We start from the raw sequence: 124,835 nt of genomic DNA on the forward strand, positions 1-124,835 counted from the left end.
AAATAGAGTTCACTTGGAATCTTAAATAATGACATGACCTTCAAAAAAAATCCCAAATCCTATAAAACATTCCAGTCCGGTTACTTATAAATGGAGCAAATTTATCTGATTTACCTCAAAGAACTCCACAAAGCAGTATTTACAAGGGCTCCTTTTCTTAGGCATTTGACAACCAACAGATGTAGCAGGATGTTTAGACAAAAGCTGTAAGAGGCCAAACAGCTGGAACAGCCCTTTGTCGAACACTACAGTGTTCACTACCAAAGTCAAAGGGATGCTCATTTAACCTAGGAAGTATTATGGACCAGACAGGCACCAATAATCATATTTCACAACTTTAATAGAATATTCTATCTATTCTGTACAAATTGAAAACACTGTATTAAGTTACAAATGTGTAAAGTAAGGCTGGAGCACTCTACATGCCTGGTCACAGTGTTGATACAGCTGCTATTCAACTGCTGCCAGAGGTTGGCAACGGATGCTGAAACTAGAAACGTGTACCTGAAGTGCCACACAACAACAAAAGGTAGTTCTGAAGACTTCAGAGCTTTAAAGAAAAACTGTGGAATGGAATAATTTCAGTGTTGCAAGTAAGACACCAAGACTTCAGATTTATTGAACTGAGATTTGATAAATTTCTGTGTTCATAGTGAAAGGTCCTTCCATGCTGGACACTAAGCAACAAGACTACTGGAAATTTTCTTTGGCTGCAACCCACTTCCACCAACAGCAACAGTTTGGCCTTTGCGTTCTGATCTTCATCCAGAAGAGTTGTCATTTTGATGCAAGTTCATTTCTTCTGTCTAGACTACTACAATGAGACCAATTAAAATTGTTTTACAAGTACCCATATTGTATGCAAAAGATGAAGATTTCAAGTATATTAAAAACTATTAAAAAGCACTAATTCTGTTGAAGTACTTACAAACATGAATAAATAAATAGTAAGATGAACAACTAAGTCTCAAATATGACACCCCTTTCAATGAAGTAAAGTTACTTCAATTCAATTGGTTTTACTGATAATAAATATGACATTTAAAGCTGCTCAAGCACTAGTTCAATTTGTAGGTTGCAAGTAACATTAAAAAAGTGGGGAGGGAACTAGCAAAAAAAAAAAGTCATATTGCTCTATCTGTTTCATCTACCAGACATGTAATCCATTTACTTTAGCTTCTCAGTATGTTGCTATTCTGCAATTTTCAATGTTTGACAAGAAAACTGATAATCCGCACTTGGTAGTCTGGACTATTCCCCTATGCATAGGGCAAAAGGCTCTAACGGCCTATTGACATACGTTTAGCTACAGTGTACCAACGGCTGTAGAGTGTGCTTTATTTAAACCTCTTATTTCCCAAATGCATTGAAGTTGCCACTGTACATGTTAAGCAATAAAGGAAAGTTAGTGAAAATCATGCATTTTAAAACAAATTAATTTTAAGCTTTGTTAATAAGATTGTGCTGCAGCGATGGAATATCCTGAACTGCAGGCCAGGTATCCAAATATTTGTTACGAGTTGTTCAAATATCACTTCCAAGTGGTATTTCCTTATTACTGTTGTTTGCATTCAGCAGGTTGGCTGGAATCTTTCTGTATAAAGGGAAAAGACAAGAAGACAGTTAAAAATCAAGATGGCATACAAGAAAACACTTCAACAAATAAAAGAAATTATCTACACAGTTTTGAATTAGCTAGAGCTTTCATTAGCATGTATAAGAAAAAGCTATATGTAAGCTCGAGCTACACCATAGAGGACTGAAGAGCAGACACCATGTATACTGGATTTCCCCTTGCCCCCAACTGCTTGGTACCCCATAATATTTTTAATCTACATTTGCATTCTCTATGCTCCACCCAGCAGGCCAAGGTTCAGACAAACAAGAAAGCAAACCACCTTCTACTCCCCCCAGCCAGAGGCCCAGTTTGACTTTCAGTTCCTATTGAACAGTTTAACAATAAAATGCCATCTCCTCACTAACTCCAAGGAGGGAGTAAGGCAAGGAGTGTGACTGGTTATTCTGCAGCACATTTGTGGGCTGGGTTTTTTTTTTTTTTCCAGTAGAAGCCTTACCCTTTAAACTAAGATGATAAAAATTTAATTAATGGGTTGATTTCTTCACGGTTCTGCATCACCAGCAGGTAGCTATTCAACAATGTAACACTAGGCAAGAAGTCCACACATTAATCTGAATATGTAAAAGCAGAAATCCCTTCATTAGGTAGTAAAACAACTTCCCCTGTGGCAAAAGGAAGTGTATTTGGGAAAGTACTCCAACAGCTAAGAACTTAAGGTTTTACACTGCACTTCTTGCTTTTTTTGGTTGTAAAATAGGATTCTTAGAAAGCAGGATAATTTATTCAGTGTATTTCTGGTTCGCTTCTTTTACCATTCTTAATATAGTTTATTATGAACAAGCAGCAGTCACAGAAACCTGCTGAGTTCTAGTAAAGAAAAATACACATATAAAACATGACAGCTTGAATGTCACCACAAAATAAAGTGCTTCTTAGTAACTATCCTAAAAAGCTTCATGTGTTGTAAAAGAAGTAAACATGCAAGAGTTCATTACATGTAAAGTAGCCAAGAGCTAAAACAACTTAAGCTTTTTGCCTGCAGCAAGGAAGAACAGGTGCAACTGCAATTCCTTATGATAAGTTCTGCTGTTGATACTCTGCACTAAACCCAGCCTATTTTTCTTTTCTTCACCTTAAATGCTTTAAGCTTATAGTGGTCACTATTATCCCCACTGGAAGTCTGGATTAAAGCTGAACACTGTTTCTTCTGCACAGATATGCCAAAGGCCTTTCGGACTTTTCTTCCTTTGTGGTTCTTCTCCCCTAGCACATCTGGCTAACTTCAAATTCGTACTCTCTCATCTGCCTGGGGTTCCAAATACCACTGATGTAAATTAATTTTCTCTGATCTGAGACTAAGCACAGCACAAATTCCCTCTTAATAAGAGGAATATGTTTACATAGAATACAATTACCATTCTCTCTCAGAAAAGAATGACTGCCACTGGTAATATATTGCATGCTATTCCTTTTCACTTAGAGGCAGACAAAGAACAGTATTTTTATCAAAAAGCTTTCCAAAAGTATCAGTTTTTCTTGTAACTGCTTGCTGAACATGGCTGCAGAGTAGTGCACAGCATCACTTCCTCTCCCCCCCATGCTTTCTGGGTAAGAGCCATAATCAAGTAACAAACCCATTTCTTAGAAAGTACTTAAAACCTTTCCATCTCCTTTCTTCGCTCCTATTCACCTGCTATGTTTATATCACACACTTAGGTTGACCACTGCAACCATTCCAGACAAATTTTAACTATCAACTAAAACCACTGTTGTATTTTCTGATAAACTTCATTATCTTTTCTTTATACTTGCCTTTACTTCTATAAAGATTTACATCACATTACTGCATATAAATCTTTGTCCTGTAAAAACTGAGTCACTCAGATTACAAAGTTCCTTTTTAAGGACATTTCAGTTTTTGCTCTCAGACAAAAAATAAGACTGTTTAAGGGCTTCTTAGATATAAGTAAGTTCTTGGAGAACTCTGAGAACCCAGGACAATACTGCTAGTTTATTTTTAGCTTAGAGTTGAGGGCATATCTATCTTGAGCACATGCATGAAAGCAGGCCATAAAGTAACAAGGCAGTATCTCAGATACAGATTCCAACATAATCAAATCAAATTTCTTCAAATTTCATAGCACAGCATGGCTGTTCTTGCTGACAAGCCAGCACATGAACTCCATATTGCCTTCAGCTATCCACCAGCCTCATATAAGCACAGATAGACAAGTCCAATTTTTCCAGTTACTACTGCCCATCAGGTACATGTATGCTGAAACTTATCTTTGGTCTCTACTGGCTCCTCTAAGATCAGGGACCAGACCGCAAGCTGTAAGTGTGACTGAGATACTACATCCATACTCCCTCAGGCAAAGCTATTAAGCTTGAGCCTGCTTTTCCCAAGGTGCCCAGACTCTTGGTGACATTTGGTCAGCCAACCACCACCAGTCCATTCACTGACCTTAAATACACCCTGCACTATTCATCTTCCCTTTCTAGCAAGACTTCCGTTCACATTGTATTTCCCTAAACTAACTTCCCAAGATATCTTGGAAAGGTGGTAAAGTGCATTGGCCAGGCAATAGAGGCCAAACAGAAAGACTTTTAACTGGTAAACGTAAGGAAGAATTGTATCTTATTTTAAAGTAAATTTAGACACAAACACATGCACTGAAGCTCACTACAAGCAACATAGGCAAGTAAGAAATCTTGCCGTAAAAGGGATTCTCTGTAGTATTCATGCCCAATGACTTAAATTCATAGGAAAAGAAGTAGGATTTATTTATTTATTACATCTTTAAAGTTATTTCATACTATTTACTTATTCTGTGCAAGGAGCTTAAACACTCTTAAGCCTTTGATTCCACTGTCCCAGTAGAGATATACAAGCTAAATAAGTGAGATTCCCACCTACTTTTCCTCTTTTGCTAACAAGCATCAATATACAGCTTTTTTTTGCTACCTACTTTTACTTACTGCATTACTTGCTCAGAATTAAAACAAACCCAACCCACTCTTCCTACAACAGATATGAACATTTTTCTTCTGGCATTTGATTACCCAGGAGAACAACACAAGAAGCTAAAGTTAATTAGTTTACACACAGACCGCTTGCTCAGACATCAGCTACACTGTTATCACCTGCTCATGGACAGAGGACATGCATCCAATTTGAAGAGGGAATTTCACCACCTAAAATTTCTGTGGATCATAGGGCTAGAATAGAAAATTATAGCAAGTCTGTAGCAATACTGCTTTCATGACTTTCATGCACACTGCCCACACTATCTACTCATCCAACTGATCCGGTTTCCTAGAGGATTGGGGTATAAGACCAAAAGTATCCATGCCATTCACCTTAGGAATTTAATCCTTTCAAACCAGATTTTTTTTTTTTTTTTCACATAAAGTTACTGCTGAACGAGACACTGACCTTCTATTAACCTCCAAGGTTTAAACAGATGAGGCAGGATACATTTCTAGGTGATTCAAAGAACAACTGAGCCTTTACCTCCTTATTTGGGAAGCTTCCCATCTACTAAAGTAGCCATGCAGGCACAGGTAGCCCATCAAGATCTCATCTAACTCCCATATAGAGTTGGCTGCCAACAATGGGATCAATGCAGGCAGAAGGCACTAAAGCTGACATCCTTTTCAGCAAATACAGAAAGCCTTTCCATAATTCAAATGTCCTGCCATGAGCTGGTCAAGTTAGGGGTCCTAAAGCTAAACCTTACTTTTGTTCATTTTCTAATCCATGTTATTGAATGAGGAAAAGCAAGGATATCAAATATATACTCTGGTAGTAAACTCAGTCTGAACTGCCTCCTCCACAACCAGAAAGAATGTTTCAAAGGTTCTGGCTAGGAATTTGCTGTTAACAGGCCCTTTTACCACTGTCACTTAGAAGATAGGCCAAGCATCTCAAAGCACACAGTTTCTCCCTACAACAGCTTTTTAGTTCATAATTCTAAACAGCATTCTGTATTATGTCAGCTGCTTCTCAATTCAAGCAGACCATCAGCAATGTGAAACAGAAGCAGCTAAAGGAACAGGGTATGCAAACACACAGAAAAATACACTAAATGAAGTACATTTACCTAGTTTTGTAGCATCTTCTGAAGCTACTTAATCTTACTGCTTAGTCTTCCAAAGCCACAACTTATATAAAGCATAAGATCTGGTACTAACTGAAGTAAGTCAAATGTATTGAAAACTCACGTAAGTGAAAGGAAGGAAGGAAGAAAAGTTAAAGCAAACAGTGTCAACATGTACGTAGGAAATGTAGTGCAACAATAAAAGAGGTGGTAACATGGAAGTGACCCAAGAGGAGAAATTGGGTTTGAAAGGAAAACAGACCAAACAACAATTACTTTTTGTGTACATGAAATCTATTCTAGATATTAAAAGGATGAAGGGGGGAGGGGGGAAGGAGAGAGGGGAAAGAGTGAAAGGCAAAGAGAGGCAAGAGACAAGGAGAAACAGGACCAGAAAATGGGATGAACAGAAGAAATGGAAATCAGGATTAGCGGTATAAGCCTTAGAAGACAAAAACCAGCATTCCAAGTTGACTTGAAAAAAAACCAAACAACTAAAAAACCCCCAAAAAACCCCAACTGTCAGCCACTGGCTTCAGTTTAATTGTAAGAGAAGACAGTTGTGTAACAGTTTGGAGCTGAATGACATCTACACTGTTGCAACAAACACATGTTCTGCTACTGTGGTGAATAAGGAGTACAAGTATGTTGAGGCAGGGTGTCTGGCTTCTCAAAGTGTATCAGATCAGAAAAAAAAACCAACAAAAAAACCCCACTGCAAAACACAAAACCACCACTGAAGTTTAACAAAGAGAAGGACACTATCTATGCATAGAGGGAATGAGCTGGAAAGATTACAGCTTGTCCTAGGTAACCAAAGGTGGGGGGATAGAAACAAGCATAAAATGGGGGGGGGGGGGGGGGGCGGGGGGGTGTGGAACATGGAGCCTGTTGCAGGCATTGTTCTCTATGAGACATGGAATTAAAGGTGAAAGATGACAGTATACAACAGAAAGAACTTTCATTTTCTTCTTTTAAATAAAAAGACAGATGAGCAATAAGAAGAGCAATACCTGTTCAGAAACTTAAGTGTTCAGGAAAAGGCCTGTAAGACTGACTGGCTTTGTCAGGCCACATATGTAAGAATTACGTTAGAAAAGACACACTAAGCAAACTGGTAACTTACAAGAGTTCAAGAAGAGCAAAGGACACATTTAAAAGATAACTTGCAACTATACCAGAAACAGTAAAAAAGATGCAACATCAAATCAGAAACAAGGAAAAAATGAAGTCTGACAAGTTCCAGTATCTTTTATTGTGTGTATATAAAAACACAGTTTGACTCCTACAAACGCAAAGCAGAAGTTGTGCCAGGAAGGCACAGAAGTCATCCTGAAAAATGTAATTTAATTATATGACTTACAGGCATTCATCTCTATACACATTTATTTCTAGTTTGTACTAATAAAACCTAAAGTCTGAAGTCACCATACCCCCATTTCTTTTTCCCCATACAAGGAAAACACAAACGAAACCAAACCCAAACCAGAAGACCCTAGAAAACAAACCACATTGCATGGCTAAAAATGGGACTCTTGGAAGTTAGGTATGAATGGAATTCCACCTTACCTATAAATGTATGAATGATAAACAGACTTAAATTACACCTAAATGGGAAAAAATTGAAAGGAACTGTCAGCATAAATGAAAAGTGAAATGTACAAAATAATACAGGAGGCAACAACCATAACCTTCCACGACACCTTAAGCTTTTTTTCCTACAGAAAACCAAATCCCTTAAAAGCATATTTGATACTTAGCACAAGCATACTCTGACTTAGAACTAATATTCTGTTTCTCAGCTGTCCCAACACTGCATTTTGGTCCTGCAGAGCAGAGTGAGAATACTCATTTCTGCTACTCTAATCCCATTTAGCCAATCTTTCCACAAGAAAGGCTTTCTTTAGTATACAGAAAACCAAGCTGAACTCTTGAGATGGTGACAAAAGCACTGACTAGTGACATGATGAGGTATATAAAATTATGTCAGAAGAGTGACATGGTAAGCTGCTGTTAAGACTTTCATCCAAAGATCAAGCAGTTTTGCATGCCCTTCACTTCCTCATCTGTGCCTTTTATAAAAAAATTAAAAGCTGGTGTTTTAAGAACTAAACGAATGCAAGTGTCATCACTGTCCCAGCTTCACTGAATGTAGAGCATGAGCTTTACCATGACTGAAGGACTGAAAAACACTTATCAGAAGGAACAGTAACCCTTAGGTCTGAATTCTAAGCCAAGTTTCAGAATTTAAAATTCAAAGTTGGGGACTAACTTGTTTTGGTTTCTAGTGATTACAGACACGTGGAGTCTAAATTGCAGCTATCATGACAACCAAAAAGAACAATTTAAGAAAAATAAACAAGCTAGTTGAGATTCATCAGGTATAATTCTAAGTTGAGGTCCAGCTACGAAATACTTGAATATGACCTTTCTAAATAAAATATATGTACTATACAGAGATACTATTAGGAGGTAAAGGCACATAGTTTGGAAATTATCTTTTTCTTGGTGCATGTTGGAAGATGAAACCCTCATTTTGTCAGTTTAGGGAAACACTTAACTTTTCATTTAAGAGCAATTCTGAGTGCTGAAGAAGATTAAAACATTGCAGTCAGAAGATAGGGTGGGTTTTGGTTTAATTTATTAATCTTTTCACAAACTATTATAACCTTAGTTACATTGCTTACAATTAAAGTCTGCATTATGACTTAAGCACACAGAAAAATTTTACCTTAGGATCACTCTCTGCATCTTCCTCCTCTTCTCCCTCCTCTTCCCCCTCCAACTCCTATGACAAAATAGAGATAAACTAACAGAAATTAAAACAGGTTAAAAATGCAACTTTTTGTAATGGAGAAGAAAAAATAGTAAATGAAATTACCACTATATTCCAGAGTGTTCTGGATGCCAACATTAAAACTACTTGGGTTGACTTAAAAGAATTTTGCATCTTTAAAATCTTAAAGCAAAAAATTTAAAAAAAGTTTTAAAACACAGATTTAAAAGATTCAGCATGGCTTAGGCAACCTTCCTACATAAGCTGCTGCAGTTTCCACAATTTTTTAACCTTTACCTGACATTATTTGGAATTTTACAGTTCTGGCAGTAAGTATATATGTCTAATTTTGTTCTTTAAGTTTTTACCTCCTTCTAAAGAGCCTGTTTATTTGGCTTACTACAGCCAAGCTATATACTCCTGCACAGGATTTTTGCACTCTGTTGTACGCACACCTAAATACAGGAGACAGATTAAGAATACACTTCTATCAAGGCCCAGTAAGTGTTTAGTCATTCAAGAGCCCAAGCCCAGCAGTCTGCGTCACAGCTTGCAAGGAGATAAAAGAGACTGCATGCTGAAGGCTGCCAGCTTACATTAGACCCCCAGCTCAGTAACTTCTGATGTACTCTACTATGGTGAACTTCCCAGTCAGTTGTGTCTTTAGCCAATGAGCAAGAACACTACAGTAGAAGCAGTAAAACAGAAATATAATTACCTGTAAAGGGTATTAGTTCATTTAAGCATGGTATCATTTAGTGGGTTTGTGCAAAGCCTTTTAATGGTATAGTGTTTGTATTCAGACAACACTACTGTAAATAGACCAAAGCTTCAGGTATATGTGAAACTGCAGCCTAAATTAAGCCTTTACCCTGAGCAGTTGCATGCTTTTTCTTTTTTACTTTACATTTAGCAAGGCCCAGTCTTTCCAAGTTTATGACAACTAAAAGCTGACAGCCAAATTCCACTACTGCCTAAGTAACAGGTATTTAAAAATACTAGAAAAATCTGGACAAATGTTCTTGTGGAACGCACAAAACAGTCATAGATTTTGTAAGTCATGAACTCTCTTAGAAAGAGGTATCATACACAAGAGCATTTATGAACAACTATTTTCTGCTCCATGTAAGACTATTTATGGAACAAAAACACAGTAGGTAATTAGTTATCTATAAAAGATACAGTATGCATCTCACCTCCTCTTCACCTTCTTCATCTTCTTCAAACTGAAAGACAAATCCAAGGTTTTATTAGCCCTGCTAATATTTGCATAAAATCTTCTGCAGTAATAGCATATTCAAACACAGTAACTGAAACTAAGCCACTTCCAGAAGCAAATATTAGTAATTCATAGCAAGTTGAATGACTCTTTCCTGTTCCTTAGTAACAGGAATCTCTTCAGGTTCTTCACTATTCTCATGTAATTAATGCCACACACTTATCAGAAAAGAAGGATAGTGTTTCTATCTATACGGTGACTAATAAGCAAAATGCTGATTGCATACATACATTATCATCATCCTCTATAGCTTCCCCAGTGAAATAAAGCACAGCACGAGGGACTATCCTTTCACGGAAGAAGTGTCCAATTTCAAAATCTGCTGCTAAAGTAAACTCTGAATCTTCATCCTGTAAAGCAAGACAGTTTTTCTACTAAAAAATTGTTTGCTCCTCTGTAGCCTATCACAAGCATTTCAAAGTTACAGATTTGAGAAACATCATACTGTCATTAACATCAACCTTCAGGGCATGTGTACTTCCAGTATACTGGGCTTCAAAACAATAAAAGAAATATGGCAAGTCTAAATCCACTTTCCTACCTTCCATATGCAAGCTACTGACCTGCCAAAACACCTTCTATTGAAGAGGCTCCTATAAACTCTGCTGTTTCTGACACATGACATTACAGAATCATTTAGAATGCTTCAGACTGATTTTTTTTTTTTAAAGCCAGATTCTGGCCACACAGTAGTACTGAGTGGCTAGAGAAAACAACTACTTCCCAGCAGTGATTATTACACATGTATTGGATTAGCAAGATGTGTAACAGCAAATAACACATTAGAGAAGGCAACAATATATTTCATTTTAACAAGGCAAAGCTCAGCTTTTGCAAAAGCAAAAATGACAATAAAAACACAGAGTTTAATAGAAGAACCCAAACAGTGTCACCATAGAGATACTCAACAAAAAAGGTACGGGAAAGAGCGACTGTGCAATTTCATAAATGTAAGCTTACCAGTGCCTCTCCATCAGCAGATACTGTAAAAAGAAAAGACAGTAAATTTTAGAATAGTTTTTATAATCTACCCCACCTCAATATTAAAGACAACAAAACACAGTACGAAGACTCTCATACTAGAAAATAATGGAGTTATAAAGTCCTTCAGAAGCTAGCTATTTAACCTTTAAGACAATTCCAATTTCTTTTAAACCTTCAGTAAATGCACTTGTTTGAGAAGATGGCTGGTACTGTAGCCAGTATGGAAGAGGGTAGAGTTTTTTGTTCATTTAAAAAAATAAACAACAACAACAAAAAAAAACCAACAAAAAACCAACCAGTAACTCACAACCAAAACCATATTTTCCTCCTCTACTCAGGTGCCATCTCAGAATCTACTCTGATCCTACTGTGAAAGTTATAATCTGGCTCAGTCTGTTCTCAAGTTGAAAATGCAAGCATGAACTGCTGACAGAAATTCATAGTCTTTATATAGCTTAGAGCTTTCTTATATAGCTACTGCCAAAGTATGTGAAGTATTTAAAAAAAAAAACCAACAACCACCCAATACAAAACCATCATGGGGCAAGCAAATCTCCAACCCTTTCTGAAAGCAGCAACTACTTGTAACAAAAATAATAAAGTCGGTTAAGTTAAAAGGTATTTCTGTACCAAGTAAACTCCAACATCAGAAATACTTATCACTTGTTTCTTACCCCCATGTACAAAGCCATTTGCATCAGTATTTACTAAGGACAGGTAGCTCATAACAGCCCATGACTGAATCAAGAACTAATGTCCATTTTGTTCAGTACGTCTCTGAAGTCCACAAAGTAAACTGCTTCTTCCATTCACATTTGGAAAAGTACAATGGGATATGCATCATGAAGAAGTGTTTTTGGAATCCACATGAATTATTTTAAGTATGTGAGTACACATCTAACATTAGGTAACTCAGAAAATTAGGAGGGTACATATGGAGCACTAGGAATCAATTAATCACAGAAGAAATCACAGGAATTTGTCACTTAACATGGAGGTTTAAATAAAATTGGTATGTTATAACTTGACCAACACTCTAAGATTTCTTTTACATGTTAAAAATTTCAAATTGATGCATGGAGCCATCCTGTGGTAAAAACAAGTCAACTTCTTGAGGAGATTCTGCATGAGACTCTTTTTATACTATGAATCCTGTTCACACAGCACACCTAATGGCCAAATTCTAGAGAATAACATCAGAACAAAATCACCTGTTTGGATGGGCTGCAGCTTGCTACCTTCCCATGGTTAGAAGAAAACATACAATGCAGCAACATAAATCATTTATAGGCTTAAGTTGTATAAATACAAATACATCAAAATAAAACACAAGATATTTTAAGGATCCTAAATTCTCAGTTTCCAAGCTTACCCTTTATAGGGCTGAAGAAGTTAAAAAAAGAATCATTGGGTACTTGTTTAGTAATTGTTCGAACTGTGCCTCGACCCTTGTGTTTCTGTTTTTTCTTGATTGTTTTAACTGTAACATTTTTTCCTTTCTTCCAGTCAATAGTACACCTAGAGGCAACATGTGGAAAACAGCATTTCAGCAAAGGACATCAGTGAAAATAAAGAACTGAGCATTACAGCAACAAGTATCAAGACTTGTAAGAATGCTTATCCTTTAGATAAAGCCAGTTTTACACACTCGTAACTGAATCTACTTGACAAGATGTAGCGCTAGAGACTATGTGGATGTTGGACATAGGAAACATTTCCCCTAAATGAAAAAGCTAAATAGTTCGCCTTCACATAGTAATCACTGCCCCCACCCTACACTTTAATACATCTTTGCCCCAGCTACTGGAGTTTTGTAACCAAGGACATAATTTAGGCTATTCCTGAAAAATCTCATCAGTTGAGATTTCTTCCAACAGTTGGACCAGCAGAAAACAATACATTACGTCCTCTCACTCCAGACCAAGGCAGCATCCAGTTACCCTAAAAATAAAACACACAGAGTGGACAGGGAGAGGCACATTTCAGCTCTTCAAAGCGCAGCGCTCAGACTGACTTGGCAGTCATGTATAGCAAGCTAGAAAGAGCTTACTTTCCAGTTCCTTTCTGCTACTGTGCAAACTGACACCTTTATCTCAATTAAAAGTCTCTCTCCATCCACCTATAGTTTAACCCAAAACTGCACCTGGCAAAGAATGAGTTGTGAACACAGACAGCTCTCTTCTCATGGAAATAATGGTGTCACAGTAACCCTCATGTTACTCAAAAATATCTTGTCCTACAAACAGTCAAAGTCAACAGTTTTTAAAGTTAACCTGTATAAAACATCAACAGAAATGTTTTCCTGCTCTACTTATTCCAGTATCTACAACCCTCATCAAGGGTTGCTGCATCTTCCCTTACTGTGGGTGAATATTCAATTCAAAAGCCAACATGTAGCACTAAAAGCCAAAAGTTTTTTGAGGTTGTCAGGATGCCTTCAAGAAAACAAGTATTTGGTACTAAAAACCAAACAGCAAAAAAAAAAAAAAAACAACAACACCCAAAAACCAAACAAAAAACCAAAACAACACCCCACCACCACCACCAAACCCCCCCAAACCAATGAACCCCCCCCCAAAAAAACAGAAAAAAAAAACACCCCCCCAAAAAAAGGGAAAAGAAAAAAACCCACCAAAACTCCACATACCCAAAAAAACCTCCTCTCCCAACCTCAGCCCAAACCCCTCAAAATCCTAAGCACAACAAAAATAAACCTCCCACCAAAACCCAGAAACACATCCTTGAAGGGGTTAAAATACCAAAGAAAAAACACACCCAAAACCATCAGAGAAAACATCAAGGAAGCTAAGAAAATGAAGCTAAGAAAATTAAGGTTCAAAACCATTTTTCAGGGGGGCCAGCTCTGCTGCAGCACTGAACACTGATTACAGACCAGAGAAAGGGGAAGAGAACGGGTTAGGTTGGACAGAACAATATTTTACCCAAATAAAACCCATGTGGTGTCCAACTCACTAGACTTCCAGAAGAGACATGAGAATTCACCATCCCACAGTGTTTCTGAACACATTTTGAAAAAAAAAAAAAAATAAAAAATAAAATAAATTTTTTTGCTACATTAGCCACAACTGCCAGAACCAAACTGCATGGCCAGTATGTTTCAGCCTCAAAACAGGCTGAAAGAGCTGATCACATACCACCCAAACCTGCCAAATTCAAAAGTACTGCTGGAATAAATACTGCTGAGATGAGCAAGAGTCCAAAACAGTCTAAGGCTACTTCTCTGACTGAGGCTGGGGGTCTATGAGATGTAATTACTAAAATCAATCTACCTAGTTATCTGGAAATAAAAGGCTTGTTACCCCATCAGCAATTACTGAACTTGAAATGTGTAAGATTTAAAATGCTTACCATGTTAAAACATTATTTCCATGTATATATTACTTCTGCACACTATAGCTAAGATAATCATCAAAAAGCTTTACCTTCATTAATCATTATCACAGTAAGATAAAACAGCATCTCAAAAAATGGATGATTATTTCAGAAGTTTTTAAATGTAAAGTTTTCCTTACCCCTCACAGTCAACTATTTCAGGTCCTTCAAATGAAAAGGGATCCGTCTTGTCCGGCTCAGACTTCATCTTGTATGTTTTTGTCAGGACTGAATTAGAAAAGTAGTCATTGGGCCCAAAGTGGAACTCTAATGAGAAAGACTAGAAGAAAGTTGCATTGTAATGTTACCACTAATATTTATCTTTGAAAGTGCATCAGCAGAATTACCATTAAACTCTGAATACAGGAGAATGTAAGAATTTGATGGCAAATACATCTTCTGAACTACAGTAGAAGCAGGAAATGAAACATATTGACCAATTCTGAACATGCAGGAAGCTAGAACAACCTTGGCTAGTATTAACATTCAAATTACAATCAGGTAATTGCTACATTTAATTCATCTTTACATACAGAACTGCTGTCTTAAAAGCAATCTTAGAAATAAATACTTTGAGAAAAGTCTTGGTATCATCTTCTGTGGAAGCCTAGCCATCTTCCTTTGACTATGGTGATGAAGTTCTTATTTTGAAGTCATTCTGACATCAGACTTAACACCATCAGATTCCGCTACTCCCCACTCTGATCATTCAATGTCACAATCTTAAGAAATTGAAAGAGACTTTATTTCTAACTAAAAAAATTTTTGCAGGAGTCTGTAAATGGTGCACTCCACCAGGAGCCAGACTTTTTTTTTTCCACCTGGTAATAGAAAATCCCATGGACAAACACTGACTTTCTAAACTGAACCCCAAGATTACACATCTTGACAGGTTACAGCCTGAAGCAGGTGTTTCTGCTTATGTTTGAGCCTCCTGTGGTACCTGAAAATTGTCTGCAGGAATTCAGTTTCTTACATGAGAACAAAAGGTTCCAACTATGGAAATCTGCAGCATACACAATGCATAAATGTTCAAATCCGTAAAGCTTTCAAAACCCCTTACACAATGCTATATATGCCCACTTTGCATTCAGGATCAACTATGAACTATTTAAAAGTAAAACAAAACTAAAACTGCCTTGGAACAGGGGAAACTAAGCTTTTCAGCAGCATTGTGAGTGGTTAAGGAGTGATGGAGACTGGAACTAGATGTGTACTGGAGTATCTGTTGGCTTCACATAGCCTATTTCAGCTTCACTTCCATTTTAAAGCAATTCAAGACAGCTAGTATGGTTTGGCAAGTATATTCAGCTAAGGCAAATCTCTCTGGCAAACATGCTCAGCAGAAGACTTGTAAACTCAGCTCAACTGCCACCATGGCTACCACTTGTACACAAATAACCCCACAAATCATCAGTGGGGTTATAAACAGGTAACCAGTGGCACTACCTAGCATGCAGGATCCCAAGGACTAGCAGAACAAAAATGTCTACAGAGACTGCAATTCAGTATTTAATTCTATCCCTGCTAATTAGGAGACATTTCCAGTAGTCTTTATTTGGACAACTTTCCTTTTGATACCAGCTTACCTTTACAGTATGTATTTCTCTATTTTCCCTGTAGTATGAGATATTCTCATTAAGTTAAACAAAACAAAAAAATGAAACCCACAAAAAAACAACCCAAACAAAACAAAACCAACAACCAACCAACCACCCCAAAACCCAGAGAACTTTCTTATTTCAAGCTAGTAAGTTATACCCAGATGCGTCATCCAGGTCAGAACATGCTAGCTAACAATCCCAATGTCCAAATCATACAAGGAGAAATTACATTTATACAAACATATGTACATTTATTCACAAAATTACAAATTAAAAAAAAAAATAGCACGGGAATTACTTACGTTTTATGCAGATAAAAGTTTATATATAGGCTACAGCAAACAGAACTTTGAAGCATCATAACTGTAGCCACAGAAATCTGCTTTTGAAGGACCGTACCTACAGTTCATCACTTCGGGTCAACAGTAAATCAAAGAATTCCTAACTATCACATGTATCTTCTAGTGGCAAAGCCCAGTTACAAGCAAAATTAGCGTATTTGTTGCACACTGGTATGTGAAGTTCTTACAGTACAAAGCTACCACTGCTGTACCAATTTTCAACAGCCAGAGCATTTCAGACAAGACAGTCACACACAAACTGGACAACAGGTTTCATTCAAGCAGTTAGGAATGCATCCTTTTGTCTCCAAATACAGAAGGGACATGGAGTTTGTCAGCCTTCCATTACTGGATTTCATATAGCACTGGAATGGAACCTACTCACAGAAACATGCTGTCAGAGGTTACGAACAGTGCAAGACAAGATAAATCCACTGATGTTTTAAGAGCAGCTCTTCAATTTAAGGTACTGTAAAACAAAGCTGAATATGAACACAAAAATGCCGTAGGCAGAAACAGCTATTCCCAAATCACCCAAACACCCATAGATACACTTCAAGAAAGAAATGACCAACTTCTCAGAGTACAGTATTCTCAGAATACTTTGTGCTCTTCTCTGTCCATACTACTTCCTTTACCTATTATCAAAGTGTATTACTTGGTAATATGAGGTAATGAGGACAAAAAAAACCCACCAAAAAACCCCAAACCAAACAGTTTCGGCTGTTATCAACCTTCGTAATACTTAAAGGTATTTAGAAAAAAAATCTTATCTTAGACTATCAGAAAACTGTAACTCCACAAGACAAAGCAAAAAAATACCAAACATAAGGAGAAAGCCAGAACGATAAAGTCTAAAGAAAAGATGTGTAAGCTCAAATCCCACCTTCCTCCCTGCCTCCCCCTCCAAAGGAGTTCAAGTAGAGTCTGCATGAACTAAATAAGCAAAAGAACAGCTTCTTTTCAAACACAGTATCTGATTCTGTACACTGAAATTAAACAGAAAAACAGTTCTGAAGGAAAAAAAAAAAATCACAACAAAAAAGCAAAGTTGTACTTTTAAAACTACTCATTAAGCATACTTTCAAAAGACTAATATTTTCCTACCCTTTCCAATAGGCACAGCATCCATCTTAGCTTTTGATTAAGTCGTGTAACTACACTATATTCAGTATAGCAAGTAGCACCTAGAATTTTTTCTGCAATTCATTTTCAAACCAAAAGCAGCCATGTAACTTTATTAGTAACTCATTGGAAATATAAGAGATAAAAAGATAAGAACTAGATGGAATTCAGGTAGAATTTTTATCTACAAACGACAATGATACCACAGATGTCCAAGCTAAGAATGAAAGAGTAAAGGTTCAGGAAAGTGTGAAGGTATTAGCCTACAAAGAAGCTCCACACACACACACCAGCCAAAAATAGTGGAATAAGAATTTTGAAATGCTGTTCACTTCATAACTACAATCTTCATGAGAAACAACTAGAGAAAACTCACCATAGGCTGTCCAGGTTCAGAAAACTTAACTTTAATATCCTGCAGATGTTTCAAGATAGGTTCATCATATTCCTAAGGAAAAAAAGATAATTAAAAATCCTATTCAGCAGGCAATATTCAGAAGCACAAAATTTTAACCTAGCCACCTATCTTTCTTGTGCAACCTGTTCTTAAGAAAAAAAGAACAAGCCAACCTTGTAATTATTCAACAAAGTTCAGATTTTGATCCAAATTTCTTAATTGCAGTTGCAAATACCCTGTGCCAAATTCTGAGTTGTTAGGTCTCACCTTCAATAAATAAAGCTGCTACCATGCTAGGCTGCATGAACATAACTGAAAATAAAATTCCTTCAGGATATTTATGGCTGGTGGGATTCATAGAACGATTCACTTTAGGGAATTCTTATTTAACAGTACCAAAAGCATTAATGTAACTGAGGGCAAAACCACATAGGCTATTTAACATTAATTCAACCAATCCATGTGTACGCTCGCAATATCTGTGCAAAACAATCCTTTATGGACTAAATTAAGAAAACTACAGGGGAATGGCTGTTGTAAGTAGCACATAAACTTGCATTTTACTATCTAACAAATGTTGTTAAAAGATCTTTTCTTAAACAGCCACACAGTGTTTAGCACTTTGGGTCAGCTGTTCTGCTTGTCCCTCATTAACCTTTCAAGCATCTTTAGGAATAACATTAAGGATTCTGAAGACTCTAAGATCTGGTGTCTCACACACATTCCACAAGCACTCAGTATTAATTATCAATTTGTTTAAAGACAGAACAAAAAATTATTCATTTCAGAGGAAAAACTTACTTGTACTAATTCACTTAGCATATCTACATTCCTAAAGATGGTAAACCAGAAGTCTGGAATTCCTTTGACATTTGCCTCCTCTGCTTTTTCTTCTATTACCACTACATTTTTCAGGTCTCCCTGGAAACAAATACAGAAAAATATAAAAAATTAAAATTATTAAATATATTGAGAATTTTTAAACAGAGGTATATGTACAAAACATTTGCCATATTAGAAGCTGTGTTTAAGCAACACGTAAAATTTACAACATTTTTTCAATAAATTGAGAGACACGAGGTTTATTTACACAACTAAACACAATTTAATTCAGATTTACTTTCAACCTATTTGAAATTCTTCTGTACCAAGACTAGCCCTAGTAACAGTTTCAATGACTTGACAAACAGAAAGAATTAAAAAATATTTCTATCTTTATACAAAGAGAAAAACATAAATACATTCCTACTTTTCTATTAATCTAATTCCTATAGCTTCACATGCCACTGTTTCATCTAAAACCTTAGATTTTACCTTTGCCCCTCTGAAGTACCATTTTGGCTTCCCAATTTTGCAGAACAGTTGGTAAGATTGGGTTTCATGGTTATTTTTCATCATTACAGTGTCTTTAATTAGTAATATTTGCGACACAGGATGCCCTACGCATAACTGATATCAAGTATTATAGAAAAGAAGAATGACTAAGTCACTTCTCCAGCCCTCCAAACCCTGGAAAGTGGCAGTCTGAACTAGCTGTATTGCACCTTTCCTTTCATGCCACTAGATAGCAGCAAATGTACATCATCTTAACAGCAGCTACTTGGGTTAGGACTAGCCAAGGATATGAAGCAGCATTTTACCTGCTACCTAGACATGGCTCTGATACTATAATCCCATGGAAGATGGCTTGTCAATGCTGTATTTACACAAAGCCTAACAAACTTTTTTTGCTTATGCATATGGAGTACCATGTCATGCTAAATCTCTTGAGATCAGTAAAAAACAAAAGAACAATTTGCTTTGTATACAGAACAGTATCCAAAGGAAACTGAAGAAAAACATGCCAAGGAAAAAAATGCAAAGAAAGCCTGACAGAATGGCAAACTCAGCACTGTAAGCAGATTGCTTCTCCGAGACAGAGAAGCCATGAACATACACCTCAAAAAATTATGATAGGAGAGTAGAAGGCAGCCTACAAATATTGTCCCTCCTAAATCTAGCTCCTACTCAACAGGCAAGAATGAATCCACCAGCCAGAATGCATTTTATTAGGTCAATTTAATTTTATGACTAGGTGATGTGCTTAATTTGTATTTATGGAAAAGCAAGCTAATTATGTCTCCCAAAATAAAGCAGCCAGGCAGACAAACAGCCAGCCTTTTATTAGCTTGGGGTATCATGTAGCACTGGAATGGAACCCATTATCAGAAAGATACTGTTAACAGGTTACGAACAGTGCAAACAAAGGCAACTTTTAAATTCACCCAAGTTACAAATAGGAAAAAAAAAAACAAATCCAGGCTAAACTTCTAAAAGCTTTCACTGGACATAGCAGTGATTCATCACAAGAGCACATTAATTATAAAACCTTTATTTCCAAAAGATGAGTCTTTCAATAGAAAACACTGTACAAGAATTAATTCTCACAATCTGATATATCTGTAGTTCATTACTCAACTTGTACTCACAGCTAGTTTATCTTCTTCCTCATTTTCACTGTGCCATTCTGACTCTGCATCTGTGGGTTCAGCTTCCCCATTAATAAACTCTCTTCTCTGTATTGGAAAAATCAGGAACGTAGTTGACAATGTGGAATTACATATATGCAAACAAAAATGACTCAGCTAGGAGACAGATTATATACATGGTCTTCCCACCTTATCAAAAAGGGGTTGATAGAGTGCTGCATATTTTCTCTCTAAATCATGTACTTCTTCATAGAATTTAGCTTCTATATGGGCACATTTCACCTGTAGCTGTTTCAAGGCATCAATTCTTCTTTTCACTGCTTTTGGTAAACTAAAAAGCAAACAATTTCTTAAGATTAAAAGATAGTTGCCTCAGCATTGTTTAACAAATTACTGTGAAATAAGCTTGTAACTGAGTGCAATCTTTAAATAAAAGGCTTGTATCAAACCTAAGTATTTCTTCAAACCCTATCTAAAAAAGTTTAAAGTATCCTCTCCTATCCAAATTGTTCTTAAAAGTGTTTTCTGTTCCATTCCCTAAGGCCACTACCCTTCCTGTGTAGTTCACAGATCCGAGATTAATACCTTGGTTTACACCTAAGCTTTGAGACCAAGTTGTGCTGATCTATCCATGACAAATAAGAACTGGATTCCACAAGAGAAAGTTTTGATTCATGGATCATACTCAGAAAAGTACACATTCCCCATCCGTATTTTAAATTATTAAATAGTAAAATATACTCAGGTAAAAATATATTTTATACCAGTTTTTTGGGTTGGTTGTTTTGGGTTTTTTTTGGTGTGTGGGTTTTGTTTGTTTGGGGATTTTTTATTTTATTTTTTTTAACACCCCCCCCCCCCCCCAAGAAAAAGAGAGGTCTATCAGCTATTCCCAGTCAAGAAATAAAAGCACAAATATCTGCTAAAGGCACGATTTTATACATCTACAGTTAACAGGAAACTAAGCCTCGAGCTAGGGATTTACGGGTCCTGAACTTTCCACTACATGTTGAAGAAGAATCTTATGGAAGTTAACAGAATACAGGTCACAGAAGGCAAATGGGGAAGGGGAGAGAGTGGAACAGACTACACATATTTCTAAGGAAAAAAAGAAACAAACCACAAAAAACCAACAGTGATAGCCAAGAAAATACTGATCCAGAAAAATTGTTTGCAATTTTGTGTAAGTAAACTGAAACTTAACTCTTCCTTGCAGAAGTAGGCCACCATGAATCATGGTTTAAAAATCAACCATTCTTCTTAAGTAAATCATTTGGTCTAATTTCCTAACTTAATTACACAGTAATAATATTCTACTATGCTTTCAGCCATTCAAGACTTTTATTATGCCCTGTACTTACGTTTCAATGTAACTTGAAGGAGTAAGCGCTGTGTTGTCAAGACGGTCCTGCAGAGCTGCCAGGACCTGTGGATTTTGCATCACTTGGTCTGACAGCTTTTCTATGAAGACAGAAAACCACTTCTGAATATATTTGTAGTACTTTTGTCATAATGTGTGTCTTACTGTAGTCACAGTAAAAAATACTGTTTTCCAGATCTCAAACAGCACCACTATCGTTAACTAATAACTCAAGCAAAATTACCTCAGGATGAGATTTTAGAACGATAAAATTGGATAGTGACATAAAATGTGCCTTTCTTTTTGCAAGTATGTCAAATCTTTGGTTTCAGAAGCAAGCTGCACATTGATGACATGAGCAAATGTCATGTAAGAAAGTGCAAAATAGGAGTTTCTCTATTCTCTCTGTATTAGCTGTAGCTTATCAACCACACACAAATTTGCAAGAGAATTACTGAATTACACTTCCTAAGTGTTTTCCAGTTAGACCGACTCCTGAAAAAATGATGAAAACTGTGCACTGTAGAACACAGCAGGACAGCACTACGACTTTCCTTGGTAACTACTTATTTTTTTACATCAGGATACTTCTTCAATCTGCAAGACCCCTCAATTATCACAATAGTTCACAGACGGCCATTTTTATGGGAGGTCAGATCTAAAATGCCTCTGGTTAAGTGTTAAAAATCCTTACTAATAACCACACAGATGGGCACAGTAGGAAGACATTTGCTTTTTAAATCTTTCTAGTCTTGCTCACTGTTCTCCCCAGACATTAAAAACAACAAAATGCACAGCACACCCACTAACTTGATGAAGCTTTTATATAGGTGGGTTTGTGTCTTATTTTATTGTTTGCTGGGGCTGTTGTTTTTTCTGAATGCAACTTGACTATAAGAATTATTCAATGGTGTCTACCAGTTTACATGTTATTTCCAACTGCCAGTCACAAAAGCTATTTACTTTTTTTTAAGTAGTGAGACCTAAACATTTGATGACCACATATGTGAAATGTATTTCATTATAACTTGTAAATTTGAGCATCTGAGTTAATAGCAATGGGACTGTAGCTTTTCCACAGACAGGTTTCTCTGAAAAACATTATTCAACAGCTATCTGCAGACCTTCCAAACAAAGAATAAAAAACCTCAGAAGGCATATTATGAAAATGTGTTTTCCTACATACAAGATAGTAAAGAGCTAGCACAAATATGGGACTGCTTATTTTAATAATTATACTGATAAAGATTACATGTTGTTAAAAGCTGGTCTATACAGCCTTATTTGCACGAAAACTTATCAGACACTTGCATAGAGAAGCATCTAGCCACAACATACACAAAAATACTTTCACTGTCACTAAAATATAGCCTCTGTTTTGCTCTTGGCTGCAATAAACATGGAAAACATCATAAAGTGAACAGTTAAACTAGAAGCCATTGCTTTGCTTTCAACAGGGAACATATGTGTAGTTTTGACTGTAAAGATTTTGGAACTGTGGATAAAGAAGCTTCAATATACAAAGTAACAGTACAAAACATGTTTGTAATGTCACCTACTACTATGCAGTTTTTACCTTTCTTGTTGCTTGCATTTTTAGCAGCTTCCACAGAATCTGAAGCAGTATCCTCTGTTTTACTAAAAGAATTAAAACCATAACATTAAAAAGGCATCCCTTTATAAAAATTTTAGCATTTAAGAACAAAAATATTCTCAGTTTTTTCAGTGTTTAGTACAGGACAAGTTTTAGCACCATATTAGTTTATAGAAGACATGTATTTATGTCTTTCAAGCTTCTGAGAACTGGGATATTTGGATATGAAACTAGTTCTCCCCAGATGAGCAGGATGCAAAAGAAGAAAAAGAATGAAGAAACAAAACACAACACACACTAAAAAAGGTCCAAAACCAAACCACACTTGACAGATAAATTAATCTAATTAAGTGAATGCCTGGCTGACTATTCTTCTGTACTGGGTCACTCTGAACAGGAAGATGTCATTACTCACAAATGAAAAATACAAGACACCCTTTTAGTGTAAGTGATGAAGGAAAACATGAGAAAGGATTCAGGTAAGAAAAGAAGATAAATAAGAAATCAAAGCTCTGTTTCAAATTTCTATAGCAAGTGTTTTGATTACCATTAAAAACATTTGCTTCTACTCTAAGAAAACACCTTGTCCTCCCCACCTCTCTGCCTTAATGTCTTCAATGAAACTTCCTGTGCTGAAGAAAGACAGGGCCCAGAATAGGTCAATTCCCACCAAGCTTTCCATGTTTTCCATGTTAATTTGTAGGTTGCAAAATACAGAATGGGTATTGCTGAAATTAACCTTAATTCAAACACAAAAGGAGCAAAGATACAATATAGGCAAAATGCATATCTGGGTATTATTAGTTACCAGATAGACTAGCTTATCCAGCTTACACCTGAAAGGCCAGCATCACATATGCATTTATACCAGTTTAAAACCACTGTTATTTATTCCAAAAATGCAATTAAAACTAGAAAACAGAACACTGCCTTCTGCATGCTTAAATCATATAGATCAGAGAAACACTGAGGACTAAATTCTCTGAGGGCTTGAAGAGACACTGAACATGAATGCCGAAAACTGAACTAAGACAACACAAATTATGTTAATCCAAGAACAGAGGAATTCTGTATTTGATACACTACAATCTCAGCTTCTCCTGTATAAATGAAGTAAGCATTTTGTCCCTGCTGTAAGGAAACAAAGTCTAGTTAGAAAAAAAATACTGCCATTTAATTCCTATAAATAAGACTGTTATTCTGGGCTGCATCAAAAGCATGACCAGCAGGTGGAAGCAAGTGATCATGCCCCTCTATTCTGCTCTTGTGAGACCCCACTTGGGGTAACATGTACAGTTCTGGTGTCCTCAACATAAGGACATGGAGCTGTCAGAGCAAGTCCAGAGGAGGGCCACGAGGATGATAAGGGGGCTGGAGCACCTCTCGTATGAAGACGGGCTGAGAAAGCTGGTGCTGTTCAGCCTGCAGAAGAGAAGGCTGCATGGAGACCTCATAGCAGCCTTCCAGTATCTGAAGGGGGCCTACAAGGATGCTGAAGAGGGACTGTTCACCAGAGATTGTAGTGATAGGCCAAGGGGTGATGGGTTCAAACTTTAACAGGGGAAGTTCAGGTTTGATACAAGGAAGTTCTTTAACGTGAGGCTGGGGAGGCACTGGAATAGGTTGCCAAAGAAGTGGTAAATGCTCCATCCCCGGCAGTGTCCAAGGCCAGGCTGGACAGAGTCTTGGGCAACATGGTCTACTGTGAGGCATCGCTGCCCATGGCAGGAAGTTGGAACTAGATGATCTTAAGGTCCTTACCAGCCTGAATCATTCCATGATTCTATGATTATCCAAGTTTGCTAATCCATTCTTCATAGGTAGAACAAATACTCTCCCACAGAAGACCAGATATACAGTTGGCTCCAACTACCTTGATTTAACTTCAAGAAAACAGCCCAACATACCTGTTATCTGCCATCTGTTTCCCTGTATCCACCTGCAAGTTGAAATACATTGTTTAAAAAAATTTTTATGGTAATTTGTTTACCTCAACAGCAGATGAAAATAGAACACATCATCATTTAAAACCTCAATATTAACAGCTGCTGGCTTTTTCTAAGAAATTCATCATGCATGATCTCTTACAGGAAAGTGGACAGCTACCATAACACCCAATCCCAACTGGAACTTGCTCATAGTTTTAAGAAGTCTGTTAGGTGCTTTCACTTCACAGAAGAAAACAAAAACAACCACATTTAAAAGGGTTAAGTATTCCAGATGCTAATCCACTTCTACCAGGTCATAAGTCTTCAGTCTGAAGACAAGTACCACAGTCTGAACACAATTATCACTACTGCTGCATTCTGTTAGCTAAAAAAAAAAAAAATAAATAAAAATCATAAAAGACAAGCCAAGGAGGAAGATATAATTCCTTAACAGTACCACAGTAAATAATGAATTTTTAATCTCTGCATATGCTCTATTACTATGCCTAATCTGAAAACAGTGGAAGTTCAAATTAATTGTAACTTCAGAATGACTTTTTACTTATGTGACCTGAGCAGAAAAATAGCCTCACCTGCCTGTCTAATCGGGGCTATTTTTGTGAATAGCTGCTTCTGCTGCACTACACTGAATAACAAGCTAAAACTGGTTCTAGATAAAGATAAGCAAAACACTGGATAAAAGAAAACTATTTATCAAAAAAAGGGCTTTTCACAGCAGCTACAAAGGTAGATACCCCTATATAAAGATTTGCCTGAATTTATTTATTAGGTGTGAAAAAAAAAAGAAAAAAAAAAAAAAGAGGAACCACAGAAGCTGAAGTCTTGGTACGAGCAATGACTGGAACCAAGATTAGCAGAGCTACCCCAACCCCCAGGAACTAAATTAGCTCCCCTAAGAAACCAGAGGGAGACAGATTGCCTAATTTATATCACTGTTACTTCTTTACTGGGGTGAAAATCCAAGCTTGTACATCTATTTTAGTAATACAGGTTGGTTATTTTTCCACACCCCCCACCCCCCCATTCTAAACAGTTCATCACAAATCCAAGTAATCACTACGTACCATACCCAGGAAGCACAGGTGATACTTTCCACTATCAAGCTTGCAAGAAAGTAGATGCTAGTCTGCAAGTCAAATTTAGAATAAAAAGAACCTGCCATCATTCATGAGAGCTGACAGGTTTGATTTCTGAGATTTTACAAAGGCCAAGCAGGCTGATCTTTAGGCCAGCTTCCAATACAGGGCTACCAAAGAAGCCAAAGAAGAAGTTAAGTGCTAATGACACCCTGAGTGGCAGCCAGAGCAGGGGGGCCCAGAGATCACATGCAATCTCTCATCTGGAAATACCCATTCCTGCTCCAAACTGGAAAAGCAACACTTTCACAACTACTTTAGGTAGAGTTGAAAAGCTTTGTTAATTTACAAAAGTACTAAAATTATACCTTGGATTATTCCACAGTAAGTAAATTTCCTTAACATCTACCAAAAAAAGCATGAGCCCACACCACAAATCAACTCCAGGAACAAACAAATGAGTCTTCTTGTGGACTAGGTATGTTTCACTCCTCATAAAAATGATTCTGTTCAGTTGTTTGTGCTGTATTTCCTACAGGGAATTACTTCTCAGCCCTATGAGGGAAAACAAGATCCTCATGACATCCTCCTCATCCATCTTTGGAAAACATGGAATAAAGCTCCTGTAACTTGAATAGTTTTTAATTCTCCACAGGAATACACATGAATTGGGCATGTTCTGACAAAAGCCACTTACCTGAATACCAAGAGGGGAGAAAAAATAAAAATCCAAACCCCCAAAATCCCCAAACAAATATTCCCTGGCGCAAATACATACTTTAATTCTTGTTTCGCTCCTCAAAGCTGCTCCTTCAGCAACTAAAAAGTAAAAAGAAGCATATAAATATATCAGCAGCTTTCTTACAAGACAGCTTGTGATTCCAAGTTGCATTACAGATGTCTTCCAATGACTTCACCACAGTCACTAAGAAGACTGCTTGGTAAAGGCTAGTGAGGGTAGGGAAAGAGACAGAAGGGTGATTTTAAAGAGACAAAGTTCAATGCACGCCTTGTTGAAAACGTACAGCAGCAAAGCCTTGAGCCTTCACATTTACTGCCTTAGTTACTTTCCAAACAAGTGAGCTCAATTTGCAGACATAAAAGAAAAAAAACTCCAACAAAACTACCAGAACTCCAAGAAAATAATAGTGTAAGGTATTAATATTATTGCTACCACCACCAATAAAAGGGTAGATTTCTATCTTTATTTCTTCTGCACAGTTAACTGTTTTCATATGCCTAATGTAGACATGAAGCTTTGGGAAACAGGGGACTGTATTAACCACTTGTCCCACAAAGCAGGCCACTGCAATTTGCCTAGCACAAATGTTGCACATAATTAGTCACTTAAAACAGCAAGAAAATGTAAACTCAATGCTCACCAAGATACATGATGCAAACTAGATGATATCAGTTCCAAGTTCATTGTAAGCACAAGCAATGCTTATTAGTTCATTATAAGCACAAGCAATAGTTCATTATAAGCACAAGCAATATCCTGAAGGATGCCACTTTAAAGGAGAAGTCAGTACATTTAGTGGCAAGGCATATTCATAAACAGAAGTGCGTACAGAGTGAAGTTTTCCCTACTAAAAAAGCCCATATCTTGTTTTACAAACCTCCTAAATACAACCAGAACACGAAGCATGAAACTAAGGGCCTCCTGAGCTCACGGGAAGGCTTATACCTACAACTGTTACTGTTTATTTGTAACTACAACAAACAAAAAGGGAAAGTTATTACTTCCGTTTTAGAGCTACCGGGATGCAGCAACCCTGTGGGAAGCCACAAACATAATAGTCTGATACTTTCTTTTTTTAAAAAGAAAAATTAGAAGCAATTATGAAAAACAAAAACTCTAGAGAAAGAAACTCACTAACCAGTTCCACGAACCCTGAACGTCAGCAACACTTTAGCTCATCTTAGCAGTTTTCTTCAGGAAATACTATTTTGGTTAGAGACAGCTTTATAAAAAATTGCCTCATGGTTCTCCTTCCACCTATAACTCACATACTTGCCTCTCCACCTTTTTATTTTGAAGCTTCGTAAGCATATGTTACAGGAACGGAGTCAGAGAAATCCTACAAAAGCTGGTGTTACATACGGTAAACAACCGTCGGGGACCTCGAAATGAAAAACTGAATCCTCAGTACCCCTCACTGCGCTGAGGTAACACATGATTGTGGATGAAGTGAAACGACAGAACTACACCTGACCTCAGCCACTACGGGTTTCACTCAACCCGAGCACCACGGAGAGAAAAGCCGCTCACCACAAACAACAGACAGCCCTCCCACCCTCTTCCTCCCCGCTTCCCCGGGAGGGCGGAGAAATGAGGGCTCGCAGCCAGGCTCCACAGGGCGGGCCAGAGCGGCCATACGTGTGGCCGAGATCGACGCGTCCCTGTTCCGTCTGACCCAGAGTAACACAGACTCCCCTTTCTCTCAGTCCAAACTTCTCAAGCCAACCTTAAAATGGTGCCTTGCCAGGCCGGGCCGAGCCGTGCCTGCCCCTCCCGCCAGGCGGCCCCGGCCGACACCATGCTCCACCCCAGAGCAGGCCCTAAAGGCCGCCGCCCGCCCGGTCCGTGCGCTGCGGTCACAGCGGCCGGGCCGGGCCGCCCGACGCCCCCACCGCGCTCCCGCGCCCGGAGGCCGGGAGCGCAGCGCAGCGGCCCCGCCGCGCCCTCACCTGCCGGCGTCCCCCCGCGCCCGCCGAGGCAGCAGCGCCAGCCGCCAGGCTCTTCTCGGGCTTAGAGGGCTGCGCCTCCGACAACAAAGCCGCCTCCCATTGGCCGAAGCGCGGGCGCCTCCCCAAGCAAAGGCGGCGCTGATTGGTAGCAGCAGAGCCACAGCCGCCACGCCGCACGCGGGCCGTGTTGACTATCCAACGGCGCGGCCCTCAGCCAATCAGGGAGCGGACGCGGGTGCGCGCGGAGCTGGCGGCGAGCGGGCCGAGCGCGTGATGCGGGCGGGGCGGGGGAGGCCGCGCGCCCGACGCGCGCCGGGAAGGCCCCACTGTGGGGGAGGGGGAGAGCTGCCGGAGGGGTGACCTCCCGCCGTGTCCTTTAACCGGCCCGGGCGGCTGCGGGCCGAGCTCGGCGGGGAGCAGCGGCAGGGCTGAGGGCCGGGGAGCGGTGCCCGGGCGCTGGCGGTTCGGGGCGCCTTGAGGCTTGGGAGGAGGAGGAGGAGGAGGAGGCGGCGGCGAGGTGAACGCGCGTTGGGGTGCCGTGGAGCGATGTCCCCGGCGTCTCCCGCCGCCTCTGCCGGGCCCTCCGTTCGTGGTGACGGCCGGCCGTGCCGACGGCTGGGAAACGCAGCTTCCGCGGCGCTTAAAACGCCGTGCCGCTTTGCAGAGCAGTGCCAGCGTTGTGCTCGGTCGCCCGCCTGCACCGCGAGGTTTACAGTCTTAGCACATACACGTGCGTGTGTTTGAACGGGTGCGGTTTGGTTACATGAATAATGTGACTGTGGTTTTAAGAAAGTTTCTCTGCATGTCTTCCGTGTGGGAAAAACGCAGGAGGTTTTGTTATGAGCGAGCTATGGGCAGAACGAAAAGCCTGTAGGGCATGGACTTCCAGGCTGTGCGCCCCAGCCGCGGGAGCTTGCGGTCGGTGATAGGAGTATCTGTCCACCATACAGATAAGGAGTTTATGTAACTGCAAGGCTTGAACGCATGCGCCAGAAGCAAAGTTCAGAAGTTCATTTGTGAGGAAGACTCGGAGCCTTCCTCCCTGCGACCACCAGAGACCCTCCGAGAGCCACCAGAGGGGGGGGGTTTGGGTTTGCGGTAAACGCGAATCATCTCTCAAAAGAGGGCAGGCATAATCAGGAGACGAAACCTAGAAAGGTATATAAACTGTAAATACCCGCTGGGCGGGAGTGCCCATCTGTCCGTGGATGATGCACCCAGCATGCTGCTATTGAAAAGCTCTTTGCTTCACGATTCCCGGCTGTGAAAGTTTGATTGCTGAGCAGGTTTCTCACAATCTGCATGACTAAGACTTAAATTTCCAGTGCGAAAAGGTGAATCAGAGCTGAGTGTTTACTGTTAAAAACAAAACCAAGCACAGAAACAACAACAACAAAAACCCACCCTTTTTGCTGTGTCACATGGAGCTCCTTGGTGAAAATGCAGCTGTTAGGCTTTCCAGGGTTATTTCCTTGTCTAGAGATGGCTAGAATTCCCTCTTCAAGGAAAAGGAAAACCAACAAAACTTCCCTGACAGCTTGGCTGCTGTTCATATGGCAACTTGCAAGCAGCAGATGCTGTGTAGCCTGGTTATCTCAATGCTGTGTAGCCCACTACCCCTTAAAATCGGAAGGGAATTAAAAAAAAAAATCATAAATTTTAAAATCTAGATTATTAATTGAATGTAAATTGGAATATAATACTCCTATCTTGCCAGTAAAGAAAGAAAGTTGCAGATTGGTTCAAGATCTCAGAGCAATCAACAAATTTGCAGAGGATATTCATCCAGTAGTAGCTAATTTGTATGACTTACTGTCTAAATTGAATAATAATCAGAGATGGTTTGCCGTCTTGGATTTAAAGGACGCTTTCTTTTGCTTACCATTGGCCAAAGGAAACCAGAACTTATTTGCTTTTGAATGGGAAAATCCTGTATTTCCAGCAAGAAAAAACTAATTAATTTGGACGGCATTACCTGTAGGGTTTAAAAACAGTCTAACGAGTTTTCGAAATCAGTTAGCACTGGCACTAGACTCATGGAAACCACCCACTCACACAGGGACTCTGTTACAATATGTGGATGACCCATAATTGCCACAGAAACAAAGGAAGAATGTGTCCAGTGAATGGTGGGATTATTGAATTTTCTGGGACTGGTTATTGGGTATCCAGACAAAAGGCCCAACTAATCCCAGCCCGGGTTTCCTACCTAGGATATGAAATAACAGGAGGACAGAGAGAACTCGGAACTGCTAGAAAAGAAGCCATTTGTCAAACGCCACAACTGTCAACCTTCAAGGACCTCCGGACGTTCCTGGGAATGAGTGGATGATGCAGACTTCGGATGCATGATTATGGTGTTCTGGCAAGACCACTATATGAACTGTTAAAAGAAACCCCTCTCTCTTTGGAATGGACTGATTCAGCAGAGGAGTGCTTTAGAAATTTAAAAACAGAGCTAATGAGAACTGCAGCTCTGTGACTTCTGGATGTGACTAAATCCTTTTGGCTATATTCCTATGAAGAACAGGGAATAGCTTTGGGGTAAGGAAACCTAGGACCCTATAAGAGGGCAGTGGTGTATTTTTCAAAACAGCTGGATGAAGCAAGCAAAGGATGGCCCGGATGCCTAAGGGCTGTGGCAGCAGTTGTCATGAATATTGAAGAGGTCTGAAAATTTACCTTGGGACAAAAGATTACTGTACTAAGTGTCCCATGTTTTATCAGCAGTCCTGGAACAGAAAGAAGCCCACTGGTTATCTCCTTCACGTTTCTGAAAATACCAGGCCACCCTTGTGGAACACGATGATATAGAAATTGTGGTCACTAATGCTGACAATCCAGCATCCTTTTGCAGGAACAACCAACAGAACTATTAACACACGACTGCTTGGCCACTGTAGACACTGTGTATTCAAGCTGGCCAGATTTGAAAGAAACCTCTGGAACATGCTGAACGAGAGCCCTGGAATTGGCTAAAGACAAAAGGATAAATATTTGGACTGATTCTAAATATGCATTTGGCGTGGTCCATGCACGTGGTACCATCTGGAAAGAACGAGGACTTTTTAACACACAGGGGAGACAGATTAAACATACTACAGAAATTCTACAATTACTGGAAGCTGTTCAGCTACCTGAAAAAGTAGTTATTATGTACTGTAAAGGACATCAACAAGGTGACTCTGATCAGGAAATTGGAAATAATTTGGCTGATTTTGAAGCCAAACAAGAAGCTGAACAACCTAAAATCATGTCCTTAATCCCTGATGGCAAACTAACAATTGAGAAATCTAAACCTAGATATTCAAAGGAGGATAGAATATTGATTGGAGATTTCAAAGGAGAGGAAAACAAAGAAGGTTGGGTTCAGATTACCTGATGGGCAAATTGTAATACCCTATAACCAACTCTGGAACTAGTTCAGGAGGAACATAATAAAACTCATTGGGGTAGCAACCCGTTGTATAAAAACTTAGACAAACAAATTGTAGGAAGGGATCTATATACCATACTTCAATTAGTGACAATGTCAGCTGTGTCTCAAGAATAATCCTAAAATTGAAAATAGAAATCAAATTGGTACAACTGGGGAGGAAGTTATCCGGGACAGCATTGGCAAATAAATTTTTCTGAATTACCGAGAACAGGAGGTTACCAATATTTGTTGGTGTTAACGAATACTTTTTCAGGGTGGCCAGAAGCATTCCCTTGCATAATAAATAATGCACGACAAGTCATTGGAACATTGTTAAATGATATAATATCTTGTTTTGGAGTAGCAGAGGCAATTTCTTCTGACCGAGGCTCGTCCTTTAGCGCAAAATTGTTACAAGAAATTAGCAAAAATTAGAAATTGATTGGCAACTCCATGTTCCATACAGGCCTCAGGCCAGTGGGCAAGTAGAAAAGATGAACCATTTGATCAAACAACAGGGTGGTAAAATACATGTCAGGAAATTAATTAATATTGGTACCAAGCCTTACCACTGGCTTTATTAAGAATTCGAACTAAACCTCAATCGAAAGAAGAGGCTAGGCCACGTAAAATTTTGTGTGTAAGACCGTATCAGTCCCAGTTTAAAGGAGAAAGTCTTCTGGAAGTGGGAGAGAGCCATCTCCGAGAGTTTCTGGTCAATCTGGGAAAACAATTAGAAATAAGAGAATACTGGGGACAAGAGCGAGAGGCGTGGGTTATCTGACTCCAGAGACTGGGTTTATGTTAAGAATTTTTCAGGGGATCCTCTACAGGACAAGTGGAGCGGACCGTACCAGATATTATTGACCACCTTTACAGCAGTGAAGATAAAGGAACAACCTGCTTGAATACATTATTCAAGAACAAAGAAAGCACCAAAACCAGAGAAGACATGGCGGATAGTACCTTCAGGACCCTCACACATGAAATTGCATCAGTCATTATTTGGATTTATGTGATAACTGGCGTACCAGTTTGGGACCAAAACTTATACCTGAAATTAATGCAGAATGTTACTAAAGTTGTTAATCGCAGTGACTGTTGAGTGTGTGCACAGTTGCCTGAATCAGGAGAAGAACATGGCCTTCCATTAATTGGCGTTCCAATTTCCAACACTATCTCACGGACAAATTTCAGATTTGGAATAGTTAATCCCAATCCAAGTAAAGAATATTATACCTGTGTACAAAAATGTATTTCACCAGGAACCAGAGTATGAAATTGTTTAAATGCCACAGGTGTAAGTCACTAATTGCAATCACACTATCAATATAGATGGTATGGTGGTTCAGTGGTGGCCCGTTTCTAAAGGGAAAGGATGGTATTGGTTATGCGGAGAAAATACTTATAAGACCCTACCCCCAACTGGAAGGGGGCATGCACCTTAGGTGCTGTGATACCCCGTCTCAGAACCTGGGTTAGAAGTTTTGCTAAACAGATTAAGCGAGGGTTTAACCCTATTGCTGAAAGGAACACTGCATTTCACAGTTTTGTGAGATGGCTAATTCCATCTTTTGGAGTAAGTGAATTAGAGAAGGCAATCGTAAATATCTCAGCAACCATAGAGGAAATAGAAAGTAAAACCATTGATATAATCCAAGCGGAACAAGAATCAACGAAAGTTGCTGTTCCTGAAACAGGTCTGGGGGAAATTTGGAAACAAACTAAAATATTTAATGAAATGGCCAAGGATGATACCTCCTGAGTGTGGGAATCGCCGGGAGACGAGCTCATCAGATGATGACCAACAAGTCTCGTTTATTGCTAAGCAGATGGATACTTATATACCTTGCTTGCATGTTTCTAGTTTGGTTACAGAGAGATCATTGGCTTATAGCTTTTACATGTTACAAGATCATTGGTTTATAGCTTCTACATTTTTGCAGCTACACCGTGCACCCCCCCACCATCCTCCTTCTCATGCACTTATCACTTAGTGGCCTTGGCTGTGATTGGTCATAGTTTGTTGCTGTTTGCCCGTGTCCTTCATTTCCTCATTATCTGGCGTGAGAGGTTTGCACCATGTTCTACACAGATGTCTTGTTTCAGCTCGTTGATGGGAACGTGACCTTTTGACCTTTTTTGACAAGCCAATCCTCCACACCTGAGGGTTTGAAGAAATATGGAAAAAGTTAACTTCATGGGTACCTGATCTCTCCTGGTTAAGGCAACTGGTTGCACGAATATTGTTTTAATATTGATTACTTGTAGTATAACAAAATTTTCTTTCTGGTATTGTAAACGATCTATGATAAGTTATGAAGATTGGAAAAGAAATGAAATTAAGCATCAAGTAGAAACAGGAAACTATTTCAAAAAGACTGTACATGGTAATGGTAGTATGGAAAATGTTGCGAAAGAATTTGCGAAATAGAATCATAGAATCATAGAATAGTTAGGGTTGGAAAGGACCTCAAGATCATCTAGTTCCAACCCCCCTGCCATGGGCAGGGACACCTCGCACTAAGCCATCCCACACAAGGCTTCATCCAACCTGGCCTTGAACACCGCCAGGGATGGAGCACTCACAACCTCCCTGGGCAACCGATTCCAGTGCCTCACCACCCTAACAGGAAAGAACTTCCTCCTTATATCCAATCTAAACTTCCCCTGTTTAAGTTTTAACCCGTTACTCCTTGTCCTGTCACTACAGTCCCTGACGAAGAGTCCCTCCCCAGCATCCCTATAGGCCCCCCTTCAGATACTGGAAGTCTGCTATGAGGTCTCCACGCAGCCTTCTCTTCTCCAGGTTGAACAGCCCCAACTTCCTCAGCCTGTCTTCATACGGGAGGTGCTCCAGTCCCCTGATCATCCTCATGGCCCTCCTCTGGACTTGTTCCAGCAGTTCCATGTCCTTTTTATGTTGAGGACACCAGAACCGCACACAATACTCCAGGTGAGGTCTCACAAGAGCAGAGTAGAGGGGCAGGATCACCTCCTTCGACCTGCTGGTCACGCTCCTTTTGATGCAGACCAGGATACGGTTGGCTTTCTGGGCTGCGAGCGCACACTGAAGCCGGCTCATGTTCATTTTCTCATCGACCAGCACCCCCAAGTCCTTCTCTGCAGGGCCGCTCTAAATCTCTTCTTTGCCCAGTCTGTAGCTGTGCCTGGGATTGCTCCGACCCAGGTGTAGGACCTTGCACTTGTCGTGGTTGAACTTCATAAGGTTGGCATCAGCCCACCTCACAAGCGTGTCAAGGTCCCTCTGGATGGCATCCCTTCCCTCCAGCGTATCAACCGGACCACACAGCTTGGTGTCATCGGCAAACTTGCTGAGGGCGCACTCAATCCCACTGTCCATGTCAGCGACGAAGATGTTAAACAAGACCAGTCCCAACACCGATCCCTGAGGGACACCACTCGTTACTGGTCTCCAGCTGGACATCGAGCCATTGACCACAACTCTTTGTGTGCGGCCGTCCAGCCAGTTCTTTATCCACCAAGTGGTCCATCCATCAAATTGATATCTCTCCAATTTAGAGAGAAGGATGTTGTGTGGGACAGTGTCAAACGCTTTGCACAAGTCCAGGTAAAGGACAGAAAAAGGGGGAATTTGAGACAAGGAGGCACAAAAGCACAATGTAGTCAGTTCTAAGTAACTTAGGTTTGATGGTTTTGTAATGGAAAATAACTGTGGTGCTTGAAGGTAGTTGACATCGTTTCAGGTCCTTAGGACCTTGAAAAGTGTATGAAAAGGAGAACAGAAAAACCGGACTTGGGGATGGGGAGTATCTGGTACTAGCAGATGTCCAGGATGGGCACAGTTAAACTAACTGATAAGGACTGGATGTTTGTTACGTTTGTGGTGTTAATGATCCCATTAAGCTGGTGTAAACATCTACTGCAGAGTATCCCAGGACCAGCAGATGTCCAGGATGGGAGCAGTTTAACTGATAAATAGAAGGAGAGGATGATTGCTATGCCTGTAATGTTAATTAAGCTGGTGCTTCAAAGACTGCCAGAGGTTATGAAGATTGTTGGGAGAAGAAAACAACACTTAAAAAACAACCATCACATTTTTGTATGCATGTGGGAAACTTTCTGGAAAATTATGTCATTTATGTGTACCCTCATATATAAGGATGGCCTGTATAGCAATATGAGGACACACATTAGGAGGAGCGATCCCCCGTGTCTCCCAGCGTCTCAATAAAGAATACCTGCTTGTCAGCTTGAAACTCTGTTGGCGAGTTTGTTCCTGAGTCAGTGTCAGCTCCCTGGCCAGGCCCTGCAGGGATGACACCTGGGCCTGGAGGTCACCCAGCGTGTTGGCAACGCTCTCCTGGCCTAGAAGGGCATGGGACAAGGGGACACGCTGTCAGTGAAGGGCTCTCACCCTACGCGCCAGGCTCCCAGCACAACCAGCTCCACACCCAGCATTTCAAACACCCCCCACAAGCCTCCCACAGCTCCCACCTCCCTCCTGCAGGAGCAGGCGCAGCTTCTCCAGTTCAGTCCGCTCCAGCCTGCTGGCTTCTAGCTGGGCCACCTGCTCCTTCAATGGGACTGCTCTTCCCCCACCCCAGTGCTTCTGAGGTATGAAATGTCGTGAGAAGGGTCTGGTATTGTCTTTATAATCTTACTCTTGTTTGCAGCCCCCAAGGGAGCGGTAGCACATTGCAACTGCTTTTCCCTATTCTTCTGTCATCTGTCCATGTTTCCATGGCACACTCACCCTGGGGCTGTCAGACCCAGCTGCCAGCCCCGAGGGCATCTCCACCTGGCTAAAGATAATGAGCAATTCGGGAGAGGTTATTTTCAGAGGAGGAGACATTTGGATTTCACAGAGAAAGGTCATGCTCAGAGAACTGTAGGATCAGCTCTGTTCAAAGGTTGAGAATGCTTGCAGAGAGCAGCAGGAAGGCAGGGAAGAGGTGAGGGAGGACAGGCTGAGCTTTGGCTGTGCAGAGGTTGGCTGGCAGGTCTCTATGCAGTTATGCAGCTACAAGGCAGCCTGGTTCCACATAGCTGGCATGTGCTGATGCAGAGGGTTAACCAATATACAAGGGGGTTAGAGGAATTCGCTTGCTTAAACAAAAGTATTGTCTGTTGTAAACACCTATCACGCCTACTAAGCAGAACAAAGGCACAAACTACTGGTAAGGGGAGAAGCAGAGATCTGGTTCTACTGATAAGCAACTATTGACAAAGAAACGCAAATGCCTGGGTCTATTGATAAGGGGGAGAAGCAGATGGTTTATGGCTGGGATACCGACCAAACCGTAAAGCCATGCACAAAGATTAAAAGGTGAAAAGTTTAAGAAGAGGAAGACTCATTTACTTCATCTTGAGACCCCTGCCCATGACCAGAGGGGGGCACTGCGCACGCACAAAGGACCTTCTAGCTCGTTATAATACGAAGCGGGGATAGATACTAAATATGTATAGGCATATCAGTAATCTAATGCATATGTTGATACAGGGTTAATACTGACTAAGCCCTAAAGCCATGCGCGAAGATTAAAAGGTGAAAAGTTTAAGAAGAGGAAGACTCATTTACTTCATCTTGAGGACCCCTGCCCACAGGAGGAAGACTCATTTACTTCATCTTGAGACCCCTGCCCATGACCAGAGGGGGCACTGCGCAGGCGCAAAGGACTTTCTAGCTCATTATAATACGAAGCAGGGACAGATACTAAATATGTATAGGCGTATCAGTAATCTGATGCATGTGTATGCCTTAAGGGAATAAATGTAAAGGAAAAACGACCCTGGATGTGCATACTTTGGAGGAACGATCCCCATGCACCTCAGATCCCCATGCACCTCAGCGCTGAATGAAGCATACCTACTTCACAACTTTAACGAGTTGTGGAGTCAATCCGCATATCAGTGCAAACAAAGCATACTGGAGTCTACTAATGTCAGCTCTGTGTGCTATGCCATTTCCAAGTCTTGATCCCTTCCATCAGCAAGCACCACAGACAACCCCATGTTTCAGGAGCGACCGCCACTGTGACATCTGGTCCAAAGGCAGTTCTTGTGAGTTCTTGAATTTCCTTCATGAAGGGAATTCTTGTAATTTCCTTCCTGAAGTGGCTGTCACTTTTCCTTTATCTGCATTTGGGAAGATTCTTCTCTCATGGAGTGTATTCAGCAACCAAGAGACACAGAGCCTTCATAACAGCCTCAAGGAAAACTGCTTTCCAGACCCAGTGCTGCTCCTTATTCATGTCTATGGCTCTTCTGAAATCAGGAAGATATGGATCCAAACGCTCACCTTTGCAAAACAGACTGAGAAGTAAACCCAAGACTGTCAATATGCCAGGAGAGTGCTGCGTCAACTGGAGTATCATGATAAGAGTGGGTACCACCCTGAACCACTGCAGGTGGAGAAACCCAGACATGCAAGTGTGGATGAAGTATGCTCCAACGACCTAACAAAACATCTCTGGAGATCCAGAGGCTCAGGTGTCCTGGTGGACTTAATTTCTCCCACAGGACTGATGTGGGCACATGCCAGAGAGATTTGATCTGCACCTGCAATAGAAATAAAGTACCTCCAGAGTGTATTTGTGTTCAGCATTAGGCGGCAGCCCAAGCAGAGCTGGGGTGCTTGGCAGCACTGTGCTGGACTAATTCCTGCACGCATCATGCTTCAAACTCAAAAATGTCATTTGAATCTCGTCCCCAACTACGAATCTCTTACAGGTCCTGCCCTGCTGCTTCCTGTGCCAGATGATGACATATTGGTGCATTCCTTATCCTGCACACTTTACGTGTTCTACAGGAATTCACTACCAGTATCAGAAGCAAAAATAAAGATAACAAAAAACAGACCTGCTACAAGAAGTATTTTAGCTTTGCAGGTGAGAATACGTGGCAGAAATGAATAAATAAGGGGAATCTTCTGGCTGTGCTCTTCTCCTGGTGCACTGAGCACAAACCTCTGTCTCATCTCTTGATCCTCCGCCGTAGCTCGCTTCATCACAGGTGTCTTACAGTCCCATAGACACCTGTGCTGGCATTCCTGTCACCTAACTATAGGTAACTGCTGTGTATGTTTCTACAGCTAAGCTTGACAGCAGGGCTTCCAGGACAGTTCAAGGGTCTACAGCGTGATCTGAAGTCACTTGAATCTTTATAACATGCGGCATACCAGTGAACCCTACACACCATGTAACCGATCGGAATAATGGGGGATTTAACAAATGCGCCCAGTAGACTTGTCCATTACCCGTGGTCACACATAATAGAGCAGATATTACAAAGATTGCTGTCGTTGCCGTTTCTCATATGTTGTTGAGTTCCTGGGCTTTATACGTTCCGCTGGCAGCCAGTATGGTCCTGTACACGGCTGTACACGGCCGCATCCTTGACCCCATGTCAGCAATGGCACTGTTCCTTTCCACTCGTTATCATGTAGGCCTTTATATAGAACCAGTGGTGTGGGCAAGGAATCGATTGTCGGGTGGAGAAAATCCTTGCATTCCCTTTGTTTTTGTTTTTGTTTTGTTTTATATATCTTTCAGGTGACCCTGCTCGAGCAGGGGATTTGGACTAGACCATACCTCCAACATATGCCAGCCACAGGCTGCTGGGCCTGCCCTTTTTCTCCTGGATGGCTCTCTGATAACAGGCGAGGCCATCCCTCACATCAAGGTCTGGCATGGCATGTGTCCCCACCGCTCCACACCTGCTGGGTTGCAGCCGACAGCGGAGCTAAAGGTTCTTCTTGGTGGCAAACACAGAGGCCAAGCCAGTCTTGCCCTTGACTGTGGTAGCGGGCATTTGGCCAACCTCAGTCCTTGCACCTTGCTGTCAATACAGAGCTTCACCGGCTTCATCCAGTAACAAGTCACTACTATGGCAAAGCACATACAGATTTACATTAGCAGAGTAACTATTACAGGGTGCAGCAGCATGTTGAAGATGCTGATGGCAGCGAGGGACTAGCCAAAGACATTTCTTACCAGTGGAGTTCTCCCACCCTCTTAATTTGTTCCATTACCTGCTTTATAACACTACCGTCATATTAGAATCTTTCTAGCTTTTGCCTTGGCATTTTCTAGCAGCTGCTGCAAATTTGCATGCTCTAACGTCTCTTTTGCAAGTGACAAACCCATACAGTCCAAGGTGTAGTTCCGTATTAGCAACTGGCTAGTAAATACAGGTGCTTTTATACACAAAATCACAGCCTCTGATAATAGCTACTTTACAAGCACACTTATTCAAGCTGTTACTTTTCAGTTGCCTCCAAGTGATGTTTTGCAATCATTCATTTTTCTCTGATTCTGCTTGGGGTATTCACGGTCGGCTCCTGTAGCTGAGGCACTGGGTTTTTCCACTCGTCTGTCCGACTCACGGCAAGGCTTGACAAACTTTGCAGGCAGCTGCCATGGACCTGTGGGTAGGAGCACGCAAATATACCCCCTCTGCCGGGTTATCAGTTCTTGAAAAGTAGACAGGTTAAAGTGTTTCCTTAAAGCAGAGGCATTCTGATGCAAAAGGAACGTAAAGCAGCTGCAGAAGTAAACTGCACATTTTTAACAGCCAAGGAGTTTGCTGCATCGTTACTCTTTTTTATTTCTCTGCCACCCTGACGCTGCTTAGGTGACGGCTGATAAAGCTTTGTGCACTGCCCCTCTCGCTTCTTCGGTTAGCAGTTCTTGTTTCAAGCGATCTGTTCCTCCAAGTGTTGGGTTCACCCCCAGGTTACTTTAAACACGCTAAGCAAGGCTCCTACCATGCGCCCACTGTGTTGCAGGCGCTCTTTAGGCTTTGTCTGTGGTGTCTCTACAAACTGCCTCAATACTTGAATGGACGGAGAGGTTTGGGGTTTGTTTCTTGGGTTTTTGGTGTGGGTTTTTTTGTGGTTTTTTTCCCAAAGTTGTTCACCCTGCTTTGCACGGCTACAAACAGCGGCCTGCTTGGCAGCACCTGTAAATGCCTGCCTACTCCGCAGCAGCTACAGCTGCCTGCCTGCTTCAGCAGCAACCATCAATACCTGCCAGCCATCACACTTTTGCATTAACCCTTTCTTGCCCGAAATGTTAAACTGCTACCTGCTAAGAACTCTTACATGAACCCGACAACAAAAAAAATACGTAGAACACCATCTGCCCTCATCACACACACGTACACGTATGGGATCCCACAAGCACACTCCACACAACTACAATGTTTGAGACACAAAATCCAGACAATTATTACTCCCACTCCACAGTCCCACGTACAGAACGTGGCACAAGGACCCTGTGAGGACTATCGGGAAACCAGCTCCGAGAAGCATCATCGCAGTGCGAGGCGGCAGGCTCAACCTTAGCGAGCGCCCCCGCAGAGGCTCTGCCTCCCCCGCATTGCATGAGGCTTGGGCTTTTATACTGACCAAAATGCACACTCATTCCGACACAGGTGGCCAGCCTACGTCAGAAGAAGTGGCCAGCAATATCTGTAAAGGTCTGCAAGCGTCAATAGAAACATGGACTTACTTATATTTGCCAACTTCTAGTACATGAGTATCACAGAGAGACTGTATCAAATGAGTGCTATATGGGGCCCCAAGTCCACAGTCTGCCACAGTCCTCCCGAAACCCCTGATAAGAGCACACGAGAGACCTTCCCCCCGCGGGTCTTGATCCAGCACCTACATCACAGGGAAAGCACACAATACATCTGCATCCCCCACCCATCTCGCTTCTCCCTCCACAGCCGCCCATTTATCATGAGGATCTGGGGGATATAAACCAGACCCCTTTTCCAGATCGATAGGCCCCGGGTCAAAAGGATCATCTTCATCTCTATCCTCAGTCTTCGCAGCCGCAGCAGCAACTGGCAGAGGTTCGGGGGGATGAGGGGCGTGGGGGCAATGGGCTCCATGATGGTTTTTTCGTTTGGGGGTTTTTTCCCACTTCAGGAGCTGCTGATTGTGATGGTTGAAGGGGGTTTACGATCAAGGCTTGTACCGGCGCCGGTCCGGGCACCGATATCGGGGAAAATAGTTCATTTGAAGCGGATTCTGTCCCAGAGGAATTCGGCGAAAGCGCAGCAAACGCAGGCGCAGTGGCTGCCCTTTCACTTTTCTTCTGAAGTCTCTTTACTCAGTCGCCACAAGGTAGCTAATTTATGAACCTCCTTGGATCCCTTGCTAATTTCTTCCGGTAAAGCGGATCCAATCAGGTCCCAGGTGTGTAGCTCAAAAGCTGCACCCACTCCCAAAACTGGCTCCCGGTCCTTTGCCCATTTTAAAAGGACTTTCAAGGTACCGTCATCATACGTTAGCCCTCTCTTAGAAGGGTCTACAGTCGTGGATTGAAGCCTGTTGGTTGCACGGTCCACACAGACAGTGAAGTCAACAGCAGAGTCTCTTAACAGCCACCTATGGGCGGAGGACTACAGTCCTTTGGCTTCAACGGGACACAGTGTTAAGCTTTTATTCTGCAGACTTGTGAAGCCAGGGGAGTTGAACCCTAGCCTCAGAAGTCCACACACCCTATCTCTGGTGGGAGTTATCTCTCCCACGCCACTTGAGGCACCGAATCTCCACCGTCTTGGCCGGCCCCAGCTAGCTGATGTCATGGCTTATTGATGAATCAAGGGCTAGGTACGATCCAAGTTGGATGCCAGAAGCAGTACAGCCACACGCTGCCTTCCTTGACATAAACACCAAGGAAGCCAACTCTAGCACGAAGCCCTGAAGCCCCTTCCTGCGCTGTGCTCTTTACCAAGACCACTGCAATACTCACAGTCAGAAAACAAGGGCAACAATACGGGCAAGTTCCCTGCTTTTAGCAGGGAGTTGAGAGCTGCCCCTCACCGTGTGCTGCCACCACCACCCTTTCCACCCAGGTGCCCTCTTGCTGCCACCTTCAGCAGCAACCGAGCATCCTCCTCCTCCTGCTGCACTGCCCAAGCTCCCCCAGCCCCACTCTGGGGCCACAGGCTCCCCTAGCAGGGGCCAGCGGGGCCACACAGGGCTCAGGGAGGTGGCGCGGGGAGCGCAGCAGCTCAAGTTGCTCAGACCCCGGGGATGAGGAGCAGAGGGGTGGCCAGGGGCTGTTTTCAGCTCCTTCAGTGACACGTGGCCACAGGCCAAGGGCAGATGCCAAGCCAGGGTTCCCCCCCTCAGGCCACACAGGCGCTTTGCTGAGTATCACCCTTTATTGCTGCTGCTGGGAGCTACTTCCTCGCGCCTGCTGGGGTGCCGGGGCAATGGGATTCAGCTGGTGACCCCCAGTCCAGCCCGGCTGCCGCGTTGCTGCATCCGTCCTGCGGGGCTGGAGGGGCGGGTGGGGCCGGTGTCCCTGGACAAGGAGGCTGTGGGATGAGCCTGACCTTTGTTCCAGTGGGCCAGTGGTGCCTGGGGCCGAGGGGCAGGGGCCAGCCCTGCGGCTGTCCTGCCCCAACAGCTCTATCTTGTCCTGCTGGGGAGGAGAGAATGGGTCGGCGAAGGCATGGCGCTGAATTCAGCGGCCCCAAGCAACCCTCTGTACCCGTCTCTCCCGCAGAAAGGGAGGCATGGATCCCCCCCAGAGGCTCAGCATCACCCTCCCTCCCAACCTCAGTCACACCCACCAGATCCCTTCTTTCTTCATCCCTACCTTGCTGGGGAGCAGGGTGGATGGCTGGAGTGCCTCTGGGGCGCTGGGCTGGATGAGCGGGAGGCGCAGGCTGCGCTGCAGCGGGCGTGTGAGGGTATGCTGGCCCCCACACTGCCGTGGCACGGTGGGGTACCTGCATGCAGCCATCGGCTCCCTGCAGGATAGGGTATGGGAACACTCAGCACCCAGCACCCAACTCAGCACGTGTGGCTTCCGCGCCACTGAGAGAGAGAGAGACGGGGCAGCACGGGGCGAGGCTGTAAAACCGCCAGGCCTGGGGCAAGCCCAGCTGAGCCTCTGTGGCACATCTCTGCTCCCCTGCCCTGCCCAGGGAGCAGGGTCCTTTGCCCCGATGCAGGGAAGGACTCTCCCTTGCTGGGGCAGGGCCACCATGCACCCCAGGGATGGGGATGGGTCCCGTGTCCCTACCTGTGGGTTTGCTCCGTCTTTAGAACGGGCTGGGATCGTCCAGTGACGTGAGGGACCAGCGGTGGAAAGGGCGGGATGGGCGGGATAGGCCTGGGGAGGGCAAGAGCCGTCAGTGGGTGACAGGGGACAAACGACCCACCCTGGCTCGTGGCAGCCCCCCAAACCCCACAGGCTTGTACCTCACGGCACCCCCTGCCCGCTGCCCTCCGCAAGGGCTCCTAATCCTCCCGCCGAGCTGACGGGCAGGCCTGTGCAGGGGGCTGGGCACGATCAGACCCTCGCAGGCAGACACCCCCAACCCCATGCCTGGTCTGGAGCACCACCAGCACCCATCCTCCCCCATCCCACCCATGCAGACTCCTGATGCGCCTGTGCTGGGCGGTACTCACGAGCCAGGCACCCGCAGGCCGAGTTGCCTGTCACAAGACAGGCACTGGAAATCCACCAGCAGCTGCCTGGGGAGGGGACAAAGGGCTGGGTGAGTTGGGAAACCTGGGTTTCAGCCTGCTTCATCCCCCCCCCAACACCAACAAGGTCCCAGCCTGCTGGCTGCTTACAGAAGAAAGGGGATAGGATGAGGGAGAGTGGTTGGTTGTGGGCTCCCTCCTGGGAAAAAGCTCCACTTCATCTTAGGCACAGGAGAATTCCCAGAGCGGAGCGCCCAAGAACCTCCAATGCCCTGGGAACCGCTGCCACAGGCACCGTGGCAACAGGGGATGCAGGCAAGGACAAAGCGGGAACAAGGCGAGTGCTGTCCCTCTTGCACTCACTTCCTAATCCCGGCTGCATCGTCAGCTTCCATTGGGGGTGCCGTTTCCTTGAGCTGCTCAAGGCTGCTCTTCCAGTGTTCATCCAGCTCTTGCTGGAATGGCCCCAGCTCCAGGCGATCCAGCTGCAGACAGACACACTCCCTCAGCCAGCGGCTCCGCGATGGGACACCGCGTCCCCAGGGAAAAGCCAGGAGCAGGAATCCTCAGGAGGATGCTGCCTTGGGCCACCGAGCCCCGAAGGTGCCGGTTTTGCGCAGCGGCGATGAGCCGCCCCTCACCTTGGGGGCCATCTCCTCCCGCAGCTGCTGCTGGACCTCGTGCAGCCCCTGCTCCTGGCCTGTCACCCGGCTCAGCACCTCCTGGTTTCTCTCCTTCAGCAGCTCCAGGCTCGCCTCAAATTGGGCGCGGCTGACTTTGCTTTCCAAGGCGCCTTTGTCTGCTTTCTAGCAACAGGGAAAGGCAGGAGAACGGTGGGGAAAGGATGGAGGTGCAACAGCCAGGGTCAGCCCATTGCAGGGGCAGAGGCAAAAGCACTCCGGCAGGACCACTGTGCTCCTCCCGCGGCTGTGTGGTCCCACTCGCCCCACCAGCCCCAGGGACATGGAGGGGGGAGACAGAGGGACCTGCAGCTGGGCTAGGAATCCTCCCTCCCCCAGGGCCAGCTCTGCCACCAAGCTCCCAGGGGGACAAGGGGCATTTGTCACCCTGCCCAGGACCCCTTGGCTGCTGCTTAGGCCCCTTGAGGTTGTACCTCATCCATTCCCATCTCCAGGTCCTCCTTGTCTGCCTTCTCCTTCTCCAGCCTCTCCACGGACTGCAGCAGACCCTTCCAACACAGAAAGCATCCTATGACCTTGTGGCAGGAGCACCCCTGCTTCTCCCCACACACAGAATCCTCCGCGAAAGGTACTCTTAATCTCCACAGGGCAAATCGCCTGTGGTCCCCAGCCTGGGCTCTGCCTGCAGGATGCTCTAAGCCCACGGGGGTTTCAGCCACCTACCTCGATGTCTTTCTGCTGCTGGCGACTGTCATCCAGGAGGCTCCCCGTGACAGAGTTGAGCTTCTCACACTCCCCTTGCATCTGCAGGATGGCAGCCTGGATGCGCTTCAGCACCTCCTCGTCCTGCTCCAGGGAGGAAAATAACAAGGTAGTGCCACGCAAGGTGGGGAGGCTGCCCCATGGGGACAGACCTGCCTTACTGGGCCAGTGGCCACAGGCTCTCAGTGCCAGCAGGACATCTGCAGCACGCCTTCAATCTCCCTCTATGCTGCGGACCTTACGAGACAGGATGGGGGGGAGCACGCAACTCCCCCACATAGCACCGAAGCACAAAGAGCCGGGCACGGTTCTGGCAGCCCCCTCCCAAGTCCCCCACGCTGCCATCTCCCTACCTGGCTCTTCCCTGGCAGCTGCCTCACCGCCTTGCCCGTCTTCTTCCTCGACATGAGGGACTCCACCAGCCCCTGCAGCTTCTCATAGCGTCGCAGGACCATCCCCAAGCGCGTGCTCGTGTCGCTGCTGCACATGGGGCATGCTGCCGCCTCCTGCCCCGTGCTCTCCATCACTCTCACCTCTTCCAGCTGCAGAAGGGGAACAGGAATCACCTCTGAGACGGGACAGATGCAGCCAAGAATCCCAGGTGCCGTGGAGGCTCCGTGGCCCCAGCCAGCCACGGCACGTGCCTGGGAATCCCACCAGGACCACCTCAAAGAGCCAGCGGGTGGTGGCAGCTCCCCCCACGCCTCACCTGCTCCTGCTCCCCCTCGGCCCTCTGGCTCACCACCTGATCCAGTGCAGCCTTGCTTATTTGCTGCTGCTCTGCCAGATGCTTCACGTCCCGCTTTCCCTCCTGCGGTGGGGACCTGGCCAGCGAGACAGGGGCACAGGCAGGCTTAAGTCTTCACAAGCTTACTTGCTCAGGGGGCGGCCCTCACCGCCCAGCATGGGATGCTCCCAGCCCTCCCGGGCTCCCCTGCAGCCCCACAGGGAACGAAACCCTCTCCTGTCCTTTTACCCCAAGAGCAGGCTCGGCTGGTCGCTCGCATCCGTTTGCCAGCTGGCGCTGGCCGCCTCCAGTTTGCCAACGGCGCTCTCCAGCTTCCTGATCTGGGAACGGCAGCGGGGGCAGAGTCAGGGCACGGCCCCTGTGTCACCCCAGCACAGGGGCTCTTCAGCTGCCTCCTCCGGGCCCAACTCTCGCAGCATCCCTGCGTCTCCCTCGGGGACTCCTTACCTTCCCCTTCTCTCCCTGCACCTCCCTGGCCACGCCCTGCAGCTCCCTGGCCAGGCCCTGCAGGGATGACACCTGGGCCTGGAGGTCACCCAGCGTGTTGGCAACGCTCTCCTGGCCTAGAAGGGCATGGGACAAGGGGACACGCTGTCAGTGAAGGGCTCTCACCCTACGCGCCAGGCTCCCAGCACAACCAGCTCCACACCCAGCATTTCAAACACCCCCCACAAGCCTCCCACAGCTCCCACCTCCCTCCTGCAGGAGCAGGCGCAGCTTCTCCAGTTCAGTCCGCTCCAGCCTGCTGGCTTCTAGCTGGGCCACCTGCTCCTTCAGGGCAGCATAGAGGTGTCTGAGCTGCCCAATCTGCTTGACAGCCTCCACCGTCTCCGCGTAGCACTTGTAGGCGTTGTGGTAGGCACTGCCGGAGCCCGAGGGCAAGGCCAGCTCTTGCACGTGGGCCGTGGCCCTGGCATCAGCGTCCACTGGGATCTCGAATCCCTGGGCTGTCGGCAAGAGGGTCCCTGCTGCCAGGGGGCCAGCCCCGGCAAGCTGTGTGCTGAGCCGCTCCCCCGAGATGGGGGTCTGAGTGACGGTGGACTCCGCCTGCGTCCCCAGCCTGCTGGTGGTCTGGGTGCCCGTGGACTCTGGCCGTGTTGGCTGGGTCCCCAAGCTGGTGGTCTGCACGTCCCGAGACGCTGTCTGCATCATCGCTCTGGTGCCAGCATCCCTCCTGCAATCTGAGGGAACGCCTGCCTGCTGCTCGGGGGCCGTCAGAGCTGCCCCTGGATCCTTCAGCCCCGCTGGGCTCTCTCTAGGTCCCAGCACTGAGCTTGCCCCCTGTGGGGTGTCCGCATCTGAAGCGGGAGACTTGGTGGTAGCAGACGGCTCTTCTTCTTCTCGTCTGGGTCTTCCTCCATCTCTGCCCCGTTCTCCTTTGCTGCCCACCAGGCAATCCTCCAGCACGTCCCAGTGCACCATGTTGCTGACCTCCTCCGGGTCCGGGTACAGGCCCAGCCTTTCCTTCAGCATTTGCTGGGGAAGGAAGAGATCAGCCATGTAGCCAGGGGCACGGTGGGGCCCACAGGAGCACTCCCCCTCCCACCCAGCGCTGCTGGGGACCGTGCCCTAGTGCAGAGGGAGCGCCTGAACTGGGCCCCCAGGGATGCCGCCATCTCCTGTCCTGCAGCAGGATCCGGCGCGCTCGTAACCGTACCACGTCACTGCCCAGAGTCCTCAGGTCGCAGAGGCCTGGCAGCCGGCCAGCAGCATCCTGGCGGTTCCCCTAAAGTGGGGCGAGGAGAGGGACGGCAGTCAGGACACAGGAGCAGGACTGAACGGAAGCATCTGCAAATCATCTTGGGCACTAGACAGACGGACGCTGGGCAGGCGCGTGCCGGGGAGGGGGGCTGCTGCTGTATTGTACCAGTAGCTCTTGACCCTCCTTCCCAGCACCCACGGTACTTTCACGGGTGCTCAGCTAAGAAGCGCCTCAGCGCCACTTGGGTGGACACACACAGTTACCACCTCTGCCAGCAGCTTGAGCCGCAGGCAGCGCTGCCCATTTCTGCCCTCCCCGGGGCTCCAGGCAGGGTGGGGCTGAGCTCCCGTGCTTCCCTCTTGGGGCACCCTTCCCACTCCTCCCTCCCAGTGCCCTTCACACCGGGTGACACCCGAGGCCGGAGGACAGGGCCCGCAGGGAGATGCGGGGTGATGCGGGGAGGGGAGCAAGAGGCCAGCTCCCTCCTGGGGACAGCAGCAGCAGCAGCAGCTCACCAAGCCAAGCGCCTCCTGGATCATGCGGATTTCTCCCTGCATGCGGGACTGCGCCTCCTTCATCTGGCTGATCTCCTCCAGGAGAGCCCGGTAGCCAGCCGTGTCCTAGGAGAGGAGGGGGGCAGGCGTGAGCCCCGCGGGAGGAGCCCTGCAGAGCAGGAACTCGGTCCCCACCCTGCCCCAAGGGAAGCCATCACACAAAGCCGTGCGGGCAGGGCTGCATCCAGCCCTGCCTGCCCGCGCCGAGCTCTGTGCAGGAGCGCTGAAGCTGATGCCCAGGGCAAAGAGCCGCCCCTGGAGGAGGAGGCGCCTCAGCGGGGCCGCACCCGGGGGACTGGGGAGAGCCTCTACCTCAGAGCCGCTGCTCTCGTCGCCTTCCACCCTCTGCACCGGCTGCCCCACGCCGGCAGCCACATCAGCTTCGGAGCCGCCGGCGGTGTCCTGCAGCGGGTCCTTCGCAGGCAGCTGCTCACCCGCCTGCTGCGGCTGCTGCCCCGCGGCCGGGGTCCTTGCCCTGTCCCGCTCCGCAGGCTGCTCCAAGCCCCGGGGGGAGCGGTCCTGCAGGCCCAGGTGCCCCAGCACGGCCTGCAGCAGGCTGTGCAGCGCTCGGAAGTTCACGCTCTGGAAATCGGGCGCCGCGATGGCGGCGTCCAGCAACTGGCTCAAGCTGAGCGGAGCCATGGCTGCCGCTGTGGCCGACAACACGAGTCTGACCTGCTGGCGGGAGGAGAGACAGCGGGCAGCGGGCAGCCTGCCTCCTGCTCGTGCTCCTGCCCCCGCAGGGATGTGGCGGCCCCTTCCCCGCCGCCTCTGCCCCCTCCAGCCCCACCGCCGGCCCCCCTGACCCCCGCTCCCCGCGCCCCCCGCGCCCCCCGGCCCCGCACCTGCAGCAGCTGACGCTGCCCCCCGCCCTGCCGCGCCTCTTTACCGACCACCGCCGCCCGCTCCTCGACGCCCATTGGCCGAGCCCGTTCTCGACCGCACAGAGGCCGGCGCTGACGAACACACCCGTTGCCGGGCGACGCCCCGCGGCCCTCTCCCGTCCCGCAGCTGGAGCGCACGGGTGACGGTCCCGGGGCCGACCCCGCTTCCGCCAGCCCCTGCCCAGGGAAGCGGAGCGCCCCGGCAAGGCGAGCTGTGCTGCCGAGGGGGGCAGCGCTAGGCGGCGAGAGCAGGGCAGGTTTCGCTCTCTGCCTCAGGCGTGGCAATGCTGGGGGGAAGGCTGCTGCTGGCAGCATCACCGCGCACCTTCTGAGCACCTCGGCCCAGAGCAAAGAGCTGCACAAGCAGCAAAAGCAGCGCAGACAGACACGAGCTTCCACACAGCCCGAGGAAGGAGAGGACTCCGACGCATCTTGGAAGCAGAGTCCCCCATCAGACAAGGGCTGACAGAAAGAATCCTCAGGAACATCTTTCCCCGCAGAAACCTCCAGGTCCGAGCGTGCCAGAGAACCGACACCTCCCTCCTGCGGTGGGGCACTCGGAGAAGGAGGGGGGGCAAGCCGGAGGCGGAACTTGACAAGCCTTGCTCTTGTCAAAGAGATGAGAGATTCCTTTTCAGGCCTTAAAGAGAGATTTGCTCTGTGCAGTCTTCTCCCCACAACCTTTGGGACCCAGTGAATGCAGGCCGCCAGTTTTCCCAGAGCAGGTAGGGATTTTGAGTCATCTCCTGGCTTCAGGTTAGCCAACTGCTTCTGGCTTCTAGTCAGGGTAAGGTGTGAAGCGAAGCCTGAGGAGAACTCAGGCTGTGGTGCTGACTACGACCCAGGGGACACCGGCTCAACCCTCTGCTCACTGGGGCTGACTTTGCAGCGCAGACAAAGTGTTCGAGTGAGGACCAAGCCCCTCACGGGCCTTGCCCCTGCAGAACAAGGATGATGCAAAGCTCACAAAACAAAAAGGCCAGCACATAAACTAGCGTCCCTGGCCTGGCTGGGAGACACGTGTGAGCTTGTTTCCAGTGCCCTGACACGAGACGCTGAGTAGCCCTGCGAACAGGTTGCCCTAAGCTGCCCCGTCTGGATGCTCCCCCGACTCGGGTTGCATGAAAGCCGTTGCTCTGCTGCGCAAGAGAGGAGAGGGCACTCAGCCAGCAAGGGGCTGCTTCGCTCTGCCTGCAGCAAACCATCTGGCCGGCCGTGCAGCCCCTGACGGAAGCGTTCCCTTCTGCGCTCTCAGGCAAGTCAGTCAGAAAGGGAAACATGAAGTTTGTCTCCTCTTGCTGCCCACCCGCGGGACGGCAAGGAGCGCTCTCGATTCCCTTCTCAAACAACGCGCCAGCCCCTGGTTTAGCGCTTCGATAGCCCGACTCCGTTAACATGGAGTAGAAACACAGCCCCCAGGCTGCTCACGACACAAGCCACTGGGGTCAAAACCCTCCCAGACGGGAACACAACAGCTCCAGAGAGGTCAGGCCCTCCCCGAACGTTTTTTGGTACCCCTTGCCAAGCTCCATTAAAAAAATATCCTTAGGAAATTGTTTTGCCGAATTATCATTCCAAATATAAAATTTACTACCTAGGGTCTCAGCACCTATTGCTCCGCTACAGAATCCGTTTTTCTATGAGTTTTATAATCACAATTATTCGACATATTGGTCCATTGTGTCCAAACATGTTTCTTATAAAAGCTTACCCCTGTAGGTGCCGATCCCCCAAAATAAAAACGTGACCCATTGCCTGCTTTTTTGTCGAAGTAACAGGTTTCTAAGGGATTGGTGAGCCCGCTCAACAATTGCTTGTCCAGTGGGTGAATTAGGGAGTCCGGTGAGACGTTTCACACCCCAAAGCGAGCAAAAGCGGTGAAACCTAGCAGAAGTATAGGCTGGAGCATTGTCTGTTTTAAGAGGTAGGGGTACACCTAAAACGGCAAAAGAGGCGTGAAGGTGTTTCACAACACGGTGAGACGTTTGTCCGGTTTGAGCGATGGCCCAAATTGCCATGGAAAAAGTGCCGACCGAGACACGAACGTATTTTTGGCGTCCAAATTCTGGAACACGAGTGATGTCCATTTGCCAAAGTCGTAGCGGGAAAATGCCTCGAGGACTTACTCCAACACCAAGGCCAAGGCCTGTCTGTTGACGTGCAGGACAAGAGTTTACAATCCCTTTTACTTCAGTAACATTAGCGTGATCTGAAGTCACTTGAATCTTTATAACATGCGGCATACCAGTGAACCCTACACACCATGTAACCGATCGGAATAATGGGGGATTTAACAAATGCGCCCAGTAGACTTGTCCATTACCCGTGGTCACACATCATAGAACAGATATTACAAAGATTGCTGTCGTTGCCGTTTCTCTATGTTGTTGAGTTCTGGGGCTTTATACGTTCCGCTGGCAGCCAGTATGGTCCTGTACACGGCTGTACACGGCCGCATCCTTGACCCCATGTCAGCAATGGCACTGTTCCTTTCCACTCGTTATCATGTAGGCCTTTATATAGAACCAGTGGTGTGGGCAAGGAATCGATTGTCAGGTGGAGAAAATCCTTGCATTCCCTTTGTTTTTGTTTTTGTTTTGTTTTATATATCTTTCAGGTGACCCTGCTCAAGCAGGGGATTTGGACTAGACCATACCTCCAACATATGCCAGCCACAGGCTGCTGGGCCTGCCCTTTTTCTCCTGGATGGCTCTCTGATAACAGGCGAGGCCATCCCTCACATCAAGGTCTGGCATGGCATGTGCCCCCACCGCTCCACACATGCTGGGTTGCAGCCGACAGCGGAGCTAAAGGTTCTTCTTGGTGGCAAACACAGAGGCCAAGCCAGTCTTGCCCTTGACTGTGGTAGCGGGCATTTGGCCAACCTCAGTCCTTGCACCTTGCTGTCAATGCAGAGCTTCACCGGCTTCATCCAGTAACAAGTCACTACTATGGCAAAGCACATACAGATTTACATTAGCAGAGTAACTATTACAGGGTGCAGCAGCATGTTGAAGATGCTGATGGCAGCGAGGGACTAGCCAAAGACATTTCTTACCAGTGGAGTTCTCCCACCCTCTTAATTTGTTCCATTACCTGCTTTATAACACTACCGTCATATTAGAATCTTTCTAGCTTTTGCCTTGGCATTTTCTAGCAGCTGCTGCAAATTTGCATGCTCTAACGTCTCTTTTGCAAGTGACAAACCCATACAGTCCAAGGTGTAGTTCCGTATTAGCAACTGGCTAGTAAATACAGGTGCTTTTATACACAAAATCACAGCCTCTGATAATAGCTACTTTACAAGCACACTTATTCAAGCTGTTACTTTTCAGTTGCCTCCAAGTGATGTTTTGCAATCATTCATTTTTCTCTGATTCTGCTTGGGGTATTCACGGTCGGCTCCTGTAGCTGAGGCACTGGGTTTTTCCACTCGTCTGTCCGACTCACGGCAAGGCTTGACAAACTTTGCAGGCAGCTGCCATGGACCTGTGGGTAGGAGCACGCAAATATACCCCCTCTGCCGGGTTATCAGTTCTTGAAAAGTAGACAGGTTAAAGTGTTTCCTTAAAGCAGAGGCATTCTGATGCAAAAGGAACGTAAAGCAGCTGCAGAAGTAAACTGCACATTTTTAACAGCCAAGGAGTTTGCTGCATCGTTACTCTTTTTTATTTCTCTGCCACCCTGACGCTGCTTAGGTGACGGCTGATAAAGCTTTGTGCACTGCCCCTCTCGCTTCTTCGGTTAGCGGTTCTTGTTTCAAGCGATCTGTTCCTCCAAGTGTTGGATTCACCCCCAGGTTACTTTAAACACGCTAAGCAAGGCTCCTACCATGCGCCCACTGTGTTGCAGGCGCTCTTTAGGCTTTGTCTGTGGTGTCTCTACAAACTGCCTCAATACTTGAATGGACGGAGAGGTTTGGGTTTTGTTTCTTGGGTTTTTGGTGTGGGTTTTTTTGTGGTTTTTTTCCCAAAGTTGTTCACCCTGCTTTGCACGGCTACAAACAGCGGCCTGCTTGGCAGCACCTGTAAATGCCTGCCTACTCCGCAGCAGCTACAGCTGCCTGCCTGCTTCAGCAGCAACCATCAATACCTGCCAGCCATCACACTTTTGCATTAACCCTTTCTTGCCCGAAATGTTAAACTGCTACCTGCTAAGAACTCTTACATGAACCCGACAACAAAAAAAATACGTAGAACACCATCTGCCCTCATCACACACACGTACACGTATGGGATCCCACAAGCACACTCCACACAACTACAATGTTTGAGACACAAAATCCAGACAATTATTACTCCCACTCCACAGTCCCACGTACAGAACGTGGCACAAGGACCCTGTGAGGACTATCGGGAAACCAGCTCCGAGAAGCATCATCGCAGTGCGAGGCGGCAGGCTCAACCTTAGCGAGCGCCCCCGCAGAGGCTCTGCCTCCCCCGCATTGCATGAGGCTTGGGCTTTTATACTGACCAAAATGCACACTCATTCCGACACAGGTGGCCAGCCTACGTCAGAAGAAGTGGCCAGCAATATCTGTAAAGGTCTCCAAGCGTCAATAGAAACATGGACTTACTTGTATTTGCCAACTTCTAGTACATGAGTATCACAGAGAGACTGTATCAAATGAGTGCTATATGGGGCCCCAAGTCCACAGTCTGCCACAGTCCTCCCGAAACCCCTGATAAGAGCACACGAGAGACCTTCCCCCCGCGGGTCTTGATCCAGCACCTACATCACAGGGAAAGCACACAATACATCTGCATCCCCCACCCATCTCGCTTCTCCCTCCACAGCCGCCCATTTATCATGAGGATCTGGGGGATATAAACCAGACCCCTTTTCCAGATCGATAGGCCCCGGGTCAAAAGGATCATCTTCATCTCTATCCTCAGTCTTCGCAGCCGCAGCAGCAACTGGCAGAGGTTCGGGGGGATGAGGGGCGTGGGGGGTGGGGGCAATGGGCTCCATGATGGTTTTTTCGTTTGGGGTTTTTTCCCACTTCAGGAGCTGCTGATTGTGATGGTTGAAGGGGGTTTACGATCAAGGCTTGTACCGGCGCCGGTCCGGGCACCGATATCGGGGAAAATAGTTCATTTGAAGCGGATTCTGTCCCAGAGGAATTCGGCGAAAGCGCAGCAAACGCAGGCGCAGTGGCTGCCCTTTCACTTTTCTTCTGAAGTCTCTTTACTCAGTCGCCACAAGGTAGCTAATTTATGAACCTCCTTGGATCCCTTGCTAATTTCTTCCGGTAAAGCGGATCCAATCAGGTCCCAGGTGTGTAGCTCAAAAGCTGCACCCACTCCCAAAACTGGCTCCCGGTCCTTTGCCCATTTTAAAAGGACTTTCAAGGTACCGTCATCATACGTTAGCCCTCTCTTAGAAGGGTCTACAGTCGTGGATTGAAGCCTGTTGGTTGCACGGTCCACACAGACAGTGAAGTCAACAGCAGAGTCTCTTAACAGCCACCTATGGGCGGAGGACTACAGTCCTTTGGCTTCAACGGGACACAGTGTTAAGCTTTTATTCTGCAGACTTGTGAAGCCAGGGGAGTTGAACCCTAGCCTCAGAAGTCCACACACCCTATCTCTGGTGGGAGTTATCTCTCCCACGCCACTTGAGGCACCGAATCTCCACCGTCTTGGCCGGCCCCAGCTAGCTGATGTCATGGCTTATTGATGAATCAAGGGCTAGGTACGATCCAAGTTGGATGCCAGAAGCAGTACAGCCACACGCTGCCTTCCTTGACATAAACACCAAGGAAGCCAACTCTAGCACGAAGCCCTGAAGCCCCTTCCTGCGCTGTGCTCTTTACCAAGACCACTGCAATACTCACAGTCAGAAAACAAGGGCAACAATACGGGCAAGTTCCCTGCTTTTAGCAGGGAGTTGAGAGCTGCCCCTCACCGTGTGCTGCCACCACCACCCTTTCCACCCAGGTGCCCTCTTGCTGCCACCTTCAGCAGCAACCGAGCATCCTCCTCCTCCTGCTGCACTGCCCAAGCTCCCCCAGCCCCACTCTGGGGCCACAGGCTCCCCTAGCAGGGGCCAGCGGGGCCACACAGGGCTCACGGAGGTGGCGCGGGGAGCGCAGCAGCTCAAGTTGCTCAGACCCCGGGGATGAGGAGCAGAGGGGTGGCCAGGGGCTGTTTTCAGCTCCTTCAGTGACACGTGGCCACAGGCCAAGGGCAGATGCCAAGCCAGGGTTCCCCCCCTCAGGCCACACAGGCGCTTTGCTGAGTATCACCCTTTATTGCTGCTGCTGGGAGCTACTTCCTCGCGCCTGCTGGGGTGCCGGGGCAATGGGATTCAGCTGGTGACCCCCAGTCCAGCCCGGCTGCCGCGTTGCTGCATCCGTCCTGCGGGGCTGGAGGGGCGGGTGGGGCCGGTGTCCCTGGACAAGGAGGCTGTGGGATGAGCCTGACCTTTGTTCCAGTGGGCCAGTGGTGCCTGGGGCCGAGGGGCAGGGGCCAGCCCTGCGGCTGTCCTGCCCCAACAGCTCTATCTTGTCCTGCTGGGGAGGAGAGAATGGGTCGGCGAAGGCATGGCGCTGAATTCAGCGGCCCCAAGCAACCCTCTGTACCCGTCTCTCCCGCAGAAAGGGAGGCATGGATCCCCCCCAGAGGCTCAGCATCACCCTCCCTCCCAACCTCAGTCACACCCACCAGATCCCTTCTTTCTTCATCCCTACCTTGCTGGGGAGCAGGGTGGATGGCTGGAGTGCCTCTGGGGCACTGGGCTGGATGAGCGGGAGGCGCAGGCTGCGCTGCAGCGGGCGTGTGAGGGTATGCTGGCCCCCACACTGCCGTGGCACGGTGGGGTACCTGCATGCAGCCATCGGCTCCCTGCAGGATAGGGTATGGGAACACTCAGCACCCAGCACCCAACTCAGCACGTGTGGCTTCCGCGCCACTGAGAGAGAGAGAGACGGGGCAGCACAGGGGCGAGGCTGTAAAACCGCCAGGCCTGGGGCAAGCCCAGCTGAGCCTCTGTGGCACATCTCTGCTCCCCTGCCCTGCCCAGGGAGCAGGGTCCTTTGCCCCGATGCAGGGAAGGACTCTCCCTTGCTGGGGCAGGGCCACCATGCACCCCAGGGATGGGGATGGGTCCCGTGTCCCCTACCTGTGGGTTTGCTCCGTCTTTAGAACGGGCTGGGATCGTCCAGTGACGTGAGGGACCAGCGGTGGAAAGGGCGGGATGGGCGGGATAGGCCTGGGGAGGGCAAGAGCCGTCAGTGGGTGACAGGGGACAAACGACCCACCCTGGCTCGTGGCAGCCCCCCAAACCCCACAGGCTTGTACCTCACGGCACCCCCTGCCCGCTGCCCTCCGCAAGGGCTCCTAATCCTCCCGCCGAGCTGACGGGCAGGCCTGTGCAGGGGGCTGGGCACGATCAGACCCTCGCAGGCAGACACCCCCAACCCCATGCCTGGGCTGGAGCACCACCAGCACCCATCCTCCCCCATCCCACCCATGCAGACTCCTGATGCGCCTGTGCTGGGCGGTACTCACGAGCCAGGCACCCGCAGGCCGAGTTGCCTGTCACAAGACAGGCACTGGAAATCCACCAGCAGCTGCCTGGGGAGGGGACAAAGGGCTGGGTGAGTTGGGAAACCTGGGTTTCAGCCTGCTTCATCCCCCCCCAACACCAACAAGGTCCCAGCCTGCTGGCTGCTTACAGAAGAAAGGGGATAGGATGAGGGAGAGTGGTTGGTTGTGGGCTCCCTCCTGGGAAAAAGCTCCACTTCATCTTAGGCACAGGAGAATTCCCAGAGCGGAGCGCCCAAGAACCTCCAATGCCCTGGGAACCGCTGCCACAGGCACCGTGGCAACAGGGGATGCAGGCAAGGACAAAGCGGGAACAAGGCGAGTGCTGTCCCTCTTGCACTCACTTCCTAATCCCGGCTGCATCGTCAGCTTCCATTGGGGGTGCCGTTTCCTTGAGCTGCTCAAGGCTGCTCTTCCAGTGTTCATCCAGCTCTTGCTGGAATGGCCCCAGCTCCAGGCGATCCAGCTGCAGACAGACACACTCCCTCAGCCAGCGGCTCCGCGATGGGACACCGCGTCCCCAGGGAAAAGCCAGGAGCAGGAATCCTCAGGAGGATGCTGCCTTGGGCCACCGAGCCCCGAAGGTGCCGGTTTTGCGCAGCGGCGATGAGCCGCCCCTCACCTTGGGGGCCATCTCCTCCCGCAGCTGCTGCTGGACCTCGTGCAGCCCCTGCTCCTGGCCTGTCACCCGGCTCAGCACCTCCTGGTTTCTCTCGTTCAGCAGCTCCAGGCTCGCCTCAAATTGGGCGCGGCTGACTTTGCTTTCCAAGGCGCCTTTGTCTGCTTTCTAGCAACAGGGAAAGGCAGGAGAACGGTGGGGAAAGGATGGAGGTGCAACAGCCAGGGTCAGCCCATTGCAGGGGCAGAGGCAAAAGCACTCCGGCAGGACCACTGTGCTCCTCCCGCGGCTGTGTGGTCCCACTCGCCCCACCAGCCCCAGGGACATGGAGGGGGGAGACAGAGGGACCTGCAGCTGGGCTAGGAATCCTCCCTCCCCCAGGGCCAGCTCTGCCACCAAGCTCCCAGGGGGACAAGGGGCATTTGTCACCCTGCCCAGGACCCCTTGGCTGCTGCTTAGGCCCCTTGAGGTTGTACCTCATCCATTCCCATCTCCAGGTCCTCCTTGTCTGCCTTCTCCTTCTCCAGCCTCTCCACGGACTGCAGCAGACCCTTCCAACACAGAAAGCATCCTATGACCTTGTGGCAGGAGCACCCCTGCTTCTCCCCACACACAGAATCCTCCGCGAAAGGTACTCTTAATCTCCACAGGGCAAATCGCCTGTGGTCCCCAGCCTGGGCTCTGCCTGGAGGATGCTCTAAGCCCACGGGGGTTTCAGCCACCTACCTCGATGTCTTTCTGCTGCTGGCGACTGTCATCCAGGAGGCTCCCCGTGACAGAGTTGAGCTTCTCACACTCCCCTTGCATCTGCAGGATGGCAGCCTGGATGCGCTTCAGCACCTCCTCGTCCTGCTCCAGGGAGGAAAATAACAAGGTAGTGCCACGCAAGGTGGGGAGGCTGCCCCACGGGGACAGACCTGCCTTACTGGGCCAGTGGCCACAGGCTCTCAGTGCCAGCAGGACATCTGCAGCACGCCTTCAATCTCCCTCTATGCTGCGGACCTTACGAGACAGGATGGGGGGGAGCACGCAACTCCCCCACATAGCACCGAAGCACAAAGAGCCGGGCACGGTTCTGGCAGCCCCCTCCCAAGTCCCCCACGCTGCCATCTCCCTACCTGGCTCTTCCCTGGCAGCTGCCTCACCGCCTTGCCCGTCTTCTTCCTCGACATGAGGGACTCCACCAGCCCCTGCAGCTTCTCATAGCGTCGCAGGACCATCCCCAAGCGCGTGCTCGTGTCGCTGCTGCACATGGGGCATGCTGCCGCCTCCTGCCCCGTGCTCTCCATCACTCTCACCTCTTCCAGCTGCAGAAGGGGAACAGGAATCACCTCTGAGACGGGACAGATGCAGCCAAGAATCCCAGGTGCCGTGGAGGCTCCGTGGCCCCAGCCAGCCACGGCACGTGCCTGGGAATCCCACCAGGACCACCTCAAAGAGCCAGCGGGTGGTGGCAGCTCCCCCCACGCCTCACCTGCTCCTGCTCCCCCTCGGCCCTCTGGCTCACCACCTGATCCAGTGCAGCCTTGCTTATTTGCTGCTGCTCTGCCAGATGCTTCACGTCCCGCTTTCCCTCCTGCGGTGGGGACCTGGCCAGCGAGACAGGGGCACAGGCAGGCTTAAGTCTTCACAAGCTTACTTGCTCAGGGGGCGGCCCTCACCGCCCAGCATGGGATGCTCCCAGCCCTCCCGGGCTCCCCTGCAGCCCCACAGGGAACGAAACCCTCTCCTGTCCTTTTACCCCAAGAGCAGGCTCGGCTGGTCGCTCGCATCCGTTTGCCAGCTGGCGCTGGCCGCCTCCAGTTTGCCAACGGCGCTCTCCAGCTTCCTGATCTGGGAACGGCAGCGGGGGCAGAGTCAGGGCACGGCCCCTGTGTCACCCCAGCACAGGGGCTCTTCAGCTGCCTCCTCCGGGCCCAACTCTCGCAGCATCCCTGCGTCTCCCTCGGGGACTCCTTACCTTCCCCTTCTCTCCCTGCACCTCCCTGGCCACGCCCTGCAGCTCCCTGGCCAGGCCCTGCAGGGATGACACCTGGGCCTGGAGGTCACCCAGCGTGTTGGCAACGCTCTCCTGGCCTAGAAGGGCATGGGACAAGGGGACACGCTGTCAGTGAAGGGCTCTCACCCTACGCGCCAGGCTCCCAGCACAACCAGCTCCACACCCAGCATTTCAAACACCCCCCACAAGCCTCCCACAGCTCCCACCTCCCTCCTGCAGGAGCAGGCGCAGCTTCTCCAGTTCAGTCCGCTCCAGCCTGCTGGCTTCTAGCTGGGCCACCTGCTCCTTCAGGGCAGCATAGAGGTGTCTGAGCTGCCCAATCTGCTTGACAGCCTCCACCGTCTCCGCGTAGCACTTGTAGGCGTTGTGGTAGGCACTGCCGGAGCCCGAGGGCAAGGCCAGCTCTTGCACGTGGGCCGTGGCCCTGGCATCAGCGTCCACTGGGATCTCGAATCCCTGGGCTGTCGGCAAGAGAGTCCCTGCTGCCAGGGGGCCAGCCCCGGCAAGCTGTGTGCTGAGCCGCTCCCCCGAGATGGGGGTCTGAGTGACGGTGGACTCCGCCTGCGTCCCCAGCCTGCTGGTGGTCTGGGTGCCCGTGGACTCTGGCCGTGTTGGCTGGGTCCCCAAGCTGGTGGTCTGCACGTCCCGAGACGCTGTCTGCATCATCGCTCTGGTGCCAGCATCCCTCCTGCGATCTGAGGGAACGCCTGCCTGCTGCTCGGGGGCCGTCAGAGCTGCCCCTGGATCCTTCAGCCCCGCTGGGCTCTCTCTAGGTCCCAGCACTGAGCTTGCCCCCTGTGGGGTGTCCGCATCTGAAGCGGGAGACTTGGTGGTAGCAGACGGCTCTTCTTCTTCTCGTCTGGGTCTTCCTCCATCTCTGCCCCGTTCTCCTTTGCTGCCCACCAGGCAATCCTCCAGCACGTCCCAGTGCACCATGTTGCTGACCTCCTCCGGGTCCGGGTACAGGCCCAGCCTTTCCTTCAGCATTTGCTGGGGAAGGAAGAGATCAGCCATGTAGCCAGGGGCACGGTGGGGCCCACAGGAGCACTCCCCCTCCCACCCAGCGCTGCTGGGGACCGTGCCCTAGTGCAGAGGGAGCGCCTGAACTGGGCCCCCAGGGATGCCGCCATCTCCTGTCCTGCAGCAGGATCCGGCGCGCTCGTAACCGTACCACGTCACTGCCCAGAGTCCTCAGGTCGCAGAGGCCTGGCAGCCGGCCAGCAGCATCCTGGCGGTTCCCCTAAAGTGGGGCGAGGAGAGGGACGGCAGTCAGGACACAGGAGCAGGACTGAACGGAAGCATCTGCAAATCATCTTGGGCACTAGACAGACGGACGCTGGGCAGGCGCGTGCCGGGGAGGGGGGCTGCTGCTGTATTGTACCAGTAGCTCTTGACCCTCCTTCCCAGCACCCACGGTACTTTCACGGGTGCTCAGCTAAGAAGCGCCTCAGCGCCACTTGGGTGGACACACACAGTTACCACCTCTGCCAGCAGCTTGAGCCGCAGGCAGCGCTGCCCATTTCTGCCCTCCCCGGGGCTCCAGGCAGGGTGGGGCTGAGCTCCCGTGCTTCCCTCTTGGGGCACCCTTCCCACTCCTCCCTCCCAGTGCCCTTCACACCGGGTGACACCCGAGGCCGGAGGACAGGGCCCGCAGGGAGATGCGGGGTGATGCGGGGAGGGGAGCAAGAGGCCAGCTCCCTCCTGGGGACAGCAGCAGCAGCAGCAGCAGCAGCTCACCAAGCCAAGCGCCTCCTGGATCATGCGGATTTCTCCCTGCATGCGGGACTGCGCCTCCTTCATCTGGCTGATCTCCTCCAGGAGAGCCCGGTAGCCAGCCGTGTCCTAGGAGAGGAGGGGGGCAGGCGTGAGCCCCGCGGGAGGAGCCCTGCAGAGCAGGAACTCGGTCCCCACCCTGCCCCAAGGGAAGCCATCACACAAAGCCGTGCGGGCAGGGCTGCATCCAGCCCTGCCTGCCCGCGCCGAGCTCTGTGCAGGAGCGCTGAAGCTGATGCCCAGGGCAAAGAGCCGCCCCTGGAGGAGGAGGCGCCTCAGCGGGGCCGCACCCGGGGGACTGGGGAGAGCCTCTACCTCAGAGCCGCTGCTCTCGTCGCCTTCCACCCTCTGCACCGGCTGCCCCACGCCGGCAGCCACATCAGCTTCGGAGCCGCCGGCGGTGTCCTGCAGCGGGTCCTTCGCAGGCAGCTGCTCACCCGCCTGCTGCGGCTGCTGCCCCGCGGCCGGGGTCCTTGCCCTGTCCCGCTCCGCAGGCTGCTCCAAGCCCCGGGGGGAGCGGTCCTGCAGGCCCAGGTGCCCCAGCACGGCCTGCAGCAGGCTGTGCAGCGCTCGGAAGTTCACGCTCTGGAAATCGGGCGCCGCGATGGCGGCGTCCAGCAACTGGCTCAAGCTGAGCGGAGCCATGGCTGCCGCTGTGGCCGACAACACGAGTCTGACCTGCTGGCGGGAGGAGAGACAGCGGGCAGCGGGCAGCCTGCCTCCTGCTCGTGCTCCTGCCCCCGCAGGGATGTGGCGGCCCCTTCCCCGCCGCCTCTGCCCCCTCCAGCCCCACCGCCGGCCCCCCTGACCCCCGCTCCCCGCGCCCCCCGCGCCCCCCGGCCCCGCACCTGCAGCAGCTGACGCTGCCCCCCGCCCTGCCGCGCCTCTTTACCGACCACCGCCGCCCGCTCCTCGACGCCCATTGGCCGAGCCCGTTCTCGACCGCACAGAGGCCGGCGCTGACGAACACACCCGTTGCCGGGCGACGCCCCGCGGCCCTCTCCCGTCCCGCAGCTGGAGCGCACGGGTGACGGTCCCGGGGCCGACCCCGCTTCCGCCAGCCCCTGCCCAGGGAAGCGGAGCGCCCCGGCAAGGCGAGCTGTGCTGCCGAGGGGGGCAGCGCTAGGCGGCGAGAGCAGGGCAGGTTTCGCTCTCTGCCTTAGGCGTGGCAATGCTGGGGGGAAGGCTGCTGCTGGCAGCATCACCGCGCACCTTCTGAGCACCTCGGCCCAGAGCAAAGAGCTGCACAAGCAGCAAAAGCAGCGCAGACAGACACGAGCTTCCACACAGCCCGAGGAAGGAGAGGACTCCGACGCATCTTGGAAGCAGAGTCCCCCATCAGACAAGGGCTGACAGAAAGAATCCTCAGGAACATCTTTCCCCGCAGAAACCTCCAGGTCCGAGCGTGCCAGAGAACCGACACCTCCCTCCTGCGGTGGGGCACTCGGAGAAGGAGGGGGGGCAAGCCGGAGGCGGAACTTGACAAGCCTTGCTCTTGTCAAAGAGATGAGAGATTCCTTTTCAGGCCTTAAAGAGAGATTTGCTCTGTGCAGTCTTCTCCCCACAACCTTTGGGACCCAGTGAATGCAGGCCGCCAGTTTTCCCAGAGCAGGTAGGGATTTTGAGTCATCTCCTGGCTTCAGGTTAGCCAACTGCTTCTGGCTTCTAGTCAGGGTAAGGTGTGAAGCGAAGCCTGAGGAGAACTCAGGCTGTGGTGCTGACTACGAGCCAGGGGACACCGGCTCAACCCTCTGCTCACTGGGGCTGACTTTGCAGCGCAGACAAAGTGTTCGAGTGAGGACCAAGCCCCTCACGGGCCTTGCCCCTGCAGAACAAGGATGATGCAAAGCTCACAAAACAAAAAGGCCAGCACATAAACTAGCGTCCCTGGCCTGGCTGGGAGACACGTGTGAGCTTGTTTCCAGTGCCCTGACACGAGACGCTGAGTAGCCCTGCGAACAGGTTGCCCTAAGCTGCCCTGTCTGGATGCTCCCCCGACTCGGGTTGCATGAAAGCCGTTGCTCTGCTGCGCAAGAGAGGAGAGGGCACTCAGCCAGCAAGGGGCTGCTTCGCTCTGCCTGCAGCAAACCATCTGGCCGGCCGTGCAGCCCCTGACGGAAGCGTTCCCTTCTGCGCTCTCAGGCAAGTCAGTCAGAAAGGGAAACATGAAGTTTGTCTCCTCTTGCTGCCCACCCGCGGGACGGCAAGGAGCGCTCTCGATTCCCTTCTCAAACAACGCGCCAGCCCCTGGTTTAGCGCTTCGATAGCCCGACTCCGTTAACATGGAGTAGAAACACAGCCCCCAGGCTGCTCACGACACAAGCCACTGGGGTCAAAACCCTCCCAGACGGGAACACAACAGCTCCAGAGAGGTCAGGCCCTCCCCGAACGTTTTTTGGTACCCCTTGCCAAGCTCCATTAAAAAAATATCCTTAGGAAATTGTTTTGCCGAATTATCATTCCAAATATAAAATTTACTACCTAGGGTCTCAGCACCTATTGCTCCGCTACAGAATCCGTTTTTCTATGAGTTTTATAATCACAATTATTCGACATATTGGTCCATTGTGTCCAAACATGTTTCTTATAAAAGCTTACCCCTGTAGGTGCCGATCCCCCAAAATAAAAACGTGACCCATTGCCTGCTTTTTTGTCGAAGTAACAGGTTTCTAAGGGATTGGTGAGCCCGCTCAACAATTGCTTGTCCAGTGGGTGAATTAGGGAGTCCGGTGAGGCGTTTCACACCCCAAAGCGAGCAAAAGCGGTGAAACCTAGCAGAAGTATAGGCTGGAGCATTGTCTGTTTTAAGAGGTAGGGGTACACCTAAAACGGCAAAAGAGGCGTGAAGGTGTTTCACAACACGGTGAGAAGTTTGTCCGGTTTGAGCGATGGCCCAAATTGCCATGGAAAAAGTGCCGACCGAGACACGAACGTATTTTTGGCGTCCAAATTCTGGAACACGAGTGATGTCCATTTGCCAAAGTCGTAGCGGGAAAATGCCTCGAGGACTTACTCCAACACCAAGGCCAAGGCCTGTCTGTTGACGTGCAGGACAAGAGTTTACAATCCCTTTTACTTCAGTAACATTAGCGTGATCTGAAGTCACTTGAATCTTTATAACATGCGGCATACCAGTGAACCCTACACACCATGTAACCGATCGGAATAATGGGGGATTTAACAAATGCGCCCAGTAGACTTGTCCATTACCCGTGGTCACACATAATAGAGCAGATATTACAAAGATTGCTGTCGTTGCCGTTTCTCTATGTTGTTGAGTTCTGGGGCTTTATACGTTCCGCTGGCAGCCAGTATGGTCCTGTCCATAGCTGTACACGGCCGCATCCTTGACCCCATGTCAGCAATGGCACTGTTCCTTTCCACTCGTTATCATGTAGGCCTTTATATAGAACCAGTGGTGTGGGCAAGGAATCGATTGTCGGGTGGAGAAAATCCTTGCATTCCCTTTGTTTTTGTTTTTGTTTTGTTTTATATATCTTTCAGGTGACCCTGCTCGAGCAGGGGATTTGGACTAGACCATACCTCCAACATATGCCAGCCACAGGCTGCTGGGCCTGCCCTTTTTCTCCTGGATGGCTCTCTGATAACAGGCGAGGCCATCCCTCACATCAAGGTCTGGCATGGCATGTGTCCCCACCGCTCCACACCTGCTGGGTTGCAGCCGACAGCGGAGCTAAAGGTTCTTCTTGGTGGCAAACACAGAGGCCAAGCCAGTCTTGCCCTTGACTGTGGTAGCGGGCATTTGGCCAACCTCAGTCCTTGCACCTTGCTGTCAATGCAGAGCTTCACCGGCTTCATCCAGTAACAAGTCACTACTATGGCAAAGCACATACAGATTTACATTAGCAGAGTAACTATTACAGGGTGCAGCAGCATGTTGAAGATGCTGATGGCAGCGAGGGACTAGCCAAAGACATTTCTTACCAGTGGAGTTCTCCCACCCTCTTAATTTGTTCCATTACCTGCTTTATAACACTACCGTCATATTAGAATCTTTCTAGCTTTTGCCTTGGCATTTTCTAGCAGCTGCTGCAAATTTGCATGCTCTAACGTCTCTTTTGCAAGTGACAAACCCATACAGTCCAAGGTGTAGTTCCGTATTAGCAACTGGCTAGTAAATACAGGTGCTTTTATACACAAAATCACAGCCTCTGATAATAGCTACTTTACAAGCACACTTATTCAAGCTGTTACTTTTCAGTTGCCTCCAAGTGATGTTTTGCAATCATTCATTTTTCTCTGATTCTGCTTGGGGTATTCACGGTCGGCTCCTGTAGCTGAGGCACTGGGTTTTTCCACTCGTCTGTCCGACTCACGGCAAGGCTTGACAAACTTTGCAGGCAGCTGCCATGGACCTGTGGGTAGGAGCACGCAAATATACCCCCTCTGCCGGGTTATCAGTTCTTGAAAAGTAGACAGGTTAAAGTGTTTCCTTAAAGCAGAGGCATTCTGATGCAAAAGGAACGTAAAGCAGCTGCAGAAGTAAACTGCACATTTTTAACAGCCAAGGAGTTTGCTGCATCGTTACTCTTTTTTATTTCTCTGCCACCCTGACGCTGCTTAGGTGACGGCTGATAAAGCTTTGTGCACTGCCCCTCTCGCTTCTTCGGTTAGCAGTTCTTGTTTCAAGCGATCTGTTCCTCCAAGTGTTGGATTCACCCCCAGGTTACTTTAAACACGCTAAGCAAGGCTCCTACCATGCGCCCACTGTGTTGCAGGCGCTCTTTAGGCTTTGTCTGTGGTGTCTCTACAAACTGCCTCAATACTTGAATGGACGGAGAGGTTTGGGTTTTGTTTCTTGGGTTTTTGGTGTGGGTTTTTTTGTGTTTTTTTTCCCAAAGTTGTTCACCCTGCTTTGCACGGCTACAAACAGCGGCCTGCTTGGCAGCACCTGTAAATGCCTGCCTACTCCCCAGCAGCTACAGCTGCCTGCCTGCTTCAGCAGCAACCATCAATACCTGCCAGCCATCACACTTTTGCATTAACCCTTTCTTGCCCGAAATGTTAAACTGCTACCTGCTAAGAACTCTTACATGAACCCGACAACAAAAAAAATACGTAGAACACCATCTGCCCTCATCACACACACGTACACGTATGGGATCCCACAAGCACACTCCACACAACTACAATGTTTGAGACACAAAATCCAGACAATTATTACTCCCACTCCACAGTCCCACGTACAGAACGTGGCACAAGGACCCTGTGAGGACTATCGGGAAACCAGCTCCGAGAAGCATCATCGCAGTGCGAGGCGGCAGGCTCAACCTTAGCGAGCGCCCCCGCAGAGGCTCTGCCTCCCCCGCATTGCATGAGGCTTGGGCTTTTATACTGACCAAAATGCACACTCATTCCGACACAGGTGGCCAGCCTACGTCAGAAGAAGTGGCCAGCAATATCTGTAAAGGTCTCCAAGCGTCAATAGAAACATGGACTTACTTGTATTTGCCAACTTCTAGTACATGAGTATCACAGAGAGACTGTATCAAATGAGTGCTATATGGGGCCCCAAGTCCACAGTCTGCCACAGTCCTCCCGAAACCCCTGATAAGAGCACACGAGAGACCTTCCCCCCGCGGGTCTTGATCCAGCACCTACATCACAGGGAAAGCACACAATACATCTGCATCCCCCACCCATCTCGCTTCTCCCTCCACAGCCGCCCATTTATCATGAGGATCTGGGGGATATAAACCAGACCCCTTTTCCAGATCGATAGGCCCCGGGTCAAAAGGATCATCTTCATCTCTATCCTCAGTCTTCGCAGCCGCAGCAGCAACTGGCAGAGGTTCGGGGGGATGAGGGGCGTGGGGGCAATGGGCTCCATGATGGTTTTTTCGTTTGGGGGTTTTTTCCCACTTCAGGAGCTGCTGATTGTGATGGTTGAAGGGGGTTTACGATCAAGGCTTGTACCGGCGCCGGTCCGGGCACCGATATCGGGGAAAATAGTTCATTTGAAGCGGATTCTGTCCCAGAGGAATTCGGCGAAAGCGCAGCAAACGCAGACGCAGTGGCTGCCCTTTCACTTTTCTTCTGAAGTCTCTTTACTCAGTCGCCACAAGGTAGCTAATTTATGAACCTCCTTGGATCCCTTGCTAATTTCTTCCGGTAAAGCGGATCCAATCAGGTCCCAGGTGTGTAGCTCAAAAGCTGCACCCACTCCCAAAACTGGCTCCCGGTCCTTTGCCCATTTTAAAAGGACTTTCAAGGTACCGTCATCATACGTTAGCCCTCTCTTAGAAGGGTCTACAGTCGTGGATTGAAGCCTGTTGGTTGCACGGTCCACACAGACAGTGAAGTCAACAGCAGAGTCTCTTAACAGCCACCTATGGGCGGAGGACTACAGTCCTTTGGCTTCAACGGGACACAGTGTTAAGCTTTTATTCTGCAGACTTGTGAAGCCAGGGGAGTTGAACCCTAGCCTCAGAAGTCCACACACCCTATCTCTGGTGGGAGTTATCTCTCCCACGCCACTTGAGGCACCGAATCTCCACCGTCTTGGCCGGCCCCAGCTAGCTGATGTCATGGCTTATTGATGAATCAAGGGCTAGGTACGATCCAAGTTGGATGCCAGAAGCAGTACAGCCACACGCTGCCTTCCTTGACATAAACACCAAGGAAGCCAACTCTAGCACGAAGCCCTGAAGCCCCTTCCTGCGCTGTGCTCTTTACCAAGACCACTGCAATACTCACAGTCAGAAAACAAGGGCAACAATACGGGCAAGTTCCCTGCTTTTAGCAGGGAGTTGAGAGCTGCCCCTCACCGTGTGCTGCCACCACCACCCTTTCCACCCAGGTGCCCTCTTGCTGCCACCTTCAGCAGCAACCGAGCATCCTCCTCCTCCTGCTGCACTGCCCAAGCTCCCCCAGCCCCACTCTGGGGCCACAGGCTCCCCTAGCAGGGGCCAGCGGGGCCACACAGGGCTCACGGAGGTGGCGCGGGGAGCGCAGCAGCTCAAGTTGCTCAGACCCCGGGGATGAGGAGCAGAGGGGTGGCCAGGGGCTGTTTTCAGCTCCTTCAGTGACACGTGGCCACAGGCCAAGGGCAGATGCCAAGCCAGGGTTCCCCCCCTCAGGCCACACAGGCGCTTTGCTGAGTATCACCCTTTATTGCTGCTGCTGGGAGCTACTTCCTCGCGCCTGCTGGGGTGCCGGGGCAATGGGATTCAGCTGGTGACCCCCAGTCCAGCCCGGCTGCCGCGTTGCTGCATCCGTCCTGCGGGGCTGGAGGGGCGGGTGGGGCCGGTGTCCCTGGACAAGGAGGCTGTGGGATGAGCCTGACCTTTGTTCCAGTGGGCCAGTGGTGCCTGGGGCCGAGGGGCAGGGGCCAGCCCTGCGGCTGTCCTGCCCCAACAGCTCTACCTTGTCCTGCTGGGGAGGAGAGAATGGGTCGGCGAAGGCATGGCGCTGAATTCAGCGGCCCCAAGCAACCCTCTGTACCCGTCTCTCCCGCAGAAAGGGAGGCATGGATCCCCCCCAGAGGCTCAGCATCACCCTCCCTCCCAACCTCAGTCACACCCACCAGATCCCTTCTTTCTTCATCCCTACCTTGCTGGGGAGCAGGGTGGATGGCTGGAGTGCCTCTGGGGCGCTGGGCTGGATGAGCGGGAGGCGCAGGCTGCGCTGCAGCGGGCGTGTGAGGGTATGCTGGCCCCCACACTGCCGTGGCATGGTGGGGTACCTGCATGCAGCCATCGGCTCCCTGCAGGACAGGGTATGGGAACACTCAGCACCCAGCACCCAACTCAGCACGTGTGGCTTCCGCGCCACTGAGAGAGAGAGAGACGGGGCAGCACAGGGGCGAGGCTGTAAAACCGCCAGGCCTGGGGCAAGCCCAGCTGAGCCTCTGTGGCACATCTCTGCTCCCCTGCCCTGCCCAGGGAGCAGGGTCCTTTGCCCCGATGCAGGGAAGGACTCTCCCTTGCTGGGGCAGGGCCACCATGCACCCCAGGGATGGGGATGGGTCCCGTGTCCCCTACCTGTGGGTTTGCTCCGTCTTTAGAACGGGCTGGGATCGTCCAGTGACGTGAGGGACCAGCGGTGGAAAGGGCGGGATGGGCGGGATAGGCCTGGGGAGGGCAAGAGCCGTCAGTGGGTGACAGGGGACAAACGACCCACCCTGGCTCGTGGCAGCCCCCCAAACCCCACAGGCTTGTACCTCACGGCACCCCCTGCCCGCTGCCCTCCGCAAGGGCTCCTAATCCTCCCGCCGAGCTGACGGGCAGGCCTGTGCAGGGGGCTGGGCACGATCAGACCCTCGCAGGCAGACACCCCCAACCCCATGCCTGGTCTGGAGCACCACCAGCACCCATCCTCCCCCATCCCACCCATGCAGACTCCTGATGCGCCTGTGCTGGGCGGTACTCACGAGCCAGGCACCCGCAGGCCGAGTTGCCTGTCACAAGACAGGCACTGGAAATCCACCAGCAGCTGCCTGGGGAGGGGACAAAGGGCTGGGTGAGTTGGGAAACCTGGGTTTCAGCCTGCTTCATCCCCCCCCCAACACCAACAAGGTCCCAGCCTGCTGGCTGCTTACAGAAGAAAGGGGATAGGATGAGGGAGAGTGGTTGGTTGTGGGCTCCCTCCTGGGAAAAAGCTCCGCTTCATCTTAGGCACAGGAGAATTCCCAGAGCGGAGCGCCCAAGAACCTCCAATGCCCTGGGAACCGCTGCCACAGGCACCGTGGCAACAGGGGATGCAGGCAAGGACAAAGCGGGAACAAGGCGAGTGCTGTCCCTCTTGCACTCACTTCCTAATCCCGGCTGCATCGTCAGCTTCCATTGGGGGTGCCGTTTCCTTGAGCTGCTCAAGGCTGCTCTTCCAGTGTTCATCCAGCTCTTGCTGGAATGGCCCCAGCTCCAGGCGATCCAGCTGCAGACAGACACACTCCCTCAGCCAGCGGCTCCGCGATGGGACACCGCGTCCCCAGGGAAAAGCCAGGAGCAGGAATCCTCAGGAGGATGCTGCCTTGGGCCACCGAGCCCCGAAGGTGCCGGTTTTGCGCAGCGGCGATGAGCCGCCCCTCACCTTGGGGGCCATCTCCTCCCGCAGCTGCTGCTGGACCTCGTGCAGCCCCTGCTCCTGGCCTGTCACCCGGCTCAGCACCTCCTGGTTTCTCTCCTTCAGCAGCTCCAGGCTCGCCTCAAATTGGGCGCGGCTGACTTTGCTTTCCAAGGCGCCTTTGTCTGCTTTCTAGCAACAGGGAAAGGCAGGAGAACGGTGGGGAAAGGATGGAGGTGCAACAGCCAGGGTCAGCCCATTGCAGGGGCAGAGGCAAAAGCACTCCGGCAGGACCACTGTGCTCCTCCCGCGGCTGTGTGGTCCCACTCGCCCCATCACCCCCCATTGCGTCGGTCCCACCAGCCCCAGGGACATGGAGGGGGGAGACAGAGGGACCTGCAGCTGGGCTAGGAATCCTCCCTCCCCCAGGGCCAGCTCTGCCACCAAGCTCCCAGGGGGACAAGGGGCATTTGTCACCCTGCCCAGGACCCCTTGGCTGCTGCTTAGGCCCCTTGAGGTTGTACCTCATCCATTCCCATCTCCAGGTCCTCCTTGTCTGCCTTCTCCTTCTCCAGCCTCTCCACGGACTGCAGCAGACCCTTCCAACACAGAAAGCATCCTATGACCTTGTGGCAGGAGCACCCCTGCTTCTCCCCACACACAGAATCCTCCGCGAAAGGTACTCTTAATCTCCACAGGGCAAATCGCCTGTGGTCCCCAGCCTGGGCTCTGCCTGGAGGATGCTCTAAGCCCACGGGGGTTTCAGCCACCTACCTCGATGTCTTTCTGCTGCTGGCGACTGTCATCCAGGAGGCTCCCCGTGACAGAGTTGAGCTTCTCACACTCCCCTTGCATCTGCAGGATGGCAGCCTGGATGCGCTTCAGCACCTCCTCGTCCTGCTCCAGGGAGGAAAATAACAAGGTAGTGCCACGCAAGGTGGGGAGGCTGCCCCACGGGGACAGACCTGCCTTACTGGGCCAGTGGCCACAGGCTCTCAGTGCCAGCAGGACATCTGCAGCACGCCTTCAATCTCCCTCTATGCTGCGGACCTTACGAGACAGGATGGGGGGGAGCACGCAACTCCCCCACATAGCACCGAAGCACAAAGAGCCGGGCACGGTTCTGGCAGCCCCCTCCCAAGTCCCCCACGCTGCCATCTCCCTACCTGGCTCTTCCCTGGCAGCTGCCTCACCGCCTTGCCCGTCTTCTTCCTCGACATGAGGGACTCCACCAGCCCCTGCAGCTTCTCATAGCGTCGCAGGACCATCCCCAAGCGCGTGCTCGTGTCGCTGCTGCACATGGGGCATGCTGCCGCCTCCTGCCCCGTGCTCTCCATCACTCTCACCTCTTCCAGCTGCAGAAGGGGAACAGGAATCACCTCTGAGACGGGACAGATGCAGCCAAGAATCCCAGGTGCCGTGGAGGCTCCGTGGCCCCAGCCAGCCACGGCACGTGCCTGGGAATCCCACCAGGACCACCTCAAAGAGCCAGCGGGTGGTGGCAGCTCCCCCCACGCCTCACCTGCTCCTGCTCCCCCTCGGCCCTCTGGCTCACCACCTGATCCAGTGCAGCCTTGCTTATTTGCTGCTGCTCTGCCAGATGCTTCACGTCCCGCTTTCCCTCCTGCGGTGGGGACCTGGCCAGCGAGACAGGGGCACAGGCAGGCTTAAGTCTTCACAAGCTTACTTGCTCAGGGGGCGGCCCTCACCGCCCAGCATGGGATGCTCCCAGCCCTCCCGGGCTCCCCTGCAGCCCCACAGGGAACGAAACCCTCTCCTGTCCTTTTACCCCAAGAGCAGGCTCGGCTGGTCGCTCGCATCCGTTTGCCAGCTGGCGCTGGCCGCCTCCAGTTTGCCAACGGCGCTCTCCAGCTTCCTGATCTGGGAACGGCAGCGGGGGCAGAGTCAGGGCATGGCCCCTGTGTCACCCCAGCACAGGGGCTCTTCAGCTGCCTCCTCCGGGCCCAACTCTCGCAGCATCCCTGCGTCTCCCTCGGGGACTCCTTACCTTCCCCTTCTCTCCCTGCACCTCCCTGGCCACGCCCTGCAGCTCCCTGGCCAGGCCCTGCAGGGATGACACCTGGGCCTGGAGGTCACCCAGCGTGTTGGCAACGCTCTCCTGGCCTAGAAGGGCATGGGACAAGGGGACACGCTGTCAGTGAAGGGCTCTCACCCTACGCGCCAGGCTCCCAGCACAACCAGCTCCACACCCAGCATTTCAAACACCCCCCACAAGCCTCCCACAGCTCCCACCTCCCTCCTGCAGGAGCAGGCGCAGCTTCTCCAGTTCAGTCCGCTCCAGCCTGCTGGCTTCTAGCTGGGCCACCTGCTCCTTCAGGGCAGCATAGAGGTGTCTGAGCTGCCCAATCTGCTTGACAGCCTCCACCGTCTCCGCGTAGCACTTGTAGGCGTTGTGGTAGGCACTGCCGGAGCCCGAGGGCAAGGCCAGCTCTTGCACGTGGGCCGTGGCCCTGGCATCAGCGTCCACTGGGATCTCGAATCCCTGGGCTGTCGGCAAGAGAGTCCCTGCTGCCAGGGGGCCAGCCCCGGCAAGCTGTGTGCTGAGCCGCTCCCCCGAGATGGGGGTCTGAGTGACGGTGGACTCCGCCTGCGTCCCCAGCCTGCTGGTGGTCTGGGTGCCCGTGGACTCTGGCCGTGTTGGCTGGGTCCCCAAGCTGGTGGTCTGCACGTCCCGAGACGCTGTCTGCATCATCGCTCTGGTGCCAGCATCCCTCCTGCGATCTGAGGGAACGCCTGCCTGCTGCTCGGGGGCCGTCAGAGCTGCCCCTGGATCCTTCAGCCCCGCTGGGCTCTCTCTAGGTCCCAGCACTGAGCTTGCCCCCTGTGGGGTGTCCGCATCTGAAGCGGGAGACTTGGTGGTAGCAGACGGCTCTTCTTCTTCTCGTCTGGGTCTTCCTCCATCTCTGCCCCGTTCTCCTTTGCTGCCCACCAGGCAATCCTCCAGCACGTCCCAGTGCACCATGTTGCTGACCTCCTCCGGGTCCGGGTACAGGCCCAGCCTTTCCTTCAGCATTTGCTGGGGAAGGAAGAGATCAGCCATGTAGCCAGGGGCACGGTGGGGCCCACAGGAGCACTCCCCCTCCCACCCAGCGCTGCTGGGGACCGTGCCCTAGTGCAGAGGGAGCGCCTGAACTGGGCCCCCAGGGATGCCGCCATCTCCTGTCCTGCAGCAGGATCCGGCGCGCTCGTAACCGTACCACGTCACTGCCCAGAGTCCTCAGGTCGCAGAGGCCTGGCAGCCGGCCAGCAGCATCCTGGCGGTTCCCCTAAAGTGGGGCGAGGAGAGGGACGGCAGTCAGGACACAGGAGCAGGACTGAACGGAAGCATCTGCAAATCATCTTGGGCACTAGACAGACGGACGCTGGGCAGGCGCGTGCCGGGGAGGGGGGCTGCTGCTGTATTGTACCAGTAGCTCTTGACCCTCCTTCCCAGCACCCACGGTACTTTCACGGGTGCTCAGCTAAGAAGCGCCTCAGCGCCACTTGGGTGGACACACACAGTTACCACCTCTGCCAGCAGCTTGAGCCGCAGGCAGCGCTGCCCATTTCTGCCCTCCCCGGGGCTCCAGGCAGGGTGGGGCTGAGCTCCCGTGCTTCCCTCTTGGGGCACCCTTCCCACTCCTCCCTCCCAGTGCCCTTCACACCGGGTGACACCCGAGGCCGGAGGACAGGGCCCGCAGGGAGATGCGGGGTGATGCGGGGAGGGGAGCAAGAGGCCAGCTCCCTCCTGGGGACAGCAGCAGCAGCAGCAGCAGCAGCAGCTCACCAAGCCAAGCGCCTCCTGGATCATGCGGATTTCTCCCTGCATGCGGGACTGCGCCTCCTTCATCTGGCTGATCTCCTCCAGGAGAGCCCGGTAGCCAGCCGTGTCCTAGGAGAGGAGGGGGGCAGGCGTGAGCCCCGCGGGAGGAGCCCTGCAGAGCAGGAACTCGGTCCCCACCCTGCCCCAAGGGAAGCCATCACACAAAGCCGTGCGGGCAGGGCTGCATCCAGCCCTGCCTGCCCGCGCCGAGCTCTGTGCAGGAGCGCTGAAGCTGATGCCCAGGGCAAAGAGCCGCCCCTGGAGGAGGAGGCGCCTCAGCGGGGCCGCACCCGGGGGACTGGGGAGAGCCTCTACCTCAGAGCCGCTGCTCTCGTCGCCTTCCACCCTCTGCACCGGCTGCCCCACGCCGGCAGCCACATCAGCTTCGGAGCCGCCGGCGGTGTCCTGCAGCGGGTCCTTCGCAGGCAGCTGCTCACCCGCCTGCTGCGGCTGCTGCCCCGCGGCCGGGGTCCTTGCCCTGTCCCGCTCCGCAGGCTGCTCCAAGCCCCGGGGGGAGCGGTCCTGCAGGCCCAGGTGCCCCAGCACGGCCTGCAGCAGGCTGTGCAGCGCTCGGAAGTTCACGCTCTGGAAATCGGGCGCCGCGATGGCGGCGTCCAGCAACTGGCTCAAGCTGAGCGGAGCCATGGCTGCCGCTGTGGCCGACAACACGAGTCTGACCTGCTGGCGGGAGGAGAGACAGCGGGCAGCGGGCAGCCTGCCTCCTGCTCGTGCTCCTGCCCCCGCAGGGATGTGGCGGCCCCTTCCCCGCCGCCTCTGCCCCCTCCAGCCCCACCGCCGGCCCCCCTGACCCCCGCTCCCCGCGCCCCCCGCGCCCCCCGGCCCCGCACCTGCAGCAGCTGACGCTGCCCCCCGCCCTGCCGCGCCTCTTTACCGACCACCGCCGCCCGCTCCTCGACGCCCATTGGCCGAGCCCGTTCTCGACCGCACAGAGGCCGGCGCTGACGAACACACCCGTTGCCGGGCGACGCCCCGCGGCCCTCTCCCGTCCCGCAGCTGGAGCGCACGGGTGACGGTCCCGGGGCCGACCCCGCTTCCGCCAGCCCCTGCCCAGGGAAGCGGAGCGCCCCGGCAAGGCGAGCTGTGCTGCCGAGGGGGGCAGCGCTAGGCGGCGAGAGCAGGGCAGGTTTCGCTCTCTGCCTTAGGCGTGGCAATGCTGGGGGGAAGGCTGCTGCTGGCAGCATCACCGCGCACCTTCTGAGCACCTCGGCCCAGAGCAAAGAGCTGCACAAGCAGCAAAAGCAGCGCAGACAGACACGAGCTTCCACACAGCCCGAGGAAGGAGAGGACTCCGACGCATCTTGGAAGCAGAGTCCCCCATCAGACAAGGGCTGACAGAAAGAATCCTCAGGAACATCTTTCCCCGCAGAAACCTCCAGGTCCGAGCGTGCCAGAGAACCGACACCTCCCTCCTGCGGTGGGGCACTCGGAGAAGGAGGGGGGGCAAGCCGGAGGCGGAACTTGACAAGCCTTGCTCTTGTCAAAGAGATGAGAGATTCCTTTTCAGGCCTTAAAGAGAGATTTGCTCTGTGCAGTCTTCTCCCCACAACCTTTGGGACCCAGTGAATGCAGGCCGCCAGTTTTCCCAGAGCAGGTAGGGATTTTGAGTCATCTCCTGGCTTCAGGTTAGCCAACTGCTTCTGGCTTCTAGTCAGGGTAAGGTGTGAAGCGAAGCCTGAGGAGAACTCAGGCTGTGGTGCTGACTACGACCCAGGGGACACCGGCTCAACCCTCTGCTCACTGGGGCTGACTTTGCAGCGCAGACAAAGTGTTCGAGTGAGGACCAAGCCCCTCACGGGCCTTGCCCCTGCAGAACAAGGATGATGCAAAGCTCACAAAACAAAAAGGCCAGCACATAAACTAGCGTCCCTGGCCTGGCTGGGAGACACGTGTGAGCTTGTTTCCAGTGCCCTGACACGAGACGCTGAGTAGCCCTGCGAACAGGTTGCCCTAAGCTGCCCCGTCTGGATGCTCCCCCGACTCGGGTTGCATGAAAGCCGTTGCTCTGCTGCGCAAGAGAGGAGAGGGCACTCAGCCAGCAAGGGGCTGCTTCGCTCTGCCTGCAGCAAACCATCTGGCCGGCCGTGCAGCCCCTGACGGAAGCGTTCCCTTCTGCGCTCTCAGGCAAGTCAGTCAGAAAGGGAAACATGAAGTTTGTCTCCTCTTGCTGCCCACCCGCGGGACGGCAAGGAGCGCTCTCGATTCCCTTCTCAAACAACGCGCCAGCCCCTGGTTTAGCGCTTCGATAGCCCGACTCCGTTAACATGGAGTAGAAACACAGCCCCCAGGCTGCTCACGACACAAGCCACTGGGGTCAAAACCCTCCCAGACGGGAACACAACAGCTCCAGATAGGTCAGGCCCTCCCCGAACGTTTTTTGGTACCCCTTGCCAAGCTCCATTAAAAAAATATCCTTAGGAAATTGTTTTGCCGAATTATCATTCCAAATCTAAAATTTACTACCTAGGGTCTCAGCACCTATTGCTCCGCTACAGAATCCGTTTTTCTATGAGTTTTATAATCACAATTATTCGACATATTGGTCCATTGTGTCCAAACATGTTTCTTATAAAAGCTTACCCCTGTAGGTGCCGATCCCCCAAAATAAAAACGTGACCCATTGCCTGCTTTTTTGTCGAAGTAACAGGTTTCTAAGGGATTGGTGAGCCCGCTCAACAATTGCTTGTCCAGTGGGTGAATTAGGGAGCCCGGTGAGACGTTTCACACCCCAAAGCGAGCAAAAGCGGTGAAACCTAGCAGAAGTATAGGCTGGAGCATTGTCTGTTTTAAGAGGTAGGGGTACACCTAAAACGGCAAAAGAGGCGTGAAGGTGTTTCACAACACGGTGAGAAGTTTGTCCGGTTTGAGCGATGGCCCAAATTGCCATGGAAAAAGTGCCGACCGAGACACGAACGTATTTTTGGCGTCCAAATTCTGGAACACGAGTGATGTCCATTTGCCAAAGTCGTAGCGGGAAAATGCCTCGAGGACTTACTCCAACACCAAGGCCAAGGCCTGTCTGTTGACGTGCAGGACAAGAGTTTACAATCCCTTTTACTTCAGTAACATTAGCGTGATCTGAAGTCACTTGAATCTTTATAACATGCGGCATACCAGTGAACCCTACACACCATGTAACCGATCGGAATAATGGGGGATTTAACAAATGCGCCCAGTAGACTTGTCCATTACCCGTGGTCACACATAATAGAGCAGATATTACAAAGATTGCTGTCGTTGCCGTTTCTCTATGTTGTTGAGTTCCTGGGCTTTATACGTTCCGCTGGCAGCCAGTATGGTCCTGTACACGGCTGTACACGGCCGCATCCTTGACCCCATGTCAGCAATGGCACTGTTCCTTTCCACTCGTTATCATGTAGGCCTTTATATAGAACCAGTGGTGTGGGCAAGGAATCGATTGTCGGGTGGAGAAAATCCTTGCATTCCCTTTGTTTTTGTTTTTGTTTTGTTTTATATATCTTTCAGGTGACCCTGCTCGAGCAGGGGATTTGGACTAGACCATACCTCCAACATATGCCAGCCACAGGCTGCTGGGCCTGCCCTTTTTCTCCTGGATGGCTCTCTGATAACAGGCGAGGCCATCCCTCACATCAAGGTCTGGCATGGCATGTGTCCCCACCGCTCCACACCTGCTGGGTTGCAGCCGACAGCGGAGCTAAAGGTTCTTCTTGGTGGCAAACACAGAGGCCAAGCCAGTCTTGCCCTTGACTGTGGTAGCGGGCATTTGGCCAACCTCAGTCCTTGCACCTTGCTGTCAATGCAGAGCTTCACCGGCTTCATCCAGTAACAAGTCACTACTATGGCAAAGCACATACAGATTTACATTAGCAGAGTAACTATTACAGGGTGCAGCAGCATGTTGAAGATGCTGATGGCAGCGAGGGACTAGCCAAAGACATTTCTTACCAGTGGAGTTCTCCCACCCTCTTAATTTGTTCCATTACCTGCTTTATAACACTACCGTCATATTAGAATCTTTCTAGCTTTTGCCTTGGCATTTTCTAGCAGCTGCTGCAAATTTGCATGCTCTAACGTCTCTTTTGCAAGTGACAAACCCATACAGTCCAAGGTGTAGTTCCGTATTAGCAACTGGCTAGTAAATACAGGTGCTTTTATACACAAAATCACAGCCTCTGATAATAGCTACTTTACAAGCACACTTATTCAAGCTGTTACTTTTCAGTTGCCTCCAAGTGATGTTTTGCAATCATTCATTTTTCTCTGATTCTGCTTGGGGTATTCACGGTCGGCTCCTGTAGCTGAGGCACTGGGTTTTTCCACTCGTCTGTCCGACTCACGGCAAGGCTTGACAAACTTTGCAGGCAGCTGCCATGGACCTGTGGGTAGGAGCACGCAAATATACCCCCTCTGCCGGGTTATCAGTTCTTGAAAAGTAGACAGGTTAAAGTGTTTCCTTAAAGCAGAGGCATTCTGATGCAAAAGGAACGTAAAGCAGCTGCAGAAGTAAACTGCACATTTTTAACAGCCAAGGAGTTTGCTGCATCGTTACTCTTTTTTATTTCTCTGCCACCCTGACGCTGCTTAGGTGACGGCTGATAAAGCTTTGTGCACTGCCCCTCTCGCTTCTTCGGTTAGCAGTTCTTGTTTCAAGCGATCTGTTCCTCCAAGTGTTGGATTCACCCCCAGGTTACTTTAAACACGCTAAGCAAGGCTCCTACCATGCGCCCACTGTGTTGCAGGCGCTCTTTAGGCTTTGTCTGTGGTGTCTCTACAAACTGCCTCAATACTTGAATGGACGGAGAGGTTTGGGTTTTGTTTCTTGGGTTTTTGGTGTGGTTTTTTTTGTGGTTTTTTTCCCAAAGTTGTTCACCCTGCTTTGCACGGCTACAAACAGCGGCCTGCTTGGCAGCACCTGTAAATGCCTGCCTACTCCCCAGCAGCTACAGCTGCCTGCCTGCTTCAGCAGCAACCATCAATACCTGCCAGCCATCACACTTTTGCATTAACCCTTTCTTGCCCGAAATGTTAAACTGCTACCTGCTAAGAACTCTTACATGAACCCGACAACAAAAAAAATACGTAGAACACCATCTGCCCTCATCACACACACGTACACGTATGGGATCCCACAAGCACACTCCACACAACTACAATGTTTGAGACACAAAATCCAGACAATTATTACTCCCACTCCACAGTCCCACGTACAGAACGTGGCACAAGGACCCTGTGAGGACTATCGGGAAACCAGCTCCGAGAAGCATCATCGCAGTGCGAGGCGGCAGGCTCAACCTTAGCGAGCGCCCCCGCAGAGGCTCTGCCTCCCCCGCATTGCATGAGGCTTGGGCTTTTATACTGACCAAAATGCACACTCATTCCGACACAGGTGGCCAGCCTACGTCAGAAGAAGTGGCCAGCAATATCTGTAAAGGTCTCCAAGCGTCAATAGAAACATGGACTTACTTATATTTGCCAACTTCTAGTACATGAGTATCACAGAGAGACTGTATCAAATGAGTGCTATATGGGGCCCCAAGTCCACAGTCTGCCACAGTCCTCCCGAAACCCCTGATAAGAGCACACGAGAGACCTTCCCCCCGCGGGTCTTGATCCAGCACCTACATCACAGGGAAAGCACACAATACATCTGCATCCCCCACCCATCTCGCTTCTCCCTCCACAGCCGCCCATTTATCATGAGGATCTGGGGGATATAAACCAGACCCCTTTTCCAGATCGATAGGCCCCGGGTCAAAAGGATCATCTTCATCTCTATCCTCAGTCTTCGCAGCCGCAGCAGCAACTGGCAGAGGTTCGGGGGGATGAGGGGCGTGGGGGCAATGGGCTCCATGATGGTTTTTTCGTTTGGGGGTTTTTTCCCACTTCAGGAGCTGCTGATTGTGATGGTTGAAGGGGGTTTACGATCAAGGCTTGTACCGGCGCCGGTCCGGGCACCGATATCGGGGAAAATAGTTCATTTGAAGCGGATTCTGTCCCAGAGGAATTCGGCGAAAGCGCAGCAAACGCAGACGCAGTGGCTGCCCTTTCACTTTTCTTCTGAAGTCTCTTTACTCAGTCGCCACAAGGTAGCTAATTTATGAACCTCCTTGGATCCCTTGCTAATTTCTTCCGGTAAAGCGGATCCAATCAGGTCCCAGGTGTGTAGCTCAAAAGCTGCACCCACTCCCAAAACTGGCTCCCGGTCCTTTGCCCATTTTAAAAGGACTTTCAAGGTACCGTCATCATACGTTAGCCCTCTCTTAGAAGGGTCTACAGTCGTGGATTGAAGCCTGTTGGTTGCACGGTCCACACAGACAGTGAAGTCAACAGCAGAGTCTCTTAACAGCCACCTATGGGCGGAGGACTACAGTCCTTTGGCTTCAACGGGACACAGTGTTAAGCTTTTATTCTGCAGACTTGTGAAGCCAGGGGAGTTGAACCCTAGCCTCAGAAGTCCACACACCCTATCTCTGGTGGGAGTTATCTCTCCCACGCCACTTGAGGCACCGAATCTCCACCGTCTTGGCCGGCCCCAGCTAGCTGATGTCATGGCTTATTGATGAATCAAGGGCTAGGTACGATCCAAGTTGGATGCCAGAAGCAGTACAGCCACACGCTGCCTTCCTTGACATAAACACCAAGGAAGCCAACTCTAGCACGAAGCCCTGAAGCCCCTTCCTGCGCTGTGCTCTTTACCAAGACCACTGCAATACTCACAGTCAGAAAACAAGGGCAACAATACGGGCAAGTTCCCTGCTTTTAGCAGGGAGTTGAGAGCTGCCCCTCACCGTGTGCTGCCACCACCACCCTTTCCACCCAGGTGCCCTCTTGCTGCCACCTTCAGCAGCAACCGAGCATCCTCCTCCTCCTGCTGCACTGCCCAAGCTCCCCCAGCCCCACTCTGGGGCCACAGGCTCCCCTAGCAGGGGCCAGCGGGGCCACACAGGGCTCACGGAGGTGGCGCGGGGAGCGCAGCAGCTCAAGTTGCTCAGACCCCGGGGATGAGGAGCAGAGGGGTGGCCAGGGGCTGTTTTCAGCTCCTTCAGTGACACGTGGCCACAGGCCAAGGGCAGATGCCAAGCCAGGGTTCCCCCCCTCAGGCCACACAGGCGCTTCGCTGAGTATCACCCTTTATTGCTGCTGCTGGGAGCTACTTCCTCGCGCCTGCTGGGGTGCCGGGGCAATGGGATTCAGCTGGTGACCCCCAGTCCAGCCCGGCTGCCGCGTTGCTGCATCCGTCCTGCGGGGCTGGAGGGGCGGGTGGGGCCGGTGTCCCTGGACAAGGAGGCTGTGGGATGAGCCTGACCTTTGTTCCAGTGGGCCAGTGGTGCCTGGGGCCGAGGGGCAGGGGCCAGCCCTGCGGCTGTCCTGCCCCAACAGCTCTACCTTGTCCTGCTGGGGAGGAGAGAATGGGTCGGCGAAGGCATGGCGCTGAATTCAGCGGCCCCAAGCAACCCTCTGTACCCGTCTCTCCCGCAGAAAGGGAGGCATGGATCCCCCCCAGAGGCTCAGCATCACCCTCCCTCCCAACCTCAGTCACACCCACCAGATCCCTTCTTTCTTCATCCCTACCTTGCTGGGGAGCAGGGTGGATGGCTGGAGTGCCTCTGGGGCGCTGGGCTGGATGAGCGGGAGGCGCAGGCTGCGCTGCAGCGGGCGTGTGAGGGTATGCTGGCCCCCACACTGCCGTGGCACGGTGGGGTACCTGCATGCAGCCATCGGCTCCCTGCAGGATAGGGTATGGGAACACTCAGCACCCAGCACCCAACTCAGCACGTGTGGCTTCAGCGCCACTGAGAGAGAGAGAGACGGGGCAGCACAGGGGCGAGGCTGTAAAACCGCCAGGCCTGGGGCAAGCCCAGCTGAGCCTCTGTGGCACATCTCTGCTCCCCTGCCCTGCCCAGGGAGCAGGGTCCTTTGCCCCGATGCAGGGAAGGACTCTCCCTTGCTGGGGCAGGGCCACCATGCACCCCAGGGATGGGGATGGGTCCCGTGTCCCCTACCTGTGGGTTTGCTCCGTCTTTAGAACGGGCTGGGATCGTCCAGTGACGTGAGGGACCAGCGGTGGAAAGGGCGGGATGGGCGGGATAGGCCTGGGGAGGGCAAGAGCCGTCAGTGGGTGACAGGGGACAAACGACCCACCCTGGCTCGTGGCAGCCCCCCAAACCCCACAGGCTTGTACCTCACGGCACCCCCTGCCCGCTGCCCTCCGCAAGGGCTCCTAATCCTCCCGCCGAGCTGACGGGCAGGCCTGTGCAGGGGGCTGGGCACGATCAGACCCTCGCAGGCAGACACCCCCAACCCCATGCCTGGTCTGGAGCACCACCAGCACCCATCCTCCCCCATCCCACCCATGCAGACTCCTGATGCGCCTGTGCTGGGCGGTACTCACGAGCCAGGCACCCGCAGGCCGAGTTGCCTGTCACAAGACAGGCACTGGAAATCCACCAGCAGCTGCCTGGGGAGGGGACAAAGGGCTGGGTGAGTTGGGAAACCTGGGTTTCAGCCTGCTTCATCCCCCCCCCAACACCAACAAGGTCCCAGCCTGCTGGCTGCTTACAGAAGAAAGGGGATAGGATGAGGGAGAGTGGTTGGTTGTGGGCTCCCTCCTGGGAAAAAGCTCCGCTTCATCTTAGGCACAGGAGAATTCCCAGAGCGGAGCGCCCAAGAACCTCCAATGCCCTGGGAACCGCTGCCACAGGCACCGTGGCAACAGGGGATGCAGGCAAGGACAAAGCGGGAACAAGGCGAGTGCTGTCCCTCTTGCACTCACTTCCTAATCCCGGCTGCATCGTCAGCTTCCATTGGGGGTGCCGTTTCCTTGAGCTGCTCAAGGCTGCTCTTCCAGTGTTCATCCAGCTCTTGCTGGAATGGCCCCAGCTCCAGGCGATCCAGCTGCAGACAGACACACTCCCTCAGCCAGCGGCTCCGCGATGGGACACCGCGTCCCCAGGGAAAAGCCAGGAGCAGGAATCCTCAGGAGGATGCTGCCTTGGGCCACCGAGCCCCGAAGGTGCCGGTTTTGCGCAGCGGCGATGAGCCGCCCCTCACCTTGGGGGCCATCTCCTCCCGCAGCTGCTGCTGGACCTCGTGCAGCCCCTGCTCCTGGCCTGTCACCCGGCTCAGCACCTCCTGGTTTCTCTCCTTCAGCAGCTCCAGGCTCGCCTCAAATTGGGCGCGGCTGACTTTGCTTTCCAAGGCGCCTTTGTCTGCTTTCTAGCAACAGGGAAAGGCAGGAGAACGGTGGGGAAAGGATGGAGGTGCAACAGCCAGGGTCAGCCCATTGCAGGGGCAGAGGCAAAAGCACTCCGGCAGGACCACTGTGCTCCTCCCGCGGCTGTGTGGTCCCACTCGCCCCATCACCCCCCATTGCGTCGGTCCCACCAGCCCCAGGGACATGGAGGGGGGAGACAGAGGGACCTGCAGCTGGGCTAGGAATCCTCCCTCCCCCAGGGCCAGCTCTGCCACCAAGCTCCCAGGGGGACAAGGGGCATTTGTCACCCTGCCCAGGACCCCTTGGCTGCTGCTTAGGCCCCTTGAGGTTGTACCTCATCCATTCCCATCTCCAGGTCCTCCTTGTCTGCCTTCTCCTTCTCCAGCCTCTCCACGGACTGCAGCAGACCCTTCCAACACAGAAAGCATCCTATGACCTTGTGGCAGGAGCACCCCTGCTTCTCCCCACACACAGAATCCTCCGCGAAAGGTACTCTTAATCTCCACAGGGCAAATCGCCTGTGGTCCCCAGCCTGGGCTCTGCCTGGAGGATGCTCTAAGCCCACGGGGGTTTCAGCCACCTACCTCGATGTCTTTCTGCTGCTGGCGACTGTCATCCAGGAGGCTCCCCGTGACAGAGTTGAGCTTCTCACACTCCCCTTGCATCTGCAGGATGGCAGCCTGGATGCGCTTCAGCACCTCCTCGTCCTGCTCCAGGGAGGAAAATAACAAGGTAGTGCCACGCAAGGTGGGGAGGCTGCCCCACGGGGACAGACCTGCCTTACTGGGCCAGTGGCCACAGGCTCTCAGTGCCAGCAGGACATCTGCAGCACGCCTTCAATCTCCCTCTATGCTGCGGACCTTACGAGACAGGATGGGGGGGAGCACGCAACTCCCCCACATAGCACCGAAGCACAAAGAGCCGGGCACGGTTCTGGCAGCCCCCTCCCAAGTCCCCCACGCTGCCATCTCCCTACCTGGCTCTTCCCTGGCAGCTGCCTCACCGCCTTGCCCGTCTTCTTCCTCGACATGAGGGACTCCACCAGCCCCTGCAGCTTCTCATAGCGTCGCAGGACCATCCCCAAGCGCGTGCTCGTGTCGCTGCTGCACATGGGGCATGCTGCCGCCTCCTGCCCCGTGCTCTCCATCACTCTCACCTCTTCCAGCTGCAGAAGGGGAACAGGAATCACCTCTGAGACGGGACAGATGCAGCCAAGAATCCCAGGTGCCGTGGAGGCTCCGTGGCCCCAGCCAGCCACGGCACGTGCCTGGGAATCCCACCAGGACCACCTCAAAGAGCCAGCGGGTGGTGGCAGCTCCCCCCACGCCTCACCTGCTCCTGCTCCCCCTCGGCCCTCTGGCTCACCACCTGATCCAGTGCAGCCTTGCTTATTTGCTGCTGCTCTGCCAGATGCTTCACGTCCCGCTTTCCCTCCTGCGGTGGGGACCTGGCCAGCGAGACAGGGGCACAGGCAGGCTTAAGTCTTCACAAGCTTACTTGCTCAGGGGGCGGCCCTCACCGCCCAGCATGGGATGCTCCCAGCCCTCCCGGGCTCCCCTGCAGCCCCACAGGGAACGAAACCCTCTCCTGTCCTTTTACCCCAAGAGCAGGCTCGGCTGGTCGCTCGCATCCGTTTGCCAGCTGGCGCTGGCCGCCTCCAGTTTGCCAACGGCGCTCTCCAGCTTCCTGATCTGGGAACGGCAGCGGGGGCAGAGTCAGGGCACGGCCCCTGTGTCACCCCAGCACAGGGGCTCTTCAGCTGCCTCCTCCGGGCCCAACTCTCGCAGCATCCCTGCGTCTCCCTCGGGGACTCCTTACCTTCCCCTTCTCTCCCTGCACCTCCCTGGCCACGCCCTGCAGCTCCCTGGCCAGGCCCTGCAGGGATGACACCTGGGCCTGGAGGTCACCCAGCGTGTTGGCAACGCTCTCCTGGCCTAGAAGGGCATGGGACAAGGGGACACGCTGTCAGTGAAGGGCTCTCACCCTACGCGCCAGGCTCCCAGCACAACCAGCTCCACACCCAGCATTTCAAACACCCCCCACAAGCCTCCCACAGCTCCCACCTCCCTCCTGCAGGAGCAGGCGCAGCTTCTCCAGTTCAGTCCGCTCCAGCCTGCTGGCTTCTAGCTGGGCCACCTGCTCCTTCAGGGCAGCATAGAGGTGTCTGAGCTGCCCAATCTGCTTGACAGCCTCCACCGTCTCCGCGTAGCACTTGTAGGCGTTGTGGTAGGCACTGCCGGAGCCCGAGGGCAAGGCCAGCTCTTGCACGTGGGCCGTGGCCCTGGCATCAGCGTCCACTGGGATCTCGAATCCCTGGGCTGTCGGCAAGAGAGTCCCTGCTGCCAGGGGGCCAGCCCCGGCAAGCTGTGTGCTGAGCCGCTCCCCCGAGATGGGGGTCTGAGTGACGGTGGACTCCGCCTGCGTCCCCAGCCTGCTGGTGGTCTGGGTGCCCGTGGACTCTGGCCGTGTTGGCTGGGTCCCCAAGCTGGTGGTCTGCACGTCCCGAGACGCTGTCTGCATCATCGCTCTGGTGCCAGCATCCCTCCTGCGATCTGAGGGAACGCCTGCCTGCTGCTCGGGGGCCGTCAGAGCTGCCCCTGGATCCTTCAGCCCCGCTGGGCTCTCTCTAGGTCCCAGCACTGAGCTTGCCCCCTGTGGGGTGTCCGCATCTGAAGCGGGAGACTTGGTGGTAGCAGACGGCTCTTCTTCTTCTCGTCTGGGTCTTCCTCCATCTCTGCCCCGTTCTCCTTTGCTGCCCACCAGGCAATCCTCCAGCACGTCCCAGTGCACCATGTTGCTGACCTCCTCCGGGTCCGGGTACAGGCCCAGCCTTTCCTTCAGCATTTGCTGGGGAAGGAAGAGATCAGCCATGTAGCCAGGGGCACGGTGGGGCCCACAGGAGCACTCCCCCTCCCACCCAGCGCTGCTGGGGACCGTGCCCTAGTGCAGAGGGAGCGCCTGAACTGGGCCCCCAGGGATGCCGCCATCTCCTGTCCTGCAGCAGGATCCGGCGCGCTCGTAACCGTACCACGTCACTGCCCAGAGTCCTCAGGTCGCAGAGGCCTGGCAGCCGGCCAGCAGCATCCTGGCGGTTCCCCTAAAGTGGGGCGAGGAGAGGGACGGCAGTCAGGACACAGGAGCAGGACTGAACGGAAGCATCTGCAAATCATCTTGGGCACTAGACAGACGGACGCTGGGCAGGCGCGTGCCGGGGAGGGGGGCTGCTGCTGTATTGTACCAGTAGCTCTTGACCCTCCTTCCCAGCACCCACGGTACTTTCACGGGTGCTCAGCTAAGAAGCGCCTCAGCGCCACTTGGGTGGACACACACAGTTACCACCTCTGCCAGCAGCTTGAGCCGCAGGCAGCGCTGCCCATTTCTGCCCTCCCCGGGGCTCCAGGCAGGGTGGGGCTGAGCTCCCGTGCTTCCCTCTTGGGGCACCCTTCCCACTCCTCCCTCCCAGTGCCCTTCACACCGGGTGACACCCGAGGCCGGAGGACAGGGCCCGCAGGGAGATGCGGGGTGATGCGGGGAGGGGAGCAAGAGGCCAGCTCCCTCCTGGGGACAGCAGCAGCAGCAGCTCACCAAGCCAAGCGCCTCCTGGATCATGCGGATTTCTCCCTGCATGCGGGACTGCGCCTCCTTCATCTGGCTGATCTCCTCCAGGAGAGCCCGGTAGCCAGCCGTGTCCTAGGAGAGGAGGGGGGCAGGCGTGAGCCCCGCGGGAGGAGCCCTGCAGAGCAGGAACTCGGTCCCCACCCTGCCCCAAGGGAAGCCATCACACAAAGCCGTGCGGGCAGGGCTGCATCCAGCCCTGCCTGCCCGCGCCGAGCTCTGTGCAGGAGCGCTGAAGCTGATGCCCAGGGCAAAGAGCCGCCCCTGGAGGAGGAGGCGCCTCAGCGGGGCCGCACCCGGGGGACTGGGGAGAGCCTCTACCTCAGAGCCGCTGCTCTCGTCGCCTTCCACCCTCTGCACCGGCTGCCCCACGCCGGCAGCCACATCAGCTTCGGAGCCGCCGGCGGTGTCCTGCAGCGGGTCCTTCGCAGGCAGCTGCTCACCCGCCTGCTGCGGCTGCTGCCCCGCGGCCGGGGTCCTTGCCCTGTCCCGCTCCGCAGGCTGCTCCAAGCCCCGGGGGGAGCGGTCCTGCAGGCCCAGGTGCCCCAGCACGGCCTGCAGCAGGCTGTGCAGCGCTCGGAAGTTCACGCTCTGGAAATCGGGCGCCGCGATGGCGGCGTCCAGCAACTGGCTCAAGCTGAGCGGAGCCATGGCTGCCGCTGTGGCCGACAACACGAGTCTGACCTGCTGGCGGGAGGAGAGACAGCGGGCAGCGGGCAGCCTGCCTCCTGCTCGTGCTCCTGCCCCCGCAGGGATGTGGCGGCCCCTTCCCCGCCGCCTCTGCCCCCTCCAGCCCCACCGCCGGCCCCCCTGACCCCCGCCCCCCGCGCCCCCCGGCCCCGCACCTGCAGCAGCTGACGCTGCCCCCCGCCCTGCCGCGCCTCTTTACCGACCACCGCCGCCCGCTCCTCGACGCCCATTGGCCGAGCCCGTTCTCGACCGCACAGAGGCCGGCGCTGACGAACACACCCGTTGCCGGGCGACGCCCCGCGGCCCTCTCCCGTCCCGCAGCTGGAGCGCACGGGTGACGGTCCCGGGGCCGACCCCGCTTCCGCCAGCCCCTGCCCAGGGAAGCGGAGCGCCCCGGCAAGGCGAGCTGTGCTGCCGAGGGGGGCAGCGCTAGGCGGCGAGAGCAGGGCAGGTTTCGCTCTCTGCCTTAGGCGTGGCAATGCTGGGGGGAAGGCTGCTGCTGGCAGCATCACCGCGCACCTTCTGAGCACCTCGGCCCAGAGCAAAGAGCTGCACAAGCAGCAAAAGCAGCGCAGACAGACACGAGCTTCCACACAGCCCGAGGAAGGAGAGGACTCCGACGCATCTTGGAAGCAGAGTCCCCCATCAGACAAGGGCTGACAGAAAGAATCCTCAGGAACATCTTTCCCCGCAGAAACCTCCAGGTCCGAGCGTGCCAGAGAACCGACACCTCCCTCCTGCGGTGGGGCACTCGGAGAAGGAGGGGGGGCAAGCCGGAGGCGGAACTTGACAAGCCTTGCTCTTGTCAAAGAGATGAGAGATTCCTTTTCAGGCCTTAAAGAGAGATTTGCTCTGTGCAGTCTTCTCCCCACAACCTTTGGGACCCAGTGAATGCAGGCCGCCAGTTTTCCCAGAGCAGGTAGGGATTTTGAGTCATCTCCTGGCTTCAGGTTAGCCAACTGCTTCTGGCTTCTAGTCAGGGTAAGGTGTGAAGCGAAGCCTGAGGAGAACTCAGGCTGTGGTGCTGACTACGAGCCAGGGGACACCGGCTCAACCCTCTGCTCACTGGGGCTGACTTTGCAGCGCAGACAAAGTGTTCGAGTGAGGACCAAGCCCCTCACGGGCCTTGCCCCTGCAGAACAAGGATGATGCAAAGCTCACAAAACAAAAAGGCCAGCACATAAACTAGCGTCCCTGGCCTGGCTGGGAGACACGTGTGAGCTTGTTTCCAGTGCCCTGACACGAGACGCTGAGTAGCCCTGCGAACAGGTTGCCCTAAGCTGCCCCGTCTGGATGCTCCCCCGACTCGGGTTGCATGAAAGCCGTTGCTCTGCTGCGCAAGAGAGGAGAGGGCACTCAGCCAGCAAGGGGCTGCTTCGCTCTGCCTGCAGCAAACCATCTGGCCGGCCGTGCAGCCCCTGACGGAAGCGTTCCCTTCTGCGCTCTCAGGCAAGTCAGTCAGAAAGGGAAACATGAAGTTTGTCTCCTCTTGCTGCCCACCCGCGGGACGGCAAGGAGCGCTCTCGATTCCCTTCTCAAACAACGCGCCAGCCCCTGGTTTAGCGCTTCGATAGCCCGACTCCGTTAACATGGAGTAGAAACACAGCCCCCAGGCTGCTCACGACACAAGCCACTGGGGTCAAAACCCTCCCAGACGGGAACACAACAGCTCCAGAGAGGTCAGGCCCTCCCCGAACGTTTTTTGGTACCCCTTGCCAAGCTCCATTAAAAAAATATCCTTAGGAAATTGTTTTGCCGAATTATCATTCCAAATATAAAATTTACTACCTAGGGTCTCAGCACCTATTGCTCCGCTACAGAATCCGTTTTTCTATGAGTTTTATAATCACAATTATTCGACATATTGGTCCATTGTGTCCAAACATGTTTCTTATAAAAGCTTACCCCTGTAGGTGCCGATCCCCCAAAATAAAAACGTGACCCATTGCCTGCTTTTTTGTCGAAGTAACAGGTTTCTAAGGGATTGGTGAGCCCGCTCAACAATTGCTTGTCCAGTGGGTGAATTAGGGAGTCCGGTGAGACGTTTCACACCCCAAAGCGAGCAAAAGCGGTGAAACCTAGCAGAAGTATAGGCTGGAGCATTGTCTGTTTTAAGAGGTAGGGGTACACCTAAAACGGCAAAAGAGGCGTGAAGGTGTTTCACAACACGGTGGGAAGTTTGCCCGGTTTGAGCGATGGCCCAAATTGCCATGGAAAAAGTGCCGACCGAGACACGAACGTATTTTTGGCGTCCAAATTCTGGAACACGAGTGATGTCCATTTGCCAAAGTCGTAGCGGGAAAATGCCTCGAGGACTTACTCCAACACCAAGGCCAAGGCCTGTCTGTTGACGTGCAGGACAAGAGTTTACAATCCCTTTTACTTCAGTAACATTAGCGTGATCTGAAGTCACTTGAATCTTTATAACATGCGGCATACCAGTGAACCCTACACACCATGTAACCGATCGGAATAATGGGGGATTTAACAAATGCGCCCAGTAGACTTGTCCATTACCCGTGGTCACACATAATAGAGCAGATATTACAAAGATTGCTGTCGTTGCCGTTTCTCTATGTTGTTGAGTTCTGGGGCTTTATACGTTCCGCTGGCAGCCAGTATGGTCCTGTACACGGCTGTACACGGCCGCATCCTTGACCCCATGTCAGCAATGGCACTGTTCCTTTCCACTCGTTATCATGTAGGCCTTTATATAGAACCAGTGGTGTGGGCAAGGAATCGATTGTCGGGTGGAGAAAATCCTTGCATTCCCTTTGTTTTTGTTTTTGTTTTGTTTTATATATCTTTCAGGTGACCCTGCTCGAGCAGGGGATTTGGACTAGACCATACCTCCAACATATGCCAGCCACAGGCTGCTGGGCCTGCCCTTTTTCTCCTGGATGGCTCTCTGATAACAGGCGAGGCCATCCCTCACATCAAGGTCTGGCATGGCATGTGTCCCCACCGTTCCACACCTGCTGGGTTGCAGCCGACAGCGGAGCTAAAGGTTCTTCTTGGTGGCAAACACAGAGGCCAAGCCAGTCTTGCCCTTGACTGTGGTAGCGGGCATTTGGCCAACCTCAGTCCTTGCACCTTGCTGTCAATGCAGAGCTTCACCGGCTTCATCCAGTAACAAGTCACTACTATGGCAAAGCACATACAGATTTACATTAGCAGAGTAACTATTACAGGGTGCAGCAGCATGTTGAAGATGCTGATGGCAGCGAGGGACTAGCCAAAGACATTTCTTACCAGTGGAGTTCTCCCACCCTCTTAATTTGTTCCATTACCTGCTTTATAACACTACCGTCATATTAGAATCTTTCTAGCTTTTGCCTTGGCATTTTCTAGCAGCTGCTGCAAATTTGCATGCTCTAACGTCTCTTTTGCAAGTGACAAACCCATACAGTCCAAGGTGTAGTTCCGTATTAGCAACTGGCTAGTAAATACAGGTGCTTTTATACACAAAATCACAGCCTCTGATAATAGCTACTTTACAAGCACACTTATTCAAGCTGTTACTTTTCAGTTGCCTCCAAGTGATGTTTTGCAATCATTCATTTTTCTCTGATTCTGCTTGGGGTATTCACGGTCGGCTCCTGTAGCTGAGGCACTGGGTTTTTCCACTCGTCTGTCCGACTCACGGCAAGGCTTGACAAACTTTGCAGGCAGCTGCCATGGACCTGTGGGTAGGAGCACGCAAATATACCCCCTCTGCCGGGTTATCAGTTCTTGAAAAGTAGACAGGTTAAAGTGTTTCCTTAAAGCAGAGGCATTCTGATGCAAAAGGAACGTAAAGCAGCTGCAGAAGTAAACTGCACATTTTTAACAGCCAAGGAGTTTGCTGCATCGTTACTCTTTTTTATTTCTCTGCCACCCTGATGCTGCTTAGGGGACGGCTGATAAAGCTTTGTGCACTGCCCCTCTCGCTTCTTCGGTTAGCAGTTCTTGTTTCAAGCGATCTGTTCCTCCAAGTGTTGGATTCACCCCCAGGTTACTTTAAACACGCTAAGCAAGGCTCCTACCATGCGCCCACTGTGTTGCAGGCGCTCTTTAGGCTTTGTCTGTGGTGTCTCTACAAACTGCCTCAATACTTGAATGGACGGAGAGGTTTGGGTTTTGTTTCTTGGGTTTTTGGTGTGGTTTTTTTTGTGTTTTTTTTCCCAAAGTTGTTCACCCTGCTTTGCACGGCTACAAACAGCGGCCTGCTTGGCAGCACCTGTAAATGCCTGCCTACTCCCCAGCAGCTACAGCTGCCTGCCTGCTTCAGCAGCAACCATCAATACCTGCCAGCCATCACACTTTTGCATTAACCCTTTCTTGCCCGAAATGTTAAACTGCTACCTGCTAAGAACTCTTACATGAACCCGACAACAAAAAAAATACGTAGAACACCATCTGCCCTCATCACACACACGTACACGTATGGGATCCCACAAGCACACTCCACACAACTACAATGTTTGAGACACAAAATCCAGACAATTATTACTCCCACTCCACAGTCCCACGTACAGAACGTGGCACAAGGACCCTGTGAGGACTATCGGGAAACCAGCTCCGAGAAGCATCATCGCAGTGCGAGGCGGCAGGCTCAACCTTAGCGAGCGCCCCCGCAGAGGCTCTGCCTCCCCCGCATTGCATGAGGCTTGGGCTTTTATACTGACCAAAATGCACACTCATTCCGACACAGGTGGCCAGCCTACGTCAGAAGAAGTGGCCAGCAATATCTGTAAAGGTCTCCAAGCGTCAATAGAAACATGGACTTACTTGTATTTGCCAACTTCTAGTACATGAGTATCACAGAGAGACTGTATCAAATGAGTGCTATATGGGGCCCCAAGTCCACAGTCTGCCACAGTCCTCCCGAAACCCCTGATAAGAGCACACGAGAGACCTTCCCCCCGCGGGTCTTGATCCAGCACCTACATCACAGGGAAAGCACACAATACATCTGCATCCCACACCCATCTCGCTTCTCCCTCCACAGCCGCCCATTTATCATGAGGATCTGGGGGATATAAACCAGACCCCTTTTCCAGATCGATAGGCCCCGGGTCAAAAGGATCATCTTCATCTCTATCCTCAGTCTTCGCAGCCGCAGCAGCAACTGGCAGAGGTTCGGGGGGATGAGGGGCGCGGGGGCAATGGGCTCCATGATGGTTTTTTCGTTTGGGGTTTTTTTCCCACTTCAGGAGCTGCTGATTGTGATGGTTGAAGGGGGTTTACGATCAAGGCTTGTACCGGCGCCGGTCCGGGCACCGATATCGGGGAAAATAGTTCATTTGAAGCGGATTCTGTCCCAGAGGAATTCGGCGAAAGCGCAGCAAACGCAGGCGCAGTGGCTGCCCTTTCACTTTTCTTCTGAAGTCTCTTTACTCAGTCGCCACAAGGTAGCTAATTTATGAACCTCCTTGGATCCCTTGCTAATTTCTTCCGGTAAAGCGGATCCAATCAGGTCCCAGGTGTGTAGCTCAAAAGCTGCACCCACTCCCAAAACTGGCTCCCGGTCCTTTGCCCATTTTAAAAGGACTTTCAAGGTACCGTCATCATACGTTAGCCCTCTCTTAGAAGGGTCTACAGTCGTGGATTGAAGCCTGTTGGTTGCACGGTCCACACAGACAGTGAAGTCAACAGCAGAGTCTCTTAACAGCCACCTATGGGCGGAGGACTACAGTCCTTTGGCTTCAACGGGACACAGTGTTAAGCTTTTATTCTGCAGACTTGTGAAGCCAGGGGAGTTGAACCCTAGCCTCAGAAGTCCACACACCCTATCTCTGGTGGGAGTTATCTCTCCCACGCCACTTGAGGCACCGAATCTCCACCGTCTTGGCCGGCCCCAGCTAGCTGATGTCATGGCTTATTGATGAATCAAGGGCTAGGTACGATCCAAGTTGGATGCCAGAAGCAGTACAGCCACACGCTGCCTTCCTTGACATAAACACCAAGGAAGCCAACTCTAGCACGAAGCCCTGAAGCCCCTTCCTGCGCTGTGCTCTTTACCAAGACCACTGCAATACTCACAGTCAGAAAACAAGGGCAACAATACGGGCAAGTTCCCTGCTTTTAGCAGGGAGTTGAGAGCTGCCCCTCACCGTGTGCTGCCACCACCACCCTTTCCACCCAGGTGCCCTCTTGCTGCCACCTTCAGCAGCAACCGAGCATCCTCCTCCTCCTGCTGCACTGCCCAAGCTCCCCCAGCCCCACTCTGGGGCCACAGGCTCCCCTAGCAGGGGCCAGCGGGGCCACACAGGGCTCACGGAGGTGGCGCGGGGAGTGCAGCAGCTCAAGTTGCTCAGACCCTGGGGATGAGGAGCAGAGGGGTGGCCAGGGGCTGTTTTCAGCTCCTTCAGTGACACGTGGCCACAGGCCAAGGGCAGATGCCAAGCCAGGGTTCCCCCCCTCAGGCCACACAGGCGCTTTGCTGAGTATCACCCTTTATTGCTGCTGCTGGGAGCTACTTCCTCGCGCCTGCTGGGGTGCCGGGGCAATGGGATTCAGCTGGTGACCCCCAGTCCAGCCCGGCTGCCGCGTTGCTGCATCCGTCCTGCGGGGCTGGAGGGGCGGGTGGGGCCGGTGTCCCTGGACAAGGAGGCTGTGGGATGAGCCTGACCTTTGTTCCAGTGGGCCAGTGGTGCCTGGGGCCGAGGGGCAGGGGCCAGCCCTGCGGCTGTCCTGCCCCAACAGCTCTATCTTGTCCTGCTGGGGAGGAGAGAATGGGTCGGCGAAGGCATGGCGCTGAATTCAGCGGCCCCAAGCAACCCTCTGTACCCGTCTCTCCCGCAGAAAGGGAGGCATGGATCCCCCCCAGAGGCTCAGCATCACCCTCCCTCCCAACCTCAGTCACACCCACCAGATCCCTTCTTTCTTCATCCCTACCTTGCTGGGGAGCAGGGTGGATGGCTGGAGTGCCTCTGGGGCGCTGGGCTGGATGAGCGGGAGGCGCAGGCTGCGCTGCAGCGGGCGTGTGAGGGTATGCTGGCCCCCACACTGCCGTGGCACGGTGGGGTACCTGCATGCAGCCATCGGCTCCCTGCAGGATAGGGTATGGGAACACTCAGCACCCAGCACCCAACTCAGCACGTGTGGCTTCCGCGCCACTGAGAGAGAGAGAGACGGGGCAGCACAGGGGCGAGGCTGTAAAACCGCCAGGCCTGGGGCAAGCCCAGCTGAGCCTCTGTGGCACATCTCTGCTCCCCTGCCCTGCCCAGGGAGCAGGGTCCTTTGCCCCGATGCAGGGAAGGACTCTCCCTTGCTGGGGCAGGGCCACCATGCACCCCAGGGATGGGGATGGGTCCCGTGTCCCCTACCTGTGGGTTTGCTCCGTCTTTAGAACGGGCTGGGATCGTCCAGTGACGTGAGGGACCAGCGGTGGAAAGGGCGGGATGGGCGGGATAGGCCTGGGGAGGGCAAGAGCCGTCAGTGGGTGACAGGGGACAAACGACCCACCCTGGCTCGTGGCAGCCCCCCAAACCCCACAGGCTTGTACCTCACGGCACCCCCTGCCCGCTGCCCTCCGCAAGGGCTCCTAATCCTCCCGCCGAGCTGACGGGCAGGCCTGTGCAGGGGGCTGGGCACGATCAGACCCTCGCAGGCAGACACCCCCAACCCCATGCCTGGTCTGGAGCACCACCAGCACCCATCCTCCCCCATCCCACCCATGCAGACTCCTGATGCGCCTGTGCTGGGCGGTACTCACGAGCCAGGCACCCGCAGGCCGAGTTGCCTGTCACAAGACAGGCACTGGAAATCCACCAGCAGCTGCCTGGGGAGGGGACAAAGGGCTGGGTGAGTTGGGAAACCTGGGTTTCAGCCTGCTTCATCCCCCCCCCAACACCAACAAGGTCCCAGCCTGCTGGCTGCTTACAGAAGAAAGGGGATAGGATGAGGGAGAGTGGTTGGTTGTGGGCTCCCTCCTGGGAAAAAGCTCCACTTCATCTTAGGCACAGGAGAATTCCCAGAGCGGAGCGCCCAAGAACCTCCAATGCCCTGGGAACCGCTGCCACAGGCACCGTGGCAACAGGGGATGCAGGCAAGGACAAAGCGGGAACAAGGCGAGTGCTGTCCCTCTTGCACTCACTTCCTAATCCCGGCTGCATCGTCAGCTTCCATTGGGGGTGCCGTTTCCTTGAGCTGCTCAAGGCTGCTCTTCCAGTGTTCATCCAGCTCTTGCTGGAATGGCCCCAGCTCCAGGCGATCCAGCTGCAGACAGACACACTCCCTCAGCCAGCGGCTCCGCGATGGGACACCGCGTCCCCAGGGAAAAGCCAGGAGCAGGAATCCTCAGGAGGATGCTGCCTTGGGCCACCGAGCCCCGAAGGTGCCGGTTTTGCGCAGCGGCGATGAGCCGCCCCTCACCTTGGGGGCCATCTCCTCCCGCAGCTGCTGCTGGACCTCGTGCAGCCCCTGCTCCTGGCCTGTCACCCGGCTCAGCACCTCCTGGTTTCTCTCCTTCAGCAGCTCCAGGCTCGCCTCAAATTGGGCGCGGCTGACTTTGCTTTCCAAGGCGCCTTTGTCTGCTTTCTAGCAACAGGGAAAGGCAGGAGAACGGTGGGGAAAGGATGGAGGTGCAACAGCCAGGGTCAGCCCATTGCAGGGGCAGAGGCAAAAGCACTCCGGCAGGACCACTGTGCTCCTCCCGCGGCTGTGTGGTCCCACTCGCCCCACCAGCCCCAGGGACATGGAGGGGGGAGACAGAGGGACCTGCAGCTGGGCTAGGAATCCTCCCTCCCCCAGGGCCAGCTCTGCCACCAAGCTCCCAGGGGGACAAGGGGCATTTGTCACCCTGCCCAGGACCCCTTGGCTGCTGCTTAGGCCCCTTGAGGTTGTACCTCATCCATTCCCATCTCCAGGTCCTCCTTGTCTGCCTTCTCCTTCTCCAGCCTCTCCACGGACTGCAGCAGACCCTTCCAACACAGAAAGCATCCTATGACCTTGTGGCAGGAGCACCCCTGCTTCTCCCCACACACAGAATCCTCCGCGAAAGGTACTCTTAATCTCCACAGGGCAAATCGCCTGTGGTCCCCAGCCTGGGCTCTGCCTGGAGGATGCTCTAAGCCCACGGGGGTTTCAGCCACCTACCTCGATGTCTTTCTGCTGCTGGCGACTGTCATCCAGGAGGCTCCCCGTGACAGAGTTGAGCTTCTCACACTCCCCTTGCATCTGCAGGATGGCAGCCTGGATGCGCTTCAGCACCTCCTCGTCCTGCTCCAGGGAGGAAAATAACAAGGTAGTGCCACGCAAGGTGGGGAGGCTGCCCCACGGGGACAGACCTGCCTTACTGGGCCAGTGGCCACAGGCTCTCAGTGCCAGCAGGACATCTGCAGCACGCCTTCAATCTCCCTCTATGCTGCGGACCTTACGAGACAGGATGGGGGGGAGCACGCAACTCCCCCACATAGCACCGAAGCACAAAGAGCCGGGCACGGTTCTGGCAGCCCCCTCCCAAGTCCCCCACGCTGCCATCTCCCTACCTGGCTCTTCCCTGGCAGCTGCCTCACCGCCTTGCCCGTCTTCTTCCTCGACATGAGGGACTCCACCAGCCCCTGCAGCTTCTCATAGCGTCGCAGGACCATCCCCAAGCGCGTGCTCGTGTCGCTGCTGCACATGGGGCATGCTGCCGCCTCCTGCCCCGTGCTCTCCATCACTCTCACCTCTTCCAGCTGCAGAAGGGGAACAGGAATCACCTCTGAGACGGGACAGATGCAGCCAAGAATCCCAGGTGCCGTGGAGGCTCCGTGGCCCCAGCCAGCCACGGCACGTGCCTGGGAATCCCACCAGGACCACCTCAAAGAGCCAGCGGGTGGTGGCAGCTCCCCCCACGCCTCACCTGCTCCTGCTCCCCCTCGGCCCTCTGGCTCACCACCTGATCCAGTGCAGCCTTGCTTATTTGCTGCTGCTCTGCCAGATGCTTCACGTCCCGCTTTCCCTCCTGCGGTGGGGACCTGGCCAGCGAGACAGGGGCACAGGCAGGCTTAAGTCTTCACAAGCTTACTTGCTCAGGGGGCGGCCCTCACCGCCCAGCATGGGATGCTCCCAGCCCTCCCGGGCTCCCCTGCAGCCCCACAGGGAACGAAACCCTCTCCTGTCCTTTTACCCCAAGAGCAGGCTCGGCTGGTCGCTCGCATCCGTTTGCCAGCTGGCGCTGGCCGCCTCCAGTTTGCCAACGGCGCTCTCCAGCTTCCTGATCTGGGAACGGCAGCGGGGGCAGAGTCAGGGCACGGCCCCTGTGTCACCCCAGCACAGGGGCTCTTCAGCTGCCTCCTCCGGGCCCAACTCTCGCAGCATCCCTGCGTCTCCCTCGGGGACTCCTTACCTTCCCCTTCTCTCCCTGCACCTCCCTGGCCACGCCCTGCAGCTCCCTGGCCAGGCCCTGCAGGGATGACACCTGGGCCTGGAGGTCACCCAGCGTGTTGGCAACGCTCTCCTGGCCTAGAAGGGCATGGGACAAGGGGACACGCTGTCAGTGAAGGGCTCTCACCCTACGCGCCAGGCTCCCAGCACAACCAGCTCCACACCCAGCATTTCAAACACCCCCCACAAGCCTCCCACAGCTCCCACCTCCCTCCTGCAGGAGCAGGCGCAGCTTCTCCAGTTCAGTCCGCTCCAGCCTGCTGGCTTCTAGCTGGGCCACCTGCTCCTTCAGGGCAGCATAGAGGTGTCTGAGCTGCCCAATCTGCTTGACAGCCTCCACCGTCTCCGCGTAGCACTTGTAGGCGTTGTGGTAGGCACTGCCGGAGCCCGAGGGCAAGGCCAGCTCTTGCACGTGGGCCGTGGCCCTGGCATCAGCGTCCACTGGGATCTCGAATCCCTGGGCTGTCGGCAAGAGGGTCCCTGCTGCCAGGGGGCCAGCCCCGGCAAGCTGTGTGCTGAGCCGCTCCCCCGAGATGGGGGTCTGAGTGACGGTGGACTCCGCCTGCGTCCCCAGCCTGCTGGTGGTCTGGGTGCCCGTGGACTCTGGCCGTGTTGGCTGGGTCCCCAAGCTGGTGGTCTGCACGTCCCGAGACGCTGTCTGCATCATCGCTCTGGTGCCAGCATCCCTCCTGCGATCTGAGGGAACGCCTGCCTGCTGCTCGGGGGCCGTCAGAGCTGCCCCTGGATCCTTCAGCCCCGCTGGGCTCTCTCTAGGTCCCAGCACTGAGCTTGCCCCCTGTGGGGTGTCCGCATCTGAAGCGGGAGACTTGGTGGTAGCAGACGGCTCTTCTTCTTCTCGTCTGGGTCTTCCTCCATCTCTGCCCCGTTCTCCTTTGCTGCCCACCAGGCAATCCTCCAGCACGTCCCAGTGCACCATGTTGCTGACCTCCTCCGGGTCCGGGTACAGGCCCAGCCTTTCCTTCAGCATTTGCTGGGGAAGGAAGAGATCAGCCATGTAGCCAGGGGCACGGTGGGGCCCACAGGAGCACTCCCCCTCCCACCCAGCGCTGCTGGGGACCGTGCCCTAGTGCAGAGGGAGCGCCTGAACTGGGCCCCCAGGGATGCCGCCATCTCCTGTCCTGCAGCAGGATCCGGCGCGCTCGTAACCGTACCACGTCACTGCCCAGAGTCCTCAGGTCGCAGAGGCCTGGCAGCCGGCCAGCAGCATCCTGGCGGTTCCCCTAAAGTGGGGCGAGGAGAGGGACGGCAGTCAGGACACAGGAGCAGGACTGAACGGAAGCATCTGCAAATCATCTTGGGCACTAGACAGACGGACGCTGGGCAGGCGCGTGCCGGGGAGGGGGGCTGCTGCTGTATTGTACCAGTAGCTCTTGACCCTCCTTCCCAGCACCCACGGTACTTTCACGGGTGCTCAGCTAAGAAGCGCCTCAGCGCCACTTGGGTGGACACACACAGTTACCACCTCTGCCAGCAGCTTGAGCCGCAGGCAGCGCTGCCCATTTCTGCCCTCCCCGGGGCTCCAGGCAGGGTGGGGCTGAGCTCCCATGCTTCCCTCTTGGGGCACCCTTCCCACTCCTCCCTCCCAGTGCCCTTCACACCGGGTGACACCCGAGGCCGGAGGACAGGGCCCGCAGGGAGATGCGGGGTGATGCGGGGAGGGGAGCAAGAGGCCAGCTCCCTCCTGGGGACAGCAGCAGCAGCAGCAGCAGCAGCTCACCAAGCCAAGCGCCTCCTGGATCATGCGGATTTCTCCCTGCATGCGGGACTGCGCCTCCTTCATCTGGCTGATCTCCTCCAGGAGAGCCCGGTAGCCAGCCGTGTCCTAGGAGAGGAGGGGGGCAGGCGTGAGCCCCGCGGGAGGAGCCCTGCAGAGCAGGAACTCGGTCCCCACCCTGCCCCAAGGGAAGCCATCACACAAAGCCGTGCGGGCAGGGCTGCATCCAGCCCTGCCTGCCCGCGCCGAGCTCTGTGCAGGAGCGCTGAAGCTGATGCCCAGGGCAAAGAGCCGCCCCTGGAGGAGGAGGCGCCTCAGCGGGGCCGCACCCGGGGGACTGGGGAGAGCCTCTACCTCAGAGCCGCTGCTCTCGTCGCCTTCCACCCTCTGCACCGGCTGCCCCACGCCGGCAGCCACATCAGCTTCGGAGCCGCCGGCGGTGTCCTGCAGCGGGTCCTTCGCAGGCAGCTGCTCACCCGCCTGCTGCGGCTGCTGCCCCGCGGCCGGGGTCCTTGCCCTGTCCCGCTCCGCAGGCTGCTCCAAGCCCCGGGGGGAGCGGTCCTGCAGGCCCAGGTGCCCCAGCACGGCCTGCAGCAGGCTGTGCAGCGCTCGGAAGTTCACGCTCTGGAAATCGGGCGCCGCGATGGCGGCGTCCAGCAACTGGCTCAAGCTGAGCGGAGCCATGGCTGCCGCTGTGGCCGACAACACGAGTCTGACCTGCTGGCGGGAGGAGAGACAGCGGGCAGCGGGCAGCCTGCCTCCTGCTCGTGCTCCTGCCCCCGCAGGGATGTGGCGGCCCCTTCCCCGCCGCCTCTGCCCCCTCCAGCCCCACCGCCGGCCCCCCTGACCCCCGCTCCCCGCGCCCCCCGCGCCCCCCGGCCCCGCACCTGCAGCAGCTGACGCTGCCCCCCGCCCTGCCGCGCCTCTTTACCGACCACCGCCGCCCGCTCCTCGACGCCCATTGGCCGAGCCCGTTCTCGACCGCACAGAGGCCGGCGCTGACGAACACACCCGTTGCCGGGCGACGCCCCGCGGCCCTCTCCCGTCCCGCAGCTGGAGCGCACGGGTGACGGTCCCGGGGCCGACCCCGCTTCCGCCAGCCCCTGCCCAGGGAAGCGGAGCGCCCCGGCAAGGCGAGCTGTGCTGCCGAGGGGGGCAGCGCTAGGCGGCGAGAGCAGGGCAGGTTTCGCTCTCTGCCTTAGGCGTGGCAATGCTGGGGGGAAGGCTGCTGCTGGCAGCATCACCGCGCACCTTCTGAGCACCTCGGCCCAGAGCAAAGAGCTGCACAAGCAGCAAAAGCAGCGCAGACAGACACGAGCTTCCACACAGCCCGAGGAAGGAGAGGACTCCGACGCATCTTGGAAGCAGAGTCCCCCATCAGACAAGGGCTGACAGAAAGAATCCTCAGGAACATCTTTCCCCGCAGAAACCTCCAGGTCCGAGCGTGCCAGAGAACCGACACCTCCCTCCTGCGGTGGGGCACTCGGAGAAGGAGGGGGGGCAAGCCGGAGGCGGAACTTGACAAGCCTTGCTCTTGTCAAAGAGATGAGAGATTCCTTTTCAGGCCTTAAAGAGAGATTTGCTCTGTGCAGTCTTCTCCCCACAACCTTTGGGACCCAGTGAATGCAGGCCGCCAGTTTTCCCAGAGCAGGTAGGGATTTTGAGTCATCTCCTGGCTTCAGGTTAGCCAACTGCTTCTGGCTTCTAGTCAGGGTAAGGTGTGAAGCGAAGCCTGAGGAGAACTCAGGCTGTGGTGCTGACTACGACCCAGGGGACACCGGCTCAACCCTCTGCTCACTGGGGCTGACTTTGCAGCGCAGACAAAGTGTTCGAGTGAGGACCAAGCCCCTCACGGGCCTTGCCCCTGCAGAACAAGGATGATGCAAAGCTCACAAAACAAAAAGGCCAGCACATAAACTAGCGTCCCTGGCCTGGCTGGGAGACACGTGTGAGCTTGTTTCCAGTGCCCTGACACGAGACGCTGAGTAGCCCTGCGAACAGGTTGCCCTAAGCTGCCCCGTCTGGATGCTCCCCCGACTCGGGTTGCATGAAAGCCGTTGCTCTGCTGCGCAAGAGAGGAGAGGGCACTCAGCCAGCAAGGGGCTGCTTCGCTCTGCCTGCAGCAAACCATCTGGCCGGCCGTGCAGCCCCTGACGGAAGCGTTCCCTTCTGCGCTCTCAGGCAAGTCAGTCAGAAAGGGAAACATGAAGTTTGTCTCCTCTTGCTGCCCACCCGCGGGACGGCAAGGAGCGCTCTCGATTCCCTTCTCAAACAACGCGCCAGCCCCTGGTTTAGCGCTTCGATAGCCCGACTCCGTTAACATGGAGTAGAAACACAGCCCCCAGGCTGCTCACGACACAAGCCACTGGGGTCAAAACCCTCCCAGACGGGAACACAACAGCTCCAGAGAGGTCAGGCCCTCCCCGAACGTTTTTTGGTACCCCTTGCCAAGCTCCATTAAAAAAATATCCTTAGGAAATTGTTTTGCCGAATTATCATTCCAAATATAAAATTTACTACCTAGGGTCTCAGCACCTATTGCTCCGCTACAGAATCCGTTTTTCTATGAGTTTTATAATCACAATTATTCGACATATTGGTCCATTGTGTCCAAACATGTTTCTTATAAAAGCTTACCCCTGTAGGTGCCGATCCCCCAAAATAAAAACGTGACCCATTGCCTGCTTTTTTGTCGAAGTAACAGGTTTCTAAGGGATTGGTGAGCCCGCTCAACAATTGCTTGTCCAGTGGGTGAATTAGGGAGTCCGGTGAGACGTTTCACACCCCAAAGCGAGCAAAAGCGGTGAAACCTAGCAGAAGTATAGGCTGGAGCATTGTCTGTTTTAAGAGGTAGGGGTACACCTAAAACGGCAAAAGAGGCGTGAAGGTGTTTCACAACACGGTGAGAAGTTTGTCCGGTTTGAGCGATGGCCCAAATTGCCATGGAAAAAGTGCCGACCGAGACACGAACGTATTTTTGGCGTCCAAATTCTGGAACACGAGTGATGTCCATTTGCCAAAGTCGTAGCGGGAAAATGCCTCGAGGACTTACTCCAACACCAAGGCCAAGGCCTGTCTGTTGACGTGCAGGACAAGAGTTTACAATCCCTTTTACTTCAGTAACATTAGCGTGATCTGAAGTCACTTGAATCTTTATAACATGCGGCATACCAGTGAACCCTACACACCATGTAACCGATCGGAATAATGGGGGATTTAACAAATGCGCCCAGTAGACTTGTCCATTACCCGTGGTCACACATAATAGAGCAGATATTACAAAGATTGCTGTCGTTGCCGTTTCTCTATGTTGTTGAGTTCTGGGGCTTTATACGTTCCGCTGGCAGCCAGTATGGTCCTGTCCGTAGCTGTACACGGCCGCATCCTTGACCCCATGTCAGCAATGGCACTGTTCCTTTCCACTCGTTATCATGTAGGCCTTTATATAGAACCAGTGGTGTGGGCAAGGAATCGATTGTCGGGTGGAGAAAATCCTTGCATTCCCTTTGTTTTTGTTTTTGTTTTGTTTTATATATCTTTCAGGTGACCCTGCTCGAGCAGGGGATTTGGACTAGACCATACCTCCAACATATGCCAGCCACAGGCTGCTGGGCCTGCCCTTTTTCTCCTGGATGGCTCTCTGATAACAGGCGAGGCCATCCCTCACATCAAGGTCTGGCATGGCATGTGTCCCCACCGCTCCACACCTGCTGGGTTGCAGCCGACAGCGGAGCTAAAGGTTCTTCTTGGTGGCAAACACAGAGGCCAAGCCAGTCTTGCCCTTGACTGTGGTAGCGGGCATTTGGCCAACCTCAGTCCTTGCACCTTGCTGTCAATGCAGAGCTTCACCGGCTTCATCCAGTAACAAGTCACTACTATGGCAAAGCACATACAGATTTACATTAGCAGAGTAACTATTACAGGGTGCAGCAGCATGTTGAAGATGCTGATGGCAGCGAGGGACTAGCCAAAGACATTTCTTACCAGTGGAGTTCTCCCACCCTCTTAATTTGTTCCATTACCTGCTTTATAACACTACCGTCATATTAGAATCTTTCTAGCTTTTGCCTTGGCATTTTCTAGCAGCTGCTGCAAATTTGCATGCTCTAACGTCTCTTTTGCAAGTGACAAACCCATACAGTCCAAGGTGTAGTTCCGTATTAGCAACTGGCTAGTAAATACAGGTGCTTTTATACACAAAATCACAGCCTCTGATAATAGCTACTTTACAAGCACACTTATTCAAGCTGTTACTTTTCAGTTGCCTCCAAGTGATGTTTTGCAATCATTCATTTTTCTCTGATTCTGCTTGGGGTATTCACGGTCGGCTCCTGTAGCTGAGGCACTGGGTTTTTCCACTCGTCTGTCCGACTCACGGCAAGGCTTGACAAACTTTGCAGGCAGCTGCCATGGACCTGTGGGTAGGAGCACGCAAATATACCCCCTCTGCCGGGTTATCAGTTCTTGAAAAGTAGACAGGTTAAAGTGTTTCCTTAAAGCAGAGGCATTCTGATGCAAAAGGAACGTAAAGCAGCTGCAGAAGTAAACTGCACATTTTTAACAGCCAAGGAGTTTGCTGCATCGTTACTCTTTTTTATTTCTCTGCCACCCTGACGCTGCTTAGGTGACGGCTGATAAAGCTTTGTGCACTGCCCCTCTCGCTTCTTCGGTTAGCAGTTCTTGTTTCAAGCGATCTGTTCCTCCAAGTGTTGGATTCACCCCCAGGTTACTTTAAACACGCTAAGCAAGGCTCCTACCATGCGCCCACTGTGTTGCAGGCGCTCTTTAGGCTTTGTCTGTGGTGTCTCTACAAACTGCCTCAATACTTGAATGGACGGAGAGGTTTGGGGTTTGTTTCTTGGGTTTTTGGTGTGGGTTTTTTTGTGGTTTTTTTCCCAAAGTTGTTCACCCTGCTTTGCACGGCTACAAACAGCGGCCTGCTTGGCAGCACCTGTAAATGCCTGCCTACTCCCCAGCAGCTACAGCTGCCTGCCTGCTTCAGCAGCAACCATCAATACCTGCCAGCCATCACACTTTTGCATTAACCCTTTCTTGCCCGAAATGTTAAACTGCTACCTGCTAAGAACTCTTACATGAACCCGACAACAAAAAAAATACGTAGAACACCATCTGCCCTCATCACACACACGTACACGTATGGGATCCCACAAGCACACTCCACACAACTACAATGTTTGAGACACAAAATCCAGACAATTATTACTCCCACTCCACAGTCCCACGTACAGAACGTGGCACAAGGACCCTGTGAGGACTATCGGGAAACCAGCTCCGAGAAGCATCATCGCAGTGCGAGGCGGCAGGCTCAACCTTAGCGAGCGCCCCCGCAGAGGCTCTGCCTCCCCCGCATTGCATGAGGCTTGGGCTTTTATACTGACCAAAATGCACACTCATTCCGACACAGGTGGCCAGCCTACGTCAGAAGAAGTGGCCAGCAATATCTGTAAAGGTCTCCAAGCGTCAATAGAAACATGGACTTACTTGTATTTGCCAACTTCTAGTACATGAGTATCACAGAGAGACTGTATCAAATGAGTGCTATATGGGGCCCCAAGTCCACAGTCTGCCACAGTCCTCCCGAAACCCCTGATAAGAGCACACGAGAGACCTTCCCCCCGCGGGTCTTGATCCAGCACCTACATCACAGGGAAAGCACACAATACATCTGCATCCCCCACCCATCTCGCTTCTCCCTCCACAGCCGCCCATTTATCATGAGGATCTGGGGGATATAAACCAGACCCCTTTTCCAGATCAATAGGCCCCGGGTCAAAAGGATCATCTTCATCTCTATCCTCAGTCTTCGCAGCCGCAGCAGCAACTGGCAGAGGTTCGGGGGGATGAGGGGCGTGGGGGCAATGGGCTCCATGATGGTTTTTTCGTTTGGGGGTTTTTTCCCACTTCAGGAGCTGCTGATTGTGATGGTTGAAGGGGGTTTACGATCAAGGCTTGTACCGGCGCCGGTCCGGGCACCGATATCGGGGAAAATAGTTCATTTGAAGCGGATTCTGTCCCAGAGGAATTCGGCGAAAGCGCAGCAAACGCAGACGCAGTGGCTGCCCTTTCACTTTTCTTCTGAAGTCTCTTTACTCAGTCGCCACAAGGTAGCTAATTTATGAACCTCCTTGGATCCCTTGCTAATTTCTTCCGGTAAAGCGGATCCAATCAGGTCCCAGGTGTGTAGCTCAAAAGCTGCACCCACTCCCAAAACTGGCTCCCGGTCCTTTGCCCATTTTAAAAGGACTTTCAAGGTACCGTCATCATACGTTAGCCCTCTCTTAGAAGGGTCTACAGTCGTGGATTGAAGCCTGTTGGTTGCACGGTCCACACAGACAGTGAAGTCAACAGCAGAGTCTCTTAACAGCCACCTGTGGGCGGAGGACTACAGTCCTTTGGCTTCAACGGGACACAGTGTTAAGCTTTTATTCTGCAGACTTGTGAAGCCAGGGGAGTTGAACCCTAGCCTCAGAAGTCCACACACCCTATCTCTGGTGGGAGTTATCTCTCCCACGCCACTTGAGGCACCGAATCTCCACCGTCTTGGCCGGCCCCAGCTAGCTGATGTCATGGCTTATTGATGAATCAAGGGCTAGGTACGATCCAAGTTGGATGCCAGAAGCAGTACAGCCACACGCTGCCTTCCTTGACATAAACACCAAGGAAGCCAACTCTAGCACGAAGCCCTGAAGCCCCTTCCTGCGCTGTGCTCTTTACCAAGACCACTGCAATACTCACAGTCAGAAAACAAGGGCAACAATACGGGCAAGTTCCCTGCTTTTAGCAGGGAGTTGAGAGCTGCCCCTCACCGTGTGCTGCCACCACCACCCTTTCCACCCAGGTGCCCTCTTGCTGCCACCTTCAGCAGCAACCGAGCATCCTCCTCCTCCTGCTGCACTGCCCAAGCTCCCCCAGCCCCACTCTGGGGCCACAGGCTCCCCTAGCAGGGGCCAGCGGGGCCACACAGGGCTCACGGAGGTGGCGCGGGGAGCGCAGCAGCTCAAGTTGCTCAGACCCCGGGGATGAGGAGCAGAGGGGTGGCCAGGGGCTGTTTTCAGCTCCTTCAGTGACACGTGGCCACAGGCCAAGGGCAGATGCCAAGCCAGGGTTCCCCCCCTCAGGCCACACAGGCGCTTTGCTGAGTATCACCCTTTATTGCTGCTGCTGGGAGCTACTTCCTCGCGCCTGCTGGGGTGCCGGGGCAATGGGATTCAGCTGGTGACCCCCAGTCCAGCCCGGCTGCTGCTTTGCTGCATCCGTCCTGCGGGGCTGGAGGGGCGGGTGGGGCCGGTGTCCCTGAACAAGGAGGCTGTGGGATGAGCCTGACCTTTGTTCCAGTGGGCCAGTGGTGCCTGGGGCCGAGGGGCAGGGGCCAGCCCTGCGGCTGTCCTGCCCCAACAGCTCTATCTTGTCCTGCTGGGGAGGAGAGAATGGGTCGGCGAAGGCATGGCGCTGAATTCAGCGGCCCCAAGCAACCCTCTGTACCCGTCTCTCCCGCAGAAAGGGAGGCATGGATCCCCCCCAGAGGCTCAGCATCACCCTCCCTCCCAACCTCAGTCACACCCACCAGATCCCTTCTTTCTTCATCCCTACCTTGCTGGGGAGCAGGGTGGATGGCTGGAGTGCCTCTGGGGCGCTGGGCTGGATGAGCGGGAGGCGCAGGCTGCGCTGCAGCGGGCGTGTGAGGGTATGCTGGCCCCCACACTGCCGTGGCACGGTGGGGTACCTGCATGCAGCCATCGGCTCCCTGCAGGATAGGGTATGGGAACACTCAGCACCCAGCACCCAACTCAGCACGTGTGGCTTCAGCGCCACTGAGAGAGAGAGAGACGGGGCAGCACAGGGGCGAGGCTGTAAAACCGCCAGGCCTGGGGCAAGCCCAGCTGAGCCTCTGTGGCACATCTCTGCTCCCCTGCCCTGCCCAGGGAGCAGGGTCCTTTGCCCCGATGCAGGGAAGGACTCTCCCTTGCTGGGGCAGGGCCACCATGCACCCCAGGGATGGGGATGGGTCCCGTGTCCCCTACCTGTGGGTTTGCTCCGTCTTTAGAACGGGCTGGGATCGTCCAGTGACGTGAGGGACCAGCGGTGGAAAGGGCGGGATGGGCGGGATAGGCCTGGGGAGGGCAAGAGCCGTCAGTGGGTGACAGGGGACAAACGACCCACCCTGGCTCGTGGCAGCCCCCCAAACCCCACAGGCTTGTACCTCACGGCACCCCCTGCCCGCTGCCCTCCGCAAGGGCTCCTAATCCTCCCGCCGAGCTGACGGGCAGGCCTGTGCAGGGGGCTGGGCACGATCAGACCCTCGCAGGCAGACACCCCCAACCCCATGCCTGGTCTGGAGCACCACCAGCACCCATCCTCCCCCATCCCACCCATGCAGACTCCTGATGCGCCTGTGCTGGGCGGTACTCACGAGCCAGGCACCCGCAGGCCGAGTTGCCTGTCACAAGACAGGCACTGGAAATCCACCAGCAGCTGCCTGGGGAGGGGACAAAGGGCTGGGTGAGTTGGGAAACCTGGGTTTCAGCCTGCTTCATCCCCCCCCCAACACCAACAAGGTCCCAGCCTGCTGGCTGCTTACAGAAGAAAGGGGATAGGATGAGGGAGAGTGGTTGGTTGTGGGCTCCCTCCTGGGAAAAAGCTCCACTTCATCTTAGGCACAGGAGAATTCCCAGAGCGGAGCGCCCAAGAACCTCCAATGCCCTGGGAACCGCTGCCACAGGCACCGTGGCAACAGGGGATGCAGGCAAGGACAAAGCGGGAACAAGGCGAGTGCTGTCCCTCTTGCACTCACTTCCTAATCCCGGCTGCATCGTCAGCTTCCATTGGGGGTGCCGTTTCCTTGAGCTGCTCAAGGCTGCTCTTCCAGTGTTCATCCAGCTCTTGCTGGAATGGCCCCAGCTCCAGGCGATCCAGCTGCAGACAGACACACTCCCTCAGCCAGCGGCTCCGCGATGGGACACCGCGTCCCCAGGGAAAAGCCAGGAGCAGGAATCCTCAGGAGGATGCTGCCTTGGGCCACCGAGCCCCGAAGGTGCCGGTTTTGCGCAGCGGCGATGAGCCGCCCCTCACCTTGGGGGCCATCTCCTCCCGCAGCTGCTGCTGGACCTCGTGCAGCCCCTGCTCCTGGCCTGTCACCCGGCTCAGCACCTCCTGGTTTCTCTCCTTCAGCAGCTCCAGGCTCGCCTCAAATTGGGCGCGGCTGACTTTGCTTTCCAAGGCGCCTTTGTCTGCTTTCTAGCAACAGGGAAAGGCAGGAGAACGGTGGGGAAAGGATGGAGGTGCAACAGCCAGGGTCAGCCCATTGCAGGGGCAGAGGCAAAAGCACTCCGGCAGGACCACTGTGCTCCTCCCGCGGCTGTGTGGTCCCACTCGCCCCATCACCCCCCATTGCGTCGGTCCCACCAGCCGCAGGGACATGGAGGGGGGAGACAGAGGGACCTGCAGCTGGGCTAGGAATCCTCCCTCCCCCAGGGCCAGCTCTGCCACCAAGCTCCCAGGGGGACAAGGGGCATTTGTCACCCTGCCCCGGACCCCTTGGCTGCTGCTTAGGCCCCTTGAGGTTGTACCTCATCCATTCCCATCTCCAGGTCCTCCTTGTCTGCCTTCTCCTTCTCCAGCCTCTCCACGGACTGCAGCAGACCCTTCCAACACAGAAAGCATCCTATGACCTTGTGGCAGGAGCACCCCTGCTTCTCCCCACACACAGAATCCTCCGCGAAAGGTACTCTTAATCTCCACAGGGCAAATCGCCTGTGGTCCCCAGCCTGGGCTCTGCCTGGAGGATGCTCTAAGCCCACGGGGGTTTCAGCCACCTACCTCGATGTCTTTCTGCTGCTGGCGACTGTCATCCAGGAGGCTCCCCGTGACAGAGTTGAGCTTCTCACACTCCCCTTGCATCTGCAGGATGGCAGCCTGGATGCGCTTCAGCACCTCCTCGTCCTGCTCCAGGGAGGAAAATAACAAGGTAGTGCCACGCAAGGTGGGGAGGCTGCCCCACGGGGACAGACCTGCCTTACTGGGCCAGTGGCCACAGGCTCTCAGTGCCAGCAGGACATCTGCAGCACGCCTTCAATCTCCCTCTATGCTGCGGACCTTACGAGACAGGATGGGGGGGAGCACGCAACTCCCCCACATAGCACCGAAGCACAAAGAGCCGGGCACGGTTCTGGCAGCCCCCTCCCAAGTCCCCCACGCTGCCATCTCCCTACCTGGCTCTTCCCTGGCAGCTGCCTCACCGCCTTGCCCGTCTTCTTCCTCGACATGAGGGACTCCACCAGCCCCTGCAGCTTCTCATAGCGTCGCAGGACCATCCCCAAGCGCGTGCTCGTGTCGCTGCTGCACATGGGGCATGCTGCCGCCTCCTGCCCCGTGCTCTCCATCACTCTCACCTCTTCCAGCTGCAGAAGGGGAACAGGAATCACCTCTGAGACGGGACAGATGCAGCCAAGAATCCCAGGTGCCGTGGAGGCTCCGTGGCCCCAGCCAGCCACGGCACGTGCCTGGGAATCCCACCAGGACCACCTCAAAGAGCCAGCGGGTGGTGGCAGCTCCCCCCACGCCTCACCTGCTCCTGCTCCCCCTCGGCCCTCTGGCTCACCACCTGATCCAGTGCAGCCTTGCTTATTTGCTGCTGCTCTGCCAGATGCTTCACGTCCCGCTTTCCCTCCTGCGGTGGGGACCTGGCCAGCGAGACAGGGGCACAGCCAGGCTTAAGTCTTCACAAGCTTACTTGCTCAGGGGGCGGCCCTCACCGCCCAGCATGGGATGCTCCCAGCCCTCCCGGGCTCCCCTGCAGCCCCACAGGGAACGAAACCCTCTCCTGTCCTTTTACCCCAAGAGCAGGCTCGGCTGGTCGCTCGCATCCGTTTGCCAGCTGGCGCTGGCCGCCTCCAGTTTGCCAACGGCGCTCTCCAGCTTCCTGATCTGGGAACGGCAGCGGGGGCAGAGTCAGGGCACGGCCCCTGTGTCACCCCAGCACAGGGGCTCTTCAGCTGCCTCCTCCGGGCCCAACTCTCGCAGCATCCCTGCGTCTCCCTCGGGGACTCCTTACCTTCCCCTTCTCTCCCTGCACCTCCCTGGCCACGCCCTGCAGCTCCCTGGCCAGGCCCTGCAGGGATGACACCTGGGCCTGGAGGTCACCCAGCGTGTTGGCAACGCTCTCCTGGCCTAGAAGGGCATGGGACAAGGGGACACGCTGTCAGTGAAGGGCTCTCACCCTACGCGCCAGGCTCCCAGCACAACCAGCTCCACACCCAGCATTTCAAACACCCCCCACAAGCCTCCCACAGCTCCCACCTCCCTCCTGCAGGAGCAGGCGCAGCTTCTCCAGTTCAGTCCGCTCCAGCCTGCTGGCTTCTAGCTGGGCCACCTGCTCCTTCAGGGCAGCATAGAGGTGTCTGAGCTGCCCAATCTGCTTGACAGCCTCCACCGTCTCCGCGTAGCACTTGTAGGCGTTGTGGTAGGCACTGCCGGAGCCCGAGGGCAAGGCCAGCTCTTGCACGTGGGCCGTGGCCCTGGCATCAGCGTCCACTGGGATCTCGAATCCCTGGGCTGTCGGCAAGAGGGTCCCTGCTGCCAGGGGGCCAGCCCCGGCAAGCTGTGTGCTGAGCCGCTCCCCCGAGATGGGGGTCTGAGTGACGGTGGACTCCGCCTGCGTCCCCAGCCTGCTGGTGGTCTGGGTGCCCGTGGACTCTGGCCGTGTTGGCTGGGTCCCCAAGCTGGTGGTCTGCACGTCCCGAGACGCTGTCTGCATCATCGCTCTGGTGCCAGCATCCCTCCTGCGATCTGAGGGAACGCCTGCCTGCTGCTCGGGGGCCGTCAGAGCTGCCCCTGGATCCTTCAGCCCCGCTGGGCTCTCTCTAGGTCCCAGCACTGAGCTTGCCCCCTGTGGGGTGTCCGCATCTGAAGCGGGAGACTTGGTGGTAGCAGACGGCTCTTCTTCTTCTCGTCTGGGTCTTCCTCCATCTCTGCCCCGTTCTCCTTTGCTGCCCACCAGGCAATCCTCCAGCACGTCCCAGTGCACCATGTTGCTGACCTCCTCCGGGTCCGGGTACAGGCCCAGCCTTTCCTTCAGCATTTGCTGGGGAAGGAAGAGATCAGCCATGTAGCCAGGGGCACGGTGGGGCCCACAGGAGCACTCCCCCTCCCACCCAGCGCTGCTGGGGACCGTGCCCTAGTGCAGAGGGAGCGCCTGAACTGGGCCCCCAGGGATGCCGCCATCTCCTGTCCTGCAGCAGGATCCGGCGCGCTCGTAACCGTACCACGTCACTGCCCAGAGTCCTCAGGTCGCAGAGGCCTGGCAGCCGGCCAGCAGCATCCTGGCGGTTCCCCTAAAGTGGGGCGAGGAGAGGGACGGCAGTCAGGACACAGGAGCAGGACTGAACGGAAGCATCTGCAAATCATCTTGGGCACTAGACAGACGGACGCTGGGCAGGCGCGTGCCGGGGAGGGGGGCTGCTGCTGTATTGTACCAGTAGCTCTTGACCCTCCTTCCCAGCACCCACGGTACTTTCACGGGTGCTCAGCTAAGAAGCGCCTCAGCGCCACTTGGGTGGACACACACAGTTACCACCTCTGCCAGCAGCTTGAGCCGCAGGCAGCGCTGCCCATTTCTGCCCTCCCCGGGGCTCCAGGCAGGGTGGGGCTGAGCTCCCATGCTTCCCTCTTGGGGCACCCTTCCCACTCCTCCCTCCCAGTGCCCTTCACACCGGGTGACACCCGAGGCCGGAGGACAGGGCCCGCAGGGAGATGCGGGGTGATGCGGGGAGGGGAGCAAGAGGCCAGCTCCCTCCTGGGGACAGCAGCAGCAGCAGCAGCAGCAGCTCACCAAGCCAAGCGCCTCCTGGATCATGCGGATTTCTCCCTGCATGCGGGACTGCGCCTCCTTCATCTGGCTGATCTCCTCCAGGAGAGCCCGGTAGCCAGCCGTGTCCTAGGAGAGGAGGGGGGCAGGCGTGAGCCCCGCGGGAGGAGCCCTGCAGAGCAGGAACTCGGTCCCCACCCTGCCCCAAGGGAAGCCATCACACAAAGCCGTGCGGGCAGGGCTGCATCCAGCCCTGCCTGCCCGCGCCGAGCTCTGTGCAGGAGCGCTGAAGCTGATGCCCAGGGCAAAGAGCCGCCCCTGGAGGAGGAGGCGCCTCAGCGGGGCCGCACCCGGGGGACTGGGGAGAGCCTCTACCTCAGAGCCGCTGCTCTCGTCGCCTTCCACCCTCTGCACCGGCTGCCCCACGCCGGCAGCCACATCAGCTTCGGAGCCGCCGGCGGTGTCCTGCAGCGGGTCCTTCGCAGGCAGCTGCTCACCCGCCTGCTGCGGCTGCTGCCCCGCGGCCGGGGTCCTTGCCCTGTCCCGCTCCGCAGGCTGCTCCAAGCCCCGGGGGGAGCGGTCCTGCAGGCCCAGGTGCCCCAGCACGGCCTGCAGCAGGCTGTGCAGCGCTCGGAAGTTCACGCTCTGGAAATCGGGCGCCGCGATGGCGGCGTCCAGCAACTGGCTCAAGCTGAGCGGAGCCATGGCTGCCGCTGTGGCCGACAACACGAGTCTGACCTGCTGGCGGGAGGAGAGACAGCGGGCAGCGGGCAGCCTGCCTCCTGCTCGTGCTCCTGCCCCCGCAGGGATGTGGCGGCCCCTTCCCCGCCGCCTCTGCCCCCTCCAGCCCCACCGCCGGCCCCCCTGACCCCCGCTCCCCGCGCCCCCCGCGCCCCCCGGCCCCGCACCTGCAGCAGCTGACGCTGCCCCCCGCCCTGCCGCGCCTCTTTACCGACCACCGCCGCCCGCTCCTCGACGCCCATTGGCCGAGCCCGTTCTCGACCGCACAGAGGCCGGCGCTGACGAACACACCCGTTGCCGGGCGACGCCCCGCGGCCCTCTCCCGTCCCGCAGCTGGAGCGCACGGGTGACGGTCCCGGGGCCGACCCCGCTTCCGCCAGCCCCTGCCCAGGGAAGCGGAGCGCCCCGGCAAGGCGAGCTGTGCTGCCGAGGGGGGCAGCGCTAGGCGGCGAGAGCAGGGCAGGTTTCGCTCTCTGCCTTAGGCGTGGCAATGCTGGGGGGAAGGCTGCTGCTGGCAGCATCACCGCGCACCTTCTGAGCACCTCGGCCCAGAGCAAAGAGCTGCACAAGCAGCAAAAGCAGCGCAGACAGACACGAGCTTCCACACAGCCCGAGGAAGGAGAGGACTCCGACGCATCTTGGAAGCAGAGTCCCCCATCAGACAAGGGCTGACAGAAAGAATCCTCAGGAACATCTTTCCCCGCAGAAACCTCCAGGTCCGAGCGTGCCAGAGAACCGACACCTCCCTCCTGCGGTGGGGCACTCGGAGAAGGAGGGGGGGCAAGCCGGAGGCGGAACTTGACAAGCCTTGCTCTTGTCAAAGAGATGAGAGATTCCTTTTCAGGCCTTAAAGAGAGATTTGCTCTGTGCAGTCTTCTCCCCACAACCTTTGGGACCCAGTGAATGCAGGCCGCCAGTTTTCCCAGAGCAGGTAGGGATTTTGAGTCATCTCCTGGCTTCAGGTTAGCCAACTGCTTCTGGCTTCTAGTCAGGGTAAGGTGTGAAGCGAAGCCTGAGGAGAACTCAGGCTGTGGTGCTGACTACGACCCAGGGGACACCGGCTCAACCCTCTGCTCACTGGGGCTGACTTTGCAGCGCAGACAAAGTGTTCGAGTGAGGACCAAGCCCCTCACGGGCCTTGCCCCTGCAGAACAAGGATGATGCAAAGCTCACAAAACAAAAAGGCCAGCACATAAACTAGCGTCCCTGGCCTGGCTGGGAGACACGTGTGAGCTTGTTTCCAGTGCCCTGACACGAGACGCTGAGTAGCCCTGCGAACAGGTTGCCCTAAGCTGCCCCGTCTGGATGCTCCCCCGACTCGGGTTGCATGAAAGCCGTTGCTCTGCTGCGCAAGAGAGGAGAGGGCACTCAGCCAGCAAGGGGCTGCTTCGCTCTGCCTGCAGCAAACCATCTGGCCGGCCGTGCAGCCCCTGACGGAAGCGTTCCCTTCTGCGCTCTCAGGCAAGTCAGTCAGAAAGGGAAACATGAAGTTTGTCTCCTCTTGCTGCCCACCCGCGGGACGGCAAGGAGCGCTCTCGATTCCCTTCTCAAACAACGCGCCAGCCCCTGGTTTAGCGCTTCGATAGCCCGACTCCGTTAACATGGAGTAGAAACACAGCCCCCAGGCTGCTCACGACACAAGCCACTGGGGTCAAAACCCTCCCAGACGGGAACACAACAGCTCCAGAGAGGTCAGGCCCTCCCCGAACGTTTTTTGGTACCCCTTGCCAAGCTCCATTAAAAAAATATCCTTAGGAAATTGTTTTGCCGAATTATCATTCCAAATATAAAATTTACTACCTAGGGTCTCAGCACCTATTGCTCCGCTACAGAATCCGTTTTTCTATGAGTTTTATAATCACAATTATTCGACATATTGGTCCATTGTGTCCAAACATGTTTCTTATAAAAGCTTACCCCTGTAGGTGCCGATCCCCCAAAATAAAAACGTGACCCATTGCCTGCTTTTTTGTCGAAGTAACAGGTTTCTAAGGGATTGGTGAGCCCGCTCAACAATTGCTTGTCCAGTGGGTGAATTAGGGAGTCCGGTGAGACGTTTCACACCCCAAAGCGAGCAAAAGCGGTGAAACCTAGCAGAAGTATAGGCTGGAGCATTGTCTGTTTTAAGAGGTAGGGGTACACCTAAAACGGCAAAAGAGGCGTGAAGGTGTTTCACAACACGGTGAGAAGTTTGTCCGGTTTGAGCGATGGCCCAAATTGCCATGGAAAAAGTGCCGACCGAGACACGAACGTATTTTTGGCGTCCAAATTCTGGAACACGAGTGATGTCCATTTGCCAAAGTCGTAGCGGGAAAATGCCTCGAGGACTTACTCCAACACCAAGGCCAAGGCCTGTCTGTTGACGTGCAGGACAAGAGTTTACAATCCCTTTTACTTCAGTAACATTAGCGTGATCTGAAGTCACTTGAATCTTTATAACATGCGGCATACCAGTGAACCCTACACACCATGTAACCGATCGGAATAATGGGGGATTTAACAAATGCGCCCAGTAGACTTGTCCATTACCCGTGGTCACACATAATAGAACAGATATTACAAAGATTGCTGTCGTTGCCGTTTCTCTATGTTGTTGAGTTCTGGGGCTTTATACGTTCCGCTGGCAGCCAGTATGGTCCTGTACACGGCTGTACACGGCCGCATCCTTGACCCCATGTCAGCAATGGCACTGTTCCTTTCCACTCGTTATCATGTAGGCCTTTATATAGAACCAGTGGTGTGGGCAAGGAATCGATTGTCGGGTGGAGAAAATCCTTGCATTCCCTTTGTTTTTGTTTTTGTTTTGTTTTATATATCTTTCAGGTGACCCTGCTCGAGCAGGGGATTTGGACTAGACCATACCTCCAACATATGCCAGCCACAGGCTGCTGGGCCTGCCCTTTTTCTCCTGGATGGCTCTCTGATAACAGGCGAGGCCATCCCTCACATCAAGGTCTGGCATGGCATGTGTCCCCACCGCTCCACACCTGCTGGGTTGCAGCCGACAGCGGAGCTAAAGGTTCTTCTTGGTGGCAAACACAGAGGCCAAGCCAGTCTTGCCCTTGACTGTGGTAGCGGGCATTTGGCCAACCTCAGTCCTTGCACCTTGCTGTCAATGCAGAGCTTCACCGGCTTCATCCAGTAACAAGTCACTACTATGGCAAAGCACATACAGATTTACATTAGCAGAGTAACTATTACAGGGTGCAGCAGCATGTTGAAGATGCTGATGGCAGCGAGGGACTAGCCAAAGACATTTCTTACCAGTGGAGTTCTCCCACCCTCTTAATTTGTTCCATTACCTGCTTTATAACACTACCGTCATATTAGAATCTTTCTAGCTTTTGCCTTGGCATTTTCTAGCAGCTGCTGCAAATTTGCATGCTCTAACGTCTCTTTTGCAAGTGACAAACCCATACAGTCCAAGGTGTAGTTCCGTATTAGCAACTGGCTAGTAAATACAGGTGCTTTTATACACAAAATCACAGCCTCTGATAATAGCTACTTTACAAGCACACTTATTCAAGCTGTTACTTTTCAGTTGCCTCCAAGTGATGTTTTGCAATCATTCATTTTTCTCTGATTCTGCTTGGGGTATTCACGGTCGGCTCCTGTAGCTGAGGCACTGGGTTTTTCCACTCGTCTGTCCGACTCACGGCAAGGCTTGACAAACTTTGCAGGCAGCTGCCATGGACCTGTGGGTAGGAGCACGCAAATATACCCCCTCTGCCGGGTTATCAGTTCTTGAAAAGTAGACAGGTTAAAGTGTTTCCTTAAAGCAGAGGCATTCTGATGCAAAAGGAACGTAAAGCAGCTGCAGAAGTAAACTGCACATTTTTAACAGCCAAGGAGTTTGCTGCATCGTTACTCTTTTTTATTTCTCTGCCACCCTGACGCTGCTTAGGTGACGGCTGATAAAGCTTTGTGCACTGCCCCTCTCGCTTCTTCGGTTAGCAGTTCTTGTTTCAAGCGATCTGTTCCTCCAAGTGTTGGATTCACCCCCAGGTTACTTTAAACACGCTAAGCAAGGCTCCTACCATGCGCCCACTGTGTTGCAGGCGCTCTTTAGGCTTTGTCTGTGGTGTCTCTACAAACTGCCTCAATACTTGAATGGACGGAGAGGTTTGGGTTTTGTTTCTTGGGTTTTTGGTGTGGGTTTTTTTGTGTTTTTTTTCCCAAAGTTGTTCACCCTGCTTTGCACGGCTACAAACAGCGGCCTGCTTGGCAGCACCTGTAAATGCCTGCCTACTGCCCAGCAGCTACAGCTGCCTGCCTGCTTCAGCAGCAACCATCAATACCTGCCAGCCATCACACTTTTGCATTAACCCTTTCTTGCCCGAAATGTTAAACTGCTACCTGCTAAGAACTCTTACATGAACCCGACAACAAAAAAAATACGTAGAACACCATCTGCCCTCATCACACACACGTACACGTATGGGATCCCACAAGCACACTCCACACAACTACAATGTTTGAGACACAAAATCCAGACAATTATTACTCCCACTCCACAGTCCCACGTACAGAACGTGGCACAAGGACCCTGTGAGGACTATCGGGAAACCAGCTCCGAGAAGCATCATCGCAGTGCGAGGCGGCAGGCTCAACCTTAGCGAGCGCCCCCGCAGAGGCTCTGCCTCCCCCGCATTGCATGAGGCTTGGGCTTTTATACTGACCAAAATGCACACTCATTCCGACACAGGTGGCCAGCCTACGTCAGAAGAAGTGGCCAGCAATATCTGTAAAGGTCTCCAAGCGTCAATAGAAACATGGACTTACTTGTATTTGCCAACTTCTAGTACATGAGTATCACAGAGAGACTGTATCAAATGAGTGCTATATGGGGCCCCAAGTCCACAGTCTGCCACAGTCCTCCCGAAACCCCTGATAAGAGCACACGAGAGACCTTCCCCCCGCGGGTCTTGATCCAGCACCTACATCACAGGGAAAGCACACAATACATCTGCATCCCCCACCCATCTCGCTTCTCCCTCCACAGCCGCCCATTTATCATGAGGATCTGGGGGATATAAACCAGACCCCTTTTCCAGATCGATAGGCCCCGGGTCAAAAGGATCATCTTCATCTCTATCCTCAGTCTTCGCAGCCGCAGCAGCAACTGGCAGAGGTTCGGGGGGATGAGGGGCGTGGGGGCAATGGGCTCCATGATGGTTTTTTCGTTTGGGGGTTTTTTCCCACTTCAGGAGCTGCTGATTGTGATGGTTGAAGGGGGTTTACGATCAAGGCTTGTACCGGCGCCGGTCCGGGCACCGATATCGGGGAAAATAGTTCATTTGAAGCGGATTCTGTCCCAGAGGAATTCGGCGAAAGCGCAGCAAACGCAGACGCAGTGGCTGCCCTTTCACTTTTCTTCTGAAGTCTCTTTACTCAGTCGCCACAAGGTAGCTAATTTATGAACCTCCTTGGATCCCTTGCTAATTTCTTCCGGTAAAGCGGATCCAATCAGGTCCCAGGTGTGTAGCTCAAAAGCTGCACCCACTCCCAAAACTGGCTCCCGGTCCTTTGCCCATTTTAAAAGGACTTTCAAGGTACCGTCATCATACGTTAGCCCTCTCTTAGAAGGGTCTACAGTCGTGGATTGAAGCCTGTTGGTTGCACGGTCCACACAGACAGTGAAGTCAACAGCAGAGTCTCTTAACAGCCACCTATGGGCGGAGGACTACAGTCCTTTGGCTTCAACGGGACACAGTGTTAAGCTTTTATTCTGCAGACTTGTGAAGCCAGGGGAGTTGAACCCTAGCCTCAGAAGTCCACACACCCTATCTCTGGTGGGAGTTATCTCTCCCACGCCACTTGAGGCACCGAATCTCCACCGTCTTGGCCGGCCCCAGCTAGCTGATGTCATGGCTTATTGATGAATCAAGGGCTAGGTACGATCCAAGTTGGATGCCAGAAGCAGTACAGCCACACGCTGCCTTCCTTGACATAAACACCAAGGAAGCCAACTCTAGCACGAAGCCCTGAAGCCCCTTCCTGCGCTGTGCTCTTTACCAAGACCACTGCAATACTCACAGTCAGAAAACAAGGGCAACAATACGGGCAAGTTCCCTGCTTTTAGCAGGGAGTTGAGAGCTGCCGTTCACCGTGTGCTGCCACCACCACCCTTTCCACCCAGGTGCCCTCTTGCTGCCACCTTCAGCAGCAACCGAGCATCCTCCTCCTCCTGCTGCACTGCCCAAGCTCCCCCAGCCCCACTCTGGGGCCACAGGCTCCCCTAGCAGGGGCCAGCGGGGCCACACAGGGCTCACGGAGGTGGCGCGGGGAGCGCAGCAGCTCAAGTTGCTCAGACCCCGGGGATGAGGAGCAGAGGGGTGGCCAGGGGCTGTTTTCAGCTCCTTCAGTGACACGTGGCCACAGGCCAAGGGCAGATGCCAAGCCAGGGTTCCCCCCCTCAGGCCACACAGGCGCTTTGCTGAGTATCACCCTTTATTGCTGCTGCTGGGAGCTACTTCCTCGCGCCTGCTGGGGTGCCGGGGCAATGGGATTCAGCTGGTGACCCCCAGTCCAGCCCGGCTGCCGCGTTGCTGCATCCGTCCTGCGGGGCTGGAGGGGCGGGTGGGGCCGGTGTCCCTGGACAAGGAGGCTGTGGGATGAGCCTGACCTTTGTTCCAGTGGGCCAGTGGTGCCTGGGGCCGAGGGGCAGGGGCCAGCCCTCACGGAGGTGGCGGGGGGAGCGCAGCTGTGGAGAGCTTTGCAAAGGACTGGCTGCGTGGCAGAGGCCATGCAGATGGTGATACACTGCAGCTGGTGCAAATCTCAGATGGAAAAGTACAAGGGAGCAAGATGAGCGTGCCCTGGAGATAAACCGTGGCAGAAACAGAACGATAATTAAGTTTGTGACCTTCAAGTTGCTTAATGTTTATCTTGCTGACCAGACTCTTTATCCCTGATCCTATTTTGTATCCTGTTTTGCTGAATTCCTTTACTGTATCTTTAAGCAATAATCTTGTAACATGTAAAAGCTATAAACCAATGATCTTGTAACATGCAAAAGCTATAAGCCAATAATATCTCTGTAATCAAACTATAAACATGCAAGCAAGGTATATAAGCATCCAGCTGCTTAGCAATAAACAAGACTTCTAAAGCAAGTTATGCTCGTGTCTCCCAGCTCTTTGCGACACGCTGCAGCTCAAGTTGCTCACTGCCCCTCTCGCTTCTTCAGTTAGCAGTTCTTGTTTCAAGCGATCTGTCCTGGGTTCAGCAGTAGCAGTTACTTTTCTCCTTCTTAGTAGCTGGTGCAGTGCTGTGTTTTGATTTTTTGACCTGGGAACGGTGCTGATAACGCCAATGTTTTCAGTTGCTGCTCAAATGTTTGGTCTGGCCAAGGTCTTTGTGAGCCTCATGCTCTGTCAGGGAGGAGGGGAAGCCGGGAGGAAGCAGAGACAGGACACCTGACCCAAACTGATCAAAGAGGTATTCCATACCACAGCACGTCATGCCCAGGATGTAACGGGGAATTACCCGGAAGGGCTGTGGACTGCAGAGATGGACGAGGTATCTGTCAGTGCTCAGCTGGGGGGAGTGGGGCGAGTTATTGGTCGGCTGGTGTTGAGGTGTTGTATTCTTTCCCCTTGTTATTTCCTTTATCATTATTATTACTGGTGTTAGCAGTAGTGATTTGTGTTATACCTTAGTTACTAAACTGTTCTTATCTCAACCCGTGGGAGTTGCATTCCTTTCTATTCTCCTCTCCATCCCTCCAGGAGTAGGGGGAGGGCAAGAAGTGGGGGAGTGAGAGTGCGACTGTATGATTTATGGGTGACTTTGTTTAAACCACAACATTCCTTTTTGGCACCCAACGTGGGTCACAAAGGGTTGAGATAACAACAGAGATGATTGGATTAATAGTCGTCACAATGCTGATTTATTGGCTCTCAAAGTTGTTTCTCTTGCTCTCACAGCTTCAGAATGCTGTACATTACTTAGAGCCAGTATTTGCTGTGTTAGTGTTTGTCAAGTGTGGGGCTTGGGCTAAGGTTCTTGTTTCACTGTACTTTATAGCAAAGACTTGTAATATGGGTGGGCTCCGGCAGCAGGGCAGGATGGACGTGGCTGTGGACTTGTACCTGGCCGTCCCGCTGCTCTTCACCGTCCTGGCTCTTGTCCTCACCTCCGTCTTTGTGAGGCTGCGGGGAGCCGAGGGGGAGCGGCCCCAGGAGCTGGCGGCAGCCGAAATGGCCCAGGAGAGTGGCCCCTGGGACCAGGCGTCGATGGGAGCGGGGCCAGAGGCCGGGCCAGAGGCGGCTGCTGAGCAGCGGGAGGAGGCGGCGGAGGAGCCGAGCACCACGGCCGAGCCCAGCCCTCGGCGGCCGAGAGCATTCCCCAGAAGCTGCTCGCCAAGCCCCAGGAAGATGCAGCAGTCCACGCAGCATTTCCCAGCAAGGCAGAGGAGGAAGATCGGCACTCAGGAGAAGAGAAGCTGGTGGTGGGAGAGCCGGCAAGCACAGCAGCTACACCAGCCCCAGGGACAAGTACAGCAGCATCATTTGAGAGTTCTGAAGGGTTTGAATGGCCTTTGGGTACCCTTGGGACCTGCCTGCTGATTGTGATGGGGATCAGCATGTCGGCACACACACAGAGTGTGTTCTACCCACGGCCATTTTGTCTGATCTAAGAAGTTAAGCAGAGTCAGGTTTGGGTCTTATGTGGAGTTAGATGACAATACAGGAGGTGCAGGAGATTTTCCCCAAGGCTGGACAGTCATGAGTGGCAGGGTGTGTGGGACAGTATGAGTGAGTATCTGGTGCGCTGGACCCCTCCAGTGCTTTGGAAGCATCAGAGATGGAAGGCAGCTGTAGGGAGTCCCCAGCGACTGCAGAAACTGCTGAAGGGGACAGTGAATTTATTTTGAGCCTGGTGGGCCCATGGCACTTCAGGCCATCAGGGCAGAAATGCAACATAGGGACGGACTCATGATCGAGGGGTGGACTTGGCAATGGACACTATTGCCCAGGTTATTCACGAGTGTGAACACTGCACACAGCCTCTCCTGCTCTGAGAGACTGCTACAAGAGATGGAGCCAGACATCATGGATCAGATGGACTCAGCAGCTTTATAGGGACTGGTCCATGCACTAAGAGTGCACTAAGATAAGAGTGATGGTATATTGAAAACGTGGGATCTGAGCATGACGTGAATGGTATGGAATAAGGGGTGGATACTGTCCTGGGTTCACCAGTAGCAGTCATTTTTTCTCCTTCTTAATAGGTGGTGCAGTGCTGTGTTTTGATTTTTTGGCCTGGGAACAGGGCTGATAACACCAATGTTTTTTGATGCTGCTCAAATGTTTGGTCTGGCCAAGGACTTTCTGAGTCTCATGCTCTGCCAGGGAGGCGGGGAGGCTGGGAGGAAGCAGAGACAGGACACCTGACCCAAGCTAGCCAAAGAGGTATTCCATACCACAGCACGTCATGCCCAGGATGTAACGGAGAGTTAAACGGAAGAGATAGGGCACTGTGGGGTTGGAGGAGGTATCGGTCAGTGCTCGGCTGGGGGGAGTGGGGCGAGTTATTGGTCGGCTGGTGTTGAGGTGACTTGACATGTTGACTCCTTGGCTGTTAAAAATGTGCAGTTTTCGGGAGGACTGTGGCAGACTGTGGACTTGGGGCCCCATATAGCACTCATTTGATACAGTCTCTCTGTGATACTCATGTACTAGAAGTTGGCAAATATAAGTAAGTCCATGTTTCTATTGACGCTTGGAGACCTTTACAGATATTGCTGGCCACTTCTTCTGACGTAGGCTGGCCACCTGTGTCGGAATGAGTGTGCATTTTGGTCAGTATAAAAGCCCAAGCCTCATGCAATGCGGGGGAGGCAGAGCCTCTGCGGGGGCGCTCGCTAAGGTTGAGCCTGCCGCCTCGCACTGCGATGATGCTTCTCGGAGCTGGTTTCCCGATAGTCCTCACAGGGTCCTTGTGCCACGTTCTGTACGTGGGACTGTGGAGTGGGAGTAATAATTGTCTGGATTTTGTGTCTCAAACATTGTAGTTGTGTGGAGTGTGCTTGTGGGATCCCATACGTGTACGTGTGTGTGATGAGGGCAGATGGTGTTCTACGTATTTTTTTTGTTGTCGGGTTCATGTAAGAGTTCTTAGCAGGTAGCAGTTTAACATTTCGGGCAAGAAAGGGTTAATGCAAAAGTGTGATGGCTGGCAGGTATTGATGGTTGCTGCTGAAGCAGGCAGGCAGCTGTAGCTGCTGCGGAGTAGGCAGGCATTTACAGGTGCTGCCAAGCAGGCCGCTGTTTGTAGCCGTGCAAAGCAGGGTGAACAACTTTGGGAAAAAAACCACAAAAAAACCCACACCAAAAACCCAAGAAACAAAACCCAAACCTCTCCGTCCATTCAAGTATTGAGGCAGTTTGTAGAGACACCACAGACAAAGCCTAAAGAGTGCCTGCAACACAGTGGGCGCATGGTAGGAGCCTTGCTTAGCGTGTTTAAAGTAACCTGGGGGTGAATCCAACACTTGGAGGAACAGATCGCTTGAAACAAGAACTGCTAACCGAAGAAGCGAGAGGGGCAGTGCACAAAGCTTTATCAGCCGTCACCTAAGCAGCGTCAGGGTGGCAGAGAAATAAAAAAGAGTAACGATGCAGCAAACTCCTTGGCTGTTAAAAATGTGCAGTTTACTTCTGCAGCTGCTTTACGTTCCTTTTGCATCAGAATGCCTCTGCTTTAAGGAAACACTTTAACCTGTCTACTTTTCAAGAACTGATAACCCGGCAGAGGGGGTATATTTGCGTGCTCCTACCCACAGGTCCATGGCAGCTGCCTGCAAAGTTTGTCAAGCCTTGCCGTGAGTCGGACAGACGAGTGGAAAAACCCAGTGCCTCAGCTACAGGAGCCGACCGTGAATACCCCAAGCAGAATCAGAGAAAAATGAATGATTGCAAAACATCACTTGGAGGCAACTGAAAAGTAACAGCTTGAATAAGTGTGCTTGTAAAGTAGCTATTATCAGAGGCTGTGATTTTGTGTATAAA

At 52.8% G+C, this 124,835-nt stretch overlaps 6 protein-coding genes, 2 long non-coding RNA genes and 2 other non-coding genes across 25 annotated transcripts; all 10 read right to left on the reverse strand.

Moving 5' to 3' along the window:
* Positions 1–322: 322 nt before the first annotated feature.
* On the reverse strand, positions 323–28,855 carry NAP1L4 (nucleosome assembly protein 1 like 4). Of its 4 annotated transcripts, none has more exons than XM_065682796.1 (17): positions 28,717–28,854; positions 26,804–26,844; positions 24,908–24,939; positions 22,983–23,044; positions 21,408–21,507; positions 20,236–20,377; positions 20,047–20,133; positions 18,380–18,499; positions 17,558–17,629; positions 14,252–14,391; positions 12,091–12,236; positions 10,695–10,717; positions 9,965–10,084; positions 9,652–9,681; positions 8,411–8,467; positions 7,249–7,286; positions 323–1,594 (listed from the first exon to the last, which is right to left on the reverse strand). In XM_065682796.1, the coding sequence occupies exons 3-16, from the start codon at positions 24,919–24,921 to the stop codon at positions 7,281–7,283; spliced, it is 1,119 nt and encodes a 372-aa protein (XP_065538868.1). In that variant the 5' UTR covers positions 24,922–24,939; positions 26,804–26,844; positions 28,717–28,854; the 3' UTR covers positions 323–1,594; positions 7,249–7,280. The 4 variants fall into 4 exon arrangements, with proteins under 4 accessions (XP_065538868.1, XP_065538867.1, XP_065538869.1 ...); XM_065682797.1 differs by lacking the exon at positions 323–1,594 and adding an exon at positions 6,911–7,011 and having other exon boundaries at positions 28,717–28,855; XM_065682795.1 differs by lacking the exon at positions 7,249–7,286 and having other exon boundaries at positions 28,717–28,855.
* On the reverse strand, positions 16,356–16,475 carry LOC136018026 (small nucleolar RNA SNORA54). The gene has a single exon (XR_010614190.1). It is a non-coding gene; the product is annotated as a small nucleolar RNA SNORA54 (small nucleolar RNA).
* On the reverse strand, positions 19,692–19,819 carry LOC136018027 (small nucleolar RNA SNORA54). The gene has a single exon (XR_010614191.1). It is a non-coding gene; the product is annotated as a small nucleolar RNA SNORA54 (small nucleolar RNA).
* A 14,423-nt stretch (positions 28,856–43,278) lies between the features above and the next one.
* On the reverse strand, positions 43,279–49,751 carry LOC136017424 (glutamine-rich protein 2-like). 4 transcript variants are annotated; one of them, XM_065685734.1, is made up of 16 exons: positions 49,293–49,751; positions 48,942–49,046; positions 48,382–48,450; positions 47,417–48,200; positions 47,172–47,287; positions 46,953–47,044; positions 46,719–46,800; positions 46,330–46,518; positions 45,938–46,063; positions 45,688–45,762; positions 45,215–45,379; positions 44,937–45,058; positions 44,556–44,621; positions 44,167–44,256; positions 43,738–43,891; positions 43,279–43,560 (listed from the first exon to the last, which is right to left on the reverse strand). In XM_065685734.1, exons 1-16 carry the CDS (start codon positions 49,620–49,622, stop codon positions 43,297–43,299), a joined length of 2,829 nt encoding a protein of 942 aa, XP_065541806.1. In that variant the 5' UTR covers positions 49,623–49,751; the 3' UTR covers positions 43,279–43,296. The 4 variants fall into 4 exon arrangements, with proteins under 4 accessions (XP_065541806.1, XP_065541803.1, XP_065541805.1 ...); XM_065685731.1 differs by having other exon boundaries at positions 46,686–46,800; positions 49,293–49,750; XM_065685733.1 differs by having other exon boundaries at positions 43,279–43,557; positions 46,686–46,800; positions 49,293–49,749.
* A 5,876-nt stretch (positions 49,752–55,627) lies between these two features.
* Positions 55,628–56,597, reverse strand: LOC136017470 (uncharacterized). Its single transcript, XR_010613938.1, has 2 exons — positions 56,556–56,597; positions 55,628–56,375 (listed from the first exon to the last, which is right to left on the reverse strand). It is a non-coding gene; the product is annotated as an uncharacterized LOC136017470 (long non-coding RNA).
* Positions 56,598–56,982: 385 nt separating this feature from the next.
* Positions 56,983–62,572, reverse strand: LOC136017486 (glutamine-rich protein 2-like). The gene is made up of 14 exons (XM_065685799.1): positions 62,118–62,572; positions 61,767–61,871; positions 61,201–61,269; positions 60,236–61,019; positions 59,991–60,106; positions 59,772–59,863; positions 59,505–59,619; positions 59,149–59,337; positions 58,757–58,879; positions 58,507–58,581; positions 58,034–58,198; positions 57,756–57,877; positions 57,376–57,441; positions 56,983–57,076 (listed from the first exon to the last, which is right to left on the reverse strand). Exons 1-14 carry the CDS (start codon positions 62,445–62,447, stop codon positions 56,983–56,985), a joined length of 2,445 nt encoding a protein of 814 aa, XP_065541871.1. The 5' UTR covers positions 62,448–62,572.
* A 5,874-nt stretch (positions 62,573–68,446) lies between these two features.
* LOC136017479 (uncharacterized) lies at positions 68,447–69,490 on the reverse strand. The gene is made up of 2 exons (XR_010613943.1): positions 69,375–69,490; positions 68,447–69,197 (listed from the first exon to the last, which is right to left on the reverse strand). It is a non-coding gene; the product is annotated as an uncharacterized LOC136017479 (long non-coding RNA).
* Positions 69,491–81,771: 12,281 nt separating this feature from the next.
* Positions 81,772–88,230, reverse strand: LOC136017508 (glutamine-rich protein 2-like). Of its 4 annotated transcripts, none has more exons than XM_065685824.1 (16): positions 87,800–88,230; positions 87,449–87,553; positions 86,892–86,960; positions 85,927–86,710; positions 85,682–85,797; positions 85,463–85,554; positions 85,229–85,310; positions 84,840–85,028; positions 84,448–84,573; positions 84,198–84,272; positions 83,701–83,865; positions 83,423–83,544; positions 83,042–83,107; positions 82,653–82,742; positions 82,222–82,375; positions 81,772–82,044 (listed from the first exon to the last, which is right to left on the reverse strand). In XM_065685824.1, the coding sequence occupies exons 1-16, from the start codon at positions 88,127–88,129 to the stop codon at positions 81,781–81,783; spliced, it is 2,829 nt and encodes a 942-aa protein (XP_065541896.1). In that variant the 5' UTR covers positions 88,130–88,230; the 3' UTR covers positions 81,772–81,780. The 4 variants fall into 4 exon arrangements, with proteins under 4 accessions (XP_065541896.1, XP_065541895.1, XP_065541893.1 ...); XM_065685823.1 differs by having other exon boundaries at positions 81,772–82,041; positions 85,196–85,310; XM_065685821.1 differs by having other exon boundaries at positions 85,196–85,310.
* Positions 88,231–94,588: 6,358 nt separating this feature from the next.
* Positions 94,589–101,066, reverse strand: LOC136017525 (glutamine-rich protein 2-like). Of its 4 annotated transcripts, none has more exons than XM_065685843.1 (16): positions 100,611–101,066; positions 100,260–100,364; positions 99,694–99,762; positions 98,729–99,512; positions 98,484–98,599; positions 98,265–98,356; positions 98,031–98,112; positions 97,642–97,830; positions 97,250–97,375; positions 97,000–97,074; positions 96,527–96,691; positions 96,249–96,370; positions 95,868–95,933; positions 95,479–95,568; positions 95,048–95,201; positions 94,589–94,870 (listed from the first exon to the last, which is right to left on the reverse strand). In XM_065685843.1, exons 1-16 carry the CDS (start codon positions 100,938–100,940, stop codon positions 94,607–94,609), a joined length of 2,829 nt encoding a protein of 942 aa, XP_065541915.1. In that variant the 5' UTR covers positions 100,941–101,066; the 3' UTR covers positions 94,589–94,606. The 4 variants fall into 4 exon arrangements, with proteins under 4 accessions (XP_065541915.1, XP_065541914.1, XP_065541912.1 ...); XM_065685842.1 differs by having other exon boundaries at positions 94,589–94,867; positions 97,998–98,112; positions 100,611–101,065; XM_065685840.1 differs by having other exon boundaries at positions 97,998–98,112; positions 100,611–101,065.
* Positions 101,067–106,939: 5,873 nt separating this feature from the next.
* On the reverse strand, positions 106,940–113,913 carry LOC136017526 (glutamine-rich protein 2-like). Of its 4 annotated transcripts, none has more exons than XM_065685847.1 (16): positions 113,455–113,913; positions 113,104–113,208; positions 112,538–112,606; positions 111,573–112,356; positions 111,328–111,443; positions 111,109–111,200; positions 110,875–110,956; positions 110,486–110,674; positions 110,094–110,219; positions 109,844–109,918; positions 109,347–109,511; positions 109,069–109,190; positions 108,688–108,753; positions 108,299–108,388; positions 107,868–108,021; positions 106,940–107,690 (listed from the first exon to the last, which is right to left on the reverse strand). In XM_065685847.1, the coding sequence occupies exons 1-16, from the start codon at positions 113,782–113,784 to the stop codon at positions 107,427–107,429; spliced, it is 2,829 nt and encodes a 942-aa protein (XP_065541919.1). In that variant the 5' UTR covers positions 113,785–113,913; the 3' UTR covers positions 106,940–107,426. The 4 variants fall into 4 exon arrangements, with proteins under 4 accessions (XP_065541919.1, XP_065541918.1, XP_065541916.1 ...); XM_065685846.1 differs by having other exon boundaries at positions 106,940–107,687; positions 110,842–110,956; positions 113,455–113,912; XM_065685844.1 differs by having other exon boundaries at positions 110,842–110,956; positions 113,455–113,912.
* Between the last annotated feature and the right edge of the window lie 10,922 nt (positions 113,914–124,835).

Source organism: Lathamus discolor, chromosome 6, assembly GCF_037157495.1.
Source record: "Lathamus discolor isolate bLatDis1 chromosome 6, bLatDis1.hap1, whole genome shotgun sequence".
Lineage (NCBI taxonomy): Eukaryota > Metazoa > Chordata > Aves > Psittaciformes > Psittacidae > Lathamus > Lathamus discolor.

Excerpts from the sequence above, each read along its gene's own strand:
- NAP1L4 (XM_065682795.1), bottom strand. Across the intron at positions 12,237-14,251 it reads GAAATAGTTGACTGTGAGGG|GTGTACTATTGACTGGAAGA; the intron begins GTAAGGAAAACT and ends TGTTGCCTCTAG. Across the intron at positions 9,682-9,964 it reads CTATAGAGGATGATGATAAT|TTTGAAGAAGATGAAGAAGG; the intron begins GTATGTATGCAA and ends TTTGTCTTTCAG.
- LOC136017424 (XM_065685731.1), bottom strand. The coding sequence starts at position 49,622 with ATGGCTCCGCTCAGCTTGAGCCAGTTGCTGGACGCCGCCATCGCGGCG. Across the intron at positions 48,201-48,381 it reads GGACTCTGGGCAGTGACGTG|CAAATGCTGAAGGAAAGGCT; the intron begins GTACGGTTACGA and ends TTCCTTCCCCAG. Across the intron at positions 44,622-44,936 it reads GATGCAGCCGGGATTAGGAA|GCAGCTGCTGGTGGATTTCC; the intron begins GTGAGTGCAAGA and ends TCCCCTCCCCAG.
- LOC136017486 (XM_065685799.1), bottom strand. The coding sequence starts at position 62,447 with ATGGCTCCGCTCAGCTTGAGCCAGTTGCTGGACGCCGCCATCGCGGCG. Across the intron at positions 61,020-61,200 it reads GGACTCTGGGCAGTGACGTG|CAAATGCTGAAGGAAAGGCT; the intron begins GTACGGTTACGA and ends TTCCTTCCCCAG. Across the intron at positions 57,878-58,033 it reads GGGAGGAGATGGCCCCCAAG|CTGGATCGCCTGGAGCTGGG; the intron begins GTGAGGGGCGGC and ends GTCTGTCTGCAG.
- LOC136017508 (XM_065685821.1), bottom strand. The coding sequence starts at position 88,129 with ATGGCTCCGCTCAGCTTGAGCCAGTTGCTGGACGCCGCCATCGCGGCG. Across the intron at positions 85,311-85,462 it reads CAGCCGAGCCTGCTCTTGGG|GTCCCCACCGCAGGAGGGAA; the intron begins GTAAAAGGACAG and ends CTCGCTGGCCAG. Across the intron at positions 84,574-84,839 it reads AGCTGCCAGGGAAGAGCCAG|CAGGACGAGGAGGTGCTGAA; the intron begins GTAGGGAGATGG and ends TCCTCCCTGGAG.
- LOC136017525 (XM_065685840.1), bottom strand. The coding sequence starts at position 100,940 with ATGGCTCCGCTCAGCTTGAGCCAGTTGCTGGACGCCGCCATCGCGGCG. Across the intron at positions 97,831-97,997 it reads CCGAGGGGGAGCAGGAGCAG|CTGGAAGAGGTGAGAGTGAT; the intron begins GTGAGGCGTGGG and ends CCCCTTCTGCAG. Across the intron at positions 96,371-96,526 it reads GGGAGGAGATGGCCCCCAAG|CTGGATCGCCTGGAGCTGGG; the intron begins GTGAGGGGCGGC and ends GTCTGTCTGCAG.
- LOC136017526 (XM_065685844.1), bottom strand. The coding sequence starts at position 113,784 with ATGGCTCCGCTCAGCTTGAGCCAGTTGCTGGACGCCGCCATCGCGGCG. Across the intron at positions 110,220-110,485 it reads AGCTGCCAGGGAAGAGCCAG|CAGGACGAGGAGGTGCTGAA; the intron begins GTAGGGAGATGG and ends TCCTCCCTGGAG. Across the intron at positions 109,512-109,843 it reads TGGAGATGGGAATGGATGAG|AAAGCAGACAAAGGCGCCTT; the intron begins GTACAACCTCAA and ends CCCTGTTGCTAG.